At 42.7% G+C, this 144,179-nt stretch overlaps 1 protein-coding gene across 2 annotated transcripts; it reads left to right on the forward strand.

Moving 5' to 3' along the window:
• Positions 1–68,564: 68,564 nt before the first annotated feature.
• KDR (kinase insert domain receptor) lies at positions 68,565–110,731 on the forward strand. Of its 2 annotated transcripts, none has more exons than XM_037897765.2 (30): positions 68,565–68,831; positions 72,075–72,165; positions 72,802–72,998; positions 75,055–75,179; positions 75,501–75,669; positions 77,346–77,485; positions 78,327–78,498; positions 80,386–80,497; positions 80,593–80,756; positions 82,011–82,167; positions 83,785–83,908; positions 84,410–84,518; positions 86,305–86,649; positions 87,570–87,716; positions 88,159–88,290; positions 91,004–91,110; positions 91,506–91,641; positions 92,033–92,137; positions 93,569–93,682; positions 95,233–95,321; positions 99,950–100,106; positions 101,063–101,163; positions 102,676–102,798; positions 102,935–103,046; positions 103,284–103,383; positions 103,485–103,590; positions 105,598–105,749; positions 107,968–108,064; positions 108,171–108,259; positions 109,188–110,731. In XM_037897765.2, exons 1-30 carry the CDS (start codon positions 68,774–68,776, stop codon positions 109,405–109,407), a joined length of 4,050 nt encoding a protein of 1,349 aa, XP_037753693.1. In that variant the 5' UTR covers positions 68,565–68,773; the 3' UTR covers positions 109,408–110,731. The 2 variants fall into 2 exon arrangements, with proteins under 2 accessions (XP_037753693.1, XP_037753694.1); XM_037897766.2 differs by having other exon boundaries at positions 68,585–68,831; positions 101,066–101,163.
• Positions 110,732–144,179: the final 33,448 nt, after the last annotated feature.

The raw sequence follows: 144,179 nt of genomic DNA on the forward strand, positions 1-144,179 counted from the left end.
ATAAACATTAGTAGACACTGTTATTGATGTTTATTATTTTGTTAATAAACAATGCATCTATGTGATGCAACTATGGTATTAGAAAATAGGAATATTGATAGTTACAATTTATTATGGAGCATTTTGGTGTTTCCCACTTAACCAATGATTTCCCATTAACACACTGATGTTGACAGAAAAAGACCAAAGAAACCCTTGTGACTTTGCCAGAATGTCATAACAAAATAAAGGCTTAACCTGTTTCTGAAGGATTGACTTTCAAGCAGGAAACTGAGTTATTTTGGAAACAGCTAATGACACTGTTATTATTTCTCCTGAGTGATAAGGTTGATGGATATATACCACTTGTATTTAGCTTAATCCTTTCTCTCCCATGCTCTGGGTCCATCACTTACACTATAGCATTGATCAACCAATGTGATTTAATAGCCACTAAAAAATGAAAATATAAATAAACTTCCTCTTGCTCTTTCATTATCATATTTGACTTCATTGCAGGTGAACTATAAAACTCAAAGTCTCAATTTTTCTTTGACAATAGATAAATATGGGATTTTCAAAGGAGTGTAGGGGAGTTAGGTGCCCAACTCATTGAAATCCAATGGGAGTTGGGTACCTAAGTCTCTTAGGCACATTGGAAATCCTGGCCAAAGGAAATAAGTGAGATCTAATTCTGATCTTTCTTATGCAGCAGTATAATATCACATATCTAGCAGGACAAGATGGGTTTGTGTAAAAAGTTCAAGTGTTAAGAGTAAAATACAGAGACAAGAAAATATGAGAGAGACAGGCAACAGTAACTGTTACAGGTGTTCAAACTCAAATGTAATTTACATGGCTGCTCATATTGAAACTGAAGTTAGACCTACACCATAAATTATTACAGCAAGTACATTGTGCTCTGCAATGCATTAATTACCCAACTCTACAATAATTGTTGCTTGTCCTCCTTATATGGTTTTGAAAAAAATATATATTTTAACTGATGGTAAAAAGGTTCTAGTTAAAGAGAAGAAATGTGCAATAAAAACATGATTTTACTGTCTCCCAACACTTCTTGAAGGTCAAAAGGGCAGATAAACAACTTCCTGCAGCTGTGGCTACATCTGGCACACGACTGCTGCAGAAAGCATGCTTTGGAAAGATAAACATATCAGGTTGTATCTACTTGGTTTCCTACACTTTTGGATAAGGACTAGGGACTGAACTTGACCCTGTAGCTCCAGCAGTAATTAATATAAAAACTTTTTACACTAATTAATCAAAACTTGGCTGTGGTTGTGCATATTCAAAATCACCTGGCGCCAATGGTATATTCTCCTTGATGCTCTTGTATCTGGGCATGATTTCTTACTACTCCTCTGCACTCAACCTTCTGGTGATCTTCTCATTTTATGTGTATAGTTAGCATCAGCTTCAGTCTGTCTCTGTCAATTGAGATGTTTCAGGGGCTCCATACCCAGAAATCAGAAATGAGCTGTGAATCTGAACTTTATTCATCTAACAGCTAACTAGATACAGTAGCAGACTTAACTAGCCAACTCTCCCATCCAGTTCCTGGGCTCACAATGTATCAGTGGCCTTCAAATTACAGCAGCAGAGACTGAAAAATAGAATTCTCCTGTGGTGTATGAAGCAGCTGCTCTGTGAGGAGAGCTGAGCTGAACTTCCCCCTTGCTGTGTCAATAGAAGCTGTGGTGATTGTTTTGGAGGACAGTTTCAATTTGCATATCTTCAATATAGCACACTATGCTGGGGCTTTTTTATGAAATTCTCTCAGACAATTGTTTTCTTTTCTAACCATTATGATACTGTTGTCTCTCTTCACGCCAACTGATCCAGACTAAAAGGAAATGTAGTTCTATTTATATATTATAAAAGTATTTAAAATATGCCTATTCACAGTTCAAGACATATGCACAAACAAAATTCACTTCCATCGTTTTAGGCACACGTACAAACCAAATTCACTTCTACTACTTACCTCCCCCGCCTGCCCTCACCAGCCAAACCAGAGGACCCTGGGAAAGAAATGAACTTTGCAACATTTGCTGATGGTCAGTAAATTCTGGTTCCTGTGGAACACTGGGGTAGGTGGTCGGGGGGCATATTTCGGTCAAGAACTCTTCACTTAAATCCTCTGCCACCAGCACCATCCCATTTCAACCTGGAAATGATTAGCTCAAATGCCCCAGCTGATCTGTGCTGGTTTTATGTAGGGTGTGTGTCTGCACTGCAATCTGGAGGTGTGATTGCAGCACGTATAGGCATGCCCGAGCTAGCTCACTAAACAGAACTGTGAAACCCTCCTAAGAATGTACCCAGGGTCCTGGGTGGGCTTGTACTCAGGAAGCTATCCTGGGCCACCACCAATGCTGCTGCAGCTTCACTGCTCTTTTTAGTGAGCTAGCTCACAGATCCCCAGATCCCAAGGCCAGAAAGGACCGTGGTGATCATCTAGTCTGACCTCCTGTACAGAGCTTCCCTAAATTAATTCCTAGAGCTGATCTTATAGAAAAACATCCAATCGGGATTTAAAAATTGCCAGTGAGAAACCACCACGACCCTTGATACATTGTTCCAATGGTTGAATACCCTGACTGTTAAAAATGTATACCGTATTTCTAGTCTGAATTTGTCTAGTTTCAACTTCCAGCCGTTGGATTATGTTACACCTTTCTCTGCCAGACTGAAGTACCCATTAGCTCCGGTATGCCTACATGTGCTGCTCCTGATTGCAGTGTAGACAAGTATCTAAGCTAGCTAGGATTTATGAAAATGCTCAGTACTGGCCTTTACAAATCAAAATGGATAGCTAGAATTGCCCCTAAACACATAGGAAACCAGGCCTGATTCCAGAACCCAGTTGTAGCGTGCTTCTTATAGGAAGCACCAAGACCACGCAGTGGGAGCTGATGTTTCCAAATAGTCTTCAGTAGAGCAAAGTAGAACCTATTGCTGCAATTTAATGTGGAAGGGACAAAACCTGAAAAAATACGCATGATTTTCTTCCTGCCCGCAGGATCAATCCTGTCAGCTGCTCAGTGCTACCAGCTCTCTCTGAGTCAATGAGCCTGACTCCCCTGCCATTACAGCCAATGGCAAAACTGTGATTTGGGATAAAGCCCAGATACTCAAGTTTCTTTTGATGTACCAATGAGAGGAAACTGCTTGGCATACAGGAAATTCATGAACATTAGAAAGGGAAAATAAAAGCTTTATCCTCTCCCCAAATATGTTAAATTAACTAAAATGCTGAATTTTTTATAGCTGGGACTCCCTGCAGTCATGATGGCTTGTACAGGTCTCTTACACCAACCCTCTGAACATGGGTGGCACATGAACCACTGGCTGGGGGAGGCTAGCCCCCAGACCTGCCCCTTCCACTGGAGGCCCCACCCCCCGAAGCCCAGATCCCCCCCACAGCTGCCAGCCCCTTCCCCAGGCTAGTGCCCCGGAGCTCACCTGGAGGACGGGCTGCATGACCCCAGTCTCCCCAGTCCTGGAGCGCCAGGAGGGCGCGTGGTGCAGCCTCAGCCCCAGAGCACCAGGCTGGCAGGCAGCCCAGACCGAGCCTCTCCAGTTCTGGAGCGCCAGGAGGGCGGGCGGTGTGGCCCCCGCCTGAGCTGCGGCCACTACACAGGGGGAGCCGCAGAGAGGGTCTGGTGGTGGAGCGTGGGTGGGGCCATGGCTGGCTGTTTGGGGAGGCACAGCCTTCCCCAGCCTATACTACCTGCCGTCTATGTTTCTGAAGTTTTGGTTCATGCTAGAACCCTAAGCATCAGCCCAATTCAAACCCCTAAGACATAAGCTTTAGATTTTCAACAGTTTTTCTTTCTGCTAATTCCTTTTCTTTACCGACTGCCCACCAGAGTCCAAAGTGAGCCAGATATTTTGAACACATAGCTGTTAGGAAATGGTTTCCCACCAATACAAATGAACTGAAACCATTCTACATAATGTCATCCAAACAGGCTTCCTTTTCTTTCTCTCTGAAGGCTTGATCCTGCCAGTGGCTCATGGGGTAGTGTTACCATGTGGATGGGATCAGCAGGTGCTGCACACAATATGGCAACTCTGCAGATGCAGATCCCCAGGTGAGCCCAGTGCACATGGCTCTGTAGTGAAGCGATGACTCACCGGTGCGGTGCCTCCTGCTGGTCGTCTTGGGAATTAGCTCTTCAGCATACAGAGCACCTCCTGCTGGCCAGTGGCTTGCCTGCCTCAGGCCACGTGTCCCTCCCGGACCCCAGTGCCCTTTGCCCAGGGGTTCTGCCCACTGCAGTACCCCCTCGCTCTGGGTCTCTCCTCCTAGGGGAACCCACAACCCTCTAAACCCACATTGCCTCAGTGGTTACTCCAGTCATCATCTAGCCCCTGTTCACTGGGGCAGACTGCAGTCTGTAAACCACTCATCATTGGCAAGGGGTTAGGACCTGCTGCCTTTGCCTATTCCCAGGCTGTATCTCTGCAGTCTCAATACCTCTGTAGGCCTTCACCAAGGCCTGCAGCCTGGGGGTTTACCAGGCTGGAGCTCCCTAGCTCCTCTTGCCCTTTTCCCCAGCTCTGGTCTGGTCTGGTCTGGTCTGGTCTGGTCTGGTCTGGTCTGGTCTGGTCCCTTACTCCCAGGCAGCTAGCCCTTCTCTCTCCAGGGTAGGAGAGAGACACTTGTAGCTCCTGGCCCTCAGCCCTCTTATAGGGCCAGCTGTGGCCTGATTGGGACGTGGCCCCAGCTGTGGCTGCTTCCCCCAATCCGCCTAGCTTTTCCCAGCCGCAGCCCTCTCCAGGGCTGCTTTGTACCCCTGCCTACTGGAGTGGGGCAGCCTCCCCACTACAGGCTGCCATATAGCAGAGGCAGTCTGCCCGCACCCAACTCCTCAGGAATGTGCAGAGGGCAGAAGAGACGTGGTGATGGGTGATGATGGGTGTAGTCAGGACCTGGTGCCACATCTCCTGTGAACATGCTGTCTAGAAGGCAGTGGTGTTGCCTGGAAGATGCTCTCCCCACCCTCCAAATTCTCCTACACCTACTGACTCCAAGTGCACGGGCCATCTGGACAGACAGGGACCAGGCAAAGAACTACAGGGACCCAGGAGCACCCTTGCCCTGGACACAGGCAGCCCTGCTGGAGAATGGGGGTACCTGAAGGCTGCTCAGCCCATGATGGCCCCACCTCAGTCAGCTGGAGAGGTGAGCCCAGACAGAATCCCCCTTCTTGTGCTGTTGTGGAGCTGAGCCATGTGCTCATCTGTGGTGTGTGCACCTCCTCTCAACAGGGCCTGTCCCCTGCCACATGGGTGGGTTTTTGCATCATACACCACTTTGCAGAGTGCTCAGTGCATTGCTGTAGGTTTCTGTGTGCTCAGAGGCGGCTGAGATCCATACATCAGCAGGATCAAGCCCTAATGGCTGATCCAACTCCCATTGAAGTTAATGGAAAAAAGCCTCATTGCCTTCTATGGGGTCAGATTGGAACCTTATTTCACATTACTCTCTGTTTATCCACACTTAGATATACATGGACAGTAGCAGCATAGGTTTTTGCACAATATTTATGTTAAAGAAATGCCCTGAGTCTCCAGCCAGGATCTGGACCTTGTTATGCTGGGTGTTGTACAAATACATGCTCCCTGAATCTTAAGAGTTTACAGTGTAAATCCAAGCTCCTGGAATTGGATTTTTGCAGGTGGACACTTACACCAGTGTGAAGTTCACCCACCTGGAGCTAGTTACAGGATTGGGGTCTAAGATAAAAAGCGGATATAGGAGGTGTGGAAAGGCAGAGGGGATGCAATAAAATATATAAAGTATTCTCTCTTACACACACGTGCGTGTGCGCATGTGTGTGTATCTGCTTACTCAATATTATTGGGCCAGATTCTTTGCATCGGTCTTTGCGACTTTTTAGGTGACGAATCTGAGGACCTGTCACAGATTGAGGTGTCATTAGAGGAGGTTTTTGGAACAAATTGATAAACAGTAATAAATTGATAAACAGTAATAAGTCAACAGGACCAGATGGTATTCACCCAAGAGTTCTGAAGGAACTCTAATATGAAATTGCAGAACTACTAACTGTGGTATGTAACCTATCATTTAAATCAACTTCTGTACCAAATGATTGGAGGATTGCTAATGTGACACCAATTTTTAAAGAGGACTCCAGAGGTGATCCTGGCAATTACAGGCCAGTAAGTCTGACTTCAGTTCCAGGCAAACTGATGGAAACTATAGTAAAGAACAAAATCGCCAGACACATAGATAAACATAATTTGTTGGGGAAGAGTCAGCATGGATTTTGTAAAGGGAAATCATGCCTCACCAATCTACTAGAATTCTTTGAGGTGGGTCAACAAGCACGTAGACAAGGGGGATCCGGTGGTTATAGTGTACTTACATTTTCAGAAAGCCTTTGACAAGGTCCCTCACCAAAGGCTCTTAAGCAAAGTAAGCTTGCTGTCATGGCATAAGAGGAAAGGTCCTCTCATGGATTGGTAAATGGTTAAAAGATAGGAAACAAAGGATAGGAATAAATGGTCAGCTTTCAGAATGGAGAACGGTAAATAGTGGTGTCCTCCAGGGGTCTGTACTGGGACCAGTCCTATTCAACATATTCATAAATGATCTGGGAAAAGGGGTAAACAGTCAGGTGGCACAATTTGCAGATGATACAAAACTACTCTAGATAGTTAAGTCTCAAGGAGACTATGAAGAGCTACAAAAGGATCTCACAAAACTGGGTGACTGGGCAACAAAATAGCAGATGAAGTTCAGTGTTGATAAAGGCAAAGTAATGCACATTGGAAAACATAATCCCAACTGTACATATAAGATGATGGGGTCTAAATTAGCTGTTACCACTCAAGAAAGAGATCTTGGAGTCATTGTGGATAGTTCTCTGAAAACATCCATTCAATGTGCAGCGGCAGTCAAAAAAGCAAACAGACTGTTGGGAATCGTTAAGAAAGGGGTAGATAATAAGACAGAAAATATCATATTGCCTCTATATAAATCCATGGTATGTCCACATCTTGAATACTATGTGCAGATGTGGTTGCCCCATCTCAAAAAAGATATCTTGGAATTGGAAAAGGTTCAGAAAAGGGCAATAAAAATGATTAGGGGTATGGAACAGCTTCCATATGAGCAGTGATTAATAAGACTGGGATTTTTCAGTTTGGGAAAGAGATGACTGATGGGGGATATGATAGAGGTCTATAATATCATGACTGGTGTGGAGAAAATAAATAAGGAAGTGTTATTTACTCCTTCTCATAACACAAGAACTAGGGGTCACCAAATGAAATTAAAAGGCAGCAGGTTTAAAACGAACAAAAGGAAGTATTTTTTCATACAATGCACAGTCAACCAGTGGCACTCCTTGCCAGAGGATGTTGTGAAGGCCAAGACTATAACAGTGTTAAAAAAAGAACTAGATAAGTTCATGGAGGATAGGTCGATCAATGGCTATTAGCCAGATGGGCAGGGAGGGTGTCCATTGCCTCTGTTCGCCAGAGTCTGGGAATGGGTAACAGGGGATGGATCACTTGATGATTACCTGTTCTGTTCATTCCCTCTGGAGCACCTGACATTGACCACTGTCAGAAGACAGGATACTGGGCGAGATGGACCTTTGGTCTGACCGTTCTTGTGTTCTTATCCTCAGTTGGTATAAATAAGTGTAGCTCCATTGACTTCAGTTGACTACAGCAGCTGAGGATCTGACCAATATTATTGTTACCAACAGACAACTTGTCAGCTATCCCTGTCTGTTCCTCAATGTGGCCCTCACTATGGATTCCACTATGAGTTCCACTGATATGAATGGTACTGAAGAATCTGGCCCTGTATAACCAAAACTCTGATCTACCTTATTGGCCCAGGGAAGTGAGGTCTTAACATTCCACTCAATGGCATTTTGCTGTTTAGAGATTTGTCTATTTGGGTGCAATATGATAACTTTTGACTGCTACATCCAATCAATTCCAAAATTTCAGGAACTATTCTAGGAATCAATACTAGAAAACTAGAAAAACTAATAAAGGGAAATGGCATGGAGGACTCATTGGTCCCTGGCATCTGGTAGGAGAGCCAGCAGCTTCTACCAGGTTTGTAATTGTCTGTAGATCAAAGAACCTTGATGGCAGCCATTAACACCTTCCAGTATAAAAATGTCCAACCTACCAATATAGTTGAACATGTTGACACACTGAATGACTTACTTTGTAGTCAGAAAGAAAATAAATAAGAATGGTAGAGAGGAAGGTGGGAATTGATGAGAAAGGAAGGACCCTGGTATGGAGGGGTGGAGGAATGAAGGGCACACAGAGCCCCTGGCATGTGCGGGGAGAATGGGAGACAATGATGTATGGGCTTCAGGGAGACCCAGAAACAGAGGGTGATGAGAGGGTGGCAAACAAGAAACTTGTTGAGTGGACTAGAGGAATATAAGGAGCCCCTGGTGTATGCAATGAGCTCAGACTACAGAAGCAACCAAGTTGCGACCCTCTAGTGACTAGTCTTTTATGGCTCCAGTTACCACAGTGTCTTAATGTCTCACAGTCTTTAATGTATTTAGCTTCACAACACCCCTCAGAGGTAGGGAAGTACTATTACCCCATGTTACAGATGGGGACTGTGGCACAGAGCGGCTGTGTCCAAGGTCACACAAGAGACAGAACTGGGCCCTGAACCCTGGGTCCCCCAGCTAGTACCCTAACCACTACACAACCCTTCCTTTCTATGCACTAGGAATTGTAAATTTGGACCACATTTCGCAGAGACCACTGAACAGCTCTGGGATTATGACCACCGTTAGTCACTACCAATCAGGGTCAGCTTTAAACCAGGGTTGAAAGGCTCAGCAGACAGGGCCGGCTCCAGCTTTTTTGCAGCCCCAAGCAGCGAAGGGAAAAAAAACCTAAACCAAGCCTGGTTGAGCTGCCACCGAAGAGGAAGAGAGGGACTGCAGGGTCTGCTGCCGAATTGCTGCCGAAGACCCAGACGTGCTGCCCTGATGACGGATGGAGTGCCGCCCCCTTCTATTGGCCACCACAGGCTCCTGCTTCCTTCTCTGGTGCCTGGAACCGGCCCTGTCAGCAGAGCATGACCAATCTTTGCCTTGACTTAATAAAGCTTCTTTAATATTTTGGGGTGGAAATTTCAAAGCTGCCTACAGGGTCTGGATGCCCAGTTCCTATTAAAATGAATGGGAATTGGGTGTCCATATCCCCAGTGTGGCTTGGAAAATCTCAGCCCCAGGACTTGGTAGGACTGTATCCTAAGGACCAGATAGATAGAGAGATGTATGACAGAAGCTAGCATAGGAAGGTATACATTCATACCTCTCTGCACCAGCCTGGTCCTCTGAGCCACAGGAGGGATTGATTCTGGAGGAGAACAGGCTGCATTGCTGCTGCCATCCTCCCTCAGGCTTTTCCACCCTGGGGAGGCAGGTTTCGGTTGCAGGAGGCCCATTGATGGCACCCACATTCCCCTTGCTCACACACTTTTTGGGACAGTGCTGGCTCTAAAGAGCCCCCAGGCAAAGGGGAGGTTGTGCTGCTTTCTGCCATTGTTGCATAGATGACTTTATGCTTGTAGGGTTCTGAACCTGGGCTTATACTAGCTGAAGCCCACATAGCTTTGGGCTGAATTTACCCCTCTATATGTGTTTTAGATTTTCAAGCTAAACTCTGGAGAAGCAAAAACTGAAAGCATCTGCTAACTTTCCAAAATGATTCACCCCCCAGTTTTGCTGCAGGTCAGATTAGATCAGCACTTTTTCACATCTCAGTTGTAATAACAGCTAACAGCTCAAACACATCAGCAATACCTGTAGCAGCTGGTCATTTGATGTTGCTTATTTCCCTCCTACTTCCTGGCTGATGGACACTGGAAGCCATACAGAGAATAACGTTTACATTGCGGTGTTTCTACCAAACTGCTGACTAAACACTTTGCAAGATCACAGAAAGTTCCATATCTTCTGATTAGCATTTAGAGAACCTAGACAACTGGGAGGGAACCACAGGAGACCAGGAGGCTGCCATCCACAAGGGTTAGGAGAGGAAAGAGTCAATCAGTGGCTGATAAGCCTTAGCAATGATAAATCACAAACATGACTCCCGGCTTAGGAATTCACAGCACAATCTGTCATTAAATCCCCCTGCTCTTATATCTGATTAGCTTTTGCCTTTTTAAATGATCAGTTGAGGCATCAGTAAGAAAGCAGGAACTACTGTGCAGTGCATGGCAATTGTAACAGTAAGTAGTGCATAGAAATATACATGCAGAACTGGTTGCTAGTAGATCACAGCTGGAGGAACTGCAACTTTGGAAAGGTTTTGGTTCAGGACTGTTAAGCCTTGTCAGTTAGAAAGAGGGAGATTTTAAAACGTAAGCTTTCCAAGTTCCCATTGAAGCATATTGCAAAATCCTTCATCACAGCATGGAGATACTTTAAATAAACTGCCTTAAAATCAAGAGGGAGCATCTCTCCAATTGGGTAAGTGCAGTTTGGGCCAGGGACTTGTCCTAACCTCTATAAAAATGTAACATGTGTGGCTGCCAAGTGTATTTATAAATTCTGCCCTATAGATCTCTGAGGAAGGTGAAAAAAGGATAAGGGCCAATGGATAATCTCCTACTGTAGTAACACAGGAGAACTTGTGTTCCAGAAACAGGATTTGCAATTTCTGTTAGTGTACTGGTGTGTTATATTTACTTGAATAAAACTAAGTACTAAGCAATTAGAAATGACTGAATTTTTAGGGACCAGTATAGGACTGTGCTTATTAAGGGTCTCATTTTGGCACCTTTATTCATGTTAATTAGTATCTTACCCTCCATATTGCAAAGTAAGGTACTAATCAGTGTGAGTGAGGAGGCCCTAATGGAGTGTTTTCCCTGCTTATTGTACCCTAATCTGTATCTACATTCCATCTGTTATTGCTTTGGACATACTATCCCTCATGTGCAATCCAGTAAACTTTACGGTGTAAGCATGGCCTAGACCTTAACACTGGAGGACCCCAATTTGCTAATGGCTAGATTGGGAGCCCCTTAGTCACACTGGTGACCAGTCACTCACACGAGAAGGCCTATTGTCATAAGTAACTGGTCACCAGTGTGACTAAGGGGCTCCCTCTTACGGCCCCAAAACACTACTTACTGTTCCTTCTGAATAACCGCTCCTGAAAAATTCATGGAAAGTTTTTAAAACTCATTGTAGGAGCATATAGTGTCTGGAAAGTGCATAGAGAGATGCCTTGCTGTTGAGTAAATTTTGAATACTAGATGGCACATCGTTAGATGAAATAACACAATGCCATTTATTTTTCTTAGCTTCTTCAGCCCGACATTATCACAGAATGCTTCACAGCTGGTTACATTTTATAGTCAAGGGATGACAGACAATGGTCAATAGTTTCATGAGCCAAAGCATCCAGTGATATAGGATGTAGTAAGAAACATCTTCATCCAAAAATATTAATGAATGTTTCAAGCATCTGATCATGAAAACCCTATAAATGAAAGATGAGCTACAACATTAGGGCCTGATCCTGTTCTCATTGAAGTAAATAGGAGCTGGACTGAGCCTTGGTTTATTAATATGCACAATAAAGATATAAAACAACATGCAATGAAATAAGAACCCAGTCTGATCACACGCAGGGCTCAGTCCTGCAAGTCAGCGAGAGCTGAAGGTATTAAGCCTATAAGAAGCACAAGCAAGTCTTATTACACAGGATCCCGATATATGATATATTTCCATACTTGGAGAGTCATACCATTTTGTGTTAAATCCCCCAAACTGTACTTTAATGAGTCTTCTGAGCATTATTTTTTACTGGACACTTGTATAATATTATTCTAATTGCATTATCATTCTATCTGGTGATTACCTATTGTATGGTAAGTCTTCAAAAAATGAGAAATTGCTTTGTAAATATACTTCTGTCCTTGATTTTAAAAAATGGCTTTTTCTATGAAGTCATCTAAAGGCCAGCATTAGTGTCGATGTGAGCATTTGGCATGAAGGTGACGCCAAAAGTAGGAAGCCATTTATCTGGCTTCCTTACTGTGGGGAGCAAAAATTGACAAGACAATGCTATCTGCAGAGCTCATGACACTGGGTCAAATCTCCCATTATTTATGTAATTAGTTCCACTGATCTCAATAGTTCTAAGATTTATTACATACTGAAAACTAAATTCTTCCCTGATTTGCACTGTGCAGTCCTATTCATAGTGTAAATGAGTGCAGAATTTGGTCCCAAACATTTAAATTAACCTATCCACACATAATGGAAAAATGTGTGTTCTGCAAAAGAGAATCTTCTGAAACACTGACAACAAGTGGCATGTCACAGAGAATTTTCTTTAGATGTGTAACAAAGAAAGAGAACCTCACCTCCCAAACATAATCCTGCAGTGTAAAATGGGATTTATATTTATTTATTTTGACAGTTAATTCCTCTTGCTTATATCTACATATTAGTTCATAGGGATTTAGCTCTTTGTAACTTGGTACATGATTTGTCTAGTACCTCCCAAACACTCTGATACTAGGAAACTAATTTTAAGAAGGTTTGTTGTTTCCACTTTTTTATGATGTTGAAGAGAGAAAAGAAGGAAGAGATGCCCCCAGACCCCTTTGGTAAACAGAATGCCCCAGCGGATCCTCAAGGCATCACTAGAATCTGCAATGAGGGACTAAGAACTGTTGTGTACAGTGTCTTCCAGCTGAATGCCTATTTTAGCAGACTGAGACTCAGTGAGGTCTGTTCTTCATTAAGTTTAGTAAGACTTATTCATGACATATCCAGAGGGGACCACACCATGTTGGATCTAAATTTTAAAAAAGAAAAAAAGTCTGCATGGTAACTAAGCGTGCTAGCCTGGGGCTTGGATGCTTAGGTTTGATTTTGTAAAATCATTCTTTGTAGAGAAATAGATAATGTTATTTGTTTCCTGACCCCACACTCCAATACCATTTCTGTTTTAATAAAGAAGTTGTGTAGAAAGCTCTACAGTGGCTTTACTTGTTTTTCTTGAAGAATTGATATGATTAATTAAGGAAAAATGTATCCACAGGCATGACATTTCGAAAGTATAATTTATGTTGTTTTTATTATGCGGTATTATACTTTGGAAAAAAAATCTATTGTTTTGTGTTATCGTGAATTTCAATAGGACTTCCCTAAAGAAAGGTACAGTTGGCTCAATAAAAGGCTTCTCCTTTAAAACATTGCCATAGACATAGTTGTAGATGAGATAAGATGGAGTTAAGAGGAAACAATAAAATGTGTCAAAAATGTACTGAAATGATTGTGCTGAGTTAATATTATTTTTTCATTTCCTTTCTCTTCTCCTGTATTGTCATACCAAGACCAGCCTTCATATTTTGGCCAGCCTGAGGGAGTTGCTTCAAAGCTCAGTAGGGTTTTTCTTTCTTCCATCTATTATACCCACATAAACCTGTCAGCAATGACAAGCATTTGGTACAATGGAGTAATTCATCTTAATTGTATGGCATTTTGGGGACCAGATATAGGTACAATGCAAGGGAAAGGTTCAGACTGAAAGGGAGTGCTCCTCATTTCAGTAATCAGTGTTGAGTGTGAAATATATTCTTACCCCTTTTGGCCCAAGTGGTTAGCCAATATTTGGGATCTTGCAGGTTGTTTCCAATAGGAGGAGAAAACTGATGATGAAGTTGGGTATTTCTTTGCTACAATCCTGTTTATTTACAAAGAATGTACACAGTGCTGTTTCCAGGCATGCAGGAGGAATTGAACAGCAGGAAACAGTTTCTTTTAGCAAAGTTCCAATCTTTTTTTCAGACAGCACTCTGCCCAAAAGCTCTCTCACATAGCTTTTTCTCAGGGTCATATTACAAGCTTTTCTTTGTTGCCTTCTCTGTCTTAGTCTCACGCAGACACGCATATAGGCCTCTCAAACAATATTCAACCTCCTACATTTGCATCCAGTCCCCAGTCAAACCACTCAATCGGCATGGCCCAGTTCCTACTCTAGCTTTGCATGTGGCCTGTGTTTTAGGTCGTTGCTCCTACTGTTTCAGCTAGCTAGTCCATAAAGGAGCTTAGTTGCTTCTTACATTTAACCTGAATGAAAGGCAGTTATTACACCAGCAGCTTCAATGAGGTATTACACAGCCCTCCAGCGTAACAATATGATAGAAAGTGCCTGCTATAGTTAAGACAACAAAAGAGTTTATATTCTAACCTCTTATTTTTATATACTCATAACTTCCTCAAACATTCACCTTTTGGGCTGAAATTTTCCATGCTTGGTCTCTGCTCAAAGGAGAATTTCTCTTCCTCCCCTACTTTTCTCTCCCCCCACCCAAAAAAAAGTTTAAGCTCAAATACAAGTGGTAATAAGTGCAGTATAAATGAGAACACAACGCATACGCTTTGGATTTCTACAGGGCAAGAAGCATTCCAGGCCTCCCTGTTGTACTTGAACCTACACCTTTTCAAGTTAGAGCAATGAAGCTTTAATCACTATCGTACCATTCGAGAGCTTGGCAGCTGCGACACCATCCAAGATTGCTTGGCCAGAGCCATCCTGCCACCCGTGGGGAAGATGGCCATAAACTCCGCCATCCCTGGAACTGACAGCCAACTGCGACCAGTCATTGTCAGCACCAACAAGGACCAGAAGAAGATCATCATGGTGGACGTCACAGAGCCGTTCAAGAACAGGACCCCGGCCTTCCATGATGCCCGAGCTTGAAAGGTAGAGAAATATGCCCCTCTGGTTGAAACCTTGAGAGCTAAGGGTTACAGGTCCAGACACACGCACTGATCGTCGGAGCCTTGGGTGCATGGGACCCCAGTAACGAGTGAGTGCTGAGAGAATGCTGAATTGGTCAATGCTACGCTCGGCTGATGCAGCAACTCATGGTGTTGGATGCCATGAGGTGATCAAGGGACATCTACACAGAACACATCACTGGACATCAGCAAGACTAGGAGGGATGAGCTGATGAGAAGCGCAGTCAGGAAAGTAACACATACTTTCCTCATGGATTAACATTTTCTAAATGGACAACCTACCTCATTCTCAATTACTGAGGGACAATCTCCACTCATTGCCGAACAGACTGCATATGCGCCATCTCCTCGCAGTTCCTACATATGACTGGACTGCACATATACCATCTCTACAGGGCTGGGCACTGGAGCGAAGAGTAGGAAGCCTGTTGCTCCTGTGCTCTCAGTGACCCCCTCCTGGCACCCAAGCAGCGTGGAGGAGGAAGTCCCCTGATGTGAATGCAGAGGGGACAACAGGGAGCCAACTGAGTGGGGCGAGGTATGGGAGAAAATTTGAAAAAGAAACCTGCTAGAACTAGGACTACAAAAAGGGGAAGAGAGAGGAGCTGTGACTAGAGGTTGTGGGAAGGATTACTGGGACTGGGAGATAAGACTGCGGCAAGGGAAGCTGTGATTGGTTGGGCAAGGAGACTGGGACTGTTAGGCAGGGGTGGGAGGGATGGCTGAGATTGGGTGAGGAAGCAGACTGGGACTGGAAGCTGGCGGGGAGGGGAGGAAGTCTGGGGCTAGTTGGAAAAGGAGGCTTGCAGCCTTAATACTGTTCTTTTAAAATAGCTTTTTGTGTAAATAGCATCACAGGGACATAGTAGGGTTAACTGAGCCGTTAGTGACAGCGCTGAGCAAGATATGTTGCGTAAGTTGTACCACACAGGAGAAGCCTCCAGAGGCATTTTGATGTGGACACGCCAGCAAATTGAGGACAGACAAATGCCTGGAATTAAGCAGCAGGCTGAAACTTTTATTAAACTTTAACACAAGGGAGGGATGCTATCCGCCCATCAGCCATACTCTCCTATACCAGGCATTTAATTCATTCCAGTGTGGGGGTTACAGGGCTCCTTACCAGTGTTCCCAGGGCTGGTTGGGGGTAACTCCTGGGAGCTGGAATGCTGGCCAATCAGCATCCCTCTCTCCCAGCTGGCCAATGGGTGCCAGAGACTCCCAGGGCAAGAGCTACACCTTGGTGAATTGTCTCCCTTCCATGCCCCTGGGACTGGCCCCCCTTTGACTGCCGGCGCCATCAATTTCCCCCACCCGTTGATGCGAGTGGATGGCGTATGTCTCATGGCACAATTCCTTTCCCACTTCCCCGTTGCTTTAGAGACTGTACCCATTTGGGGCTGTCTTTTGGTTCTGTGTTAGTACAGTGCTGAGCACAGCAGGGTCCTGGTCCATGAGTGGAGCTCCCAGGTGCTACAGCAATATAAATAACAGATAATAAATTATGACACTGTCCCCAAGCCAACTCAACTGTTCTGGCTCAGGTAGCGTGCGCCAAGCATGCCCCTTCCCAGCTCAGACAAATCCTCTGCACCGGTGATGCAGGGAGGGAGATGCTGAAGCTGAGTATGCCAACCCCATGCCGATTGGGAACTCCCCTACTCTAGGAGGTAGTGTTTCTGATCCGATGGCAATTTGCAGGTAGTTTTGGAGCCATTTGCACCATCTGAACAGTATGCCTGGACCAGAACAGGGCAAGCTTTGCCCCAAAGTATTGATTGTGGCATTTTGGCCTTTAGGAAGTTGGCACGACTCAGGCTAAAGAGAATGGACTGCACTCCTCAGTACTAACTCCAGGGCCATCTCTTGACTCTGCCACCTCCGCTTTCCCCTGGACTCCATTCTGGGCTGGAAGAGGAGGAGCACATTAGAGTTAACACCAACTTCAGCTGTATCAACTCTGGTGCAGCACCCCTCAGGGGAGAAATGCTTCATGAAACATACCTATGCCCCTCATTCCACTGCTGCCCCATCTCCATCCCCATACATGGGCCTCAACCTCTACAGAAGGTTTACTTTGGTGTTTTGGGGAAGGAAAAGGGAACTGATGCAAAGAGATTTACTATTTTTTTATCTGATCACAGTTAGACCAGCTCATCACAAGATCAGGTTGCAGGGAGAGGAGAATTTCTCACCTTGCTGTGCTATGGCAAGAATATGAATATTCCCTCTCCAGGGTGTGCCCTTTTCTATGTAGAGCACACCTGCCCTCTCTGAAGGTTCATATTCCCAGAACTGAACTCAGATTTACTTTTTCAGATCTAGTCCCACTGCTCTCATATTAGGCTCCAGTTGCTTCTTTTGTTTTTTTGGTCCTGCAAAAAAGAAACTAGAAAAAGTGTAAATAGGAAGGTCAGAGGTCATTGGAAGAAACAGCTTTTTAAAGAGCCTGTTTTTCTTTCAGAACGTGCACTTTTGACTTGATCTCTAAAAGTTTAATTTCACTCGCTGGCCCATGAAGTAGCTTTGATTTCAGGGTCAAAGGGGGCTTCCCTTGGATGTGGCTGTCAGAACAAGCCAAAGTACTGTCTGCAGCAGCAATTTTTTAAAAAGTTAAAAACAGTATCAAAGATACAAAATGTACTAGGCCTAATGGGAGGGAGAAACCTGGAGTCCAGCCAGAATCCAGGCTGAAGTGTAATGACAGGCAAGTATTTAAGAGTAAGTAGAAAAAACAGGACGGGAAACAAATTCACTTTCATTGGAAGAATTGTAGGATTTCACCTGTAATACTATCTTTTCCCCTGTGTTTGTGTAACTAATACACTCCATATGAGCAAGCAACCTAAGAGATCCCAAAAAAACACCCTAAAAGAAAGGTAAGTTTTTTTTTCTGTTAAGTACACAACTTTAATGCTAATTGATTCCACCTTAGAAGACCGGAAGGATTTAATCAAGCATGGTTTCATCAGCACATTTCCAAATCATACTGTGTAGAACCACAAAAGCCAGAGAGGTATTTTTAGCTTTGGATCTTACAGCCTTAACTTGTCATCAGTTTGATAACTGTAGACATCAAATCACAGGCCACTTCTGACACCTGAGCTGGGCTTAATTGTTTCTCAGATTACGGCTGTAATATATCATTCCACATCCCTCACCTAGAGGCACACAGCCTTTCCCACAGTCTTAACACACAATTTATGTAAGTCAGGGTAGCTCTATTGAAGTCAATGGAGCTCTGCCGATCCACACAAGCTGAAGATCAGGCCGTGTGTTTCAAAGGCACATTCCACTGTAGCATTCCATGAGAACATTTTTATATGCTTCAATGCTAGAAAGTACTCTTAAAAGTATTAAATGGTGACAGCTTGAATGATGAGTCTGTCACAGGAGTGACAGAAGCAAAGTATTTTCTCTTTTACATACAAAACAGCTTACTAAAGGCTCTTCCACAAAGTCTGGGAACCCCATCACTAATGCGATTGCTCTCTATACGTGGGCCAAGAGGTTGTGGGGATGATAATGTTTAGAGACGATGGAAAAATAGAAAACAATCTCTGAAATTTCACAGATTTTTTTTTCTAAACGTCAAATTGTTCAAGTTTTAACAATGATACAGAGCTGGGAACTTTCCTGCCTCAAGAGGGTGACGTGAGGATGAATTAGGATATGTTCATATGGTATTTTGAACAATGATGTCTTGATATCTGAATATAAAGACGAAGTAGAGTGAAATCTGATTTAGGAACCAAGGGATTGTCAGAATTCAGTGGCTTCCTTGAGGTGACCTTCTATTAGCGGGGGATCAGAATTGTGTTCAGTATTTTCAGGGATACTCTCTAGGTTGGAGTTTTTAAGAAAGGAGGTGGCTTAAAAAATGATGGTCTTATAGGCAGGACTAATTGTATTGTTCATTATTAGATACATTATTTATCAAGAGTTAGTGTTTGCAGCTAAAGCTTGAGAATCTGCAGATCCCAAAAGGGCCTGTTCAGCGGCTAACAGAGCTGCAAAACAAATGGTTTGCTTTAGTTTCCAGTCATTTTTGGCAATAAAGGGACAATCAGTATAACAGGAAATGCAGGATCTGGTCCTGCTCTTATTGAGCCAAAGGCAAACTGGGGCTTCGTGAAAAAGGCCTCTGATCCCATTGTAAGCAACTGCTTCCCTTTTGTTAACATCTTCGACTCAGGATTTCTTCCCACAGTGTGTATGTATGTGCATTGCAGTCATAGACCAATATTCATTTTCCTGTTTAAAATGCAAGTAAAATTTATGAACATACTAACTGAATAACTGCTAGCACTGTTACCTCTGCCAGAAGCCTGTCCTTTGGTAACTTTACTTGAACCATTCCATGAGTAACATTTATCAGTTCTATATCTGGGGCCAAATTCTCTCCTACTCACAGGTGGCATGTGAACCACTCATTCGGGGAAACTAGTCCCTGCCCCTTTTGCCCAAGGCCCTGCCCCTCCCTCAACCCTTACGCTGGAGCCTTGAGCCCCGCACTGCAGCGGGCCCACCAGCTGGCCCACCCTAGCCTCAGCCCCTGCCCCAGCCCACTTCAGGGAAGAGGAGCAGACTGGGCTGGGGCCACGGGGCAAGAGCGGGAAGCAGGAAGGGGCCTCGTAGTGGAGTGTGGGTGGGGCCACACCTGGCTGTTTTGGGAGACTCAGCCTCCCCTTGCCTGCGATACTCCCCCACCCATTCTCCTAGTACAACTTTTTTGTGTTCAGTGGTAGCCTGACCTCAGGATGGCATAAAGGCCTACTTCATCCTTGTCCTTTTGCACCCACCTGTTACATGCCTTTCCTGCAATCCACTGGTAGTTTACATGACCTTACATTAGTCATATTGTGTGATTGTGTGTGTATGTATGTATACACACACACATGCTGGCATTGAGCATGAGTCAGGTTATGAGTTTATAAAAATTGCACTTGACAATGCTCTTCCTTTAAGTGTCAGTTTCCGGATCCTCTCATACTCAAGCTAACAGTTAATCTACTTGTTTTTTGGTGCCCAGAGCAAATTTATCTCTGCTGTGCAAAATCCAGTCAACTTTCTCCCATTAGAGCTATTATTAATGGCAACGTGCTGTTCAAGATGGACAGGGAGAGGGATTCTATTATTTGTTTGTACAGTGCCTAGTTGCAGTAATTCTAAGGCAGAATGTCTCTCTTTTCCATCCCATAACAAATACCTAGCTGCTCCCCACTGTATGAACACATCATGCTCCAGTATTTTTGTAATTTCATATTTTGTCTGAATTCAAATATACTGTTATATACCAAGTTGCAAGTGCAAAACATGCACCTGTGCATTTTGGATAACTGCATGCAGCTTTCAGAGTAACAGCCGTGTTAGTCTGTATTCGCAAAAAGAAAAGGAGTACTTGTGGCACCTTAGAGACTAACCCCTTTGCAAACAGTTTATGCAATTATCAGCATGGCTCATGCAGTTGTGTGTTTTGTGCATACAACTTAGGCACATATTTTTGAAAACTTAGTCCCTGGACAGGAGACCAAAAATGACACAAAAGGGAGCTGTGCTGTTAATCCATCAGAAAGACCACGTGGGTCGTCTGGGAGCAAAACTTTTGAGTTAATACTGCTGTCTAATGTAACATTGTCCATCTTAACACAGCATATATGTTTAAGGCAGTCTGTTGTATTTTCAAGGAAGTAGTGAGCAACTCTTGAACCCATGCAGAAGGATCTTCATTCAGACACATTTCTACAAACCAACGGCCAGATCCTGGGCCTTGTGAAGATGGCTATACACTACTCCTGTGGTGCAAAGTAGCCTTAAAGTTGGTGTAACCAACCAGCTGGAGATTTCCTCTACCTAGATTAATCCTCAAGTGGCATAGGGCTGGTATAGCTGCTTCCAACCACCCTGGCCTGGTCCCTGGCATAATGGGCATGACTGAGGAGACACTCTGTACCTCAAAACAGCACCCTGGAACCCCCATATTCACATACGTCATATAATTATGATATATTTCATACAAAGCATGCCAGGTAAGATGTCATATGAAAGATCATGATTTGCTGAAACCCATTGTTTTGTCAAATTATGTATATTGTTAGCGTGTATGAAGTCATGAAATTTTGCTGTATGGTTGTTACTGAAATATGTTGTAAGTCTGAGAGTCTCTAATGCTAGTTCTCCAGTGACAATGACAAATGAGGTGACCCACATCCAGGTGGGCATTGAATGTTCATCACCAGTCATTGACCAGCATGGGAATAGTAAACAAGGGATTTACAATGACAATTGCGCAAGCACCACACAATGGGGACTGCTCAACTCTATGACTCAGTTGCACAAGACCACACCGGGGCATTGCTCAACCCTGTGACTCAGCAAGGCCCACCAGGCTTGCCTGGACTAGTGTCTTTCAGGCACATGGACTAAGAAGATAAAATAGGGGACAGTGGCATCATGCTTTTTGCCTTTCTCCTCCCCCACCTATGGTGGAAGCAACAAGAATGCTGGAAAGACAAAGATGTCAACTAAGGAGACTGGTCCCAGGCTTGAGAGAGAAGCCTGCGTATTAAGAACTGAAATATCCAGTGGGGTGAGAAAACTGCTTGATCTAAATTCTGCCTAGTGTAATAAGGTTTAAGATTTAGGCTGTGAGCTTAACTTTTATTTTCTTTGGTAACTATCTCTGACCTTTTATGCCCCTCACTTATAATCACTTAAGCTTTCTTTAGTTAATAAATCTGTTTTATGTTTTACCCAAAACAGTGTGTTTGGTTGAAGTGCTTGGGAAATCTCAGCTCAGGTTACAAAAGCTTGTGTATGTCCTGTACAGATTGAGGGAGAGGTGGACTAGGGTAATAAACGTATACTGGTCAGGCTTCTGACCAGGGCAAGACGGTATAGTTCTGGGGGTACAAGGCTGAGGGGCTGGGGGGAATTGGCTGGTGCCTTTCTCTGTGTGATTCATGAGGGCCTCAGGTAGCATTCATGCAATCTAGCTGGGAGTGGGGCTCCATGTGCTGTTGTGCTGAGTGATAACAGTGCCTGGAGGGGTTTGCTGCTTGCCACTAGCAAAGCATTGTGAGAGACAGCCCAGGCTGGAGAGTTAAGGAGGCCCAGCTATATCCCAGTTCCAGGTTGCACCCCGGGGATTCCATCACAACCACATCTGGCTGATCATTGGCTGATATAATGGCCCTTTAGGAAATGTGTCTCTCTGGTTGCTCCAACTTGTGTCTTGGGACTAGATTAGCACCTGTGGATCACAGTGACATAAAGGGGATTTACAACCAACTTTGTGCCATATGCCCCAAACTGGGCCAGGCTCCAAGTGGTTGATCTGAATAATTTAACCTTCTGTATCCATGACAGCATGCCACTGCTGAAAAATGCTTATTAATGCCTTCTAGCATGATATTAGGAATATGGAAAACACACTGTATCCTTTACAGACATGGATAATGAGCCATCTCAAACCAAACACGGACATGGTGCATATTATACAACTTTTGCACCTCTGTAATTTTCCAGTTTCTCTAAGGATAAGACAATACCTTCCTTCTGACTTTGGAATGATTTTCAAGGGGGATACACTTTTTTTACTTGTCTTGTATATGACTGACACCCAAGGGATGTTGAAATGCACTTAGTTGCACACAAAAGGAAAACTTTCTAAATATAGAATCCTCTGTAGTTAAGCTCTTCCTGGCCGGGCTTAAAAATAATCTTAAAAAAAGACTCTATATAAGTTCCCATTGTCAGACCCAAGCATGCACAAAATCAGTTTACACAAAATGCAAAAGATATGAAATCCTGGGGCTGGGGGCTCAGGGATTTCTCTCCAGAAAATGTTTGCTGTTTTTAATTTGAATTGAATATAGTGGATAGATAAATGGATTTTATTAAAATGGCAGTGCTGTGGAGTAAAAGATTCTCAAATATTATGTTGCTAGACATCAATATGAGAACCTGGATAGATGGGTAGAAATGATTTGTGTAGAGATATGTTTGTAGAAGATTATAATTTAGAGACACTCCCTCATAAGGGACAGTGTTATGAACACAGGGATTTGGGGATGTCCTGTGGAGATGGGGGTTGGGAATACCACATGGTTGGGTGCAGCAACTCAGCAAAGATGCTCTCCAGTTTGTTTTTATTAAAGTTTCATTCCTTTCTCATTCACTGGTTTGTTATTTAATGAACCCCAAGATCCTTACATGGTGTCAGAAATGCTGAATGAGAAGGAAACTGTAGTCATTTTGAAGTTAACGCCTGTATTTGCAACTGAAAGTGGAGACAGAATAATGTAATGGCCCTTTGGGAAATGTGAGCACCAGGCATGGGTAGCGGGTATTATAGGCTGTGGGAGGCTGAGCCTCCCCAAACAGCCAGGTGTGGCCCCGCCTACACTCCAGCCCCTGTTCCCTTTCTGTTTCCCACTGTGCAGGAAGCTCTTCCCCTGTGCTATGGCCCCAGCTGGGGCTGTGCTGCCCACCCTCCCAGCACTCTGGGGCTGGGGCCATGCTTCTCGGCCTCCTGGCGCTCTGGGGCTGAGGAGGCTGGGGCTGTGCTGGCCTGCCTTCTGGGGCTGGAGAGGCTGGGGCTGCGCTACCCGCTCTCCTGGCGCTCCAGGGCTGTGGGGACTGGGGCCACATTACCCGGCTTCCTGGTGCAACGGGGCTGGAGAGGGACTAGGGGCGCTCTGGGATGGAGGCCAGTAGCTGCAATGGGGGTGTGCTGGGCTCTGGCAGGGGGCGTGGAAGGGGCGGGGCCTTGGGTGGAAGGGGCGAAGATGGGGGGCTAGCCTCCCTGAGCCAGCGGTTCACCTGCCACCCATGGCACCAGGTACAGGGGCTTTTGCATGTATCTGGGGAGCACAATAGTAGCTTGACAAGCTTAAGAAGAGAAAAAAGCCAGAAATGGATGTGTTGCAACCTCCATCCAGTCTGCAATTGTCAGGCAATGTTGCAGAGAACTGGAAAAAATTCAGACAGAAATTTGAATTGTATTTAGCAGCCATAGGGGCAGAAGAGAAAAATGATAAAGTGAAATCATCAATCCTTTTGCATGTTGTTGGGGAGGAAGCATTGGATATTTATAAAATCTTTCAAGTTTGAAGTAGGTGAAAGCATGAAGTTAAGTAAAATACTGACTAAATTTGAGGAACACTGCATGCCAAAAAGGAATGAAACCTTTGAGAGACATACGTATTTTACAGGCATGCAAAAATCTGATGACATCATAGAGCAATATATCACAGAATTAAGGAAACTCAGTAAAACCTGTGACTTTGATGAGCTGACAGAATCTCTGGTCAGAGATAGAATCATTTGTGGCATTAAAGACAATGTGTTAAGAGAGAGACTGCTCCATGAAGGAGACTTAACGTTAGAAAAAGCTTTCCAAATATTCAGGATAGCAGAAACTGTGATGGCAGAAGCCAAAGAGCTGAACTCACCAAAAGGGGTTATACATGTACTGAGTACAAAAGAATATATTCAGAATAGATCAAATCAAAGAGTTGAACCACTCACTATGAAAACCACCGCTAGAGGGAAGACAGATGGTCATGTGGAAGGTGTGGATCACAGCATGGCCCCAAATAATGTGTTGTCTTTGGGAAACACTGTCATAAATTTGGGGAAAATAATCATTTTGCAGAATACTGCAGGTCCCAAATGCAGAAAAGTCAAGTGCATCCAGTTCCACAAAGGCCTTATGAGAAGGTTGGCACTGACTTATTTACCCGGCAATCAAACGATTATTTAATAATCACAGATTATTATTCTCTGTATCTAGAAATTTACACACTGCACATACTAATAGTAAGTCAGTGATAACCGGCACAAAGGGAATCTTCTCCAGACATGGAATTCCAGGTGAAATCTTTAACGATAATTGGCCACAATTTTCCACTGCAGATTTTAGGCAATTTGCCATAGATTGAGGGGTAATTTGGATGTGATGTTTTGTGACGAAAATTCCCAATCAAATGGACTTGTGGAAAGGTCTTTATGGACAGTAAAAACCCTTATGAAAAAGACTTCTGACAGTGAAGGTGATTTGTATAAAGCATTGCTGGTTTACCGAAGTACACCCCTGAACAATGGCTTTTCTCCAACGTGGCTGTTAATGGGAAGAAAGATCAGATCTAATTTACCAGTACTGATAACCTACTGAAAGCTCATAACAATGAAACCATGTGGAAGACAAAAGAAAATAAGAAGCAGAAGCAGAAATATTATTTTGACAAAAGGGTCCGTGATCTCCCGTCTCTGAACCCTGGGGATACTATGTGCCTGAGGAATCACACCTCTAATACGTGGGGGCCAAAGAACAGCTGCATCCAAGATGTTCTGTAGTCCAGACAGACCAGGGGGACACATTTTGATGTAATTGAAGGGTTCTATGAGTAATCCCAGAAAGTTCGAACACATTGACAATAGATGTGAACTCTGGCATTTTCCATCTGACTGCTCCTTTATCATCAACGCACACAGGAGAAACTGTCAAGGAACAAGAGAACAACTCAGACTCCAATGAAAGGCTGATATGAGAAGATCAGAGTGGGAGATTAAACATCCTGAAAGACTCAGAGAGATTTGCTAACCTGCCTGGAGAAGGGGTATTTGAGGAAAGTGAATGGTAAAGACTCACTCAAGAGTGATGTACAGGTAATCTCTCCTCTCTAGGTAGTTGACACACTGGGTTTATAGAAATGTACTACATGGTTGACAGGTTTCAGAGTAGCAGCCATGTTAGTCTGTATTCGCAAAAAGAAAAGGAGTACTTGTGGCACCTTAGAGACTAACAAATTTATTTGAGCATAAGCTTCCGATGAAGTGAGCTGTAGCTCACGAAAGCTTATGCTCAAATAAATTTGTTAGGCTCTAAGGTGCCACAAATACTCCTTTTCTTTTTACATGGGTTGAGAATTTAATGCATGTGTTATTAGATACTTGTTAGCTGTTTATATATATATATACATATATATATATATACGTATATAAGAGTTAATTTGTTTTTCTTTAAGAGGGAAGATGTAGAGATATGTTTGTAGAAGATTATAATTTAGAGGTGCTCCATCATAAGGGATAGAATTATGAACATAGGGCCTTGGAAGTGGGGGTTGGGAACACCACATTGTTGGGTGCAGCAGTTCACCAGAGATGCTCTCCAGTTTGTTTTATTAAAGTTTTATTCCTTTCTCATTCACTGGTTTGTTATTTAACGAACCCCAAAATCGTTACAATTTGTTTCTCAAAATAGGTTTGTCACCAATTTAAAATTTGATAGGTTCACCTTGGCACACACATTTTCCATTATAGATTAAAGAGCTGGAAAATGCCTTGTAGAACATGTAGAAAACACTTTATTCTACATGAAGCACTGATATTCCAGGAATCAGCTGACGAAGAACAACAATAAAGCCAGAGAACAGGTCTCAGAGTGTCTGAGATTCCCTGCAAAAAGTACAAAATAAAATGAGGCAGTCCACTGAAAAATTTGGTAGAAGTAGTGATTTTTGAACTCTTTTATTCTTTTTGTATCAATTCGTTTTTCATCAAGCCATCATGAAAAAGACAAGTAGTGCTCAAAGTGTATATTCTATATTTTGGTTTTTGCTATTCCAGTGAGATTTTGACCAAATAAATGTGTCAAGCTCCTGTTAAAACTGAATTCCTTAATTATCAGGGGGTAGCCGTGTTAGTCTGTATCCACAAAAACAACAAGGAGTCCGGTGGCACCTTAACCCAAGGTTTTTTACCCACGAAAGCTTATGCCCAAATAAATCTGTTAGTCTTTAAGGTGCCACCGGACTCCTTGTTGTTTTTGTGAATTCCTTAATGCAACCTTAACTATGCTGGAGCTATCATTGCAGCATAATACTCCAGAGAATACTGTATGCTACCATATCATAATAGCCTGCCACTTAGTGGCCACACAAAGGATAGTATTTTAGAGCAGTACTACATACAGTAAGTCACTGTCTAGCTAATGTAATCTCTTCATATAATAAATTACTCCCATGAGAACAATTTCATGAAGACTTTATTCAACGAAATACGGTTTGTATAATATAGAATTCAGTTACCTAGGCTTCTAGCACAGTAGTTTTCAACCTGTGGTCTGTGAATCCCTGGGGGTCCGCAGACTATGTCTAAGAATTCCAACGGAAATTTGCACCTCCATTTAACATTTTTTAGGGGTCCCCAAATGTAAAAAGGCTGAAAACCACTCATCTAGCACAGTTGTATTTTCTCCAAGTGAGAAAGTTTATAATATATTTCTAAAAACCAGCCCATATTTGATGAGAAACATTTTTGTATGGAAGAAAGCTTTTAATCTTATTGGGAAACCAAAGTTGCTTTATAAAAAGAGTTTCCAGTAGCAAGCTCATTTCTTGTTGAGTGATGCTGCTTCTCTAGGGAGACTTGAGCTTTGGAGCTATCTGTTTGTTGAAGGTAGGACCCATCTGGAACCAGCCTACTTCCTTCTTGCTTTAATATAGAAAAACCTATAATCCTGATTGGTAAAATAATGTAAATAAGGTTTGTACAGGTAGTGTACCTTCCTTCCCAGTGGAAAGGGTTCCAATTTGTGAATGCATAAGTGCAGAGCTTGTGTTCAGGGGCTGCAAAGCCAATGCCATTGGGCCATCCCTGATTTGATTGAACTAGAGACAAAATTGAATCAGCTTTCATTGTAAATTTCTAACCCGTTTCCTTTTGAGGGTACCCTTGAAAATGTAAACCAATATAAACCATGGACATTTACTTAATATTCTTTGATAAACCTTCCCAGCAGCATGGGAGCACTTTCATGGTCAGGATCATAGAGGAGATCACCAGTTGCAGCCTCACTGAGACCAAAACCAGGGTTTGAGACCAGGTTGACTCCTAAATCAGACAGCTAGAGTATTAAATTAGTCCACTGCTTCCACCTAGCCCTGGATTTATACAACCCTTTTTTTTCATTGAGACTGAAAATTCTTTAACTAAAGCTCTCAGTAAAAGTAAAACAGGCTTCACAGCATCACAGTAATCTATAGTGGTTTTCTCCTACTTCTGTCACTCTCTCTGCTATGCATATTGCCCGAGCTGCTGGCACCCACAAAGCCAGTTAAAGTGAATGGAAGGTGGAATTGCTCAGCACCTTTGAAAATCAGCACCTATATCTATATATAAAGCCAGGGTCTGTGTGATACAGTAAAAGCTATAAATGTTAATGCTGGAGTTTAAAGCCTGTCCTTGAATCTATTTTTCCCTTTAATGTTTGGCTCCTGATGGTGGTTTACTGCAGGAAGTTATAGACTAATCAGACTGTAAAACTCTGGCCTCGGGGAGACGGTGATTCCAGCCGCAGACTGTAGCAGATAATAGACTGTGCCTCACTTGACAGAAAGATAAAAGAATGCATTTTGTTCCTCATTATTTAACTGATTTTGAGAGGTGTTTTTTTTTCTTTTTGCTGGTTAAGTTACATAAACGGTGTGAAGTGTCATGACAAGAGTGGAAAACTGTCAATGCAGGCCTATAATTAGAAAATTTCCACATGGAACAAAAGGGGTGTCTTTCTACCACTTCCTGACCCACTCAACCGTAGATCAGAAGACCAAGAAAGGTACAGATAAAACACCCAGGAAATGAAACATGCTTTATACTGTTAATTCTGCCTGCCTTATTTCTAACACTGGCTTGGGATTGACCTGTGCAGCACTTCCCATTGTAAATGCCATTACGTCGTCTGTAAATAGAAAAGGAGTACTTGTGGCACCTTAGAGACTAACCCATTTATTTGAGCATAAGCTTTCGTGAGCTACAGCTCACTTCATCGGATCCGATGAAGTGAGCTGTAGCTCACGAAAGCTTATGCTCAAATAAATGGGTTAGTCTCTAAGGTGCCACAAGTACTCCTTTTCTTTTTGCGAATACAGACTAACACGGCTGTTACTCTGAAACCTGTAAATAGAAAGTGTCACAACAGGACCTGCTATAGTCTTTTCATAACTAAGCAGTTTGACTCTCTGGGCCAGATTTCCTTCTCAGCTAGTGTGAATGAGGGTAACTCTGTTGACATTAGCAGAGTTATGATAGTAGTAAGAGAAGAATCAGGCCCTCTGACTTCTATTTAAAGAAAAGAATAACTACAGATTTACTGTAGTGGGATGAATTGATAACTTCTACTCCACAGCCCAGACCCTTCGCTGGTGTAAATTGCCTTAGCTCCATTGGCTTCAATTTATTTTGCTCAGGATCTGGCCCATAACTCTTATTTTAAAATATAGTTTTTCTCTCTATACCACTTACCTTTCCTCTCTCACACATTGTTATTCTCCATATGACTGAATGCTTTAATGTAGTTGTTAAAAATAGTTCAGATTCTCATCTCATCTACATTGGTCACAGCTCTGTTGTTGTCCCTGTCAGTGACGCTACAGTCTGTGTAGACAAGCTGATGAATTGCATCACGTTTTTACACCAATATGATGTCTTATGTTAGCTAACTCTATAAAGCATTTAGGAACCAGTTTTCTGACAGACACATGTAAGAACGAACAAGCATGTACTTCTGTGCGCTGAAAGGAGTTGAAGATGGGGCTGTAAATGTACAGTAAACGTCCCATCAAGCTGGAAACCTGTTTTTCTTTTCTTTCTGAAGATGATCTAGATTTAATCTAAAGAATGGTGGGCCCAGATTCATAACAATAAAACCTGTACCGTATGAGATATTAACTATGTTAATTGAATTTATCTACTAAACTATTTGCTTGCTGGGATAACCTCATTACAGGTTCACCTTGTATTTCTTCCAGGGTCATAATGTCTTAGTCCAGCCTGTGTTATTACAACACAAACATAGAACGTGCAATCTAAAATAGCACCCAGCAGCCACATTTTTCACACAGTGTTTGAAGATAAAGTATTAAAAAGTTTATTAAAACCGGACTATGTGGTGTATGTTTTGATGAAAAAGTGGCTTATTCCAGCTGTTTGAAAGGACACAGGAACAACTGGACAGGAAGTGAAGAATACTATATCCAGCTAAAATGGCAGGGGGAGTTCTAGGCAGTAGGAAAATATTTATTTGCATTGGAATTTGACCATGTTGCTGAGGTTAACACCCTTATTCTTGCGCAAAGTGGCATGCATTCTTTAATGACAAGTGGTCAGGACCTTGGTCTTAGGGCTCGCATACAAAATAAGTGGGAGGGTGTGGGTGTGGGTGTTTACAAAACTTTCATAAACATGAATGTTAAGATCATGCATCAAGGGCTTGATCTTGTAAGATGCTAAGAACTCTCGCCCAGATCCCTCAAAATACATATAAGCATGTGCTTAATTTTAAGCACACAAGAAGTCTCCTTGAAGTCAATGGTGTGCGAAAGTAAATTGCTGACTTAAGGGCTGGTGTGCTCGGTACTTTGAGTGATCAAGCCCCAGGCAGCCAACAGCAACATCTGCACATCTAGAGAAAGCTATTAGCAACGAGTTCTTATAAACAACTGGCCACTTTACAATATGATCTATTCCTTTTTGCTCTGGCCTGCATGAATTGCTCTCTGTAATTTGATACACACCACTCTTTAATGTGAACATGGTTTGCCAAAAAAGTGAACAGCTTTCAGTGATCTGTTGAGCTGGTCCTAGAAATGTACAATATTAAAAAGAAGACGCTCCAGATTCAAACTGTTTATAATGAAGATAATATCTATAAGAGTCTGCACACTACACCACCCACTTTTTTCCAAAATCCCCCGTTATCTAAATGGAGGTCATGCCCCGTAATGAGCAGCATTTACATGCAAAACTCTTATTGTTATCTGAACCCACATTTAACTGAATAAATTCCATATCTCCCATCTCAGTCAGATAAACAAGGTTTCTGTATACACAGGACATAACAGACAGGGCAACACCCAACAAAACATGTTACTCTGCCCTAAAACTGGAGGGGAGCAAACTAGCCAATATTTACAATTCTTTCAATTGTAGGGGAGGCAGGAATGTTGGTGTCCTATCCTTCTTTGAAGAATTGTGCCATCTACCTTCTCAGGCAGGGGAGACCCAGCCCTAATGGATCCACCCTGACATAGCTACATCTCTGTGGTATGTGCATTGTTTCCCCCATGAATAGCTGGATGACTGAAAGGTATTTTTATGAAGAGTTGCTGTTTAGGCCTGGGAGGGAGTCTTTATTTGTTTTCATTGAAGTTTTACCTGGCTTTCTCTCCCTCCTGTCTAAACCTGTGTGTCTCCACAATTTTTTGAACACCAGACTCACAGCCTTCCATCCATCCATTCTCTCTCTCTCTCTCTCGTTTATATTGAGAAGATACACTGTGTTTCCCTTCCCATCCCCACTTATAGTATAAGAAAGCATTTCAAACAGGTACTATGTGGCCGATGGACAATGATTGGTGACTGTGTTCTCTGGGTCCAAAGTTACTTTGATCCAGGAAAATGTTCTAGTTATTAGCTTGACCTCTGGCCAAATATGGCTCTTTTCTGTGAAGCTGTGAGATGAATATTGTTGGATAAATGCAAAAATTCCATTATATAATACAACATATATATTGTTCTCTCCCTCCACACCCTGATTGGTAAGACAGATAGTTGGAAGAATAATGATAGTTTTTCTGGCAAAATGTATTGGAATCCTTCGTAAATATGTAGGGTTAAATACCAGCCACAGAAAGGTTTGTTTTGAGAAGGTTACAAGTTCAAAAGTTGAATAAATCCATCCTGACTGAAGTTACAAGATTCATAATTTAATGAATCGAGCCCAATCACTTTCTTCACAAATGTTTTCTTTAAATGGACAACAACTAGAAATTCAGGAACTACTGTAAGTGACTAGGAAGCACAGGAACAATAGCCCTTTCCTGCAAGTGTCGGTAAAGGGAATGACTAAACATTCAAACACCCAATAGTTAGAGAGCAAGTGAAGTTAAACTACAAGTGGCATGAAATGAAGGTAAGTAAGACAGTCACATTATATATTTTTATTACTTTGTACTTTCATATTTCATAAAGGCAAAACCCAATCCAGCTGTACTCCAAGCAATGCTGAGTAACTATGGGGATGGAGTGTGGACTGGGTGTGGTGATAAAGTCTATCTCCTAAACTAGGGTCTACTGCACAGCCACTTCACAGCTATATTTCAGCTTAAAGCCTGGAATAGCACTCACAGCCCTTCTGCGTGAGCTGGTGGGGCCACTGGATCATGTTAATACAGATGCCATGGCCTGCCTTGGCCCACTCCCAATGGTACCTTCCACACCAGCCTACAACGGACTGGCAAAGAGACGCTTTCCATAGTGTACAGGAAGTACACAGGCACTTCCATCCCATCATTCCACTTGCATTCCTCCTCAGAGGCTTATGTGGTGTGAAGGGCCTTGTGCTGGCTCCCTGAACTACAGGTGAAGTTAGCTCTGAATGCAGAAGCATCACTAGCATTCCCTCAGTTACAATAAATGAGAGTAAGCTTTCGTGAGCCACAGCTCACTTCATCGGAGGTGCCACAAGTATTCCTTTTCTTTTGCATATACAGACTAACACGGCTGCTACTCTGAAACCTGGAATAAATGAGAGATTCCAATGGGGCATGTCTGGAGAATATCAACTTGTTAAGTGACTAATTAGCCTATACCAAACCTTGAAGGTTTCTTTCTCAGCAGGCGGGAACAGATATGGACTGTTGCCATTGGGTGAATGCAGCACCATTCTGTCTCTTCGCAGAAAAGAAAAACTCAAGGACCTGAGAGCATTTTGTATTGTGGAAAAAGGTCTCAGCAATAAAAACAAATCAGGAGCTCAGTGTTTTGGTACAGGTGGTATTTTTCAAAAACGACATGATATGAGTTTGGGGAAACCCATGCTTACAAGTTGTTGTTTTCGTTTTAAATAGAACATTTCCCAGGCCAGTGAGGCTAATTTAATAATTTAATTTAATTAAGTGAATTTAGTTTAAGTCACATGAGTACCAAATACGTGCTATTTCAGGGGCACAAAAGTTGCAGTATTCTACATACGAAGATTCAAGTCTCTGTGGTTGTGGGATTTGTTCTGTGAATATTTAATCAGTTCAGGTCTCTTCTCTTTACTGTCTCTCTTCTCACTTCTCTCACTCCTTGACAGTATTGAAAAAAATTCAGCGTTCTTTTTCTGGGCCCAGTGTTACTTAAAACCAGAGCAGAATGAATAATTTATAACAAGGGATTTTTAAAAAAATGAATTTGGCTTTTTATTCTGTCTATAAATTGTTGGCTCACAGATCCTGATTTTTAGAAAAAATATTATGCTAATGATTTCTGCAAATAATTCTTTGTCTGAAGGTGATTTTCAAGTAGTTTGTTGTATTTAATATTAGAGATTGGACCTATAGACATATGAAATGTTTCTGTTCCCTGGCTGGATCAATGTAACTCTTAGAATCCTGGGTCTTCTGTGAATTCTTGTGTTTATAAAATCAGCATTCACTTTCTGCAATTATTCCTCCATACGGGGCTTGATCCAGCAATGTGATTAACATTCTGATTCTGATGCAAAAAAGCACTTGAGACATCCTGTGTTCTTTTCCAGCCACACATTTCTATGATTCTATGTACTTAACTGTAAGAACATAAGTAATAGTCCTATTGAAGTCAGTCCAAAGGTAATTTGAGTTAATGTAGAACAATTCAGTAAAATCACTTGAGCAGTTTTCGAGTAATATGATCATGAAAAAATAAGTGTGTCCCTTTTTTGTCCTTGAATAATGTCTAAATGGGTTCATTTTTTAAACTTGACAGTTGCCATAGATCAAACTCTCAAAGAGGGCAAATAGAAAGTAGCTTTATGTTTATAGAAAGTAGCTTCACAAATGTTGGCATTTTAAGTGACTGAAAATGACATCCTGGCCATACAGTGTTAACATTTTTTCTTACTGTCTTGAATGTACATTAATGGCAAAATTCTATTCTCTGAGGGAGAACTCAGTACTTCTGAGGAATTTGCTGTGTTAAAATAAGTGGGAATTCCCCCCCCCCCCCCCCCCCCCCCCCGCTTACCTCCTCCCCACTGACTATCTGAATAGGGGAACAGCAGCAGCAAGCCTATCAAAGGACAATAGTCATTAGACTGTGAAACTACATAGGAAGTATCTGCAAATGGTTTGACAAGTATTTTAACTAAGGGCTAAGGCCTGACCACTAATTGGGGTGGAGCATATGGTCTTCTCAACTGTTCTGTTTTTAAAGTCTGAAAAACCAATAAAGATAAAAATACAAAATCTCCTCTCAGATACTGTACTGCAGTATTCACCATGCATGTAGAGTGAGCAGAACATCAGAGTCAAGCGCTCCTTACCCATTTCTTTTAGTTAGCATTCCACCCCTATGGGGTGGGCTGATTCTGTCCTCTGGTTACATTGATTTTACACCTAATTTACAATGATGTATGTGAGATCAGAATCCATCCTCAAGTCTCCACTCAGTCACTCCCCATTGCTAATGCAGCATCTGCTTATAATAGGTTTATAAACTAAACAAACATTATGAAAATATCCAAGCCATTAAAGCAAAAAAGACCATTTTAATGATTGTCTCCAATCTGAAGCTCTGCCTGCCCTCCAAATTCTCTACAATAATCATTTCCACCTTCTTCTGTTTTCCAGCCAACATTGCCCTTGTCCCTCATGGTTTCACAGTCTTTTTTCCTGCATTGTTTGCCTGGTAACTAGAACTTGACTGTAAGCTTCTTGAATTGGAACAGAACCTTGCCTCCGTTTGTCTGCAAAATATGCCCTTCCCCTTCCCTTGGCATGTAAATAATAGTGCTTCTACTCCTGATCCCAGTGAAATTAGTGGCAAAACTCCAGTTGTTTTCATTTGGACGAGGATTTGGCTCAATAAGAGCTGATGTGGATCTGAGAGTAAAATTTGCTCCGAGTATGGATCTTCATGTGTTCCAATACAGCTCCTCGTGCTGCAGCCCCATACATGGCCTGGTTGTGACAGTTCAGCATGTATTTAGAATTTAAACCAGTGGGGTGAGGGGAATGAAGGAGAACAATCCTGATGTCTCCAGGATCCTCCCAGCTTGCTCCCTCCCTCTTGCTGCTGTTGCTCCATTGCCTCACACCCTCCCTCAGTTTCATAGCAGATCTAGGGTGGCCAGATGTCCCTATTTTATAGGGACAGTCCCAATATTTGGGGCATTTTCTTATATAGGCGCCTATTACCCCTCAACCCCTATCCCGATTTTTCACACTTGCTGTCTGGTCACCCTAAGCAGATCTCATCCTACCATCCTTCTGCCTTGCTTGCACCATCAGTAGATGTGATATATCTTGATTTTAGTAAGGTTTTTGACACAGTCCCTCATGACATTCCCATAATCAAACTAGATGAAATTATGGTAGGTGAGTGAATAACTGGTTGAAAAACCACACTCAAAGAGTAGTTATCAATGGTTCACTGTCAGATTGGGAGGACATATCTAGTGGGGTCCCACAGAGGTCTATCCTGGGTCCAGTGCTATTCAACATTTTCATTAATGACTTGGATAATAGAGTGGAGAGTGTGCTTATAAAATATGCAGATAACACCACACGGGATGGGCTTGCTATCACTTTGGAGGATAGGATTAGAATTCAAAATGAGCTTGACAAACTGGAGAATTGGTCTGAATTCAACAAGATGAAATTCAGTAAAGACAAGTGCAAAACACTTCACCTGGGACTTAAAAATCAAATGCACAAATTCAAAATGGGGAATAACTAGCTAGGCAGTAGTACTGCTGAAAAGGATCTGTGGGTTATAGAGGATCACAAATTGAACACGAATCAACAATGTGATACAGTTGCAAAAAAGGCTAATATAATTCTGTGGTGTTTTTACAGTAGTGTCAGATGTAAGACACGGGAGGTAATTGTTGCACACTACTTGTCACTGGTGAGTCCTCAGCTGGAGTACTGTGTCCAGTTTTGGGTATCTTTTAAGAAAGATGTGGACAAACTGAGAGAGTCCAGAGGAGAGCAACAAAAATAATAAAAGCGTGAGAAAACCAGACCTATGAGGAAAGGTTAAAAAAAACTGAGCATGTTGACTTTTGAGAAAAGAAGACTGAGGGGGACCTGATAACAGTCTTCAAATATGTTCAGGGCTATTATAAAGAGGACCGCAATCAGTTGTTCTCCATGTCCACTGGAGGTAGGACAAGAAGTAATGGGCTTAATCTGCAGCAAGGAAGATTTAGGTTAGATATTAGGAAAAACTTTCTAATTATGTGGGTAAAGTTCTGGAACAGGTTACCAAGGGAGGTTGTGGGATCCCCATCATTGGAGATTTTTAAGTACAGGATGGACCAACATCTGTCAAGGATGGTCTAGGTTTACTTGGTCCCTCCTCAGCACATGGGTCTGGACCAGATGACCTCTCGAGATCCCTTCCAGCCCTACAGTTCCATGACTATCATCTGCTCCAGGGTAGGAGGAGTGGTATTTCAAGGGGCTGTGGTGGACCAGGCTCAGCAGCCTCTTGAAGATGTGCTGTCCATGGAGCCAGTGGCTAAAGAAAACTGAAAGAGGAGGCGGAAGAATGGGGGGCACCATTGCTACCCCAAATGAGGGGGACCTGCAGTGTTCCTCAGCTTTCCTTACTTTAACCCTGGCCTGGAGTTGAGCAGGCAATGATAGAAGGGAGAAGAGAAGCTCCTCCATCACCAACACCCCCCACCCCATCAGTCAAGCCCCCGCCACAGTAGAACCATCCCCCTCACTTCATCAGCCAGTGTCTACTCCACCAGCAACATCCCTTCCACTTCAAAAGCCAGTCCCCCAACCTCCCCACATCCCATGATTTCTTGCCATGTGCAAAACCCAACCTGTGGAACAATTTTGTGGTTGTTATTTTGGGTTGCAGCCAAAAAAGGTTGAGAACTTTGAGAACTTAGATGCAACAAACAAACAACCACAATCCACAAAAATAAATCATGCAAAAGTTTTAAAATATAAGCAGCAAATATTTTAAAATCCTGCAATAACACAGTGGAGACACACAGCCTCTATTTATTATAAACATCTTCAAAGTGCTGCTCCAACAGCGTTTTCTTCCCTTAATACAGCATCATACCACAGAGGAGCTATTTTTTCACAGGAAATCAAATGCAACCTTATTCACCTGCATTTGGAAACGAAAATGGTGAAAGCATAAAATTGTTCTAAAGGGGGCTGTGGTTTTCTGTTAGGGACCATAATATAATGAATAGAACCTAAGTTTCAGGGTGCTTAAAGGTTATCAAAGTTCAAATGCCTAATATTTCTAGAACTCATTTACGGACTTTGCATCTAGTTTTCTGAAATGAACAAACCATACATAGGATGAAAAGGGAAGAAGGAGGATCCTGGGAACTACAGGCCAGTCAGCCTCACCTCAGTCCCTGGAAAAATCATGGAGCAGGTCCTCAAAGAATCAATCCTGAAGCACTTACATGAGAGGAAAGTGATCAGGAACAGTCAGCATGGATTCACCAAGGGAAGGTCATGCCTGACTAATCTAATCGCCTTTTATGATGAGATTACTGGTTCTGTGGATGAAGGGAAAGCAGTGGATGTATTGTTTCTTGACTTTAGCAAAGCTTTTGACACGGTCTCCCACAGTATTCTTGTCAGCAAGTTAAGGAAGTATGGGCTGGATGAATGCACTATAAGGTGGGTAGAAAGCTGGCTAGATTGTCGGGCTCCACGGGTAGTGATCAATGGCTCCATGTCTAGTTGGCAGCCGGTGTCAAGTGGAGTGCCCCAGGGGTCGGTCCTGGGGCCGGTTTTGTTCAATATCTTCATAAATGATCTGGAGGATGGTGTGGATTGCACTCTCAGCAAATTTGCGGATGATACTAAACTGGGAGGAGTGGTAGATACGCTGGAGGGGAGGGATAGGGTACAGAAGGACCTAGACAAATTGGAGGATTGGGCCAAAAGAAATCTGATGAGGTTCAATAAGGATAAGTGCAGGGTCCTGCACTTAGGATGGAAGAATCCAATGCACCGCTACAGACTAGGGACCGAATGGCTAGGCAGCAGTTCTGCGGAAAAGGACCTAGGGGTGACAGTGGACGAGAAGCTGGATATGAGTCAGCAGTGTGCCCTTGTTGCCAAGAAGGCCAATGGCATTTTGGGATGTATAAGTAGGGGCATAGCGAGCAGATCGAGGGACGTGATCGTTCCCCTCTATTCGACACTGGTGAGGCCTCATCTGGAGTACTGTGTCCAGTTTTGGGCCCCACACTACAGGAAGGATGTGGATAAATTGGAGAGAGTCCAGCGAAGGGCAACAAAAATGATTAGGGGTCTAGAGCACATGACTTATGAGGAGAGGCTGAGGGAGCTGGGATTGTTTAGTCTGCAGAAGAGAAGAATGAGGGGGGATTTGATAGCTGCTTTCAACTACCTGAAAGGGGGTTCCAAAGAGGATGGCTCTAGACTGTTCTCAATGGTAGCAGATGACAGAACGAGGAGTAATGGTCTCAAGTTGCAATGGGGGAGGTTTAGATTGGATATTAGGAAAAACTTTTTCACTAAGAGGGTGGTGAAACACTGGAATGCGTTACCTAGGGAGGTGGTAGAATCTCCTTCCTTAGAGGTTTTTAAGGTCAGGCTTGACAAAGCCCTGGCTGAGATGATTTAACTGGGACTTGGTCCTGCTTCGAGCAGGGGGTTGGACTAGATGACCTTCTGGGGTCCCTTCCAACCCTGATATTCTATGATTCTATGATTCTATGATTCAGAAATGCCTCTTGGTTTACAGAACACTTCTCTGAGCTTCCATATACCTATGCCAAAGGAGTGTTGTCTAGTGGTTAAAACAGGGAACAGAGACTAACCCCTGAGTTCTGGTGCCAGCACTTCAAATGACCTGATGTGAGAGTAAATCATATGGTCAACTCCTCTGTGACTCATTTTATCCACCTGTACTTTTACTGTTTCTATTGTGGTATAATCAGCTATAATAATACATTCCTGCACCACCTCCTGGGGTGTTATGAAGCATTGCTAATTGATGTCTGTGAAGTGCTGTGAGATCAATAAAAGGCACTATAACTTAATAATTGCTAAATATTTTATTATAACTCTGCCACCTGATCACTGTGCTATTCCAATTCTGTCTAGAAATCTCTCCCTTCCTCACTGAGGGCCAGATCCTCAGCTGATAGATATCAGTGTTGCTTCATTGACTTTGCAGGAGCTACACTGATTTACACTAGCTCATGACTGCACCACAGTCACTTCTCTTTCAATATCATCTTTAAAGCCTCCTTTTTCTATATGTTATAATTCTCTCTGGAAGGCATTTTGTGATGTGTATATAACATGCTGTTAAATAATACATTTTATTACATTGAATCTGCTTCGAGACAGTGATTTTATTTGATTTCTCAGGTATATGCTCAGAAATGTGTGTATCCATTTATTATAGCAAATAAAATAAATTGGTTGGGATTTTGAAGCTGTCACAATCAACACACACTTCATATTTGTGATTTGTTTTATCAGACAATCTCTTAATGCATTTACCTTCCCAGAATGAGCACGCCTCCTGGATCAGGCCTTGCAGGGAAGATAGGGGCTGCTCTGCCTTTCTTCCCCCAATTGTGGATTGTGCTGGAGCTTAAGCAGGAGAAAGGTGTCCTGGAACCTAGAAGGGGACAGCAGGGCCTATGCCCAGAGAATGAAACTTATGTACCTAGGGAACTTTTACTGCAAACATTTAGGCACTGAGTGAGTTTAGGTGTCTACAGGGATAGGCAGCAGCCAAGTGGGGGTTTTGCGAATCACAGTGCCACCTGAAACTAGGACTTAAGTGTCTAAGTACCTTTGTGGATCTGAACCTTATTGCCAGCCTAGGTGCTCCTATACCATCTTCCCTCCCTATTGCTGACATAGGGAGCATGCTCAGAGCAAAGGGGTGTGGCCAATGGTTTCCTACATCCCACTGATCCCCAGTTGTCATTGGCAACAGGTGTGATTAGAACAGCCTGTTACAATGGGGTATTGAGACACAGCCTGCCCAGGATTGGGGGACTGTATGGAGGAGGATCACATCACCTTCACAAAGCCCAACCTGATCTAAGCTGAGTGCTCTTTAGCTGGAGCAAAGGATCTGGCCCATGGACTTTCATCTAGGTATACCTCAGCCTGCGGAGATGGACAAGGTGACCGCTCAAGGTTCCTTCCCACCCTACGCTTCTATGATTCTATTATCTCTGGATTGCAGGTTTGAATCTAGCCCTTGTTGGGAGTGTCTGAAAATTGTTGCTGTCTGATGGCTCTTTGGTGATCTCATTCCAGTTCTGAGAGTTCCACAAAACCCACCATTACCACCACTGACAGTAACCGATACCTTATTGGCATATTCAGGCTCAGGACTGCATTGACACTGAAACAAAATTTCTTCTCGTGCCTAAAGGTGGTCCCTCCAAGCCAGAATTGAAGATGCTGGTGGTGCAGTATGGGAAAGCCTGCCCTGCTGTTGCCTTTTTACCTTTTCTGTGAATAATCAGAGGGCTTCAGACTTCAAGGCTGTCAGTCATCACCTTCAACAAACACCAGCTTCACTAATAAATATATACAAGTAATACAGCCCTTGAGCTCCAATCACCCCCGAGCAGCCTGCAAGTTGGCTATGCCCATCTGAGAAATAAGTCCTCACAGCTGCTTTTATGTCACCTTCTGGCTGGATAATTTGTCAAAACTTCATTTCCTGGGGAGTAATGGACTGACTGAGCAGAGTCCATCGTGCTATGTTCTGCTGTTGCTACTGAAGTGGGTGGGGGGAGAGCTTGAACAGAAGAGTTGGGTCTCAAAGAAGCAGTAATATAAAGACAGGACTGTTCATAGTTTCTCAACAGTAATTTTATCTTATCTGTGCACGTTGCTCCTTCCAAATAAAGAATGGTCTTTCCATTATTATAAGCATCTGGAGATGTGGGAAAGTATTCCCCAAGGTAAAAAGCAATGATAGAACTAATGCAAAGTGCTGGGGAGGGATATATGAAGGTCAGAGCTACATTAATCGCTACTTAATAGATATTCCCGCTTTAAGTGCAGAGCTCAACTTCCCACAAAATGATACCAGAGACTAGTCAAATCAATTCAGTTCAGTTCAAAGAGACTTTATATTGGCATGACAAGTGACAAAAGTGTTGCTAAAGTCACAACTTCTTGGTCACACTAGGCTTGATCCTGCCAAGTGCTAGGTGTTCTGGCCCTGATCCTTCAAAGCAGTTGGGCATATATTCAGCTCTAACCATGTGCACAATACCACCCTGGATGGAAATCAGTGAGGCTCCACACATGCTTGAGATTAAGCATATGTTTAAGTGCTTTGCAGGATCAAGGCCAGAGTGCTCAGCACCTTGCAAGATCAAGCATAAAGAGGCTATTGGGTCCTGATCCTCAATGGTATTTAGGTTCCTAACTCCCATTGATTTCAAACCAATGGAAGTTTGGCACCTAAATACCTTTGAGGATTGGGGCCTTGATGATTAGTTCTTCACTGGAGCACAGCACGGATACAGACCATGCATCACAATAAAAACTACAGTTACTATGAAAACCTTATTCCCTAATTTTGAGGGTAAATTGGTTATTGGTTACACATGAAAATCAAAGGTATTTGACAGTGGACACTTCTGGATCTGCTCCGCCCCACATAATTGCACGGAGGTAGCTAATTTTTATTGTGTATATTTAGCGCTCTTGTGTGGTTGAAGTGCTCATATATATATGCCTGCTATTTTCACCAACGTGCCTGTGTAGCTTGTATTTAATCCGAACTCACTGTTCAGATGACTGTGGTCAAAGTGCACCACACAGCACAGGATAACAGCCTTAAAATCAGCCCTGCAGCTGTGGTGTTTCTTTGAAAAAGGTCTCAGTCAGCTCTTATAAAGTTGCTGATGTCACCTCATTTTTCATCTCACAGGACAGGAGACCCATGTAGTTTCTTTCCTATACTGCTCTTGCTTTGCCTGGATAGCTTCCCAATTGTCTATTAAAAATGGTATGGTTTGAATAGCATCTGATATCACCCCTTAAGTCCTAAATTTATCAGAATTCCTGATTGGGAGAAAGGACTAGGTGTTCACAATTAAATTAAAATCTGACAGATGTTCCTTGAGCTTGATAACAGGGAAGACAAACAATTTTTTAAAAGCCACTTAAATTTATTTTGAAATTCAAAAGGAAAAAAATGTCTAAAGTTAATATTGGTGAAAGCTTCTGGCTAGACAGTCCTGGAGACAGACTTTATCCACCAAAATGGTCCACATGGGTAGGAACAATACAACTCAGTCCTTGGTAACTGCTAAATCTGATGAGACAGCTGTTAATTAGTGCCAGTTTTGGTGGTGGTCTTTGCACCGTGGACATTTGTTCACCATGTGTTGAACTGAGATCACCAGACTCATTTCACATAGGCAACAACCTCAGAGACCAGATGCCACTGGACCTGAACCCAAGCTCGTTACAGTTAATGAAAACACTCCCATTGACTTCAATTGTTTTTCCATCAGGTCCATGATCCTCAGTATAATTAAATATGAAAGCGCCCTTCGTAAAAAAATTAAATGTGGTTGTAAACATATCAGACAAAATTTTCCAAGGGGCACTAACCTGACCTCAGTTTGGTCACAAACAAGTTTCATATGCAATCTTGTGTGCCCAGTATTCAGCACTTGTGTGTACAAATCATTTTATCAATACAAGTCAAACTCCAATCTTAAACCAGTGTAGCTCCATTGATTTCCATGGAGTTACACAGGCATAAAACTGGATAAAAAGCAGTAGTGAATCAGGCCTGTGAGTCTGAAAGCCTTGTCCCACAGCAAATAACTGTCACAGTCCACCAGCTACTGTGATAACTAAAGTATAGTTAGCTGTTAAAATACATAACATCTTGGAGGGGTTCTGTTCATTTTCCAGTGCAGAGAGTGTAGTGATCTTTGTTAAATGGCGGGAAGCTAACAGAGTAAGGGTGTGTTTACACAGGGAGGTTAATCAGAAGCTTTATGATGTGCATCAGTAACTTGCAGTACGCAACGCACATCAATGACATGCATGAGGAACACTTGTTTCATTTTCAGTTTGCACCGTGTGAACAAACACGCAGTGGTTTGCTATGAACTGAAGGCATAGCATTCTCGGGGACATCCCATGCGCCTCTGCTTCACTGCTGAGCAGTGTGCATCCTGGCATTGTTTTCGCTGTGAAATGTGATAAGCCAGATGGGTTCAATTTTTAAAACAATAATCCCCTGTTTCTGCTGTCTCTGCCCCTTACTTCCTTTCTGGGTGGGTTCACACCATTTTTGAATTGCTGTCTGCCAGCATGGACCCAACAATGCTCTGCTCCACTATGGTGACAAGCACAAACACGCAGCGGCTGCTAACGGCTATCTTACAGCATTCAAAGCTGGATGAACTCAGAATTGGACTTCTCCCGTTGTGCCACTGAGCAGATGATGTGGGAGGAGGAGAATATTGTGGGTCAGCAGCAGCAACTCCTCCAGCAGCAGGACACTCCCAACACGAGGAGGAGGAAGAACAGGTCAATGCTGAGCGATTGGAACCAGAGGACCTGTTTCTGAATCAAGACTGGGAAGGGCTACCTTTTCTGAGATCTGTGCAGAACTGACCCCAGAACCGCAGCGACAGCGTACCAACATGGGGTGCCCCATACCCATGGTAAAGTGGTCATCGTTGCCACCTGGAAGCTAGCCACCCCAGAATGTTATCAGTCTGTAGCCAACCAATTTGGTGTGGGGAGTTCAACTGTTGGGCCGTTCTTATGCAGGTCTGTTACTCCATTGACAAGGTGCTGTCTAACCTGGTCATAAAACTGGGTAATGCTCAGGAGATTATTGATGGCGTTGCATTCCTGAGGTTTCCAAACTATATGGGAACAATTTATGGAACCCATAAATTTTTTTTTTTTTGCAACAGTGCAAAAAAGACCCGAAATGCCACAGTAAGAACATTGCAAATAGAACAATGTTTTTTTCAGGGGGAGCCTTAAAGTTACAGGCATGTTTACGATTTCTCTCTGGCTCTTCTTGTCTACATGGGTTCTGGGGTGGAGTGCCCTGGCTCAAAATTGTCATGGGTGTTGCAGGGCTCAAAAGAGCTGGGCTCCTAGGTGTCAGTGTTCTCGGTGCCCAGAGGTTGGTTCTGAGAGGGGAATGGCTGCAGGAAGCACTGCTGCGAGGATACAGCAAGGAGGAATTGCTTCTGGTGCCAGTACCCAGTATTGTCCAGGGGCTGAAGGACATGGCTGAGTGTCAGATTACAGGACTGCTGGCCAAACAGGAACAAGTTTTGGAGGAGAGCGTTCTGGCTTAGGATAGCATCCATGAGTTGCCTCTGCATCTCCCTGTCTTTTTCTATGCCATCCTTGGCCTGAGCCATGCTGTCCCTGGCCACTGTGACACTTTCCTTGGCCATTGCCACAATCCTCTAGGACAACTGAATTTCTTTCTCCCTCTGGGTTCTCATGTGCAGCCTCCACCTCTCAGCCAGTTTGGTTTTCCTCTGGGACTCTGCCCTGAGTTCTCCAAACATCTCATCCTCGGTCTTCCTTTTTTGCCCCCTCAGGGTGGCTAGCCTCTCAGCAGTAGCAGAAGGCCTGTCCTTGATGGTCTGGCTGTGCGGGTGCTGTGGCAGTGGGAATATGGAAAAAAAAACCCAGTCACTCGTTATTCATATTCCAGACAGGCCACAATAGCGTTTTTTTCATATGTCTGTGTGACTTTACCTCCTCGAGACTCTTCCCGTTCTTTGGGGAATCTCAGAGATGGTAAGTGGCCTATGTGGGAGAAGGGCACTAGGTGCATTTTGGGATCTCTATCTGCTGTATGTGCTGTTTGAGGGAATGGGGGGGTTGGAATTATGTTCCTATTTTGTTTTTGCAGTTTTGTTTTTTCACTGGAGGTGCTTGTGCTTCTATGGTGTTGGAAGGGTTAAGGGGGGTTACATAGGGGCATCGGATAGCAATCCCTTCTGCATGTCCTTGCCCCATCCTGACTCTTGATGATGTCACACTGAGACAGATGACTAGGAGGTGGAGAATGGTCTTATTGAAAAAGGCAAGAGCAGACCAGTGAGATATGCTGTGAAGTTTTTCACAGAAGGGCTGCAGGAGTGGAAGGCGTTTGCAAGCTATACCGGGGGATGGGGGATGGGCATGCAGCATTTTTTTCATAAAATGTGTGAAACCAAATGAAGCAACTTCCCAGTCTTAAGTTGTGCTGTATCTCCCCTGCAGACATGGAGAAAGTGAAGAGAAAAATACATAGGATCTTGCAATTATTCTTGAATACAATGCATGTTGCAAGGCATTTGTACCTCAGCAGAGAACAGTATTGTTTGTGCCTTTACCAGGCATGCAATGTCAATTTATACCTCATGTAAACTAATGCTAATCAAACTTCTTTTCCTGTAACCACTGTCTCAATAAACTGTTGAATTTTTCATGAATAAATGCTTTCGTTATTTGAATCTGCTGCAGGAGTGGAAGGGGTAGAGACTGTGTCTGGCATTTTGAGAAGGCAAAAAAATGGAGTGGGGAAGATTTGCCAGTCAGGAAAGGGAAAAGGAGGGGAAAGGGAAAAGGAAAATAGGCAGATGGGAAAATGCCCTCTATGCCGTAGTCCATTAAGTGACCAATAGTCATGCCTTTAGCATGTTGCAGAGTCCAATTGCAGGGCAGAGCAGCCACCATTTTGGAAACATGTACCAGGGGGCCAAATGGGCAGTGTGGGCCGACAGAGGGAGGGAGGCAGGGGCTAGATACTTGGAAGGACTCCTGGCTCATATTTACCCATAATGGCTGCGGCCATGAAGCACCCCTGAATCGAAGCCAGAACCAGGGTATAGTACAGTAGTAATAAATCACAAACCGTAAGGATAGGTACTTTACATCCCAAAGTTCCCTCCAGGAAATCTGCCTCTTAGGTCCCAGGCTGGGTTTCTGGCTGAGAATCAGACTTCGCTGATTAAGGACAGGAATTGGAGTTCATTGCAGCTGGGCAGGACTAGGGCTGGCTTTCCAGCTGGTGTCGTCAGGGTCCCAATTCCCCAAAAGATCCTGGCTGTCAGGGGACAGCTTCTCTCCAGCATCCTCCTGCTTATCTTCCAGTGGGTTTTGCTGGTCATTATTGGTGTGGGGGAGAGTATGGGTAGCAGGCACCATCTGGTGTCTAGGACAGAGTGCACTACAATTATGTAGAACTGTGTCCAGTTCATCAAAAAATGGACAGATCGGATGTCCCCTGCTGAATTGTCTCTTTTTGTCCCTCATTTCAATGTACTTTCCTCTGAGCTGCTTGCTCTTTATCCACCTCTAGGTCATAGTCCCTTTTCGACATTTGCTTTGCACTGTCCAGAAAGAGCTCTCATTTCAATGGCTGGCCGATGCTTCTCCCGAAATGGCGATGAGACCCAGGGTCTCAGCACAGCTCCAAGAGGTGTGCAAGACATGTTATGGGGTTTTGGAGTGCCATGAGATTGTATTGCAAGAATGCTGATACACTGGGATCCAGGCCCAAATGGGCAAAATCTGGCTCCACACCAGCTTTTAAAGTGGGGAAGGGTTGTCCTAGGAATGTGACACTGGAGCAGGGAGGGCACAGAAGTGAATGGATAGGTCAGTAACGGTTGATCTGCAAAGCACTGTGGGATAGCCATTGGAAGCATGCAAAAAGTGGTGCTCAGAAATTGAATCCACATGGACAATAGACCTAACTAATTCAATCTGAAGCACACCTAGTCCACTTTGCAAGAGGATTCCAGAGTTTGCAATAAACATGGAGGTAGTGCACAGTAATGAACTGTATCATACATATGTAAGCATTTTCAAACTGGATAAACTCAATTTGATTCAGTTTAAAACCCTTGTGTAGATGAGCTTCAAGTTTCTGGATGGACAGCACAATCCTCTCTATTCAGTTTGTCCTTTCTGGACCAATATATAGAGTGTTTTGCCCTTGCTAAGAATGACTGATGTTTTAAGCAATGATTGGATGGATTTGACCTGGTATTAGTACTGTGTAGTGCAGTGGAAGGAGGAGCTTCTTATCCACTCCTATGTGTGGAGATGGTTCTCCCCTATGATCTAGAAAAGAGTTATGAAAATAATTCCATAAGAGGAAGATGGGTTAATTGTTGAAGGAAAAAATAACAACAAATACAGACAATAACTTAGTTTGTTAGATGCTGGGCTAATGTTTATAGCCCAGCACCTACCAAACTAAGTTATTTCCTACCCTTTTGTGTTCTTTATCACAAATCTCCAGTGAAATGATTGTTGATGGAGTTAACAATATAATAAATATATAGAATTATAATTAAATATTAAAGTATAATAGAATTACATAACTAAAATGAAGTCAGAATGATTCACAACAAAGCTACCACATCTCTATTATTTTAACTCTGCACATTACTTTTAAAACCAAGACCTTAGGCCTCTGGAGGGTGGGGTGGGGTGGGGAGGAGATTTCCCTGAGGTAAAAGTCTGTGAAGCAACTTGTGCTAAGAAAGCAATTATATGTTTATACAGAATTGAAGAATAGATGTATTTTGTTTTACAGCAATTCATCTTCTTTAGAGCCCAATTGATTACTTGTGCCCTATATCAACAAAGAGAGCTTGACGATTGTATTTGCCGTAGACTAGGGGCCCAATCCTGCAAGGTGCTGAGCACTCCGGCCCCACGCCAGCAAAGCATTTTATTTCAAGCACATACACACTCCCAAAGCACATGCTTCAGGGCTTTGCTAAATTAGAGTTTGCTAGAATGCTCAGCACCTTGCGGAATTGAGTCCTAAGAAAATACCATGGACCTTTGCTAACAGCCATTGAACTCCATGGCAAAATTGCCATTGGCTTCAACAGTAGCAAGATGAGGCCACAAATATCAGTAGTTGGTAGGTGACATTTAACAGATATACTGTGGACATGTACAGTCTGTGAAGAATCGAATAGGTTGCTCGTCTTATGTACTTTACCTATCTGGTTCTGCAATAAAGCTGTGACACATTTTCACTTATTTTGTACATTAATAATTAACTGCCAGCTGGCCAATGGTGACAGGGAAAAATGGATTGAAAATAAAAAACATAAGAACCTTGCTCCTACAGATGCTTCTTACTTCATGTAGCACTTTCGTAGCTTCAAAAAATTTACCACAGGTTTTTGTTTGTTTTCTATCTGGCTTGTTTAATCTTTAATCTTGGAAGCCAAGTCTGCTCTTGTTGAGCAAAATGTAGGTGGATAATGGGGAATGTTTATAATGCATTTCAATGAGGTTGGGGTGCAAAGCAGACTCTTAGGAGATATGATAATATGGGTGGTTAAATGGATCTTCTGGTGCAAAGTAATCATTTTGTTTCCTGATATTTTACATCCTCATCATCTTAATCTTTCTTCCTCTCAGCACCTTTGTCAACCTCTGCTGAAATTCACATTCAATCCCATTGAATTATCTTCTGATTTTTAAGAAGCGTTCAGGAAACAAAGTAAAACAGAAATATCTCCAGATAAGCAGAAGGATGTAAGAACCCTTTGTTATGAGATTCCTCTTATGTGTGAAATATTTATTAGGCCTTGGCTGTTCACTATTTGAAGGGATATCTGAACTTGTGGGTCTAAGGAGCAATCAGAAGGGGAGAAAAGAGAATGTTTACAGTTAAAATGGTGCTTAATCTCCAGGAGTGACAGGAAAAGATTAAGTAAGCTGCAGATAAACCATCTTATCATGAAAAAGTATACATGCTGAATGCAATGTAAAATAAATATACAGCTGTCCTTTATGCATCAAAGTCTGTTGATATGTTGTCTAGTGACAGCACAGTGTTCAGATGTATGGCTGTGGTGTATCCTACAAGCTAGAGGATAATTTAAACTGTGGCTGAATTGCTGAGTTTGGTCTAAGGTTCTTGGCCATTGACTCAGCCATAAATCTTTGGGTTGTTTTGGACTTGAAGCTTTCCTTTGTTAAAAGTTCCATACACCAGAAGTGCAAGATATGAAGTATGTTGTATGACAAGACATCTGAAATATGGAATTGCCGTTTGGAATGTCACCCAGAGACTTATGCGTGAGTTGGTTATTCTGTTGGAAGGCACGTTAGTTGCTTGATAAGGTGTCCTGGTACTATATAGTATTACTAATCTATCTTATGTTGGTTTTATTGCTAATTGAAATGAGTGGACCATGGTTGGTTGAGGAATACAGTAAGGCCTCGATCATGGAACACTCTCTGATACAAGTCGTTCCAATGCTGATTACTATGAGCTGTAAATTTCAGCTCATAGTAATAGTGAGAATATTGGATTCCCTCCATTTGCACAAAAAGAAGAGAATGAAATAAAGCAATCAAAAAGAAATCTCCACTTGCTGCCAACTGTGGCTTTACTGAGGGAAATTGTGCTCAGATGGGTTGTGCAAGGTAAATAAACTGTCTTCACAGTAAGAAATCCTCATTAAGGGTGCAGTCCAGCTCCCATTGATTTCAATGGAAGTTTAGCCATTGACCTAATGGGAGCTGAATCAGGCCCTAACTCTTGATCATGACACTAGTCACCAGTTGAATCATTTGAAAAACAAAGCCACTTTTGACATATTTAGAGATCATTAGTTTTCATTGGCATATGGCACATGAGAGGAGTTCAGTAGGAAAAAATATTTTGATGTGAACCCTGATGTATAAGAATTTTGTCAGAAAGATGATGGCACAAGAGATTTCTTTCTAACTAAAAGAAAAGGAGTACTTGTGGCACCTTAGAGACTGACAAATTTATTTGAGCATAAGCTTTCATGAGCTACAGCTCACTTCATCGGATGCATAATAATTTCTAACTAAATTATTCAGCAGCTGATTTAACTGCTTAACTAATTGTTTTGTTAAATGCCTACCATATTATGTTCTCCCACATAAAAGAACCTTATTGCACTCCTAAAGAACAGACTGCTAATAAATCTAAACTGACTAGGTATTTCCGAACTTCAGAAAAGTAAAGTTTTTGCAAGGCCATTTCTGCAGGCCTGCCATTGAGATTAAAACTCTTCCATGATATTCTGTCTCGGACCTAGAGGGTGCATTTTCAAACTACTGTGTGACTGTCATTAAAGTCGAAAGGAGTAAGTTGACTAAAACCCAGGTTAAGACTGTGTCAAAAGATTATCTCCTAAATACCAAATAGGATTTTTTTGTGTCAGAAACTCACTTGACTTTATCAGTCAGGGGTTGGTGGAGCGTATATATTTGCATATGGAGGGAGCATACTTGTATTTTCATTTATGATGGCAGAAAGTTTCCCCCACTATAAATAGCCATTGCTGCTGCATGAAGGAGAAAACTAGCTTAAAGTGGCATATTAAAAATACCCTGCTCCATCACAGCTGATAAAAATGACTGCTTCAGGTGGATCCTTGATCAAGGCTATCATTACCAACAAAATCTAACCTGTTCAAACTCTGGTTTGAAGATACTGGGTCACTCAGTTATATCATTGTAAACCTGGAGTAACTCCACTGCAGAAAATAGAGTTATTATATATTTATGCTGCTGTAACCAAGATTGGAATCTAGCCATCGACCTTAAAACCTCAGCTGTTTACTCCTGATCCCTCTCTTTATAAACACAATGGACTCATGCCTGCCACACACACACTTTCTGACAGCTATAAGTTAATGCTCCCCTTCACATAGGCTTTTATTTGAAGATTTATCTGTTGCCAAGTAAAGATTGAGAGTATTTTTACTAATCCGAGGTTAATGGCAGCCTCAGTATGGACTATGAACACAGCAGCCAGTAGTCCATGATGTTGTTGAAGAGATATTTGATACGTCTTTATTAATGTCTGTGATCCAAAGTCATCATTGACATCAATGAAATGACACCAGGGATAAATCTGAATTTAGTCTGCAACTGAAAAAAAAACCATCTCACTTTATTGATGGGTCTTTTGGTATTGGCAGGGAGCATGGACAACAAAGATTATACATAGGGCTTGATTCTTCTCTGAGTTACACCAATGTAAATCAGTCAGGGAAGGCAATGCAGAGTCTCCTGATTTACATCAGTGTAGTGGAGAGTAGTATCAGGCTCACAGAGTAATTCTTCCAAAACTGTTGCAATTCTTCACAGGGGTGAACTGGATTTTTAGTAAGTTGTGATTTGTGATGGGTAAATCTCAAAAGGGTTGGCAGTTCTGAAGCGTATCTGAACATATTAAAGACTCCTTAGTCGTGGAAACTTCTCCCAGGACTGGACTCTCTCAAGAGTGTTTCTGTGCTTTCTGCTCTGAACAAGGGTTGAAATAAGGTGTAGAGAGCTTTCATTATGTAGGCCTAACAGTTCTAGTCCTACTTATTTCCTGTGACAGCAGAAATCCAATAGGAATCTGTGGGAATAGGGCTTGAGTAAAGATTGCAGTATCAAGTCAGAAATTTCCAGTTCTGGTCTTGCCCAAAAGTAAGAGTCATAGTAAGTACAGAAATATGGAATTATTTTTTTAAAATGATCAACTTTTTTGATCTTAACAAACATTTGGATTCATGTTTAGGTTTGATGTTTATTATATACAAATCAGTTTGTCCATGGCTAGTCATAACCATGCAAATCTGTACTCCAATTTGTACTATGCTGAGAAAGAGAGGTTGGGTCTGTTGGTTTGATCACAGGGCTGGGATCCTACAACTCCTAGATTCTAATCCTAGGTTTGACAATGAACCCCTCATTTAAACATTCTGGGCTCAATTGGTCTTGAAGTCAGACCCCATGTGCTGGGGACACTGAGGAAGTGTACCACCTCATTGGGACATCCTGCAGATTATGTGCTTCAGAAAACACAGTGACTCTCAGACTTCTGGGGTGTCTATGCTGTCATCTGAGCGAATACTCCCTAATTTACACAGCTCCATTATCTATCTGTCAGCGGAGTGGCGTGAACAGGGAATATCCTCTGAAAAGCAGTAGCAGTCCCCATGTAAATTACAAAGGGTCAGAATAATTAGCTAACAAACTGTAGTAGGATACAGTACTAAACCAAGTCTGGTTTTGGACATAATTTTAGGCCATACAGACAATGCGTACGGGAACCAAGTCCAAGTAGGTGAGAGGTGTGCGTGTGATAGAGTCAGTTCTGCCAAATAGGAAAACCCTCAGGTAACAGACATCCACGCACATGAGAGATCAGGAAATTCTGCACTTGTAGTTTAGATAACAGAATAGCAGCCACCAACTGAGATTGGGCTGTAGATGAGGGAAAAGGTGATCGTGAGCTCTAAGGAGATTTGAGGGACAAACTTTTCTTTGATATAGAAATCCTCAGTACTTTGGGACAAATGTTTTCTCCTCTTAGCTCTGTGCTTATTTCAGGCTGATTTGTTTCTCCACCTGGTTATAGAAACCAACAGCTTGACAGAAATTCTTGAAAGCTTTGCATGTATGTGATGTTCCCCTGGTGTTATTTGGACCGGTGATCTGCTAGATCACTCCAATCCTCTATTCTGGGAGCCAGCCTTACCCTGCTCTGCTGTGAGAACCCCCACTCCTGGGCTGTTCACCTACAGCCTCTGGCATGTAAGCAGCTCCCAGCTACGTGAGTGAGCACTTTTGGCCAGCTGCTGCTTGGATTGTGCAACTGAATGACACTAGCTAATATCTCCCGTCCCAGACACAACCCTAGGAATCTCCATCTTGCAGTGTCCATTTATGCCCGCTGGACGCTGCAAGCTTATATGAGTTCATCAATTTAACAAAGAAATTGGTATGTACCAGGCTTGTTATCCCACGGGGAGTCTCTGTCATGCTTCAAATCAAGCACACTGCTTCAGGTAGAATAAACAAAAATTTATTAACTACAAAAGATATATTTTAAGAGATTATAAGTTGAAGCACAACAAGTTGGATTTGGTCAAATGAAATAAAAGCAAAACACATTCTAAGCTGATCTTAACACTTTCAGTGCCCTTACAAACTTAGATGCTTCTCACCACAGGCTGGCTGGTTGTCCTTCAGCCAGGCTCTCCCCTTTGATCAGTGCTTCAGTCGCTTGGTGGTGATGTCTGTACATGGAGGTGAGAGAGAGAGAGAAAGAGCATGGCAAACATCTGTCCCTTTTATCATGTTCTTTCTTCCCTCTTGGCTTTGGCTCCCCCCCTTCAGAGTCAGGTGAGCATTACCTCATCATAGTCCCAAACTGACCAAAGGAAGGGGGTCTAGAGTCCAACAGATTCTTTGTTGCTGCCTAGGCCAGTGTCCCTTGTTCCTGTGAGGCTGGGCTGGGTTTGCTCCCATACATGCCCTGATGAGGTGTGAACTCCCCTCTGTCCCTGGAGAGTTTTGCCTCAGCTTGTTTTAAGCTATGAGGGCACATTTTCAGCCTCATAACTATATACATGAAATTACAACCTATAACATTGCTATAATAACAACACTCAGTGCATCATGAGCCTTCTGAAGACACCCAACATGACAAACCTTGCATTGGATACCACACAATCATATTATAAGGATGAACATGAGAGTGCAGGATGTTCCCCTGAGATACAGAGTGTCACAATACAAACACACATTCGTGTTTGAATTGCTAGGCAGTTTCATCAAACCCAGTCCAAACACAGTGAGAAAGGCAGACAAAGGCTGAGGTCTGCCAGCTGTCAGTCCCTAAAAAAGTAAGAGAACCATGGTGGAGCTATCATCTTTGACCACAGTTACCACCATCCTCCTCAGCTGCAGCTGCTCTCTTCTGTTCTACCGGCATAACCAGAGTGTCTTAAAGAAGCAACACAACTCATCTGCAGTGTTGCCTACTCTCATGATTTTTTCAGGAGTCTCATGATAATTATTGTTTTCCTTAAAGCCCAGCTCCTGGAATAAAGTGGATATGAGATGACTGCAGCCTTCATTCTTAAAGAAAAAGTAAGTTTATAGCCCTTGTGGCTGTAGAGAAAGCTTCAAAATGTGATCCCCAGGCTCAAAGAACAGAAGGCAAATAAAAAGAACACCAAATGTATTATTTTTAAATAATCACATGATTTTAAGGCCAATCTCATGGTTTTTGATGAGCCTGACTCATGATTTTTGAACATTTGGGGTTGGTAATACTGCATCTGCCCAGAAGCAGGAAATCTGTCTATAGCCAACAGATCAGGCTGGGAATGCAGAGGTAAAGAAAAACCAAAGTTTGCTCTGCTATCTTTTTTTCCCCCTCAATGAAAACACACTAAAACGTTAATATTAATACCCCCAAAACTTGTAAATAGCCAGGGAGGAGTTCACAACACCACTAGTGTGTAAGTAGTTCCAGTCGCAATCAGTGGGTCTACATATGTGTGTAAGGGCCTTAGGGTTGGACTCCATATCAGTAAACAGCAATGGATGAGCCAGTTAATCCAAAAGCTTCCTTTTTGTGTCTGTAAATGAAAATAAACAGTTGTGCAAACTAGAGCTGATCTCCTTCCCAGAAGCCTGAAGACAGGTGTGTTGTCCATTGTTAGGGTAGGTATCTTGCTGCCCACACAGTATACACAGAGGGCACCAGCACCGATCCCTGTATCCTACATAGCAATATCTCCCTTAGAAGCACTGCGGCAGGAAATGAAATGAAAAACTGGAAATGCTAGTCGGAGAGCAGTGCTCAGACATTATTCCATAAGTACTATGATCATTACATAGCATTGTGCTAAGCTGCTATTTCTAGCTTTCCCACTAGACATTGGTAGGTAGATTTTGCTTTTCAAGTAGCTTATTTCTAGTTATAACTATATTTAAAAAGAACAGTGAGTTGGATAATGTAATGTAAGGTGTTTTAGACATGACAGTTCCGTTACTTCCACTGCTAGAAAAAAGGGGGAAGCACAACAATAATCTGGTTTTGTTCTTACATTACAAAGATGGTACAACATCACACATGCCCTTGCCATGTAACTGTCATACAGGATAGTTTAATGAAAATAATGAATTCTGGACATATGGAAGGTACAGGATGTCATTGTGTTAACAGATCTGGTGTGCAGGTGGCAACCCTCCCAGCAGAAGAGCCAAGGGTCAGGAAACATGTGGAGTTAAAGGGGCGGAAGAGAAAGTAGTGAGCCCAGACTCACTTTTCCTGATGACATGCAGAGCCAAGGGGAAGGCTAGAGGCTACAGAAAGTGACTTTCACTGACTGCATCCTCAGAGAGTGGTAAACCTCCCAGACTTATCTATATATTCCAAAGAAAGAATGTGGTGTTCATCTGGCTGTCTGGGGCTGGTTCAAGGAATCTGTGCTCAAACAGGTCCAAAATGGATTAAGGAAAGGAAACGGAATGCAAAGCCTTTTCATCAACATACTTGCTTTTAATCAGTAGTTGTCAGCTGCCAGTTAGAAACCCTAGACCTATATTTGCTCACTTGTTTCCTTTTATAATTGTATGTTATCATTGAATATCAGTAGGCATTTTATCCCCAAACATATTTTGACATCCATGCTTTGAGTTGCTTGAAATATTTTTGCACCTCTTCAGTCAAAATATTTTCACAGATTTGCCTGAAAAAAAATCTTATTAGCGCTTTAGAAAAGATGACGAGCAGGCAACAAAGCTGCGTATAAAACAAAGAGTAGCAATAATACAGAAGTAAGGCAAAAAGACAGAAAGAAAAGACACACGGTATTATCATATATACAGTGGGGGCATAACAATGGTTATAGTCACCTTTTGTAAAAAAGAGAATGTAGGCCATAGTGATACGATGGGGGACTCTGTCCTGGGAAGCAGTGACCCTGAAAAAGATCTGGAGATCGTGGTGAATAATCAGCTGAACATTAACTCCCAGGGCAGTGCTTTGGCCAAAAGAGCTAATGCAATCCTTGGATGCATAAACAAGGGAACCTTGAGTAAGAGTAGAGAGGTTATTTTACCTTTGTATTTGACATTGGTGTGACCACTGCTGGAATACTGTGTCCAGTTCTGGTGTCTACAATTATAGAAGGATATTTATAAGTTGGAGAGGGTTCAGAGAAGACCCACAAGAGTGAATAAAGGATTAGAAAACATGCCTTGTAATGACAGACTCAAAGATCTCAATCTAGTTAGTTTAACAAAGAGAAGGTTAAGGGGTGACTTGATTACAGTCTATAAGTACCAATATTTAATAATGGGCTCTTCAATCTAGCAGGGAAAGGTATAACATGATCCAATGTCTGGAAGTTGAAGCTAGACAAATTCAGACTGAAAATAAGGCATTTTTAACGGTGAGAGTAATTAACCATTGAAATTTACCAAGGGTCATAGTGAATTTTCCATCATTGACAATTTTTAAATCAAGATCCGATGTTTTTCTAAAATATATTCTCTAGGAATTATTTTGGGGGAGTTCTATGGCCTGTTTTATAAAGGAGTTCAGACTAGATGATCGCAATGGTCCTTTCTGGCCTTGGAATCTATGAATCTATGAAGAGAGCAATTCTTACTTCCTAAGTGAAGTCCATCCACCCATCCGTCCATTTGTCTGTCCTTCTATTCGTTGTTTGTAGAATGCCAGTCACCATAGTATCTAGGCTCTGAATGAGCAGATATTATGAATCCTAGAACTGGAGCACAGAATATTACTTTTTTAAACCATACTTTTTGCAGCTATATTTTCTGGATAAAAAATAAGTTGTGGTCATCAACAGACTTAATACTTAGTAAGTGCAGTGTCTTGTTACTACGCTTTGACTCCTCTCCCCTCAAAATCAGTCTTCCTGCAATACAGTATGGCTTGTTGGCAGGTACAATGACCATGAACTCAGTGTCTTCTTTCCTTGAATGGTTCACGTGTCTTTTTGGCACATAAGAGTCAACAGATTTCAAAGTGGAAGGAGGCCTGTGATGCCAGTGCCTCAGTGCTGGCATAATACTTTCTGCAGTAAAGATGCAAACTTTCGGTTTATGCAGAATATCCAGTGAAAGCTTTTCGTCTATTATTCTGGGAACAAATGGAGGAAATCAGAAAGGATGGCAAACCTGGAGGGTGTACAGCACACATTCCATTTACTCCGTTTGGTGATCAGAGAGAGTGTTGAAGTGTATAAGAATCCTACAATTTGAAAGCAAGATGCTTCTTCACACATCTTGGCTTCCATTGTTTACTTTTATGTGGCTATGGCTGTGGGAGGGTTTCTTTCCTACCCATTTACGCCCACTTGTTTGGTGTTCCCATCCACTTTTGTACCTATGTAGTTTACACACTACATGTTTCCATATTCAGTATTGGTCTTCCCTTCAGATATGGATATGAAATCATTATTTCACCGGTTTCCCGCCCCCCCCCCCCCAAGCTACTTTGCAAATGTGAACTGAAAATAGCATCACTGAAGCACAATTATTGCAGAAAAACAGCACCCCAATGGTTAATCTGGCAATACCCGATCAGGTAGCCTCCTGGATATCAGTTTTCCCAGTCTGTTGGATTTTGCTCCAAGAATGCCCTGGGGACTTCAGAGTCTGGAAAATTTGAAATACATGATAGAATTGAAAGGTGGCAGCAGGTGCATTCCTAGGCTGCTCCCTAAGATATACAGTAGATTTCCAGGAAACCCTTTGGCCCTCTCTCCTGTGACTGGGGAGTTGCTTCCTTGGCCTGCTGGGTTCCTAGTCGGTCTCTGCTGACTCTGGGTAGGAAGGAGTGTCCATTCTTCTGATGGGCCCTTTCCAGCCCAACAGGGAGGGCTCATCTTGTCTAGCCTCCCACTGAGATCATGGGCAGACTGGTGCATTTCTTGCAAACACTACACCAGGCTACTGTGAAGTGGACACTTTTTGACATGTGTATCTGTAATATCAATAGCATAGCTAATAGTGGGCACGTTTCTCAGGAGTTTTGATGTGGTACAAGAAATATTCCTGTGCCTCCAAAAAGTATGCATTTGTGTGTGTGTGTGTGTATGTGAGTGTGTGTGTAGAGGGTGGGGAGAGAAGAAGGAATGGTATTTTAAAAAACTATTTTAACACAATGTTAAGATTGCATAGTTATCATTTTGGAGGACCCTAGGATTCCAGTGAAGACTGTTAGCTCTTCAAATATACAGATTATCCAATTTCTCAGTGATCTGCATGTGTATCCTGAAAGCAGGATCAAGCCACTAGTAAATATACCATCCCCTCCAATCCTCCCTCCCCTTTTTTTTTACAGAGTTTCTAGTCAAAAGATTATCACTGGTGTTCCAAATAGAATGGCTTTATGTTATACAGGAGATCAGACTGATCTAATGGGCCCTTCTGGTCTTAAAAATCTACGAATCTATGACTCTCATGTATTGCTTGCTCTTAGACCTACGTCCCTCTCCAATAAACAAAGTGGAACATATTTTTAACCTTTGAGTGGCCTCACAAGCTACACAAACCCAGTGGGGAATTCAGTAACTGTACTGTCACTTCCTTTCCTGCTGAATCTGCAACCCTGGCAGCACCACTATCTTGTGTCAGTTACTGAGTGTCCAGAGGAGATAATTCAACTCTGGCAATAGCAGGAAGCAGTGAAAGGGTAATATGTTATTAGCAATGATGTTCCTGCTTGGCTATGGGATGGAGAATGGTCACATGTGAAAAAAAGGTGGTCATAAATAGATTGACTAATTGATTTACAAAAGAAAAAATGTGTAGAAAACTCAGTATTTCTTTCTAGTTAGGCTTCTGATTGCAAGAGCTCAGTGAGTCCACTTTAATGGACTGAAAAATGACTCCACACACCACAGTAAATCAAGGACTGTCTCTTCAATCTGATAAACTAATTAGATAATCCATCCTTCCTGAAATCCAGCTCTGTTTTTTTCCAAACCTCATCCATTTACCATTCCGAATGGGGTTTGAACAGAAGCAGAACCTGTCTCTAGTGGGACAATTCTTTCTTTAGGAAGAAAAAGTGGTCACCACCTGGTTAAGTGGGGGGTGAAGGAAGAGGAAAGAAATTAACAGGCAAATAAGCCATTATTTAAGATAAACTTGTACATTTAGTAAGAAAAAGGCTTCTTGTTTTTCAGTAAAGGATATCATTAGCCAGCAGCAGTTGACTTCTTGCTCGGCAGATCAATAGCCATAAATCATGCATTTAGGGAATTTTTAACTCCTTGAAATGTATTGCTTCTCAGTGGATTTGAGGTTTGTAAGTTAAAAGAGGTCCATCATACTTACAGTGTTAGCAGTGTAAATGGATTTTGAGTACACTACACTTGTAAGCAAGCCTTCAGCTCCCAACCAAGATACATACATTTGCAATAACTGCCAAAGATCATGCAAATCTCAGATTGGACTATTCAGTCACATGAGACATTGCAAACCATCTACATCATAGGCTGCAACTCCCACCGTCTCTTGCAGATGAAAGGATGTCAACAATATTCACCATTGGGATGACCTGTGTCAGGGTTCCCTCCTCACTCTGAACTCTAGGGTACAGATGTGGGGACTCACACGAAAGACCCCCTAAGCTTATTTCTACCAGCTTAGGTTCAAAACTTCCCAAAAGCACAAATCCTTCCTTGTCCTTGGAACGGTATCGCTGCCACCACCAAGTGAGTTAGACAAAGATTTAGGAAAAGCACCACTTGGAGTTCCTGTTTCCCCAAAATATCCCCCCAAGCCCCCTTTCCTGGGGAGTCTTGAGAGTAAACAAGGTGAGCACAGACCAGACCCTTGGGTTTTTAGGACACTAAAAACCCCAATCAGATTCTTAAAAAACAGAACTTTTATTATAAAGAAAAAAAGTAAAAGAAACACCTCTGTAAAATCAGGATGGAAGATAATTTTACAGGGTAATAAGATTTAAAACACAGAGGATTCCCCTCTAGGCAAAACTTTAAAGTTACAAAAAAAAAAAAAAAAACCAGGAATGAACCTTCCTCTTAGCATAGGGAAAATTCACAAGCTAAAACAAAAGATACTCATTTTCTTGGTATTACTTACTATTTCTGTAATTTTAGATGTATCATTCAGTAGGAGCTGGATTACTTGCTTGGTCTCTCTCTTTGTCTCTGGAGAGAACACCAAAAGCACAAACAAAAACCTCCCCCGCCCCCGATATTTGAAAGTATCTTCTTTCCCCATTGGTCCTTCTGGTCAGGTGCCAACTATGGAACTGATTAACCCTTTACAGATAAAGGAGGGATTTTATGCTACCCTTAGCTGTATGTTTATGACAACCTGTGACATTCAGTCAGATCTAGTCTAGTATCCAAGAAAATTCAAGAGGTTTCAGTCTTTAAAATAACGATTGGTATTTCTGGACCTTAAAGTTCCCCAACTTCTTCTTGCTCTACACATTTTAGGGTCATGTCATATAAGCCTGGTGGTTCAGAAAGACTGGACAGGAGTTCTGTCAAGATCTCCTAGCACCACTGATTACTTGGCTGTAGAAATCATTGTAAAGGAAATTGTTTGAACATTTCCCAAAGAGTTATGTAAATAGAATATTTTCCCCTACTGGCAAAGGTTGACTGAAAAGAATACAAGTGCTACTCACAGCCAATCAGCAGGCTGAGATACTTGCTGACAGAATAGAGTTGTGTTGTTTGCAAATGACATTTTATATCATTTTGAAGTGTAGTACTAACAGGGCGCTTAACACATTTCAAGTCTCTGGAAGCCGTAGGCCTATGGGATGTAGGCAGTCACATGGCACCCTACTATGCTAGGGGCACCATGCATATGTATAGGACTCAGCAGCCACAGTGCTACCCCAGATTCCTCATCCACCTTGCTGTTTGACTCCAGTTCCAGTGAGCCACAACAGAGACAGTTGCATCCGGTGAAGTGAGCTGTAGCTCACGAAAGCTTATGCTCAAATAAATTTGTTAGTCTCTAAGGTGCCACAAGTCCTCCTTTTCTTTTTGCGGATACAGACTAACAGGGCTGCTCCTCTGAAACAGAGACTGAATTACCTAATTGCCTTCCCTGTGCTTAGTGCCCTGAAAGTTGTGCTTCAGCTCCACCTCCTGACTTCCCGTTCCAAACAGGAAGGAGATGACCGGAGGTCACAGCCTCATGAAGTAGTACTAGATAAACAAGTGAGGGCTTTTTGTTGTTGTTTTTTTTGCCACAGCCTGAAAGGGATTGCAGACACATACTGCAGGATGAGCGAAGGGCGTGTTGCTGTTAAAACTGCAGGGTGGAGGGGGGAAGAATGGGACAGGAGCAACAGTCCCAGGAGGGAAGGACACTGGATGGAGCCCTGCATGCGTTGCTTGGCATAGGGCTTTGAAAAACCGAAGCCTAAATGTACTACCAAGACTCACAGCCTCTAGGCAAGTGTTTAGGACATGAAGGGAATGGGCTTAACAGCTCAAGACCAGAAGCCAAACTTTTCAAACTTGGGTGCCTAAAGTTAGAAGTGCCTAAATCCATACTTGGCAACTAAATGAAATTGGCCGAGGCGTTGAGCATTCACACATCCCAGTCAAGTCAATGGGAAGTTTTGATGCTCAGCACCTCTGAAAATCAGACCAGTTTTACTTAGGTAAAATGTGCGTGCCTAACCTTTGGCACCACAATTTGAAAAGGGGTGGCCTAGGCCCAGATCCTCAAAATCTGGGCTTTAGGTGTCTAAATACCACTGAGGATCTGGGCCCTAGTGCTTAGCCATACTTGTGTTCATGCACAGTCTGGTTTGTGCTACAGTGCTTTAGCCTTACATTCCCTGCTGAGCAAGGTGCTGAGCAAGGTGCTGCTGGATTGAAGTGGCCCATTGGGAAGATATACACAGAGGCCATTTATAAAGCTCCTGGGTTAAAGCAGCAAAGGCTACGAACCTCAGCGCCAGCCCATATCTCCCCCAGGATGTTGTTTGGAATAATTAAGGAAACAAAAGGCTGCCTGTCTGCCCTGCTGCTGCTGGTTGTCCTGGCCAGGCTCCTAAAGCCAGGGTCCTGGCTGCCTGGGAGGTGCTGATGGCAGCTCTGGGGAGAGGAGTCGTGACTGAGTCAGAGGGGAGAGGGAAGGGGGAGAGACTGGGAGCTGACAGCCTCTTGCCCGATCCCTTTCCAAGAGGCTTTGCTGTTTCTTTGTGTCTTGTATTTAATGAGATTTTGGCCACCAAAGTAGCAGATGTATAAACAAAAGCGTGTTGGCCCCCTGTTTAGCTAAGGGGAGACATTCAGCCCCCCTCCCCTTTATACAGATCTTGTACACTGATTAATTTCAGAAAACAGGATTTTCCTAGTTCAGAGGCTGAGGGAGCGAGAAGTAGTTTTATTAGATAAACTACTGCAGGGAAACAAGATGATTCTCCCGGGAATAAAAACAAAACAGAGATGATTTGTTGGGGGTCTCCAGTGCTTCCCATCAAGGTGTGGACAATGAGTTTAAAGCTCAGATCTCATCTGTGCCACTCTCTAAAGAGCCTTCTAGCTCCTCTGCTCAGGGGAAACTGAATCAGGAATCAGGCAATCTGCGTCTATAGGATCCCTCAGTTATGAGCTCTCACATGAAGGGCCAGATCCTCTGCTGTGGCCAAGATCCGTTCAGTGTAGCAGTGGGGAGGGCACTCAGGGAGCCAGTTATAGCCCCGGATTCTCTGGCAGTTTTGCCTGAGACAAAGCCATGGCAGGCTGCTCTGGTCCATGCTAAGAATTGAGTCCCCGAGGGACTGTCCACCAGTTGAGCACAGTTGGGGATGCAGGGAGAGGGCTTTAGGAGTTATCTATGCTGGCTCTATGATTGCTAGGACTCTTCTCATGTTGAAATAATATTCTCCAACTGGGGGAAATCCCACTCCCTTTGCATCACTTGAGTGGCTTCATTAGGAGTTAGAGCAATATGCACAGTATAATTTTATGCAAGTAAATCCAAAATGTGTCCTGGCCATATAAACCAAATCTATGCAAATTTAGATTTGGGATTTTATTCTGCATGTTGTTTTAATTTCATTTTAACTCCCCCCTCCCCTCTCTTCCCCATATGTCAGGCTGCTGTCAAATCTCAGTTCTTCTTTACAACATCTTTAAAATTATTCTTTTCCTCTCCATTCTTCCTGCTAAGACCATATCCAGGCCTTCATCATCCTTGGCCATGACTACTGCAACTTCCTCCTCACTTCTCATAAGAATGGCCATACTGGGTCAGACCAAAGGCCCATCTAGCCTAGTGTCCTGTCTTCTGACAGTGGCCGGTGCCAGATGCTTCAGAGGGAATGAACAGGGCAATTTATTCAGTGATCCATCCCCTGTGATCCAGTCCCAGCTTCTGTCAGTCAGAGGTTTAGGGACACCCAGAGCACGGGGTTGTGTCCCTGACCATGTTGGGTAATAGCCATTGAGGGACCTATCCTCCATGAACATATCTAATTCTTTTTTGAACCCCGTTATACTTTTGGCATTCACAACATCCCCTGGCAACAAGTTTCACAGGTTGACTGTGCGCTGTGTGAAGAAGTATTTCCTTATGTTTGTTTTAAACTTACTGCCTATTAATTTCATTAAGTAACCCCCTAGTTCTTGTGTTATATGAAGGGATAAATAATACTTCCTTAATTTGTTCCCTTCCAGGACATCTGAAAAGCTGTGGCAAAAGTCACCTTCCTTTCCTGATATTCAGCCCACATCACTACCCTGCTTGGATCCCTTCACTGTCTTCTACATTCTTATCATTGGCTTATTGTTATTATTTGCTTCTGGTGATGGCCACCGTGTGCTAGACACTGTACAAACATAAAGGAAGGCACAGCTGCTGCCCTCACTACAAAGATTTTACAATCCAAAAAGAGAGCCAGACAGACAAAGGCTAAGGGAAAGTGGCACGACACACAAGCAAAGTGCCCAAGGTGATGATTGGCCTTGTCTTGTGTTGCTTGGCTTTTTTTGTTTCACAAACATGTACTCTGTCTCCAATTGCCTATCAACCTTGTCCGGCAAGAAGGAGCCTGTGAGAAGGTGAGAAGGAACCATATGCAGAACCATGTGTGGAACAGGCTGTGACTGCCAGACATTACAGGTCTATGTGGGACTTGTGGGGGAGCAGCAGTGGCTGGGCAGGGAGTCAGTGCAGAGGGGCCCAATGAGAGACACTAGCTGAATCTGGCCTGGAAACCCACAAAATCCTATGTGCTTTGAATAGAAATTGGACTGGAGAGAGCACCCCAGGGGCTAGGTCTGAAGAGCCCTGACTCTTGACTGGACTGCCTCCAGGGTCCAAACACTTAACATTATTGCTTACTTAGAATTGTAACTTTTTAAGCCTAGACTTGTACCTAGGATATTTGCAAGCTTTCCGTTTCCTTCCAGCCCAAGTAAAATACCCTTTCCATTAGCTGTGTGTCTGAGTGGTTTTGGGGACCCACGAGGGCTAGTGCATACAAAGCCTTGCTGCTGAGACCCCTACAGTGCTTGCCTCCGAGCCCTGGTACATCTGGCATGCTACTGGCACTCTAGAGATTTGGTGTATTCGGGCAAAAGCAGCAGCAATAATTTAACAGTGATAGCCCACCAAGTAAAGACATGCTAAACTAAAGAAAAAGTGTAAAATAAGAAAAGCTAGCTAGCAGGAAATATTTGAAACAGCAAAATTGATACAATCTGCTCTGTGTGAAAAAATTACATGTCTCCCATTATTTTGAGTTGTCACCACACATACACTCATAAGAACACAAGAACAGCCATATTGGGTCAGATCAAAGGTCCACCTAGTCCAGTATCCTGTCTTCCAACAGTGATCAATGCCAGGTGCTTCAGAAGGAATGAACAGAACAGATAATCATCAAGTGATCCATCCCCTGTCGTCCACTCTCAGCTCCTGGCAAACAGAAGCTAGGGTCACTTCAGAGCATGAATTTATATCCCTGCTCATCCTGGCTAATAGCCATCGAGGGACCTATTTTCTGTGAACTTATCTAGCTCTTTTTTGAACCCTGTTATAGTCTTGACCTTCACAACATCCTCTGGCAAAGAGTTCCACAGGTTGTCTGTGCATTGTGTGAAAAAATACTTCCTTTTGTTTGTTTTAAATCTTCTGCCTATTAATTTCATTTCATGACCCCTAGTTCTTGTGTTATGAGGAGTAAATAACACTTATTTACTATCTCCACACCCATCATGATTTTATAGACCTCGATCATATCCCCCCTTAGTCGTCTCTTTTCCAAACTGAAAAGTCTCAGTCTTATTAATCTCTCCTCATACAGAAGCTGTTCCATACCCCTAATAATTTTTGTTGCCCTTTCCTGTACCTTTTCACCAAACCAATGACTGGTTTCAGAGTAACAGCTGTGTTAGTCTGTATTCGCAAAAAGAAAAGGAGTACTTGTGGCACCTTAGAGACTAACCAATTTATTTGAGCATAAGCTTTGGTGAGCTACAGCTCACTTCATCGGATGCATATATTTGAGCATAAGCTTTATGCATCCGATGAAGTGAGCTGTAGCTCACGAAAGCTTATGCTCAAATAAATTGGTTAGTCTCTAAGGTGCCACAAGTACTCCTTTTCTTGAAACCGATGACTGTGGTCCATTGAGTAAAAAACAATACAAGAAAAATGACAGCCTCACTAAGGGCTCAATCCTGCAAACATTTATGCACATAAATAGCCCTATCGAATGAAATTACCCACGTGAGTAAAGTTACTCATCTACATAAGTATTTGCACAATTGGAGCCTTGTATTCTAAACTCCATAGTAGGGAGTTTTTCTTATTTACCTTTTAGTGCTATGAACATCCCTGGAGCACTGTAGCAATAATAATAAACAATATGATGATTTGTCAGTTCCTATTGAATAATTCTGTTTAACAAGGTTATATTAACATCAGTGATTGTTGCTTAGTTGCCTGAGTAAGGACTGTAGGATTGGGCCTCTGGTAAATACATTTGTGGTAGACCCGAGGCTAGATTCCTCTAGCCTTTTACCTTGAGAAACCAAAAGCCAAACCATTACTCACAGTGAGATGTCAATGGGACTATTTAAGGAGTAAGATACTACTCCATGTAAGGATGGCAGGATCTGGCCCATGGTCTAGAGCAACTTTTTGAGTCTCCTCCTGGTCCCCATTTGTGCACTTTACAAAAGCAACACATAATCTGCGGTCTTTGCTTAAGAGATGCCAATACTGAAATAATAGGGCAGAGTTGAGATGCTTGGGCATGGCAGCGTAGGGCAGCTTACAAGAATGCTTTCTCAGACACACTTAGGCCGAAACAGTGGTATTTGGTCCCCACCATTCTCAGGCACCAAAATCACTCAAAAACCAACCAACCAAACAAACCTAAACCCACAACCTTGACATAATACCAATATTATGGTTCAAAAGTCATATTCTGCATGGACTGACAGTCACAAACAATTATAACTGCACATCATCTCATTAAATTAAATAATTCAGTGTAGTGGTATTTTTTGTACAAACAATATTTTAGGAAGCTTGTTCTAATGTATTTGCATGCATATAGGAGCAGTAAAGTGAGTTACAAGTGATTACAATAAAATACAATAATTGGATCTTGTAATATTTTCTTGTTAGTGATTCTCATTTTCTCCCTTTATTTTGATTTGCTTTGTTAACTGGCTAAGCTGTTTTTAGGACAAATGCTTTTTATGGGTTATCATCTCCAATCAGAATCTAAGCCAATCTTATTTTAGATGTCACTTCAGTAACAGAAACAAGAAAGAAAATGCAACATTTACTTACAGCATTGGTTAGTTCTAATTAAAATTAATTTTCACTTTCAGAATCGTCATTTGGATGAAGCTCAGTTAGCAATGTGCCATGGCTGATCTATTTACAATTTCCTTGAGAACTTAAATGGAATTGAAAGCTCATGAGACATGTGCTCTTAAGTCACTTAAGCATTTAAGCATCACCACTGTATCATTGGTCTATTATTTATGCAGAAAATATTATTTCGGATAAATATGAACTGCTGCACGTGACTTGTGTCAGAATTCAAATATTTAAAGGCTAGACTGCACCTGAAGGGACAGCCCTGAGCAAGGGGTGGTATGTGAGTTGCAGCATCCTAGCGGTAGACATGGGAGTCATTGTGCTTTTAGAGACAACTCTGAGGCACGATTTTTTGCTTCCCTTTGCTCCAGGGAGAGATTGGTAGGAATTGTCACTGATCTGTAGCAAATTATGTCCCCCCCTCCTTATGTGGGTTCAGCTGTGCAGCTCAGAAGAAGACATGGCTGTTCCCTTCCCCATCCATCTTCTCTGACTAAGGATGTGCCTTTTTACTCCTTTATGCCTGGCCTCAATGTCCATGTCTTAGCCCAGGTAGGAGTTAAGGGTTGGGTGGTTTTTTTACTCCTCCTTTGTCTTCTGTGTAGGTGTGTAGTACAAGTCACAATCTAGCCCAAAGTCACCACAGCTGAGTCTTCATTAGACAGATATCTATGGTTCCCTCGAGGTATTTATTCATCACTAATATGTAAATATACATCTCATTTGACAACCAACCACAGCAGTGGCCCGATATTTAGCAGTCACACCCAGAGCTCTCAGTCACTTTTGGAAATGCCTCTAACCCCACCTATGGGATAATGAAGATGTCTTTAAAAAGGCTGCAGATTTCCTGGCCTAACATAATAAAGTGCTGTCAGGAGAATAACAACAGTCCATTTTGTTTGAGTGTTGCTCACTTCACTCTTTTTGATTCATATGTTTCTTCTTTTACTTGTAATGTGTTTCATTGGACCTGTGTGCAGAAATCAATATAGAAATTTAGGTGCTCTCACTCTGTCTTTCAGTGAGCTGCAGGGGAACAATCTCAATGGAAATTGTATTGATCTCCAAATACAGTAAAACAGCTAGAATTGCGCAGCGCTCAAAGTAAAATTAGTGGCTCATTCACTAATTCATTTGCTCTGAGTATTACATGCAGATTTTTTGGTAAATAGACTAATGCAAAAGGTATATGGCTAAAAATTTTTCATGAACATGCATTTGTTTCCCCAAAAGAGGACCTTTCATAAAAGAATTGCCAACACTTACTATATTTAACGGAAGTGTATCAATAATCTCTAAAAAATGCTTTTGCTAACACTCCCATTTTATATTTTATTTATGCAGAAAAACATATTTTGACAGCTTGGAGATGCTTTTCATCACCTGAATATCACTATATCCATAGTCAAGAGTGGACCAAAACCTCCAAGGCTTATTAAAGACAACCATCCCATTCCTGTCAATGGTATGGCTGTCTGAGTAAAAAGAACTTGATTTGGTCAATATTGAGAATGGGAAATAGTTTCATCTGGCTGGAAATATCACAGTCCTGGTACAGTTAATTAAAACATCAGGGATGTACTAGACTCACCAAGGAAATACTGAAATTATACCAGATCCAAGAACATATATACTGCCATATACAGTCAGTAGTGAAATAGCCGGACACCTGAACCATAAGAATACACATACATCTAACTATACATATATTGGGGCCACCCGCTAAATGTGCTGGATCTCCTTTGTGAAGTTTTTGATTTAAAGAGTCTGCAGGATCAGCCAAGTGCTTTAAGAGGCCAGTGCATCATTCCCAGTTTGAAGGCAGAGGAGGTGAGACTGGGAGGTGAGGTCACCCATATAAAAGGCCATCTGAGTGTTACAAGCGGGGAGAGAAGGGCAGGACTGGGGTGCTGCCTTGGGCTTGTCACAAGCGGAAAGGACTGCATGGGACTGAGCGGACACGTGGGCCACAGGTCCCCTGCGGAGGCGGAGCCGGGGAACGGGAGGGGTGGCACCGCAGGAGTGTGACTCCTCCCCCGGCACAAAGTAGAGGCGCTGCGGGCGGGCGGCTGCGATGCTTGGCAAAGCCGCCAGGTCGCACGGAGCGCTCGTTCCCGCACCCAGGGCGCAGCAGAGGCTCGTCCCAGCCGCAGCCCCGCCTGCGGGGCCAGGATTACCGCCCGCCCGCCGCTTGGCGGAGAAGGCAGCAGCCGGAGCCCGTGTGCGGGCGTGGGGACCCCCCCTCCCGGAGCTGCGATGGAGCGCAGGGTGGTGCTGGCGCTGCTGCTGTGGCTGGGGACCCGGCCGGCTCCAGGTAAGGGGCGCTGGGCTGCAGCAGCCGGGGCGCACGGGGAGCTCCCGTGGCGGCTCGGGGCACCTTCCCCTGGGGCCAGTGGAGCGCAGATGCTGGGACACGAGCAGCCGCGCCTGGAACTACCTGAGCCCCGGGGCAGCTGCTCTGATGGGGGCAGGGCGAGGGCCATCCCCGGAGCCCCCCGGGATGCGATGGGAGGTTTGTCCCTGCCCCCAAAGCGAGCAGGCTGGGACGAGCCATACTCCTTACTGTCCGGACATAGGGGCAGGGGCAGGGGAGAATAAACCCACGGCGAAATCCTGCCCCTATTGAAGTCAATGGGAGTTTTGCCCTTGACTTCAGTAAGGCAAAGATTTCTCCGTGTGTCCATGGACTGTGTTTGCCGGTGACCTGGGGACGATCCTCAGCTGGGGTGAATTGTGATAGGCAAGTCAAGGAAGCTATCACCATTTACAGCTCCAGGTGAGGATCTGCCCCAGAGCTATTTTTGTTGTTAAAGGTGTTAGCCTTGGCCATGCCCTCCTCCTTCCCCTGAGGTCTCCAGAGGAAGGCTGTTCCTTATCACAGTTCAGGTGCTGCAAAGGCCAGGACATCCTGACTGGTCCCTCCTCGCACGAGAGAGTAGGCAGGTGCACAGGCTGTTGCTTTACAAGGAGAGTTTGGAGAGACCACGGAGTCTGATTAGCATGTCCCGCTTGGGAGCCATAATATGACCCCTGAATCTTTTCTAGAAGATACACGAAGGGAGGGACAGTTCTGCCAAACTTTCCCATGCCCAAAGCAAATCTTAATGAAAGGAAAGAAACAAGAGAGGAAAAAAGGAGTTTCCTTCTATCTGCAGAGAGTTAACAATAATCTGTGCAAGACACAATGCAACCTACCCCTGCCTCTACAGCCTCAACAAGACTAACTCCAGTGGCTGGAAACATCACCTGTTCACTGTACCACTGGATGGGGAACAAGTGATACTAAATCCTTTAAATTCAGCATGATACGTTAGTGCTATTCTCTGTCCTGTTAGTGGAGGTTACAGAAACTGAGAATAAGCCAAGTAAAAACAATCATACTGAGGTTAATATATTAGCAGAAATTGCATCTTAAATATATAGGGATGACTTTAATAGTTATTATAATAATGCCTATGTTTGGAGCAAAAATAAATATTTTGACTATTATAGTATGGATATGAATTTCATATCAGACACTTGGACGTTTAGACAATAAATAATGCTATTTTATTGATCCTAGTGTTTGTACATCATGGGTTTTTAAAATGCATTCATAAGTTATCAATGCATTTTCTTTTGGAATAGCCTCCTTAGAGATATGCATAAGAGCAATTGTATTCAATAGCATAATGTTACACATTGAAGAAAATAATCTAGCCAGAGGTTGGTCACAGTTTGATTGAGGCTGAACATTCTTGACTAAATGGAACTTATCTTTAGCTTAGTTTTTAGGTCTAACTAAGAAACACTTAATGAGGAAAAAAATCTCAATTGTAGTGCAGAGCATATTCTGCTCTTATTTAATTGTACCCAAGTCTCGTTGAAGGCACTGGGAGCTATAGGCATGCAGATGGGAGCAGGATTTGGTCCAGGGATAATTTAATTCTGTTTACTTGATAGTTAGATTAGATAAATCATGATTTGCAATGCCTATGATAGAGAGTAAGCTGCATAGTAGACGTTGATTTGATTTTCCGTCCTAATTCAAGTTTTTACATTAGTGATGGCTTTCTAGAGTAAAGTGCAACAGAAATCAATTATCGGAAACCTACTGTCAATAAAGAATCTCCCTAGGAAGGGTTTGATAAAAATATAATGAAATCCTGACAAAATACTGAAGCCCCTAGCTCTAGGGTGACTTTACTGTCATTGATAACAGCTCTATTACCATTCATCTGAGCTGTCTCTCAATATAATTCACTTGGGTCCTTCCCATACCTGGCGTCATGCTGCTTTATAATCATGGACTTGAATGGTATCAGAAGCGTTGAAATGAGGAAAGAAGGGTGCAGAAGAAATTCCTGTTTGTAATGAAGAAATAATTCTTGCATTTTAAAACATGTTCCTCTTGTTAGATGTGCCTGTCTGTATAGAAACATTTGTTTTATTTTAGCACTGAGAGATTGCACTATTCATAGCTGTTGTGATGGCTGGCAAACGTAAAGGGGCCTAATTCTTTACTGCATTACACTTATGTAACTTCACTAAAGATATTGCACTTACACTGGCATAAAACTGGTGTAACACAATGGAGAATCAGACTCAGTATCACATCCTCAGACTTTACAACTACTGTGTTAGCTACGTTTAGTTATGAAGACTAGTCAGTTTCTTCCAGGCAGTTAAAAGATTAATGAGATGTGTCCTGGTATGCTCGTACCATCGCTGTTCATTTTCTTGTGTAAGTTCACTCACTGACTCCTTGTACATACGTATTTGCATCAGTTCTTCTGTTGTACAAGTGCTCCGCGTTGTCTGGCCACGGTAATGTTTCAGAACTTACTCAGATCTCTGTACTCATCCTTTACTGACGCAGAACTCCCAAAGGGAGTGAGTATAGTAATAAATGCCGAAAACATCTCTGTGTTCTTTGAAAGATTGCGCAGACTGCCTTACTGGACAGTTACGTCAGAACAAATATTGGAAACGATCTTGCAAGCTTTAACTGACATGAGTATTCTCACTGAATGCAACGGAACCAATCACACAAGTAAGGTTTGATAGGAACAGGTTTTCTTAGGGTTTCAGGCAACGAAGGAACCACATTAGAAAATATGATAAAGGAAAATAAGATTGGGTCAGATGACCTTGAGTTTATGATGCACTATGCAAAATAACTCTTAGCAGAATTCGTTAATCAGCAGCCTTGGCAAATTTATTATTCAATTTATTATAAGACCTTTCCCAAGGGAGTGAGATCATCAGATGAAGGTTCACTTTATTTCAATGTCCCATATCCTCTTGTTAGACCTTGAAGTTGGTAGTGCAAAACAACAGGAACTCCACCCGAGCTTTATGAATTGCAGAACTATTCTGCTAGCTCATGACCATCTGCCCATTCTTCCTGTTATGACAGAGCTCTTGAACTTCTGGGATGTGTGGAAAGCAGTAGAACAGTTTAAACATGAAGCAAATAGGTCAACTTAAAAGATGCTATATATACATTTAGACAGTGCTTTTCTGATTGAATCTGATATGTTTTTGGCACATTAATTTATTGATTTTATTTTTGCAGGCTTGTTTATTTCTCTGGATCAACCAAGTCTTAGCATCCAAAAAGATATCCTAACAATAACTGCAAATGATACTCTAAATATTACTTGCAGGTAAGGGCAACTTTGGCCTGCATTATGACGATGACAATGATTTATTAGTTTAATTTTGATATAGAGGTGGACCCTTCCTTCTACTTCCTCTTTTCTTGTCCCCCTATCCCCTTCTCCACTGCAGGCCTTGGGCTGAGTATTAGAGGGTTACATCATGAGGAGATTAAAGAACAAAACAAAAGCTATTGGCTAATCAGGGGATGTTCTCAAGAGTCTAGTGTGTCAAGTGTGTTAAGTTAGCCCCTGGGTAGGCCTAGCCACTCCCCTCTTTGGAAAAGATGGGGTGCAAGCAGCAGGGATTGGGGAGAGTACTCTGGAACACAGTGGAGTTTGCTGGGGCAAAGCAGAGCCCTTGTCACCTCGATTGCCCCCTTTTTGGAGTCTTTGTGTGGCTTAGATTCATCACCTCTTAATACTCAAATGAAGAAACTTTCTCATAGCCGTGCGGAATTGAGCATCTCACACTCATTTATCGGATTTCGCATGTTTCTTAATGTTAAATAATTAAGTTTGTCTAATAGCTATTTGTCCTGAAGTTAAAATGGACCATTTGAGAACGAGTAGGACTGAGTTTTCCTGACATGGCGATAGCAAGCCCCATTTGCTCTAATATCTCTCTCTCCTTTGTTTTGCTAGTGGTCAAAGAGCATTGGAGTGGCTGTTGCCTAACAATCAGAGCAGTTCTGAGAAACATGTTGCAGTGACGGACTGCAGGGACGGCCCCTATTGTAAGATGCTCACTCTTACAAAAGTAATAGGGAATGACACTGGGGACTACAAGTGCTTTTACAGAGACACCCAGGCAACTACAAGCATTTATGTCTATGTTCAAGGTAGGTGGTTACAAGATTCATATGCGATTCCTACCTATCAATAAGATTAAAAAGAAACAATGGTATAACAGGCATTTCAAAAAGCTTTGTTCTGAAGTAATGTTCATTGGATTGCCCACAGAAAAACCTATTTGACAAAGCATAAGCCTCAAGATCAACAGTTGTAAGCTGGAGACTGTCAGCTTAAGAAGAAAGCAGTTACCAGTCCACTTTTCACCAAGGTTTTAAGGAAAACAAGAAGCTAAATATACATCCATTCTATAGGTGCTAGATCCTGCAGTCTCTCCTTTCATTGAACTCCAACTGAAGTTTATGGCCATTCCATGTTAGTAAATAACTGCGGAAATTGTCCCTTAAAGTACTGATAAGTGGTTAAAGTAGATTGAAACGAGAGGGAACTTTCCTCTCATCATAACAGTCAAGGAAGTGGGGGAGATCAGACTTCTTTCATGAGACTTCTAGCATTTCCCATTTGATCAAGCTACAAATTTTACATAGCATAATGGCATCTCATGGTTTTTCAATCCTTCCATTTCCAGCCAAAATGTGGAAACACAATGTGTGTGCAAAAATATATACAAAAAGCCAGCTAAACGTATTTGACTCTCAAAAAACGTATTTGACTCTTTTGGTTTTGAAGGTGCAGCTCCGTTTGTACTTTATGTTATCCTTATTAGTTCTATGCAGGTCATATCACACAAATACATTTGCCTACACCATATAAATTTGTGTGGGTGGAGCAGTAAACAGAACAATGCAGCAGCAGAAACTTAGCATATATTTTAGCTGTGATGGTAGGAACATTTTTTGAAAGTAAACTATGAGACCTTTGATCACAGCTTTTCTTCTCAGTGGCAGCTTTTGGAGATATTTTTCAGGTACAGTACAGATGATCACCTTAAGTTGTAAGTGAGGCATTTGCACCACATAAAAGATTACTTCATGCTGAGCTTGGCCTCCTGTCTTTTAGCTTCCAAAGGTTTACGTGCCTGCAGCACTTCCTCCTGTCTTGCTGCCCAGGCTGGCTTTACAATTAAAATTGGGACCAATTTCCTGATATTGGAATTCTTGGCCTTGTGAAATTGACATTCTGTATGCAAATTTTTGTGTGGAATTACTACATGTCAATATGCTAGTTACCATAAATAGAAAAGTCCCTGTTCCCATAATTAATAAAATCTATATGTGCAGCAATTAGGCTAATTTACTTCCCCAGATCCTAGCCCACACATCAGTACTGGGATCTGATCTGTTTGCATGGAGAACTACTGTAGACTTCAGTAGGAGTTTCACACATGGGAGAATTACAGGGTATTTTTACATAGCACTCACATTTGTATTATCTAACAGGACAATGTTCAGATCAAGTCTGAAATTTGGTCTACCTTACAGCTGTTGAACTCTGATGGGGAAATCCAGATAGACTTCAAGAACTAAGTTTTCAGAACTCATGCTTTGAGTTGCACCCATTTAGATAGCTGCACACACAGAACGGCATTAGACTAAGCCCCTGACTATTTTCACTGTTGATTATCTGGCATCAATTATCTGTGCACGCTTGCATGCACAGGTTTGTTACTGCAATTTATGGTCAGATTTTTGAAAAGTTGGTTGTTAATATATAGTTTTGTTTATAAAGCCACTTATTTATTGTTGAGAATTTTAAAAAGAATAGCTATTATTTTAGGGGTTATGAAGCACTTAGCTACTTATAACTAATATTGGGATCCATTCCTATAGTCCTTACGCAGGCATAAGTCACCTTGACTTAAATTGGAGTTTTGACTGAGTAAAGATGTCAGGGTCAGGCTCCCAGAATGGTGTTGACACCATTAATGTGTATTTGGGCATGATGGTACTGTAAAAAGAGGAGGAGTTAAACTTAATAGTGATGTCAATTTCATCTCCATTCACAAACAAGAAAAGTACAAATGTTTGCCAACTAGAAAAGGACACCATCGATAGGAAAGGAAAGAAAAATAAGAGAGGAAAAATAGCATGTTGTGTCCTTTCAAACAAAGAGATTATAACAAATGCAAATCAAATATTCTTTTAGATTATAGATCTCCATTTGTGACTTCAGTTAGTGACCAACTTGATGTTATATACATTACTGGGAACAAAACAGTGGTGATTCCATGTCTCGGATCCATATCAAATCTCAATGTATCACTTTATGCGGTAAGAAAAAAGCCAAATATTTCATTTCTTATCTCTAGAATTAGCGAAATGTCAATTTACATAAATACAGTGGATTAAAATAGATATCTTAAAAAGAGCATCTTATCTTTGGAAATTACGAAACTTACAAACAGAATGGGAACGCTACAATTATACTAACAAATTATACTTCTTGTGTAAAGATCGGTTGACTGCAGTGAGAATGTGGCCTGAGTCAGGATGCCAAGTCTGGATCCATAATGTTGTAGTAAATATTAGACTTACAATATGAATTTGTTTAGTTTTGGAATTTTACTGAATGTTTTATTGATCTTTTAACAGAGGTATCCAGAAAAGTTATTTGTTCCTGATGGTAAATCAATCTCATGGGATAATAAAAAAGGCTTCACTATTCCCAGTAACCTGATCAGCTATGCAGGCATGGTCTTCTGCGAAGCTAAAATAGATGATGAAAGTTACCAGTCTGTGATGTACATAGTTGTGGTTGTAGGTAAGCCAAAGATTACTCTCCATGGTCATTGTTTTAGGCAGTGCTATTTTGCTTAGTGCAACATATTGAGCAATTACATTTGATTGGACTGTAGATCAGGAATACTGAAAATGCAATTAACACAAAATGCGTGTTTTAATATGTATTGCTTTGAAAAAAAACACCACCTGAATTTAAAGGGAAAATGTTATTGTGTTCTGTTTTGGGTAGATCACCAGCATCTGTGGGGAAGGAGGGATAGTCCAGTGGTATGAGCATTGGCCTGCTAAACCCAAAGTTGTGTGTTCACTCCTTGAGGGGGCCATTTAGGGATCTGGGGCAAAAATTGGGGATTGGTCCTGCTTTAAGCAGGGGGTTGGACTAGGTGACCTCCTGAGGTCCCTTCCAACCCTGATATTCTATGTGCTTGGGATTTTATCTGCTCTGCCTTGATGCTACTTTTTTCAGCCATGCAGGGTTTTATTTTTCCTAAACTCCCTCTCTTTTGTAATGAATGTCAGCATACAGTGAAGGACCTTGAAAACAGGCACCCCAAAGTATCATTAGCAGCTCAGGGAAGAAGAGAGGGTTCCAGCTTGCTGTGAGGAGAAACAGGGGACCACGTCACACTAGATATGCAAAACCTAGCCTGCCCCCAAGAAATTCTTGTTTCCCTGCACGCTAATGCCCTGGGCCTACCTGGGATGAATACAGCTCTGACACATTGAAGTTACCTGCTCCTCCAAGGGCAACATGAGGACTCCTCGTAGGCCCCCACCCATGCTGAGACTGCAATGACCTCCTCTTGGACTGTTGAGCACACTCCTACCTCCAGGGTTGAAAGAGGCCAATCCCACACCTCATTGTGACACTGTGGCCTTGGCGAGGTAGGATCAGCACATTCTCATCTAGACTCAGAGATTCCCAAAGAGAGGAAGAGGAAAAATAGGGATAACTCACCACCCCATCTCACCACCCCAGCAGTTTCCCCACAATTCATCATCCTCTGCCTGGTTTTGAGTCATTTGGGATTTTTGGATATGTTTTGCCATGTTTTACATTTTTTATTACAGGCTTTATGCCTTGGACAGTTTTGCTAATGTCAAATTGTTGGTGGTAAAGTTCCAAGCACATCACCAGACGCCCACTTTTGGTCTATCATAATATTTGGGGAGTGGGGTTTGTTTCCATGCTGTTGTGAATTTTGTGGTTCACCATTGAGATTCTCCTCTGTGTGCTCTCTAACATTGTAAGGGACCAAGAAACCCTTTCATAAGAGTTGAGGATGCTTAGCAGGTCCCAGGATCTGGTCCAACATCTCTCTCTGAGTCCATCTTAGAAGTATTGATGTCTCACCCTGTCAGCTTCTTTTATCTTACTGTGTCTGACCATAAGGAAGCTTCTGGCAAATGGCCTCACAGTAGCCCGCTCACTCTGCATGTGCTAAAATCTGAAAGTAGACTGTACGTGCTCTAGACCCATTGTGTGTCAGTACAACTTTTGGACATCCTCACCCTCTTCATCTCCACTTTTTGAATTTGGGTGTATGCCCATCTCCCCAGTGCACTTAAGCTTCTGGGATTTCTGCTGTGTGGGTGTAACTCCTAAGGGAGAGAGTAAATGCCATTGGGAAAGCGGCACCCTTACGTCACTCCACAGAATGTTTTTTCAAACTCTGTTCCTTTTGCTTCTTCCAGGATACAGAATTTATGACTTAACTATGAACCCTCATCACCAAATAGAGCTGGCAGCAGGGGAGAAACTAGTTCTAAACTGTACTGTGAGGACGGAGCCAAATGTTGGAATTGATTTCAAATGGGACTACCCTTCTGTTAAGGTAAAACAATCATTTCCTAATACCGTGCCCTAGAGCCCTGAAAGAAGCAACCTCTTGCTAGAAACACAAAAGGATGCGCCTGTGTTTTAGCTTCCAGGGTTATTTTAGCTTCCAAAGACACAATAAAAGTTTGGGTTAACCACTTACTCGCTCCTCTGTAAATATTAACAAACCAGCTGATGATATATGCTCTGGTGGGTGGCACCGAGTGGCACAGCTGCAGCCTGCCAGCCCCAGAGCTGCAGCTGCTTCGGAGGCTGGGGGGAGAGCAGCGTGGCCAGAAGCGGGGAGACTCTGGCCCCGCCTCTTCCCGTCTGGCTCTGCTGGCTGTGCTGCCTCTCCTTGCCCCCTCTGTTGGGGGGAGGGGAGGGGCTGTGTCCCACCTCTCCCCCTCTCTATACCCGTTCATAAGCCGACCCCCTTCTCTGGTGCTTCCCTTTTTTACTAAAAAAATTCAGCTTATGAACGAGTATATATGGTATATAGCATGGATTACAGTTCTGGGGGGCCCTGGGCCAGAGCAAGTAGGGGACCCTCCCCACCCCTTCCACCTGCACCCCAACCCTCACTGCTCCTGCTAGGGAGCAGGGTTGGGGCGCAGGGGCTTGCCCTGCTCTGCCTGGGGAGTGGGATTGAGCTGTGGGGGCTTCTCCCACTCCCCAGAAGGCGTGCCAGGCAGAGCGGGTTGGGGTATAGGGGTGTCCATTTTTCCGGGGCCCCCCAGTTGGCCAGGGCCCTTGGGCATGGACCCCACTGGCCCAGTGACTAATCCGCCACTGGTGTGGAGGGTCGGGGGAAGAGCTGGAATGAACTGCTTCTCAGAGCTTTTACTCTGTTACAGGGAAAACGTGCTACAGTCAGAGACTTAAAAACATCATCAGGGAATGAGCCGAAGAAGTTCGTAAGCACTCTTACCATAGACCATGTGTCCTTAAATGATAGAGGCCGATACAACTGCACAGCATTCAGTGGCCTAATGACTAAGAAAAACAGCACGTATGTCATTGTCCATGGTATGGAATTCTCTGATTTAATTCTGGATATTTACAGGCGGGGATTGTTGGGATGGAAAATGCATCAGTTGAAAGCAATTAGCTGCACAGTATGTCAATCAAAATGTTTGCCATATAAACACTCTGCTCTGAACTGTCAGCCCCAGTGTTTCCATTGCTTCTAGTTGTTTTCAGTAGCATTGTTATAGCTCAAAGTTTTTCTGTTTTCATGTTAAAGGGTTTTCTCTTAGGACCGGATATGTGAGTATCACTGAAAGCTGTTACGTAGTCTAGAAAAAACTCAGGGAGAGACTAAATAGAGGGACCGCCAGCCATTCTATGTGGTACTGTAATGCTGAAACTGTATATTTCAGGTCAGATTCTGCCACTCTTCCTCATACTGAATAGCACCTGACTCCACAGGTAGTTCCACTGAGTCCATTGTGGCTACCTGCAGAGAAAGGTGTTACTTGCATGAGTAAGGGTGACAGAATCCAGCCCTGGGCTTTTTGCATTCCGAAAATTGGATTCAGCTTTACTTTTGGTCATAAGGAAATGACTCAGAGGAAATGACTCTGGCCAAATCCTATCCTTCCTCAGTCCTCAATCAGGCAAAACTCCATTGACTGCAAAAAGCTGAGTTTGTGGAATGAGTGAGAAAGAACTGCAGGATTTGGTCCAATATTAACTCATGCAGCAGCACTGCTGGTTATGGATGTACTGTATGTCTTACACTGGAGCAGTAAGGCTGACTTGAAGTTGTGATTAAGTCTGATTCTCACCTTCAGCATTTTGATTTTTTCAATTCAAACTGACCGTAGTCCATTCTTCTGCCAGGACAAGAAACAGCCCCCCCTTCTCTATCACAGCTGCATCAGATATTAAACAGATTCTTTCTTTGATCTTAGCCAAAAGGCCAATCATGCTATTGGGCTGATTACAGTTTTGCTTTCTGTGGTTGCAGAAAAGTAGTGTAAATCCTTTCAGAGTTGTGGGATTTTTTGGGTTGCAGATAGCTAGCTTCAATCTCTGCCCCATTATGTAACTGTATCATGTGCCGTTTTGAATACTGTTGTGTGCTGAAATGGAAAAATTGAGCCCTTTTTGTCTGATTGTGTAAGTGGAAATGTTGGAGAGGTTTAAATGCGATATTGTGTTACCCAACACATACATTACAGGGCTTAGTTTGCATTGCTTGTTTTGTTCCACGACAACAGCGGCTAGGGAGGGCAGAGCATTGGGACTGAGAGTTGCTGTGTGGGTCTGAGAGCAGACTCTTGCCTCTATTGCTGTCAAGAGTCCCCTGGTAGCTGAATTATTCCACTTTTCTGTGCAAAGGGTGAAGGAGAAGGCATGGCCTAGGGAGAGGGGCTGCATACCCCTGTGTGGCACACAGGCAGGTTGGGGCTGGAGGATCCACTGCTATGTACATTGTCCTGTCCTGCCCTTCCCACACAGGAGTGCTCCATTGCTTCACTGCCTCAGAACCCCTCTGAAGCCTTGGGAGGATTCCCTCCTCCCCTTTGCCCTGAAGGATCTCCCTAGTGCTCAACCCCAGTAGTTATGCTGGGCCCTGGGCGGAGGATTTACCTCATGGATTGTAATACTGCAAGAGCCTGTGCTGGTACATGTTTCAGAGTAGCAGCCGTGTTAGTCTGTATTCGCAATTTATTTGAGCATAAGCTTTCGTGAGCTACAGCTCACTTCATCGGATGCAAATAAATTGGTTAGTCTCTAAGGTGCCACAAGTACTCCTTTTCTTTTTGTTGGTACATGGACCACTTTGTCATTTACATCTGCTGTCTTTCATCTCCAATTAAACACTAAACCAAATGGGAGACAATTTACATTTCTGGCAATATGGAAAGGAAATGTGTTGTTTCATGCCCATCAATTAATTTCTTGCAGAAAAACCTTTTATCCTTTTGGACAGAATGGGGTCTGTGGTGGAGACAAGGGTAGGAGACCAAGTCAAAATCCCTGTGAGATTTACAGGCTATCCTCCACCAGAAGCAAAATGGTAAGAGTCAGAATATGATGCCTTTAAAACAGATTGTGGCATTATATGTCAAGCTGACTCGCTAACGTATTCAAGTTACCATGTATTTTCTTTAGGTATAAAAATGGAAAAGCCATCAGCACAAATCATACCATTAAACTTGGTTACACATTAACAATTACTGAGGCAAGTGAAAAGGATGCTGGGAATTATACCATTGTACTTACAAACCCCATTAACAAGGAGCAACAGAGATACACATTTGACCTGGTTGTGAATGGTAAGTGAGGTATAAACAGTGCCTTTTCCTTTTTTGGTGTATATGTGTGTGTATAGAGTACTAACCCTTCCTGAACTAAAATTCCCTGACAGAAAGAGCTGGTAGGCGTCCTGTCTCTTAGAGCCCTATGCTTCCCTTGATCTGTGTACTATCCAGATTTAAATTGGCAAAAAAATACTAAGGAGGTGATACAAAACCACCAAGTCAGGGGCATGCAGAAAAGAAGTTCCACCTCAAACCTTGCCCAGACGTTGCTTCAACGGGATAGGGATAGCTCAGTGGTTTGAGCATTGGCCTGCTAAACCCAGGGTTGTGAGCTCAATCCTTGAGGTGGCCATTTAGGGATCTGGGGCAAAAATTGGGGATTGGTCCTACTTTGAGCAGGGGGTTGGACTAGGTGACCTCCTGAGGTGCCTTCCAACCCTGATATTCTATGATTCACTGAGTCTGGCTCCTCGTGCTGTATTTTACAATTCAGGAGGTTTCAGGTTTTCCTTGTTGTTGGATAAAAGGATTTTTGTTTTTTATTTTCTGTGTATTCTTTCTTTGCCTCTGTGTCTTGCTCTTTTCCTGTCCTCTGTGCTCTCTCCTGCTGCTTTTGTATCATGAGTCTTCCCCGTCATCCTCATCTGCCTCGCCCATCCTTCCTGCTACTCTCAGCTCTGTTCTGGCCTCCCCTTCCTCCCCCCGCCACCATTCCCCTCTCCCCGGCACCCCTCCTCCACACTACTCCGCAGGAAACATACTTGTCTAGATGCTTCCAAAATAGTAGGTCTTCAAAAGAGCAGCTCTGCTAAGTACAGTGGGGTTGAGATGGGGGCACAGTGGGAAATGGAGGCCAGACACCTAATGCTGGAAGTAATATAAATTTCTTGGCTGGGGTGGTGATGGAAGGGAAGGGCTGTCTGAAGGGTAATTTGTAAGGGGTAGCTGTAAGTAAGCGACGGAAGGATTGCTTAACATTCGGCTTGTATTGAAGCTACTCTGGTGCACTTCTTCCTTGATTCTTTTGCTCCCTGCTGAGGTCAGTGGGAGTTGTGGGCCCTCAGCACCGTGCGGGAGGCTCTCAGAATCACACAGGCTCAGACCCTGGAAGGCATATGGGAGTCATGGTGAGAGAGAAGCCCCTGTGAAAGAGACTTTGTACATTTCAGAACAAACTGTGTTCTTGTTAACAAGAGACAATGGCACAAGGCAAAGAATGTCGCTCCTTTATCATGGTCTGTGCATGTAACGTGCAGGTTTTTCCTACAGTTCCACCTCAGATTGGGGAGAATGCTTTGTTGGCTCCTATTGATTCCTACAAGTATGCGACTACTCAAGTCCTAACCTGCACAGTCTATGCCATTCCGGCCCCAGTCAATATCCAGTGGTACTGGCAGTTAGAGGAACAGTGTACTTTCCGCCCTAAGTAAGTAAAACATGATTTGCCAGTTAATCTCCACTTCATTTCTGTAACTATTCACAGATTTTTTTAAAGTGGTGTAGGCTCTTTCCAAAAAATAAAAATGCACGAAATCAAATGCTAAGCAGCCAACCCGTTGGGTAGCACTTTGATAGTGCAAAAGGGTTATAAATCCAATTTAACTTGGAGATTCCTCAATGTAACGGGACTCCCTGGGTGGTGTCGAGTCAGGTTAGTGGCTTTATATCACCCCTCTTGCAGCCCTGCATAGATGGTGTGATCAAGGGAAAGGAAGAATGGCTGGAGCCATTTCAGTGCTTTGATTATCTCCCCTGCTCCCGCTGCATTGAAACAGCCCCTTTGGGCCATTGGCAGTTGGACATGGGTTAGAGCAGCTCTAAAGCTGCTCTAACTTCTGCTCTAACATCTCTGGGATTGGCGAGCCACAGATGTGTTGTAAAGCCACCTTTCCTTGCACTGATGCAGCTCAGCCAGACTGGCGAATGAGTGGCATTTTTTACCCTGATTTTTGGGAGGTGTAAATGACTGAATGAGGTGTCAGGCACTTGAGAACCACACTCAGTAACTGTTGTTGCTGGACAGTGTTTGCAGACAAAATTTCCATTTTGCTTCCATTTAAGTCAAGCTTCTACTTATTACAGCAAATAGGCCCAAACTGCCCTCAGGTTCTCAAAAATAGTCAAAATGAGCTAGATGTAGAGACTGCCAGACTTGGGGTCTGGTGGGTTGTTGCACGGAGTGAATTCTACAGGCCAGGGCTACCCACTGGTGAAACTCTACCACTGTTGTTTCCTTTGTTTGATGCTTTTTTGGCTGGCATCTTGCCTCCTTGCTGGATTCCAAACAAGTCTGTGGGCCCCATCAGTCAAACCTTGTTGGGCAGCAGCAAGTACAAAAACACAATACAACACACAGGAAATTTGCTGCTTACCCGACTTGCAGTTCTTTGTGTTTTTTCTTACACCAATCAGCTGCTGAATACGATGCTGCTTGTTATCTGTGTAAAAGCGTATCTCAAAGGAACTACACTGATTGATGGTAGCCAATGATAGAGAGAGCTCCTGACCAAGATACATGCAGCTTCCCTTATCTGGGCTGAGCACAAGGCCAGACTTCCTTTAAAAAAAAAAAAAAAAAAGCATTCTGCTTTCCTGTTGTTTATAAAATGACTTCCACTAGCTTCTTTTGGTGCCTGGTCACTTCCTACACAAGGGCCACTGTCCTAAAGAAATTCTTTTAAGGAGTCCAGTGATTTCTATGTCTCTCTGTCTTCTTTTGAATGAAATTAACTTGAATTGTCAATTTATGACTGGAGGTTTGTTCCCAAAATAGCTGCTTCCCTCCACATATCCTGATTGGGCTGACCTACGCAGATTAATTAGGCTATTTACCTCTAGGCCTGGGAATTCCTATTTTTATGGAGGACAAAGGTCTTGGAAGGCTGTAGAGTACAATTACATAGAAAAGTTTTCAGGAACATTCCCCAGTTTTATAAGATGGCCATTGTTCCATCTCTGATATTTTTTCTAAACTGAACAAAAATGGTCTCTTGAAGGTCGATATTTTCCTTACCTAAAATGTATCTCTCTGTCTATCTCTCAGTCAAGTTGGTTTGGGAATCAATCCTTATGCATGTAAGAAATGGAAAGACATCACAGACAGAAAGGGCGGAAATCGGATTGAAAGAATTAAAAATCAGTTTGTTGCTATTGCTGGGAAAATGAAGGTGAGCTAATGTTCGTTTGTCTTAGTTAGCCAGCTTTTGAGAGTTCTGTTCAGCATTTCATGTATTTGTGAACTTTATATCAACTGTGTTTAACTGTAACAGAGAAAGGCCTGGAGATTAAGCAGCAGAAAAATCTGGGAACATATTGCTAATTTTAGTATAACACAGTTTAAAAATACATATATAGAAATCTACATATAGATGGTTGTTAAAAGGAGGGAGGGGAAAAAATTGTTCTCCTTAACCTCTGAGGATAGGACAAAAAGCAATGAGCTTCAATTGCAGCAAGGGAGGTTTAGGTTGGACATTAGGAAAAACTTTAATATCACATAAACCTCCTGTATGACCTGGGTACCAGAAACACCATTGATTTGTATTGTGAAGGAATGTACAGTTGTGTGGATAGCTACATGGCAATGCACCCAGCTCTTTTATGGTTTGACTCATTTAAACCCTTTGGCACTAATGTGGTATGAAATTGCTTGGTTTGTTCTCTTGTAGACCGTAAGCACCCTTGTGATTCAAGCAGCAAATGTGTCATCTTTATACAGATGTGTGGCTACTAACAAAGCTGGAGTGGGTGAGAGGGTTATCTCCTTTCATGTTACCAGTAAGTATAGCTTGTTGATTGCATTGCTGCGTTAAATTAGTCTCATTCCCTCTGCTTCAGTGGTGATACCAACTTCAACACATCATTTGTCTGATTCAAACCCCTCATGATGACCCATCTCTGTTGTGATGCCTACGAAATATGGTCCTTACTCAGCATTGAAACAAATATCTAACTTTAAGCATGACAAGGTGGGTGAGGTAATATCTTTTATTGGCTCAACTTCTGTTGGTAAGAGAGGCAAGCTTTCGAGTTTACACAGAGCTCAAAAGCATGTCTCTTTCACCAACAGAAGTTGATCCAATAAAATATATTACCTCACCGAACTCATCTCTCTAATATCCTGGGACCAACACGGCTACAACAACACTGCAAATAACTGTAAGTATGTGAGCAGTTCCATTAAAGTCAATGGAGTTACAGTAGCATGAAACTGGTATAAAGTGAGATCCAAATCAGGATCTTTGATTGCAATGTTGGTTAGGCATTTACAGCTATAAAGACCTATAAACAAGAGAAAAATTAAATAGTGTTATGAAATGAACAGAATCCATACAGTCAGTTGCACACATACAAAATGGGAAATGACTGCCTAGGAAGGAGTGCTGCGGAAAGGGATCTGGGGGTCATAGTGGATCACAAGCTAAATATGAGTCAACAGTGTAACACTGTTGCAAAAAAAGCGAACATCATTCTGGGATGTATTAGCAGGAGTATTGTAAGCAAGATACGAGAAGTAATTCTTCCTCTCTACTCCACGCTGATTAGGCCTCAACTGGAGTACTGTGTCCAATTCTAGGTATCACATTTCAGGAAAGATGTGGTCAAATTGGAGAAAGTCCAGAAAAGAGAAACAAAAATGATTAAAGGTCTAGAAAACATGACTTATGAGGGAAGATTGAAAAAATTGGGTTTGTGTAGTCTGGTAAAGAGACGACTGAGAGGGGACATGATAACAGTTTTCAAGTACATAAAAGGTTGTTACAAGGAGGAGGGAGAAAAATTGTTCTTCTTAACCCCTGAGGATAGGACAAGAAGCAACGGGCTTAAATTGCAGCAAGGGAGGTTTAGGTTGGACATTAGGAAAAACTTCCTAACTGTCAGAATGGTTAAGCACTGGAGTAAGTTGCCTAGGGAGGTTGTGGAATCTCCATCATTGGGGATTTTTAAGAGCAGGTTGGACAAACACCTGTCAGGGATGGTCTAGATAATACTTAGTCCTGCCTTGAGTGCAGGGGACTGGACTAGATGACCTCTCAAGGTCCCTTTCAGTTCTATGATTCTATAAAAACTAAGATCAACATTTTCAAAATTGGGTGACTTCCATGAGAGCATCTAGCTTCTCAGGACCTTGGAAAATCAGACGACATGTTTATGTGCCTAAATATGGATTTAGGAACCTAGCTTTAGGCATTCATTTTTGAAAATCTTGGTCTAAATGATATTTTTAATCCAGTCACAAAAATTGACAGTTAATGCTGAGGATAGTGCAAGGTTGCATAGGATAATTCTATTAATTACATAGACCTTCCTTGGACTTTGCTTGTGTGTGATTTTTGTTTGTTTGTTTGTTAACGTGAATGATGGCCCTGATTCTCTAGTGCCTTGTGAAGTCATTTATGCCTGGGCAAAGTGAGTGTAAAACAAGGTGCAAAGAACTGGAGAGTCAAGCCCAATAAGTCTGTGAATTCAGATTTTCAAAATGGCTTGTTCTAATCAATATAAAGGGAAAGAACTTTATTAATATAACAAATGCATTATTTAATGGGCTTTTTTTAATTTGCAGGGGGTCTTGAAATTAACCTTCAACCTAGAAACCAACCAACCGAAAAGGATAACATGTCCTTGCAGTGCACTGCGGACAAATTCACCTTTGAAAACCTGACCTGGTATAAACTGAGTCCTCGCACCTCGCCAAGGCCCCTTGGGGGGTTGCCAATGCCTGTGTGCAAGAACCCAGATGACCTTTTGAAGCTGAATGCCACAGTTTCTAATAGCAATGGTGAAAATGTTACCTTAGAGCTCATCCTCCGTAACATTTCTCTTCGAGATCGAGGGGATTACGTTTGCATAGCCCAGGACAAAAAGACTAAAACGCAACACTGTCTTGTCAAGCACCTCACTGTTCAAGGTATGAACCCACTTCCATGTACCAAAGTAGATGGTTATATGCACAGGCTGTGTATAGCCAGAAACAAGGATACTGCAGTTGCAGAAATCCTCAAGCGCTGTAGGACCTAGCGCGTTACCAATTTAAAGGTGTGCTCACTTGTAGAAGGGATTTAAGCAGTTGCTAATAATGAGACTGCCTTTAACGTGAGTCAAGTCCAGGCAGAAGGTACCTGCTGTGCTGATGAACTCTCCAGGCACACTTAGTATTCCGTTTTTACGGAACAGCAATGGAAGGGTGGAAAAGCAGGGACCTGTGCTGTGCAAGCAAATGAAGTCTCTTTACTGATGCGCGCAAACAGTGGCACAAATTGATAACTGTGTGGGTTTGCCTTGCAAAACACCGACATCTATGATCTGTTTATACTTGTGACTTAAGGTGTGACTGAACCTTTGGGTTTGCAACTGTGGTCATGCTTTAAAATTGTTATAAAAGCGGGGCGGCATTTCAGCAAAAACAATGCCGGTGGCTGGCTTTGGATGTATAGAGGTCTTGCAGTCCTGGCTTGGCAACTTAGGCCCTGATACAGGAAAGTACTTAAACACATGCTTATGGGCAGTCCTGAGTACAGATGCTTTCCTGAATCTGAGCTGCAAGCACCATCGATATCACCCTTCTTGTAGTGGGGTTGGAGATGAAGACCAGACTCATGTAAAAGACAAAGGACTTCTCCTTATAATGTTTTCTTAGTTATTGTCCTTGTCTTGTGTATCAGGGAAGATTAAATACGATCTCTCCACGAACACCATGATTGGTGCCACTGCAGTAAGGCCATGGGACTACATTAGTGACTCAAACTTGTAAAGTAGCAGCGAGTGCTAAGGCATCACAAAAATGATTGTACTTGGAAACTCTCAATAACTTTATTTTCATGCAAACAGAGCCCGTGGCCCCCACATTGGTAGAGAGCCTGGAGAATCAAACAGCAAACCTTGGTGAAACCATAGAAGTATCATGCCCAGCAAATGGAATTCCTCCTCCACACATCACATGGTTTAAAAGCAATGAAACCCTTGTTGAAGACTCAGGTGAGGAACTGCTCCTTCAGTATGACTTATTTCACCTGTCGTGTGTTTTACACAGGACTCCCCATTGATTTTAATGCAGGGTTCAAGTGAGGAGTGGGGGCAGAATGTGGCCCTGTTTATTTTATACACTGTGTGAGGGTTTCAGAGTAGCAGCCATGTCAGTCTGTATTCGCAAAAAGAAAAGGAGGACTTGTAGCACCTTAGAGACTAACAAATTTATTTGAGCATAAGCTTTCGTGAGCTACAGCATCTGATGAAGTGAGCTGTAGCTCACGAAAGCTTATGCTCAAATAAATTTGTTAGTCTCTAAGGTGCCACAAGTCCTCCTTTTCTTTGTGTGAGGGTTGTGTATGCAAAAAAAAAAAAAATTGCAACTACTGAATTCTTAACAACAGCCAAAGCCAACGCAAATAGCAGTATTAAGAAAAAATCCTTTTTTCAGGTATTGTTTTGAAAGATGGGAACAAAACTCTAACCATACGCAGGGTAAGGAAAGAAGATGGAGGTCTCTACACCTGCCTTGCCTGCAATGTCCTCGGATGCAAAAAAGCTGTAACTTTCTTTGCAGTAGAAGGTCAGTACAGATTTGCTTCTCTTATTTATTTGTGCTTGAAATGATAACTGCTAAAAAGGAAGCCTATGCATCATGTCTTGGTCACAGTTTTGAAAACCTACTAGCAGTGCCTTTGCTGAAAGTTTCCTTATGCCAAAGTGGATCAGATTTATTTATTGATAAGGCTCCTAATCAAGCTTGAAGTGGGTGAGGGCACACCACGCTGGCAACCCAGTTATTTTGGTTTTTGAGGCAGATATCTTGGTCTCCAGAATCACAGCTTTCATTATGAAATCACAGCTGGCCATTATGGTGGCAGAAAAAAACCTGAAAACATAGAGTGAGTGCAAATCAATACAATAATACCTGCATCTGAGTCTGCAGAGAGCCTGGCACAGCTCAGTGGGTATTAATGAGGATACTTAACAATGCTGATAACAATGTTCAACAATCACTGCTGTCAAGGCATCTAAGAAAGGGGAGGAAAGGAGGAAGGATCACGCACAATCTCCAATGAATGGTGTCCCATTTTGGTGGCATGAGTGGATGGCACTTGCTGGTACCCTCTCACATCCCCTCCCCCATGGGTGACCAGATGTCCCGATTTTATAGGGACAGTCCTGATATTTGGCGCTTTTTCTTATATAGGTGCCATATATTACTCCCATCCCCCATCCCGATTTTTCACGCTTACTATCTGGTCACCCTACCTCCCCCTACCTATCCTGTGGAGATAAAAGGCCAGAAGGAAAGAGAATAGCTTTGAGGGCCTCCAAGCCTCACCAATGGGATTTCAATGTATAGAGTTCAGAGGGCATCCAAGTTTCACATCCATCCAGCATTCACTACTCTGATGGTGGGTATGTTGTGGCCAGGCAGCTTCCTCCCTGACTCTAGTGGTTGCTGCTCCTCCCTCTACCAGAGGTTGTCTGCAGACTCATTGTAGCGGTTACACTTGGGTCATGTTTTCAAACTCATCTATGCAACCATTAGGGCTGAAAACACCCATGAGGCAAGTATGTGGAGGGAGCTTGGGAGAGAACCACTGTTTCTCTCCTCCCTAGTCTAGAACCCTGGTTCATAATCTTTGGCTCAGCAAAGCCCTTAAGCATGTGCTTACCTTTAGGCATTTACATAAGTTGCAATGAAGTCAACGGGACATAACCATATGCTTAAAGTTACGTACATGTTTACATGCTTTGCCAAATAGGTATGGACTAAAATGTGCTTAAAACGTAAGCATGCATGTGAGTTCTTTGCTGAATCAGGGCCTAACTGTTGGGCTTAGTGCCTAGATTGAAGCTACTTCTCATGGTAAGCACTACACTCTGGCAGTTAGTGTTTGTTCCATTACCATCAGGCCAAATCTGACTACATGGTGTGAAAATTAAACCCTAACAAGTGGTCAAACTATTTTGCGACAAAACCAAACTGCTCTTTGCCTTCCACCAACAGTAATGACGCTGCCAATTAAAAGCATTGATCAGGAGCTCCTTGCTTTCGTTATTAGTATGTTACCTTTATATGTTTATGAAAATAGTCACTAAATACTTCAGGAATCTGTGTCTCATAAATCAGGGCGATCAGCCACTCTGTTATCCTGAGCTAGTGAAAGTTATCGCCTGTTGTTTTTGAGTTCTCATTAGGTTATGGAGTTGATCTGTTGGGCAACATATTTTTGTTGGGTGCAAATTATCTGTAAATAACCCTAATGTAAATACTTGCTCTCAGCTGGTCCAATAAATGTGATTGTTCAGGATATGATCAGGCAAGTCTGTGAAAACTGGAAACACATTTATGACATTGTTTCATGAAAGTCATGATGCAGCTCATCATGGGCCATATAATGGAAAAACCCCAGTGTGCTATTGTGTGGGAGAACCTATATGATGCAAGGGCTGAAATGTACAGGAACACACTTTGAGAAATGGGGGTGGGACAGAAAGTAATTCCTCTGATGCTTGTGATCAAATGTTCAAGTGGTACCATGCTTAAACCTGGAATAAGGATTCTGATTCATGGATATATTGTCTCAGGATCACAAGAATGGCAAACAGTCCATATTTTCATATCCCAGTTTAAGAAGTTAAAGAAATGATAGAGATGTTGTTTCATAATACAGAGGATCATTCTTGCAACATCTTATTTCCTACATAGCATAATCACTTTTTTCTGTGCATGAGAAAAACTTATTCATTTTTGGGTGCTCAACATTCATCTAGATTTTGTGTTTTCAAAAATAGCAATTTCCTTTAAAATCTAAGATTTCACCTTTTATTTCTTAATTGCTAAGGGCCAAACGCTTCCCTCGATTATGCACATTCAGCCTCACCAAAACAAGGCTGTCTTCAACCATGCAAGGGTGTAACTAAGGGCAAAATTTGGCCATAAGAGTCTGACTAATCCTTGCTGCCATTTCATTGTGCACTAATTTGTAGGAATCAGAAAGCTTATGAGAAAACAATGCATCAAATCCTGTGCTGACCTATCTCATGCAAAATTCCATTCCTCATTGTCTTGAGTGGGGTTTCACAATGTGTAATTCAGTGTGGAACTTGGCCCAATATTCCAACCTATAAGAAACAAGCGTTGCCTTAGTTGGCTTGCTACATGTGGAATTTTTAAAATGAACCTTTGGAACAAGGAACTCTATGCAGTCCTTTAACTGATGACCTAAACCAATAAGCTTTCAGCTATCACTGCTTTCAGCTATCGTTCATTTGTTTCTCCCCAGGCGCCGAAGAGAAAATGAACCTGGAGCTCATTATCCTGGTTGGGACTGCAGTGATTGCCATGTTCTTCTGGTTGCTTCTTGTAATCATTCTCCGGACCGTTAAACGGGTAACGAAACCATTCTTTTACTGTCCCACCAGCATTGGTCTTGCATGACAAATGAAAACTGACTACGGCTCTTTTGTGTTGTTCCTTTCCATTGTTCTTAAACCAACAGGCGCATTATTTCTCTCAGTACCATAACATTCCTGCCTGGAATTGAGGGCGCAGAAATTTGGTTTTAATTGACCAGGCATTCGGAGGAAAAAATGCTTGAACTGCTTTTGATTATTAAAAGTGCAAGGATCTGTGTTCATATTCATAATGATGTAGTTGGAGGAAACTACGGACTTGCATTTCTGTGAAATTTTAAAACCCAGAGGAGGGAGAAGTTAGTACATGTGACTGCCTCATTCCAGCCAGCACGTACCATTTTTGTGACTAGAACTGATATTGTTTTCCAGGCCAGTGGAGGGGAACTAAAGACTGGCTACTTGTCTATCATCATGGATCCTGATGAAGTCCCTATGGATGAGCAGTGTGAACGTCTCCCCTATGATGCCAGCAAGTGGGAGTTTCCCAGAGACAGGCTAAAGCTAGGTGTGCTTTCACTATTTTGGATGGGGGCTGAGGAAAGAATACACTGCACAGGGAGCCTGTGGAGGAATTCTGGCTGGCACACACAGAATTGCCCCTGGAACTACATCACACTCGGATAGGATGCAGTGGGTGTTCCCTTTGTGATGGCTCAGTCCTTTGGGCCAGTGCAGGAGATGGCTGGACCATGGCTTCTCCTAACCGCATCCTGAAGGAAAAGCTAGCTTGGTCTAGTTATTGTGTTTCCTGACCCCACTTTCGCACCTACATAGGCGCAGCCCACCGTGTGCCAAACCATCATTTCCAACATGGGGGTTGATTTGGTTAATGATTGGCCTAGCTTTTGTCCACTGCTTTGACAATAAGTCTAAATCTGTTCATCTTCTCATACCAGGTAAACCCCTTGGGCGTGGAGCATTTGGCCAAGTCATAGAAGCAGATGCATTTGGAATTGACAAAACTGCTACCTGCAAAACTGTTGCAGTAAAAATGCTGAAAGGTAAAAATGAAGATTAAAAGCCTCCTAAAAAGACATAATGTATTTGTATTGCCAGTCTTGTATCCAGAAGCCAACAAAGCATGTTGAACTATCAGAATTTCTGTACCAATGTCCTAGAAGGGTTTAGTTAACAATTGCTGTGAGAATAATGTAACTTATGTCTAACTGTAAGGAGGTTGCTCGTTAGAGCTTCTTTACTATCACTTTATAGATCTACTCAGGTGCAGAAGTTAAATTTGCTCCTACAAGTAATCCTACACAAGTGTGATTTCTGCAGTGTTTACCTCCATACTGTACCTACAGTGTGAGCTTTCTTTCAAACCCTAAACAATGACTTAGCTGTTATCTGGGGCGGAGAAACTATTCAGCTAGCTTACTCCTTGGCTGATTTTAAAGAGCTCTTTAATATTATTGTCAGTGATGTGGCTGTTTTGACATTAAATACAAAGCTGAGCTCCCAGAATCATTCCTCCTTCCCAGGACTCTGGAACCCAGAGAAGCCATTCCAGGTTTCACACTGAGACCAGTGAATAATGGGAGAGGACTTTGGGAGTTTTGTCAGTGCTGCGTGAGTAGTCACACAATACAGGCACTGCAAATAAAGCTAATTGTTTATGTGCCATGCTGTCAAGTCTCCTGGTATAAGGACATAGCATTAATGAGATGGGTCCCCCAGCAAATTAAGAGAAGACCCCACCCACCTACATAAGTTCCTGGCGTTCACCAAATCTGCCGAATGCTGCTCTGTGCCCCTCCCACTAATATATTGGCTGCTGCTGCCTCCTCTGCATGTTCAAAATGCTAGCAAATCATCCAGTGGCTGTTCTCATTGATTGGGTGAGAGGCTGTGCAGCCCCCTACCCTGCCCCGCCTCCTCCCTTTCACGGGCCAACCTAGTGCCACAGGACAAGTGGTAGTCCCTGGCACTCAGACACCAATGGTAATGGTTATACCTCTGGTAACTGAAAACTCAACAGACTCTGCTTAAAATGTTGCATAGAGCAAAGAAGATTCCATGCAGTAATACACTGATTGTCTCTCCAGTCTGACATTTTACCTTTTAGGGTGACCAGATGTCCCGATTTTTTAGGGACAGTCCCGATTTTTGGGTCTTTTCCTTATATAGGCTCCTATTACCCTGCACCCTCATCCCGATTTTTCACACTTGTTGTCTGGTCACCCTATTACCTTTTGGCACCATTTGGGAACTGTTCCAAAATAAAGCAAAACCAACCTGTAACTCTACAGCTCACCAGGGCCAGAGCATAGTTAGGAGGAATGTATGTTTTGACCCTCACATGAGAACCATAGCCTAGGTTAACCTACAGGAACATTTACTCAATATGCCAAAATACTAATGGATGTGGCTAGCAAAGGGAAAACCCTTTATTTCTGTTATGCTGATCAGTTATATAATTTTTATCCTTACAGAGGGTGCTACGCACAGTGAACACCGAGCACTTATGTCAGAGCTCAAAATCCTCATTCATATTGGTCATCATCTAAATGTTGTCAATTTACTTGGTGCCTGCACAAAACCAGGAGGTGAGTGACCGATTGAGAGTCCTTATTGCTCTCTGGGTATAGGATGTCTTTTCAGTGGTTAGAGGCACTACCACAAATTCAGTAAGACCATTTCTGATTAGTGGAGAATTGAGTTTCATCATTAGCAAGACCCTGATTTTCCATTATAGTTATTCCAGAGCTGTTCATTATAAGAGTCAGCATGATCCAGTGGTTAGATTAGGGAATGGAAAGGCTGGAGTTCAATCTGTCAGCTCTGTCATTGATGTGCTGTGTCACCTTGGGGAAGTCACTTTACCTTTTGTACCTCAGTTCAGCTCCCCCATCTGTAAAATGGGGTAATAATGCTTGCATATCGTTAGCAAAGCCTTTTCGATCCTTGGATAAAAGGCATGCTACGTGCAGATACAATATTATTTTTCTTTATGGTGTGGACCATTCATATTCCTCACACGGAAAACTCAAATGCTATGTAGTTGTCCAAAGGAGGAGTAAACATAGTTTATAATTAGAGATAGGCCAGAAACAGAATTCTGAAAGCAAACACATTTGTGGGTTTGGGATCAGAATCTAGATCCAAAAATGCCACAGGTAGCCCCTATGTCTCTATTGGGCTAAAGCAAAACCACAAATTATACCACTCTTCTCAGCTCTGGGATAAAAGGTGATTATGAGTCTGGATCCTAATTTGGATGGTTAAATCTATTTTACTTACAGTTGTAACAGTTTTGGTGTAACAAGGCCAGCATCGTTCACTAGTTTGGAAGATATTTAGAACAAGTAACTTTGTAATAACTTGCCAAAGAAGCTGACTCAGTCGTAATTTTAATATTAATACAGTTAGGCTAAGAATTTCCTTCACGCAGTTCCATAACTATAGTACATTACTGGGAAGAAGAAGAATCCCATAAATCTTTCTAAAGGTAGACATAGGGGCCAATTATTACTTGTAGATGCCAAAATAAGAAGCCTATATTCAATAGTTGGATTTTAGATCAGCATTTCCAAATGTCAAATGTCCAAGTAACCCAATTTGAGCATCGGCGTACAACATTTGGGCAGCTCATTAGGGTACCTGTGTTTGCAAATTGGGCTTTAAGGACCAAATGTTTTAAAACATGGAGACTCAGCTCCATGCACAAAGATGCATGAACAGTTATGTGTACATGAAAGTAGTTTACTGCAATTGGGTGGTTAATTGCATGACTGTGCATGCAAATATCAGTGTATATGGATATTTGCATGCACAGTGAGCCAATTTGCATGTGTTGTCATAGCTGCTTGCACGTGTAAATATAAGCACACAATTCATACACATTTTCACATGCAAAATGAGGCCTCTGCTTTTTGAAAAATTTGGCGTGAAATGTTATTTCCCCCATCCCACATGTTAATCAGAAAAAGTGTCACTTTCCTTCTTTGAACAGAGTTTTGCTGTCTATATTGTGGATATTCTCTTTAAAATTATTTGGAAAGATGGTGGAATGATTTTTAGAAGAATACATATTTTTAGCTGGGCTGAACTGGGAAATAAATAGCCTTTCTAATTAATTGGTTTATGTTTTATGCAGGCCCACTTATGGTGATTGTGGAATACTGCAAGTTTGGAAACTTGTCAACTTACTTAAGGAGCAAGAGAAGTGAATTTGTGCCATACAAGGTACAGTCTGCTGTCATCGTCAAAATTAAAAATAGAGGCTAAGGAGTGATGAAACTTTATTTTTAAAACTCTATTTATATTCTAAGTGGAAAGCTTGAGGATTATTGGGGATGTATCTTTGTATTAATATTAATTATGATAATCTTTAGCATTTACCATAGAAATTCAATATAGAAAAGGCATTACAGGTCGTCTAGTCAATCCCCATGCCCATACAATATAGTTAGTTTCTTATTCTAAGCTTTAAATGTGCAAAGAGGAGGCATCTACCATTTTTCTTGGCAGACTATTCTACAGTCTGCTGTATCTGCCAGGGAATTTTTCCTGATTATCAGCCCAATTTTTTCCCTTAATTTCAGCTCATTACTCTTAGTCAAACTAGCTTGTACCACCTTAAATCACTTCACTCCCTGCTTGTGTTTATACCCTTCTGTAAACTGCTATCACGTCCCCCTTGTTCATTGTTTAGCCAGGCTATCCATATAGAGCGCTTTTAATCTTTCCTCGTAAATCAGTTTCTCCAGCCAATTTATCGTTTCATCTTCAAAGCTTTCTCCAAAGATCTAACTAATCCTCCCTGCGCCTTTTTGAGATCCCTGCTTTAAGGATGGGAAAATGGAGCAGAGAAATGAAGGCCAGTGTCTAAATCTGGACCCCTATGTCAGTGGCCTGATTTTTCAAAAGGAGTTGGTGGTGTTCATCACCTTTGAGAATCAGGACACTTCTGGGGTACATGAATATATATGGCTTTAGATTTTCCACATAGAACATTTTTGCCTAGGAGATTTACCCAGAGCCCCAGCGGGAGCCAGTGTTAAGGGGATTAGAAACTCTGGAGAGGTGCCCTGCAGTTTGCAGGTCATATGTCTTTCTTCCTGCATGAGAGCCTCCTTTAACTGTATCACTTTCCTGAGGGTTTTTTTCTTGTATCCTTGGGGGCAGGGAAAGGAGAGTTTTACTGTTGGTGAGTGCAATCTACTGCTCCCTCTCTTGGGAGTTAGCAGGGTAAAGGGGATCAACAGGAATCTGTTGTGTCTGGTTATAGAGCAGGGACAGAGGAGGATGAAGTAAGGGGATGGGTTTTAAGAGGGCGTTGAATGTCATAGATTCATAGATATTAAGGTCAGAAGGGACCCTTACGATCATCTAGTCTGACCTCCTGCACAACGCAGGCCACAGAATCTCACCCACCCACTCCTGCGAAAAACCTCTCACCTATGTCTGAGCTATTGAAGTCCTCAAATCGTCGTTTAAAGACTTCAAGAAGCAGAGAATCCTCCAGCAAGTGACCCATGCCCCATGCTACAGAAGAAGGTGAAAAACCTCCAGGGCCTCTTCCAATCTGCCCTGAGGAAAATTCCTTCCCGACCCCAAATATGGCGATCAGCTAAGCCCTGAACATATGGGCAAGATTCACCAGCCAGATACCCAGGAAAGAATTCTGTGTAGTAACTCAGATCCCACCCCATCTAACATCCCGTCACAGGCCATTGGGCCTATTTACCATGAATATTTAAAGATCAATTAATTGCCAAAATCATGTTATCCCATCATACCATCTCCTCCATAAACTTATTGAGTTTAATCTTGAAGACAGATAGATCTTTTGCCCCCACCGTTTCCCTTGGAAGGCTATTCCAAAACTTCACTCCTCTGATGGTTAGAAACCTTCGTCTAATTTCAAGTCTAAACTTCCCAATCACCAGTTTATATCCATTTGTTCTTGTGTCCACAATGGTACTGAGCTTAAATAATTCCTCTCCCTCTCCGGCATTTATTCATCTGATATATTTATAGAGAGCAATCATATCTCCCCTCAACCTTCTTTTGGTTAGGCTAAACAAGCCAAGCTCCTTGAGTCTCCTTTCATAAGACATATTTTCCATTCCTCGGATCATCCGAGTAGCCCTTCTCTGTACCTGTTCCAGTTTGAATTCATCCTTCTTAAACATGGGAGACCAGAACTGCACACAGTGTTCCAGGTGAGGTCTCACCAGTGCCTTGTATAACGGTACTAAAACCTCCTTATCTCTACTGGAAATACCTTGCCTGATGCATCCCGAGACTGCATTAGCTTTTTTCACGGCCATATCACATTGGCGGCTCATAGTCATCCTATTATCAACCAATACTCCAAGGTCCTTCTCCTCCTCCGTTACTTCTAATTGATGCATCCCCAGCTTATAACTAAAATTCTTACACTTCTCACTATTAAATTTCATCCTATTACTATTACTCCATTTTACAAGGTCATCCAAATCTTCCTGTATGATATCCCGGTCTCTCTCTAAATTTGCAATACCTCCCAGCTTTGTATCATCCGCAAACTTTATTAGCACACTCCCACTTCTTGTGCCGAGGTCAGTAATAAAAAGATGAAATAAGATTGGTCCCAAAACTGAGGATCCCTGAGGAACTCCACTAGTAACCTCCCTCCAGCCTGACAGTTCACCTTTCAGTATGACCCGCTGTAGTCTCCCTGTTAACCAATTCCTTATCCACCTTTCAATTTTCATATTGATCCCCATCTTTTCCAATTTAACTAATAATTCCCCATGTGGCACCGTATCAAACGCCTTACTGAAATCTAGGTAAATTAGATCCACTGCGTTTCCTTTGTCTAAAAAATCTGTTACTTTCTCAAAGAAGAAGATCAGGTTGGTTTGGCACGATCTACCTTTTGTAAAACCATGTTGTATTTTGTCCCATTTACCAATGACCTCAATGTCCTTAACTACTTTCTCCTTCAAAATTTTTTCCAAGACCTTGCATACTACAGATGTCAAACTAACAGGCCTGTAGTTACCCGGTTCACTTTTTTCCCCTTTCTTAAAAATAGGAACTATGTTAGCAATTCTCCAATCAAACGGTACAACCCCTGAGTTTACAGATTCATTAAAAATTCTTGCTAATGAGCTTGCAATTTCATGTGCCAATTCCTTTAATATTCTTGGATGAAGATTATCTGGGCCCCCTGCTTTAATCCCATTAAGCTGTTCGAGTTTCGCTTCTACCTCAGATATGGTAATATCTACCTCCATATCCTCATTCCCATTTGTCATGCTACCATTATCCCTAAGATCCTCTTTAGCCTTATTAAAGACTGAGGCAAAGTATTTGTTTAGGTATTGGGCCATGCCTAGATTATCCTTGACCTCCACTCCATCCTCAGTGTTTAGCGGTCCCACTTCTTCTTTCTTTGTTTTCTTCTTATTTATATGGTTATAGAACCTTTTACTATTGGTTTTAATTCCCTTTGCAAGGTCCAACTCTACTTGACTTTTAGTCTGTCTCACTTTATCCCTGCATGTTCTGACCTCAATAAAGTAGCTTTCCTTGCTGATCCCTCCCATCTTCCCCTTCCGTTATGCTTTCTGCTTTTTCTTAATCACCTCTCTGAGATGCTTGCTCATCCAGCTTGGTCTACAACTCCTGCCTATGAATTTTTTCCCCTTTCTTGGGATGCAGGCTTCCAATAGCTTCTGCAGCTTTGACTTCAAGTAATCCCAGGCCTCCTCTGCCTTTAGATCCATAAGTTCTTCAGTCCAATCCACTTCCCTAACTGATTTCCTTAATTTTTGAAAGTCAGCCCTTTTGAAATCAAAAACCCTAGTTGCAGATTTATTTTTGTTAATCCTTCCATTCAGTTTGAACTGAATTAGCTCATGATCACTTGAACCAAGATTGTCCCCTACAACCATTTCTTCTATGAGGTCCTCACTACTCACCAAAACCAAATCTAAAATGGCATCTCCTCTAGTCGGTTCAGCAACTACTTGATGAAGGAATCCATCAGCTATCGCATCTAGGAAAATCTGAGCCCTATTATTACTAGCACTCTTCCTCCAGTCTATATCTGGGCAGTTAGTCTCCCATGATCACGCAGTTTCCATTAGTATTTACTTAATTAAAAACATTAATGAGGGCTCTGTCCATATCCAAATGAGATCCCGGCGATCTATAGCACACCCCAAGCACTATCCCAGGGGAGGCTCTAGTAGTTTTCTTCCTCAATGTAATTTTTGCCCAGACGGACTCTGTCTTATCCATTCCATCACTTCTCATTTCTTTACGTTCTACCTCATCATTGATATACAATGCTACTCCAGATAAGCAATGGGGATTATGGGGATGGGAATCCGTGAGGATGGAAAGCAGTGTTGTTTGGCAAGAATATAGCAAAAGTGAAGCAGGAGAGACTGGATTTGTAGAGGCGGGAGTCTGCATGGGGTTAGGCCTATCTCCAGAGGCATTTGGTGGCATAAGAGCAGAAGCAGGTAAATGAGATGGGTGGGTTTGTGGGGGTGGGATGGACTTTGCAGTGGGAGAAGAAGCAAAGGAATGAATAGTGGCATGAGTGGAGGGATCCAGTAACAGAGTGAAGGGGAAGTCACCTGACAACATGCTAGTTCAGCAAGCGACAGAATGTAGTAGCACCTGCTTATAAGTGCTGCTGACTGACATATGAAGGTGGAGGGCTGCTGCACCCCCATGGAGGGGGCCACAAGCAGGTTAAGTGCCTCCTCCATGCCTTCTCTCCCCCTCTGATGCTCAGTGACTTCCCTGATTTATACACTGTGCAATATCACTTCTGCCTCGGAAACACTCTGATTATTTTTCCTTTCTAGACTAAAAATGCCAGATTTAGGCAGGGGAAAGAAAACTACGCTGGTGAAATCTCAGCGGACTTGAAGCGACGCTTAGATAGCATCACAAGCAGCCAGAGCTCGACGAGCTCGGGATTTGTGGAGGAGAGATCCCTCAGTGACGTAGAGGAAGAAGAAGGTAGGATTTGTGCTCACTTAGTTTTGGGCCATTTGTCATTGGTAGGGGCTGCCTTAGGGCTCAGCACTTTGATCAGGCTCTTCTGGAGGGAGGCCACAGTTCAACTATATGTAGACTTGGCAGAATTCAACTTTATTTGATGTATAATTTCAAGGAAATTAGGGTTTATTTTAAAAGTTTTTAAAAGTTTTGCACAGTCATGGGACATGACATTGCACAGACATTGAGATTCAAAAAGTTAAGCTGCATAAGCCTTAAAACACGAGTTGTCAAAACATACAAAGTAAATATCTTTAAATCAAACCCTAATAAATTCTCAGGTAGCATTTGCTTACTTTGCCTAGCTGTACATTTCTATTATCATTGATACAAATATGGTTTTGTTGGGTTTTGTGTGTATGGTAAAATCAGTGTTTACTGATCCTTCCAAGCCTAACTATACAGTAGCGGGATTGGAGTTATAATCAGATCATTCTATCCAGTATAGCAGTTCCTACTCAGCAAATATCCTAATGATGTCATGACTGAGCAAGGACTGGGCCATTAGCAGGTGTGGTTATGGACCTTACCGCTCCAGTTTGCTAGAGTGTGAGATTAAATGTCTCCCTCCTTCAAGTAACAATTTTTCTATGATCCACAAACCTTTGTACTTTCTTCCCTAATGGGGGCGGAATGAGAACTCCCTTCAGTTCCACTCTTAGCTCATCCACTGGGATTGCTGCAAGACTTTCCTTTCACTAGGTACTACATGAGCTGATTTTTGCAGCTCTCCCAGCTCTTGTAAACTCTGGAAACAAATAATCAAGCCTGAGATTTGAACATGGTTCTCTCGTACAGTAATGTAAAGTGCTGACTACTGGTTACGGGATTTGACAATGTATTTTAAATAAGAAACATCCGTAAGTGAAATCTGAAATAGAGAACATGTTTGATTGTTGTCATCTTGCTCCTTGCAGCAGCTTCTGAAGACCTTTGCAAGAACCCTCTGAGCATGGAGGACCTTATCTGTTATAGCTTCCAGGTGGCCAGGGGGATGGAGTTCTTGGCTTCACGCAAAGTAAGAATCTTTTCAGGGAAATGGCATTTTTCATATGGTTAACCATTGTAGAAAATGATGCTACAGGTTCATAGAAGGAAGCGATAGGTTTTTCATTGGACTGGCAACCATCCACAACATTTTCTGATTGCTCCAAAAAATGTCGGCGCCATTAATATGACAAAATGAAACAGCCCATATGAGGTGCTTTGATTGACATGAATGTTAGCAATTTGTATAAGGTTCATTGTTCTCTGATTCATAAAAGAATGATAAAGTGACTGGAGGGAATGACATCTGAGGAAAGATTAAAAGGAATGAGGGACCAATTCCTGATAAGAAGAGCCACGTTAGAATAAAAAGGCTTTGCTCTGAAGAAATTGCTCTGTAGGGCAATGGGAAGGATAGAAACCCCTGTTCATGACACTGCACAGAGACGTTGTAGACTAAGAGATGCATGTTTGTGGGCACTGTGAATCTCCCCTTGATGGATCTCCGCCTGACCTGCTAACACAAAAAAAACACCACATTTCCCCTGCATTTCAGCCCTGAGCAGATGCCCCATCAGGATTTGATCCTAACTTTGTATAACTGGGCCAAACAATAGCTAATCATTCGCAAATATTCTGAAGGCTGTAAACACCAAAAGGAAAGAGGAATTATTAATGATGGCACAGGGCATAAAAACAAGGAATACTAGGTAATATGCAAAAGGCAAAATTAGGCTGGATATATGACCAATGGTGGTATCTGTTAGAATGTAGAATAGTCTCCCATGGAAAGATTGGAGAGTCCCTTTGTTTTAGTCATTTAGAAGGGCATTTGTCAAGGCCTGAAAAATATATAAGAACAATCCTGCATGTGTAACCTACCGGTCAGGTAAGGTGTTTGTTATGTCCCCCTCTGTGCCTGATCTACAGAGCATGAGCTTTGGTTACAGACCCCAGCTCCAGAGCCTGTAGGTCAAGCTGTAGAGAGGCCTGTGAGTTTAACTATAGAAGTCCCTGGTGCATTGGCCATGATGGCGGCTATCATACCGGCAGAGATAGAGAGATGTACTTTTCCATCTTTAATTGTTTCCAGCAGAGAATAATCTCAACATTGGGCCTGTCATATGACATTTTTCACCATTTCAAGTATATTAAAAAGGGTGAAGTGTCATAGATGCGATGGGGAATGTGGATTTGAATATAACCAAAGTAAATCTGTGGTAATCAGATCCTAACCTGTTTTGCATCAGTTTCCTGGGATAATTAATTGGCTAACCTCAAGGGCCATGGCTGTTTATTGGTTAAACAGATGTGTGTTTGGACTTGGCTCAGAAAGACTTTTGTTTTCAGGTCAGTTACAATCATCAAAAAAGCCACTTAAAAATCAGTAACTCTGTTGACGTTGGGATTTATTTTACTTAATAGGATTTACAAAATATCTGGCCTCTGAGAGTGAGGTCAGCACAGATGTGAAATAGATCAACTCTCTGAGCAGAGAGTTCAACAACAGCCAACCTATAAACTTGTTTTCTTCCCTTTGCAGTGCATTCATAGGGACCTGGCTGCTCGTAATATCCTCTTATCACAGAATAACGTGGTCAAAATCTGTGATTTTGGCTTGGCACGAGACATCTACAAAGACCCAGATTATGTCAGGAAAGGAGATGTAAGTTTTGGAGAATAAATGTTGGAGACCTTTAATTTGAATTAACTATTCTATTTTAACACGTTGTTTTTGGAAACAGTGTTCTCTTTTTCCTGTCTCTTACTAAAGTTTAATTATTTTTTTACACTGCTTTCAGGCCAGATTACCCCTAAAATGGATGGCACCAGAAACCATTTTTGACAGAGTATATACCATTCAGAGTGACGTATGGTCCTTCGGCATTCTGCTATGGGAGATATTTTCATTAGGTAAGTCACTTTTATTTGCTACTGAACCTCTAACTTTAACGATAGAGCTGGTTGAAAAAACAGTGAAATTTTTTTTGAAAGTTTTGACTTTGCATGCAAATTGGGTAATTGCACATGCAAACATCTCTAATTGCCTGACTTGTTCATATAATAGCAGTTATTGCATGTACAAATCATTTGGTTGAAAATCAGGCCCAGAATTTTAAGTGTCTTCTTAAAAAAAGGTTATCATTTTAGGAGCTTCGCCATATCCTGGTGTAAAAATTGATGAGGAGTTTTGTAGAAGACTGAAAGAAGGAACAAGGATGAGAGCACCAGACTATACAACACCAGAAATGTAGGAACTTACAAATATGCTTTATGGTAATAGCAATCATCTGTGTAGGTAGAATATGCCCTCCTCATTGCCCTGATATTGTCGTGGTTTTATCCCACTAGATATCAGACGATGCTGGACTGCTGGCATGGAGAACCTAAGCAAAGACCTACTTTTTCTGAATTAGTGGAGCACCTGGGAAACTTACTGCAAGCCAATGTTCGTCAGGTATGTGAAATATAGATATTGTACCAATGCTACAATATTCTGCAGTGGTGCCTTGTTGGGCCATTGTTATACCACATCACCTTGGGGAGTTGAGGCAGATGGCTGAATAGGATGGCCCAGGTCTCAGAGATTTGTGATAATAACAAAACCTGGCCCATGTCTACCCCTCCCTCCCAGCAAGGCTTCCCACTGCCCCCTCAGATTGTCCATATGGATAGCTTTGGGGTTAGTCCAGGGAGCCAGCTGTATCCTGTACACCACTTCATTTGTCCCACTTCCCACTGACTGCTTGGTAACTACACAAATGCCAGTGGTAAGGCCATTACCCCAGAATTCAGGGCACCTGGGTTCAGTGTCCTCTTCTGCTACAGACTTCCTGTGGGACCCTAAGCAAGTCAGTTAGTTTCTCTGACTCAGTTCCCCATTTGTAAAATGGGGGTAGTAGCACTTCCCTACCACTCAGAGATGTTGGGAGGAGAAATATATTAAAGACTGTGAGGTGTTCAGATACTGTGATAATGGGACCATATAAGTAACTAATTGATCTTTAAATATTCATGGTAAATAGGCCCAATGCCCTGTGATGGGATGTTAGATGGGGTGGGATCTGAGTTACTACAGAGAATTCTTTCCTGGGTATCTGGCTGGTGAATCTTGCCCATATGCTCAGGGTTCAGCTGATCACCATATTTGCGGTCAGGAAGGAATTTTCCTCCAGGGCAGATTGGAAGAGGCCCTGGAGGTTTTTTGCCTTCCTCTGTAGCATGGGGCACGGGTCACTTGCTGGAGGATTCTCTGCACCTTGAAGTCTTTAAACCATGATTTGAGGACTTCAATAGCACAGATATAGGTGTGAGATTTTTCGCAGGCGTGGGTGGGTGAGATTCTGTGGCCTGCATTGTGCAGGAGGTCAGACTAGATGATCATAGTGGTCCCTTCTGACCTTAATATCTATGAGTCTATGAGGTCCAGGGTGGAATTTCTGGTCAAAATCAGAGAGAAAGAGGAACCACGACCACCCTTCCTCAATAACCAATGGCTCAGTGGTTTGGGCATGCACCTGGGAACCTAAGAGTTTTATTGGCTATTCTGGGCAGGTGCTATGAATCTATGAAACTAAAATAGATAAACAGACACTCATTTCTTTGGATTTCCTGCCACTTGCCTTGTGTGTGTGTGTATTTATATATTTATAAATTCAACTGAGAAATCACGAAAGAAAAGATCATTATAATCGTCTAGGCCAATTTATTTTAAAAGAATATAATCATTTGTAACTGCACATAATTGGTTTATCTTCTGTACTTTAATGAATTATACATTCCTTGTCAAAATAATTTGTCACCATACATCAATGAGGAGACTTCAGCAACTAGAAATTCAGCAACTAGAAATTATCTGTGACTATATTATTATCTGACGTGTACACTATCTATAAAATTCATTTTAAAAAATCCTCATTGTTACTTATATCATTTTAGACTATTTAACACTGAAATAGTTTTATCTTTTTGTTATCTCCGCTTATTGTTCACCTTTTGCATTTCACTCAGATTGGATAATTCTTATAGACTGGTCGGTTTCACTTTCCAGTTCTCATGCTCTAGAACAGTGGTTCTCAACCAGGGGTCCAAGGCCCCCTGAGGGACTGTGGGCAGGTTTCAGGGGCTCCGCCAAGCATGGCCAGCGTTAGACTCGCTAGGGCCCTGGGCAGAAAGCCAGATCACGATAAGAAGCTTACAGTTGTAACTGAAATAAAAAATTAAAAAGTAAACGTTTGATTGCTTACTCAGATATGTAAAACCATTAGAAGGTCTACATTTTGGTCTAAAACTCTTTGACAATGTCCCTTTAAGTTCAAACCTTTTGATGTATGCTCCAGCAAATATAATATACTGTTTATAGTCAAATAAAGCAGCCCACAATAGCTTTAACTTTTATTGTAAGAGTTCTTATTTACAATGCGTATATATATTTTACTCTGACTTTTTTCACTGTATTCTACAGGATGGTAAAGATTACATTGTCCTTCCTCTAATGGTATCATTGAACATGGATGAGGATTCTGGACTCTCTTTGCCAACCTCACCTGTTTCCTGTATGGCGGAAGAGGAAGTCTGCGATCCTAAATTCCATTATGACAACACAGCAGGAATTAGGTATTTTATATGGTGAACATCCCACTGTGGCCTCTAGGCAGTTGTGTTCAGGTTGGGGGAGGAAAAATGGAAGGAAGAGATTTCAGCTGCTGTGGTCCATATTTAACTCTGTTCATAGGGATAAGAATAAAGCCATAGAGTCTCTGTAGGAGGATCTGCAAAACACTAGTTTCTTAGCTTCTGAAACACCTGCATAACCTCCCTTTTCCCCTGCCACCCTTTAAAGAGTTCAGTCTCTCGTCCAAAAGTGCTGTGCTAGTATTGTTAGCTAGCCCTTAGAAAATGTCTAGTCATTCTTTTCTGGTCTGTTCATATTCTTGTAACACACCCTGGTGTGGTAAGGATGATAGACCTAGTGGTGGGTTCATTAACAAAAGCCTATCTTTACACAAGTCTCCTGATATTTCTACACAGAAAATGAGCACATTGTTGGTGGGTCATGAACTGATGGCTAATGGAAGTTTAGTTAAATGGCACTGTTACTGATTATACTTATTTATTATGTATTACTTGTGTTCTGGTATCACCTAGGGGCCCGAGTCACGGATCAGGGTTCTGTTGTGGTAGGCAATGTAAAAACATGTACCAAATAGATGTTCCCTGTTGCAGAGAGTGTGCAATCTTATCCAACAGTGTACAGTGAAGGCTTACTTAAGACCAAACTCCAGAACCCGCACCTAGCTTGTGCATATGGGCTTAAGGAAGGGCTTATCTATATAAGTTGTGGGGGAGGAAGGAATTTTCTCACCTAGGCGTATCTGTGGTTCCTACTGCAGCTTCAAGAGTTCAGGATGCCAGGGATGGTTGCCAGTGTCTTTCTGCTGCCTCAGAAGAAGCAGGGGTGACTTGGAGGGGTTTGTTGCAAGAGACAAGAGCAGAGATAGAATCCACTGAAGAATTTCATATAAGAACGAGAAAGTCCCTTCAGACCACTCTGCCCCAGTTTAATTATTGCAGGGGTACTGATCCTGCATCCATGAAAGTCAATGACAAAGCTTCCATTAACTTTGTTGGTGCAGAATCAAGCCCTATCCTCCTTTAGTATAGGGCTAGGGAAAATAATAGATAGGAACAGTGCACTTAGGGCTTCCGTTGAAATCAAGGTACTATAACTAAACACCTAAATACCATGTTTTAATAGTGTGATGGTCGATAATATTTACATTTAAAAGATGAAAACATTTGATATAATTGAAAGCATTGCTCTCGTTTTCCATTTGTAACACTTCCTATATGGCTTTCCCAACCCACTCTTCCTGTTATTCTGTAATGACTAAAAGGAAAAAAACCAACATTGGTAATATATGTTTTAAAGGGGCCTTCTGCATTTTTTTAGTCTGTTCTGATGAAACAGCAGTGGGAGTGCTGCCCTAAGAGGCGGAGAGCGGGGAATATGAAATGTGACTTTGAATAGATTTATTTTTATGTTCCTGGAGCTGGAAGCATTTTGCAGCCAACAAAGCAGACTAGGATCTCACTGTAGCATACTGAGATGCCTTTTGTCCCATTGACTCCCCCTCTTCCAGAAGTAAAGTTGGTGTGGTCCCTTCTTAGGTCAGAGCCAGTATTGCTGCAGCTCTTGTATTAGTTTTAGGTAGGCTAGCTTGGAAACAAGGTACATTTCATTACACTTATGTAGAGAGGGAACTCTGAGGTTGCTGCTGATTTGGGCATCTGTGTCCTCCGTGATAGGCCACTGCTGTTTTCTTTGTCACTGGGTTACTGAACTCCCTCCTGCTTGGCGTGCTTCTTTTGGAGAAGAGTCTTCAAGAAAGGGAGATGTTGAACACGTAGCCCCAACTCCCACATTTTAACAGGAGACAGTTTGCTCTGTCTGCTGTAGGTGACTCAGGTCCAGCTTGGAGTCTCAGAAGTACAGCCCAAAGAAAGAGACATACAATTGTGGTCCAAGCTTCTCTGTTCGTTAGACTTTTATGTGGAGTTTGCAGGAAATGAAACTTGCAGCATCACTCAGAAAAGGAGTTGGTTGTTTTTTAAAAGGTGTTCCTTAGGATTTGCTTGGGGATCAAGGTTTTAGCAGCCGCAGGTCAGAAACATGCCACTTTCTAGCCAGTTTCCCCTTTTCAGTTGAGGTTTGCATAATATGTTTTGACAAATGATTAACTTTGTTGTTGAAAGATAAAGGAGTCTGATATCATCTGTGTCATTTTCACCCAAAAGACGGCTCATGAAAACAAACCCATTCTTCTCTTTACAGTCCGTACCGACAAGGTAGTAAAAGAAAAAGCCGACCTGTGAGTGTGAAAACATTTGAAGATGTGCCCTTAGTACCTGCTGTAAAAGTTGTTCAAGATGTAAGTCTGTCTTTTGTTACATCCCTTCATATTCCTTGTGTTGCTTTTCCATTTTTGTGTGTGTTTCCATCTGATCAATTTCCGGCCTCTCTTTGGCTCTTTAAAGGACAATCAGACAGACAGTGGGATGGTTCTTGCATCTGAAGAGCTGAAGACACTGGAAGACAGAGCTCAGCAAGTGACAGTTCCCTTTAGGTAAGGGGCAGCCAGCAAATATGATGGAATAAGACTATCCAGTTTACAGAAGATGCTTAGGCTATGAGTTGTCTCAAAAGACAGACTCTTCTCTGAATGGCCTTCGTGTGCCATATAAAATATAGAAAATAAACCACTGCACGCCCGGTTGTCTGTGTCTTGTAACAAGTCCCAGGTCTCCTAGGACGTTGTAGCTGTCACTGTGCTGTACACCACAGCTATTCAGAACTTCAAGCAGCAGCACAGAGAGAAGGTGTGCTATTTTCTCCACCTTTACCCTACCAACTAGAGAATACTGGCCCAATGGCACACATTTGAGTGGTTCTGATTCTAGCCTGTTCATAACAGTATTGTGGGTTTCTCTATTTAAAAGCAGACCCATGATTTTCAAAGAGCTGGAAGGACATAAGGGGTAAATTTCAGCACATTGTACGGGATTTTAGTTCTCAGACTCAGCTAAAAGTCAGTGGGATTCACACAGCTAAAGCCTCACCTACTCCTGTGAAAACCCCTCTGAGGGTCTTATTTTTCTAGGACAACTTCATTCCAAGCAAAGGTTCACTGTAATTACAATTGCAACCTCACACTGCAATGCACGGACACATTTCCAAGCTTTCATTCCACTTCACTCTCAGAGGCCGCAGTTTATATCCCACAGTCAGCCTGTACTGCCATAAGAATGCTCCCTGTACAGGATGCATATTACGTGTCATAGAGGAGTGAAGGGGAAAACCATCTCTCCTATAATCCGGTGCAAGTTTGAAAAAGCTTTTATATCAGCGTACAAGCCACCCTTGCTAACAACAACTCTGCTCTGCTTCATGCTGGTTTTGGAGAAGAGCGGTTTGTACAAGTTGATGTGCCTAATGATGGCCTCCAAAGGAAACTCTCAGAAGTTATTTCAACGTTGTTTCTATTTCTCTTGCAGTGTGCTGGTGCCCAGTAAAAGTAACGAATCTGTGATGTCTGAAGCCTCAAACCAGACGAGTGGCTACCAGTCAGGATATCATTCTGATGACATGGACACCACAGTTTACTCTAGTGAAGAAACAGAACTATTGAGCACCAGAGAGGACACACCTCAAACCTGCTGCACACAGACACTTACCTACGACACTGGTGTTCCACTCAGCTCGCCTACTGTTTAGAACAAAACAAACAACAGGAAATCATATGGAACGTTCCTGTATTTCTTAGACTGGTTGTATTCACGGCTTATGCACAGGACACCCGCTTTCACAAGAAGGACACGAGTATCACGTAGCAAATTGCGCAGTGATGAGCCACAAGACGCTTCTTCAAGAGACATCAGTTGCTCATGATAAGTTGCTGTCACTGCCGTGAACATATGTATTTTGTTTCTCTGATTACAAAGTCGGGTTGTGGACTTTGAGACCTAAATGAAACACATGTTGACACTAAGTGTCTGTCCAGTGGTGTAAAGACTACAGGCATTGGTATAGCATTCAGCAGGGCGCTTTGTGCTTCCAGTTGTACGAAATAAAGCTCCAGCCATGCCTTTTGTTTCTCCTGGCGGCTGGGCTCCAGGAAGAAAATATCACTGTGTTGGTTTCTTGTTTCAGAATGATTTTTTGCTGAGACCCATACAAAAAAAAACCCAAAAACCTTCCGATTTAAGGTCTGTGTCTAATTGAAGGTTTCTGACTAAATATAGACTGAATTAAACAAAGACAAGGTTGATGGGTGCTCTCCTTGACGGAAAACACATTTGCCTTGGTAAGACCTGATGAGCTATATTTCTTTGGGTAAGAGTTTCCCAGTGAAGTCAGTGAATTTGGGCCTGATCCAACAACCGCCTAAAGTATATGCAAATAATTCTCATGGACTTTAATAGACAATGGATCAGGCCCTGGAACAAGTAGAAATGAAAGTAGAAGTTACCTAAGGCTCATAGCGATCTATAACTTATTTTTAAACTCTTTTTCCTCCCATAGAAGGCCAAATTCTGTGCTGGTACAAACTGACACAGCTCCAATGTACAGCAGTAGAGAATTTGCCCCATAAACTCTTGAGTATCAATTACTTATTACATGGCAGCTCAAACTTCTAGGAGTGGTGATTTTTCAATTTAATTAATTGTTGGACAGGCTTTTAACTGTGTTCTTGTAGCCCAGAGCTGTAACGATAACACTGTATATGTACAAGATTTTTAAAATGTACAGCTATTTCTACTGAGTTTCTTTATGTATTTTATTTTTTTTAAGGGTTTTTGTACTATAAAGTCAAATGCTGGGAACCACGAGTATAAGGCAAATATGGCACATATAATATTTATAGCCTGTTTATGTAGAAATAAATATAATATATTAAAATATAAATATATATTATATATATATATACTGAACATTGTACTATTCACATTTTGTATCAGTGTTTTGTAGCGTTACAAGGGTCACAACGTTTTTTATAATACCGGAAGTATCTCACTTTATTAAAAGGGATTGGAAAATATAAAAGACAAGGGGACTTTGAGTAGATCTCTTTTCTCCTCTTCTCCTCATGTTCTTATACTCTGCCCGTCACCACACTCGCTGAATGCTGTTAGTTCTACTACTGAAGAGCAAATCATGGGGAAACAAAAACAGGAAGCTTACTTGTGTTTTACTACAAGTAAACAAAATATACCTTTATCTATGTGTCCTACCATTTATATTGTGCACCACTATTGTGTATAAATGTTTGAGTGCATACTGCTGCTAGTAAAACATTGGCTATGCTAATAACTAGAAAAACAATAGCGTTCAATGGAATTGTCAGTGGAACAGAATATTAGCACCTACGGAGTCTTCTGAGAAAGTGTTTTCTTGCATTGGGAGGGGAAATAGAAGTCTAAGCAGACAAATTAATGTCCCATATAAATGCTGTTTGTAATAAACTGCATTTTCATGCAAGGCATTTTGCAGCTTGCCACATATTTCTCCCACAAATGGAGTACAGTAGCGTTCTCATATTTTCTTTTACCTGTGTGCTCACAAAATGGAAGAAGCAGGCACAGAGGAAGGACTGGGTGTGGAGGGGGGCTGTGCCCACTCAAACCAAAACAGAGCTTGTATGGTTGGTCTAATTTTACTCTAGCTTTGTGCTGGGGAGAGGATATGTTCTTTAATGTAGTCCACCTTCTCCCATGGTGTCATATTCCTGTTTTTTCCATGTTGCTTTCTACATCTAGAATGTTGTCCCCATTCTTGTGCACCAAGCATCTCCATGCTCTTCCTTCAAGTCCAGCCTCAGAATCTCTTTTTTTTTAACCTTCCTTTCCACTGCTGACCACCTCTTCTGTTCCATCTTCTGTTCCTGTCTTGCTCATTAGCAAGATTCAAAGAAGGATTGGACATTTATAGGGATATCAGGAATATCCAGAGTTTTAGTGGTTAATGCTGAAAAAAGTGTAGGGGATAGAAAGCCTCATGCTTCAGGTCTTAAGACAATCACTAATTAGTAGAGTTTAGGAGCAAATTATCCCACTTCTACCTACCGTGGGTTCTTATGCCCTCCTCCAAAGCATTTGGGGCTGGCCACTGCCAGATCCTGGAATTGATCTGGTCTGACCCACAATGGCAATTCCTATGTTCCATTTTAAATCTGTTTAAAAATATCAAACCATAGGAGTCCTTCACATAAAAGACTCATATTATTTGCTTTAACACTAGTCTCTCAGATCCATGCTCTTTCATCTGTTCTCTTCATGTTCTACCACTGCTTAATTTAAGACCCGATCCTGATACCTTTATGCACGCAGAGTAGAACCTTACACCACAAGAAGTCTTATTAAATTCAGTGGGACTGCTTGTGGTTTAAGGTATTATTCAGTCTGACTTAAGGCTATTGCAATCTGGACCTTAGATTGCAAACTCTTTGGGGCAGGGATCATCATCCTTTTAATCTCAGGAAAGCACCATACATATTTCTGGTGTTCTGTACATGTTTGTTAACAGTAACTACACCCGAGAGAATAATAGATAAATACAGTTGAAAATAAGCCCCCCTGAGAGCATGCCAATAGAGCCAAAGTGGTGTGTCACTTAAATCCTATGATGGCTTTCCTTTGAATTATATTGTACTATATATTTGTTATTTTTTATATAATGGAGGATTTCATTTTTATATAATGTAGCATTTCGTTTGGACTATGTTCCATGCCGTATTCTGACATAATGTATATCTATCAACACACAGAACATCACATTCCTGAATGACAATTTTTACACAGTCAAGTGAAGACAGCAAGTGTTGTGTTATATACACAGTCGTATAATATTGTATCTGACAGGTGCCTGGAATGTACGTTGCTGATGTGTGCATGGAGGAGTCCCTGCAGAAACAAGCCTCTTAATGCCCATGAGGAAATGAGGGTGTACCATCACTGCAGCACCCATCTCCTCCAGATTTAAAATGCTCCAGGCCGTGGGAGTTTTGAAATCTGGATCTAAATGTTGCAACCTGGGTCCATCCCCAGTTCTGGTCTAATATATGTGAACCACAGTGGTGTGTCAGTGGTACTCTTCCAGCATCTGAGGTGCACATGTAACAAATAGAGCATTAAATGTATCAGAACCCTTTAAAAATGGCAACTTAAATATTTTGGCTAACGACTTTTGACCAGTAATGACACAGCTCCTTGCCAGCCAATCAGATTGTTCCATGGGTCCAAGCCTTTTTATGAATGACTAAGAAACACAGGAATGAGCCCCCACCTGCTTTAGGACAGGAAATCAGCCTCTTTATTTATTTTTACATATATTCAGTTTCAGGAACAAGAAAAGCTGCTATAAATGTATTCACATATTTGGCACTTAGTTCCATAATTCTTTTCTGCTGCCATAGCAATTACATCCTTAAAGACACCTGGGCTTTTTATTATATTCTGAATGCAGCATACTTGGCTAGACACAGTCAGGTCACATCTGCCTTGGCAGATGTTTTACATTCTAAAATACATGTTTTTAAGAGACTTGCATCTCAAACAGCCCTGGCAAAGCTATGATACCTCAGAGACACAACCCCTCCCTTTGCCCATCTGCCCCCAAAGGAGACATGGGATGGAGCCTCAAAATTGAATCTGCATCCAGATCCCTGAAGTTCAGGAGCGTTTCCATTATGGAGTTTTGTTCAGCCCCATTGTAAATACAGGGCCAGTTGCAAGGTTTGGGCTTTGAATGCTCCCAGAAGTCAAGAATGTTCAAACACAGGGTCTGGGTCCAGCTCTAGTCAAAAGATTTCTAATTTTTGGGGACATCTCTATGAAACACAGTCCATGCATAAGATTGCCTATGAACTTTTCCTCCCTCAAAAGCAACGGCACTTCATGCAGTGATGGGCAGCTCAGTTGGATAACCAAGGCTGACACCTGTATCATGCGCTCCGCTCCATTCTTCTGAAGTGTACAGCACCACGTTGAGGCCTACAGGGCTTGGATTTAGCTAATACTATATAGTCATTTATTTCTTTGTCCACCACTCTCCCCCGCCAAAAAAGGCAAGAAGCTGTACTGCAAGTGATAGTTTTTCCCTGGGTGCTGCTGCTCCAGTGGGAGGCTATCGTCAGGGGCTTAAATCCATCTCCATCCTGCTGTAAGACCAGTCTAACCATGGGCAAAACTTCGCTGCTTCATTTCTCAGAATTAATTCATGCATTTGTCAGAATGCTTTATAATGGCTAAACCAGGAATACAGCAGGATAAGCACATTCTCAGTTTTCTTTCTAGGCTCCCAAACAGCCACACCCACACGTGATCTGTCACACTACAGTGACCTAGCTGTCACCTAAGCAGCTGCACATATGGCACAAAGAAAAGCCCGTGCAAAAATGCTCTGTTCCTGAGAAAAATCCAGGCAGCTGAGGAATGGCCATGCTACCTGAAAGCAAGGGCCATGCCCACCACCACAGGGCTGGAGATGGAAAGGGCAGGCATGGCCTGTTGTCTCCTTAGTTTGGGCTTACATCCCAATGGCTTTGTGCAGTACACGTCCATGCTGTCAGACTTCCCACAATTCCTCTTGTCTGAGTGCAACTGTACGCTACCACATGCAAGTCTCTCGACTGGTCTGCCTCCCATCCTTCAAAAACATAACATTTCCACGGCATTTGGGCCCTTCTTTGGGTGCATGGGGTTGAGTTTTGTCCCTGGAGGTATCATCCTACAGTACTTACTCAGACAAAAGCTCCCAGTGGTGTAAAAGCTCCAGTGGGGGCTTTGGCTGAGCAAAACCAGCAAACGTAGGCCCAAAAGCTTTGGCATTCAGATGGATTAAGCTGTGGAAGTCTCCCTATGGAGGTGGCAGAACTCCATCACTTGGGTCATTTAAAACGAGTAGGGAGAAAGCATTAGAAATGTACTCTTGGGACAATCCTGCAATGGCAGGGGGATGGATTGGCAAACCTAACAGGTCATTTCCAGGTCTTAGTTAAGTGGTTCTATGTATAGTGTGTTCAGAAAGTGTGGATAACCTGAAGAGAAGAAGATGGACTTTGGCATTTTCCTATGACTGAAACCCAAACCATGATTCATTTGAGGTTCACCCATCACTAATATAAAGGATGACTACATGCACTGTATTACATCACAGTATTGTGTATAGCAATAACAGAGAAAAAAAAGTTAACAATTTTGAAACTATTTGACAAATTTATTAGGTATAAAAGCTAGATTATAAAGACCTTTTCTTTGGATTTCAGACCTGGGTTTAAATTCTGCTTGGCTGAATGATGTGTTGTAAGTCACAAGCTATGTTCTCAACTCCTGCCCTCCTGACATTTCAACCTAATTAAATCCTAGAAGGCTTCCCTGGGGTCATCTGGAAACATAGCAGGAGTTCTTAACATATGGTGCTGATAAGCATCACAACATCTGAGATAAGGAGCTGTTTAATGGAATCTTAGGAAGCTTGGGTTTTGTTACTATAAAACTACAATGTAAACCATAATCCCTACATAGATGTAATTAGCTGTTAAACATATCAGATTCATGACGAGAGGTGTTCTGGTAGCCCATAAATTATTTACTCACTGCCTCTGGTGGGTTAAAATGTGAAGTATCTCAGACTTGCATCTTGTTAGGATGACATATTATGATGAATGATGAGGTTTGCTTTGGTAGCAGTTTTACTAAGCTTGAAAAATCAAACATATGTACCTGCCACTCTGTCTAAAATGAACAGAAGCTCTGGTGTCATAACAGTGATCACAGAAAAGTGCTAGGCAATAGTGTCCTGCTCTCAGGATCGCCAATGAACCACTGATGATTTCTTTTGATGATATAGTGCTTCTGAATTGTGTTTCATTGGCTGAATATATGCCACTCCATCCTGCGGAGGAATGACGTTGGGATGGAATGGAATTAGTGCTTTCTAGCTTCCTTGTGTAATTTTCAATTAAGAACTGGTGAATTAAGCTACCTAATAAACTCAGTGGGTAAAACCCTGGTTTTATTGAGGTCAATGGCAAAACTCTCATAGATTTCACTAGGGCCAGGAAGCCACCCAAAGCTTCCAATTTACATCTAGGTTCTCAAATACATATTATCACAATCTTCACAAGCCAAATTCACCCTGGGTGAAACAACTCAAAATCTGAGTTTTGAACAATTTGATATGAACTTCAAAAGTCAGTCAGTTGCACCAGAAAATTTACCATATTTCAAGAATGAAAAATCTTTTCAAAATTGAAACTCAAATTTTCACGTTTTTGATGCAAAAATAACCATATTGTCAATTTTCTTTTTAAAATGAAACATAAGCAGCAGGGACACACCCAAAGCAAAATGATGAAAGTTTTCTTGAGACATTTCATAGGCAAGTTTTCAACAATTTTACTTAGCTCTACCCATCTTAAATGCACTAATTTCTATATTAAGTCAGTCATGCCTCTTGACATACTTCTGAGAAATAATCTTATCTATGAAGATAGTTGACAGACTGTTAAACCATAGTGAAATGCATTGGCTGTTACTCTGAAACCTGTTTTATTCTTGCTTCACTGCCCTTAGTAATAGTTTGGTATACATTTCATTTCTTTGTTAGATACAACCTAGCATTTTTGGGGAGTTTAGGTCTTCAGTTCTTAGTCATGCGAAATTTGTACTGAAGTCAATGGGAGTTTTGCATATGGTGGATGGCAGGATAAAGTCCTTGTTGCATTTTGTTAGTGCCAGAACAGTTGTTTTACAGAGTGTATTCCTGTCATGCCTTTGAATAGGTTTGATATGACAGAAGCCAGACAACAAAAAAATACGAGAGCGTTAAACAAAGGTTATACGGCTGTTACCGTTCTGCACCAGGAGATTGTCTGAAGCCACCATTCCACAGTCGCTATCCAGCACTACCCTCTGTGATGCAGTTTTTTGGCATTACCAAAGGCTGAAGCTGGGGTCTGTATGGGCCACAAAGAGTCCAGGTCAAACCTGTGCCTGCCTGAAGATGTTCTTTTTTTGTCTTCCAGTCTAATCAAGTGTCTATTAAAAATATGACTAATTAAAAAAAATACCTAAAGTTGCTGGAACCATGTGCACTTGGCAATAGTATATGCTTCAGGTTGGCACTAATGTTTCTGACTGGCCGGCAGATTTTGCTGTTGATTGACACAAGGCTTACCTTACTCCTCCCCTTAGCGTTAAGAGCCTGCTCCAAAGTCCACTGAAGTTGATGGAAAAGTACCCACTTCTGGATGACTTCAATGGGGGTTGAGGCTCAGTCAGCACTTCCATTTGGCCACCATGCTAGGATGTATTTGAGCCCTCAGGGCTTGATTGTGTTTCCATTCATGTCAGTGCCAAAACTCCCATTGACTTTGTGGGAGCAGGACTATGCCATTGGTTGAGTAGGTAAAATAACCCACTAGCCAGATATACCCACAAAGTTTGCAAAGACTTGTCAGTGTTAGTGTGGCCTTTGTACTGACTCGCTGGTTTCACCTCAGCACTGATGCTTCTGGTCGAGGAAATATTTCCAGGCTTGAGCTGAGGTTGCCCCCTGTGTGTTCATAACAGCCCTGTTTCCTGACAGTTTGAGGTGGCTCCTGCCTGGCTGCATGGTGGGATAAGATGCGAAACTACATTGCTGGAATACAGCACAAACAGCAGCACCATTTACTAGGGCAGACCAGCGGAACTGAGTGAAAACATAGCCTATCTTATCAGTTACTTAGTGAGCTAAGGCTCAGGGGTATAACAAAATCTATTTAAACTCTGGGTATTACTTATGAACACAGCCCTCAGGAGATAACTTGACAATAGGAACTTTTTGGGTGCACTTATGTGTCGTTTTCAATTACAATCACAAAGACATCTTTATATTTTCTGATAAAAGTCTTAAACTGGCAACAACTAGTTAGCATTACAGTTTAGCTAAGTACTAAAGCAGCAGGGAGTGTGTAGATAAAGCAGTACAATTATAAACATACAGATTGGTAATGTTATAAAAACAATTGGTCTAGACATTTCAAACCATGTTATCATACTAATACTGCTATTCGTTTAAGAGGCTAATTCAGTTTTATTATCAATTTGCACCTCAGTATAATTATATTAGAGAAATTTCCATGATGACTATACATTTTGCTGTTATGTGAGGCCAGTTTAAAAGTCGATTTATCCAGAACTGTTCATCATGAAATGGCGACATCATTCAAACCCCTCAGATTTTGAGAGGGATTGTAAAATCTGGCCCTAACATTGCATCCCAATTTCACCATGATAATTTGATGTATATGATATGATAGGTTGCAGAATAATGTGATGAATTGCATTCATTTTGCACATTTACCCATATCTGTTGTGCTAGGCCTTGTACAGACATAGGCTAAGATAGTCTGTTTTGTCTATTAGATGGCAGGCTCTTCAGGACTAAGGATAGGGGATTGGGGTAGAGAAGGACTAGAACATACAAGGAGAATGAACAATGCGAAGCTCTGCAAATGTTATCTCAGTTTCACCATTTTTTGTTGTTTCCGGTTTCTGCGTTAAACTTTTTGTTTCGAGGGAGTGGGATTGTTCTGGGAGAGGATTAGCTAAACATACAGACAAAAGGAGGGAGTGGGGACGCAGAAGGGAGGGAGAATAAGAGGAGCAAGCAGGACACATAGAAAGATTGAAGAGCCTGGGAGGTGCGTGGAGGGAAGAGGAAATTGAAGCAAACAGCCTATCGGTAAAAGGTAAAGAAAATACAGAGGGACCATAGTAAAGCATCATTGGGCAATAATAGTAATAGTTATTGTAGGATATTATAGCACTTCTATGTATACAGTATCTCCCTTCAAAGCCAGTATAGTTGGACTCATGCGGCTAATACAGCCTGGCTTTACAGGCAGAGGCACATAAGAAATAGTATCAATACACGTTTTTGAAACCCTCTCTTAAAACATTTCTGAGGCCTGGTCTACACTGCAGAGTTAGGTCCACGTAAGGCAGTTTACGCTGACCTAATAAGGTCAGCATCTACACTACAAGGCCCCTCCCATTGATGTAACTCACCTGCTACATCAACTTTATAACTCAACCTCAGCGAGAGGCATAGCGCTTAGGTTGATGTAATTAGGTCGATAGAGTGGCAGTGTAAACACTGTGTTGCTTATTTTGCCTCATGGGAGGCAGGTATAATAAGCCAGGGGAGGCTCTGCCTCCCCTGGTGCTTGTTGCTGCCTCTGGATACCTGGTTGCAGGTTTCGGGGGAAGTTTTTCCTTTATTATATCACATGCAGGTTCCGGGGCCTCTGAGGAGCTGGTATGTGCTATTCAGCTTCCTGAGCTCACCAGTAATCTCCCTGGACTCCAGCAAGATTACTGATGAACCCAGGAAGCTGAGTAACACATACTGCCTCCTCAGCCACCCCGGAACCAGCATGGGGTATAGCAAAAGCTCAGGTTCTTCTTCTGAAAGAAATATTGTCATACTGCGGCTTTTCCCAGGTGGCTTGGGGGCTGGGGAGGGGAGGCATGGCTGTGGCTGGCTTGGGGATCTTCTGGACAGGTGGGGGGCCTCAGGGCTTTCGCTAGCCTGGGGCTCCTCCGGCTGAGGTGGGGGGCACTTGTTGCTCTGGCCGGGGAGGGACCGGGGGCTCGGGGCTCTGGCCCAGGTGGAAGGGACAGAGCTGGGGGCTAGTCTCCCCGAAGTCACCCGCCACCCATGTGTTGATCTAAGTGCCCTCCAAGAGGTCTCCCACAATGTCCACCATTACCGCTCTGGTCACCATTTTGAACTCCACTGCCCTGTAGCCAGGTACACAGGTATGCGCCCCTTCCCTCGTAAAGCCCCGGGAAGTTTTGAACATGCTCTTCTTGTTTACTGCCCAGCTGACCATGTCCGCTCCATGCAGCAATCACACTCCTGCCCGGAGTACATGGAAGGTGGTGGATCTCCCAGGTCTGTGGGGAGAGGAGGCTGTGCTTTCACAGCTCTGCTCCAGCTGCAGGAACTTTGGCATCTATGGCCAAATCGCTCGGGGCATGGAGAGAAGGGCTACAATAGGGACATGCAGCACTGTTGTGTAAAAATCAAAGAGCTGCAGCAGGCATACCAGAAGGCAAGAGAGGCAAATAGTCACTCTGGTGTGGAGCTGCAGACATGCCACTTCTACAAGGAGAGGGCTGGGGTCAGGGTGGTGGTGTATGGGTAGGGGGCTGGCAGAGGGAGCAGTAAGGGTGGGGTCACGGTGTTTACGCTGAAGGAAAAGAGGGCATGGTTTTAGAATGATAGAATACTAGGGCTGGAAGAGACCTCAGGAGGTCATCTAGTCCAACCCCCTGCTCAAAACAGGACCAACACTAACTAAATCTTCCCAGCCAGGGCTTTGTCAAGCCGGGCCTTAAAAACCTCTAAGGATGGAGATTCCACCACCTTCCTAGGTAACCCATTCCAGTGCTTCACCACCCTCCTAGTGAAATAGTTTTTCCTAATATCCAACCTAGACCTACCCCACTGCGATTTGAGACCATTGCTTCTTGTTCTGTCATTTATCACCACTGAGAACAGCCGAGCTCCATCCTCCTTGGAACCCCCCTTCAGGTAATTGAAGGTTGCTATCAAATCCCGCTCACTCTTCTCTTCTGCAGACTAAATAACCCCAGTTCCCTCAGCCTTGCCTTGTAAGTCATGTGCCCCAGACCCCTAATCATTTTTGTTGTCCTCCAATGGACTCTCTCCAATTTGTCCACATCCCTTCTGTAGTGGGGGGCCCAAAACTGGACGCAATACTCCAGGTGTGGCCTCCCCAGTGCCAAATAGAGGGAAATAATCACTTCCCTTGATCTTCTGGCAATGCTCCTACCAATACAGCCCAATATGCCATTGGCCTTCTTGGCAACAAGGGCACACTGCTGACTCAGATTCAACTTCTCGTCCACTGTAACCCCTAGGTCCTTTTCTGCAGAACTGCTGCTTAGCCAGTCAGTCCCCAGCCTGTAGCGGTGCATGGGATTCTTCCTTCCTAAATGCAGAACTCTGCACTTGTCCTTGTTGAACCTCATCAGATTTCTTTTGGCCCAATCCTCCAATTTGTCTAGGTCACTCTGGACCCTATCCCTACCCTGCAGCATGTCTACCTCTCCCCCCAGCTTAGTGTCATCTGCGAACTTGCTGAGGGTGCAATCTATCCCATCATCCAGATCATTAATAAAGATGTTGAACAAAACTGGCCCCAGGATGGTTTTAAGGAAGAATGAACAGAAAGATAATTAAAACTTTCTCTGGACCAGTAACCAGTAAAAACCAGAGGTGGAAGTAGGGCGGTACAGTCTGGTACGCCATACCAGTAAGTTATTTATAGCTGTACCGCCCCCAACCCTTCCACGCAGCTGCGTGCCCGCGTCTCCTATCTGGGGTCCATACAGCAGCCCCGCTGGAGGACAGGGCTGGGGGCAGGGCTGCCGCACCGGAGGAGCTGCTGGTGTGGGGCTGCTAGGTGGTCCCATGTTCTGCTCCTTTTGCCACTGTGGTTCCCAGGAGAGCCCTGTGGTTCAGTGATCTCCCAGGAACTGGAGCGGCGAAAGGAGCAGAACCCCACGCTGGCTGCTTCTTCAGTGCGGCTATACCGCCCCCAGCCTGTCCTCCAGCGGGGCTGCTGTACAGACCCCGGACATGAGACGCAGGCACGCAGCTGCATGGAAGGGCTGGGGGCGGGGCTGCGGGTGGCACAGCCGCACCAGAGGAGCTGCCGGATGGGGCTCGGTTGCCAGCATGTCTGAAAAAAGTATTCTCTGCTGTCAGAGGGAGCTGGTTTGAAGCTCTTCTGTTGGCAATTTCCAAAGCAGGTGTGACTGTGAACTGGCGATTGTTCCGGAGAGCAAGCCCTCCTCTTCTCTTGGCAGTCCACACTGCAGCTGTGCCGTGTCCACCCATTGGGAGCGCCCCACCCCCTTCCCCGCCGGGTAAAGTGGGATGGATCATAGGGAGAGGAGGGGGAGAGCACAGGGCCCCAGGCTGGGGGCAGGGTGGGGTTACGTGAGGGATCAAGTGAGGAGTCATGTGGGGAGGTCATGTGTCCCCCATACACCCTTTAGCTGGTGCAGCGTACTGGTAAGAAATGAATTCTACTTGCACCACTGGTAAAAACAGATACAACTGGCAGTCACTTTTTCATATTGAAGTAAAATGCATATAGGTAGGTAAACATAGGTGTAGAATAAAAATCTACTGAAGGGTGTAGAATAAAAATCTACTGAATTTTTAGATAAACTAAAAGAAAGATAAACTGAAATTATCTTTATTATTCGCCATCACATGGTGGCTGTTGCTAACATTCACAGACACTAGCAATAGGTGCATGTGGATTGTTAGAGTCGGGCACGCACAGCAGTCATTACAAGGTTCATAGCATCCTGCCAACAAACAATGCCAGGCTCAGCACACTACAGCAACACGCATTCCTGTGGCTCATTGTTAAAATGACTGGTTTCAGAGTAACAGCCGTGTTAGTCTGTATTCGCAAAAAGAAAAGGAGTACTTGTGGCACCTTAGAGACTAACCAATTTATTTGAGCATAAAGCATATAAGCTTATGCTCAGATAAATTGGTTAGTCTCTAAGGTGCCACAAGTACTCCTTTTCTTATTGTTAAAATGCTCCTTCCAGGCCTCCCTCAGCTGAACAGCTCCTGAAATGCTGCAGGCTCTGGAGCACTGAGTTTATAACAGCACAATACTGAAGACCAGTGCAGGATCCATGCTTTCTAGCCGAGATGGCTGACATGCAGGTTTACCAGGGCAGTTGAAAAGCTGCACAAAACATAATAGATGCCCATGGAATGATGGGATTGAGAAAACTGCGTCATGTGATGGTGAACTTGACCACATGAGCCATTGCAAACCCTTCCCAAAACACCCAGCTGCCAGTGGGATGGTGGGATAGCTACCCACAGTGCACTGCTCTCTGTGTCGACGCAAGAGCTGCTATTGTGGATGTGCTCCGCTGACACAAGGAGGATAGTGTGGACATGCAGCAGTGGTTTCATTACAGTGGTGGCTGTACATTGACATAACTTAAGTCAACTTAACGTTGTAGTGTAGACAAGTCCTAACCGTGTTGCTTTAACATATGTGGACCACAAGTAGTACATGGAATAAAGACTTGACTGGCACGTGTTTGGGATGACCTGAATAACTCACTCATGACTTTGCCACTGTACATGGCTTCTTCTCCTCTCCCGTGACTCCCTGTTAGAGTCTTTCCTCTATAGTGTTTTAGGGATAGGGCTAGAGAGTGAATCCAGATGGATAATAATGTTGCTTGAACCAGCATTAACTCTGTGACTACTACTGGCGGGGCAACTCAGCTGCAAGAGGACTCAAGCTATGGCAGCACAGTACATCTGTGCAGATAGATGTTGTGGACAGGACAGCTGCACAGAAGGAAGGCCGTCCATTGCCTTTTCCCGCATAAGCTTGGAAGCTGATTCTAGAAAGGCATTCCCCCTTTCCACTCTGCAACCCAGGGAAGGATTTTTTTGTAAACTCCAAGCTATACCTTGCAGAAAACCTCAAGAGTGGGGGGTTCTCTGCAGGAAGGGATATCAGGCTTGATTTATTCATTATACTGCATAGTGTTAAGGAAGAAAAATGGTGGGAGAAGTTGGCTAATTCTTCACACAAGCAAAACACTAAGTTAATTTTAACATTATTGTCTAAGCAAAGTAGTTCTTTACTAGCTGAGTCTCAGAGCGTATGTGAAGAATGATAAAAGCCTGGGGGATAGCATTTTAAAACCTGTGTTAAAAGTGGAAATAACTTTCACCTGAACTGCATCATGAAACTTAATAGTGAGATCTACTAAAATTGCTCCATTTTGGTAAAAGCTTTTTAGAGATCACTGTGCCTCATTCTGGAGAAGGTGCAGATAAAACACTATTATGCACTGATGTGAATAGTTCTTCAGCACCATAAATATACTGCATACAAGACAGTATTTGGACTGCTTGTACAATATTTCAGGTGCTTATTTGAGAGCCACCCAGGAGATCTGATAGGAGAATTTAGGCCTCGATTTTCAGTCTTTTGGCTGCAAATGAACAGCATTCCTAACATTTCAAGCGTACAGTAAGAACATCACCAGCTATACCATGCCTACGACAAGTGATACAAAGGAAATCTTCTACAGTATCAGGAACTGAGGTATTTCCTACACATTCTGAATAGACTGGAGAGTGCTATATATAGATATCCTGCAAATTTCTACTGTCTTGCCAAACAAGACAAGGAAACCTGTTTACTCTTTTTTTTTTCTTTTTCTTTTTTTTTTACTGAGAGAAAAATAAGAAAATTCCTTTAATGTAAAATGGTTAAAGTGAAAAAATAAACATGCATTTTTTCCATTTTCCATTCTGCATTTGTATTTGCAAACTGTTGACTTTAGTAAATACTAAATCAGGGGAAACCAGGCAGTGCCTACTCTGGGAAAACTTACTGATGCCACTAAGAATTTTACACTGGCATGGGCTTTATAAGGGACATTTTCCAAAGGCACAAAAGGGCTGGTCAGTGCCTAACACTCATTGAAAGGCAATGGGAGTTGAGTACCTAATTCACTTTTGTGCCTGTAACAATCTCCCGACCATATTGATATTTGAGAGATGCTCAGATATGATGGTCCTCGAAAAGCCCATATATAAATAAACAAGGAAGGCTAAAGGCTCAATCCTGTGAGTTGCAGAATGTCTTCTCTGCAAAATCTGTGCACCCTCAACTTCCATGCAAATCAGCCAGTCACTGAATCTGATCCCGAAGAAGGACTTGATGATTTGACACTCGTAGATAAAAACAGAATGTGGCTCAGTGACCTTAAGTGACAGCTATGCAAAATATGTTAACTTTAGTGAAGCTGCAAGAGCATAACTGGGCAGAATTTGACTCTATGATTTTATAATCCGTGTGCTGTGCACATTTGTGGTAGATTTCCACAGTGTTATATGGCAGCAGGTAGCCATTGTCTGATCTCTTGCATGTTTTTTTAATAGTGTTGAAGGAGCTGACCCGATCTCCTTATTAAATTTCACTCAGTGGAGGACAGTTCTTTGCTTTGATGTAGAGCACTATTTCTGGTCATTCTGCCTGACGGTACCATACTGGACCATACAGGACCCGATTCAGGAAGCTATCCACAAATATCAGTTCAGTAATAGCGGATATAGACCCCTGTCAGGAATGACATCCAGTCGATTTAAAAACTGTTTTCCCTGGGTGATGGGCAAATAACAAGTGGTTTGCAAGTTTTCCCAGGAAGCACACAAAACCTTGGATGCATACCGGAATTAACTGATCCTATTGGCTGCACAAATCTCGGCTAGAAATGAGGCAAAAACAATATCTCACGAGGTGTCTGGAACTTTCTGCTTCTGACCCTGGGCACAGCTTAAAGAATGTAGGCAATCAAAATGGAAAAATGATAGGAAGTGGGTTGTCTGAACAGTTTAAAACTTGTCGATAGTCACCTTGTCCTCCACTTCCTCCCTCTCCACCTTCAGTCTGTTTTGTCTACAGACTGTAGCCTAGACTGTAAGCTCATTAAGGCAGAGACTGTCTTTTAAATAAATGTTTTTATTATATGGTGCTTGGAACGATGGGGTCCCAATCCTGATGGCGCCCTTAGGTGTTATTGCAATACAAATAAATTGCTAATTATTATTGTTAGTGTTATTAAAACCATTTGTAAAATGCACTATATAAAGACTCCCCGGTAGCTCATTCGTTTCAAATATGTCTCAAAACCTGTGAGCTCATGTGATGAATGTGGGAATTTTTTGTAATCTTTCTATGAATGGTCTATGTGACTTTGTACTTATCCCCTTGACATCGTTATCGCATGGGGGGAAAGAATTTATTTTCTCCATGGGACCTGGGTGAGTAGGCTAGTTATTTGAGACGTATAGCTACTAGGATTGTCTGGTCTGGAAACCACACATTTGGCTGGAAGACCCTACAGAAACAATGGGAACCCCAGGGACCGAAAATTAGCACCCAGCTGAAGAGGCAGCTGAGCATGAGACCACAACATGGCTGTGTCTGGACAACAAGAGTCAGCATTAACAAAAGCAGGGTATACAGATATGGGGGTGTGGGAGCTCTCTGGGGACTGGGAGATAAAGAGGACAGAGAGAACAGAGATGGAGCTCAGAGAAGCAGGCCATGGCAAACTCCTGGCTTCCACCTAGCTTCTGCCTCTCTCATGCTAACCCAAGGACTTTCAGATTCTGTAGTCCAGGGGACTAATAAATAGTTACTTTGTTTTGGAAAAGGCTGTCTGGTGTTACTGAAGACACTTATTGGAAGCACTGCAGCCTGAAAGGGTAAAAAAACTCTCCTGCAGGAGTCTGGCATGGCTGGACTCACTACAAGGAGCGACGGACCAAGAAGGGGATTGTTGGTGCCCAAAGGCCCAGTTTTGGAGTCATGGAGGCCATGGGTCTGCCCCTGCAGAACCAGTGGGATCCTTGACGACCAGCACACTAACGGGGTGCTCCCAAGAGTCGAGTTAAAGGCCAGAGCATAGACTAGACCCCGTGAATCCATGACTGTTCCTAAATGGTTTCCCATTAAAAATGGCATGCCCTGCTGGCTGGAAAATTGTAATTTATTCAGTGAAGAATGGCAACATTTTCAAATTATATTTTCCCCATTTTTCAGTCAGCTCTAAGACAACTGGGCAACAATCCTCTATTGCCAACTGCAACCCAGAGCCTGAGGATAGTTCCTGCCTGCCTCCTGCTGATACTCAGCCACTCTCTATGTGGCAGTGGGCCATAGAAGCCACCTGTCCTGCATTCTGCAGCTCCGATCAGTGCTCACTGCTGCCGCAAGTATTATGTTTTCCATACATTTTAATTTTAGATGAAAGAAAATAATAATAAAAAGAACATATATAAAAATCTCCAGGAGAGAGAGACTGAGAGAAGGCGAAGTCCCTGCCCAAAGGAGATTTCAAATTTTCAGTGGAAGCAGGATAATTTTCTAGGGCAGTTGTCCCAAAACTGGGACATGCCCGCTATGAGGGCACAGTGGACCATTCAGGGGGGAATGGTGGGGCCCGGGCCAGCCCCAACAAGGGGTGGGGACGGAGTGCCACCCAGCACTGTTCCGCCCCCAACTGTGCTCCAGCCCTGCCCCCAGTTGGGGCCTCGACTCCTGGCTGAGCGCCCGGCCTCACCCCCCATATCAGCCACAGCTGTATCCTGGACCCAGCCTCACCCCCCGGCTGCAGCCCCACTCCTGTCCCCAGACCTGTCCCCAGTTGCGGCACTGGCCTCAGCCCCCTTACCACTCTCTGCACCGCCCCCAGGAGCCGCGTCCCCTGCTGGGGGCAGGGCTGGAGCACAGCTCTAAGGCTTAATCCAAAGCCCATTAAAGTCAGTGGAAAGGCTTCAATTAACTTCAAAAGGCTTTAGATCAGTTTGTTTAACTGATAGCTCATTGAAGCTGGACCCATGTCTATTATCTGTCTGGACAATGCTACTTATCCTTACTGTGCATCATCGTCATTAGCTTCATTAATAAAGATGTGTCGGTGGCCATATCTGCATATTGAATTGCAAGCTCATTGTGCTGTCTTCAAACAAACATCAGGCATACTTCTGAAAATGTAATGCAAGGCAACAAGGTGAAATAAGCTCAGACGAATGGAAAGCAGTCATGGGGATGCATGGGGCAGTAAAATAGTATTGTGCATAAAGCAAACAACATTTCAATACACAACTTGACAATTTCATACTTCTATATTTTATTATTTTCACTGTTGAATCTTATAACCAATGATAAGTTTTGTGTTTTCTGTTCAGCACATCAGATTTTTGCAACATCTACGAATGTTATCTCTGCAGAGAATAATGTCTTGTACTGGGTGAAATTCTGGCTCTATTTAAGTCAATGGGAGATTTCCTGTTGACTTAAATGGAGCCAGGATTTCATTCATTGCTTTGATTTCTCTGCAGGATCTCACAAACTCCACAGAAAAAAATCACCTTTCACTGGTCTCACAGTATTTGAAGCCCATGGGACATTCTCTGTGGAAAAAACAACAATGCAAATTAGACAATTACCCAGGCTTCTCTCTACACTCCTTATCCAACTAAAGGAAGCAACAAGCCATACAAGGAAGGTAAACTTGGAATCCAAAAGGAAAGGATTTCTGGTATTTATAAAAATAAGAGGTTCACACGGAAATTTAATTACAACACTGCTCCTCCCAAGTCTATTTCAGGATGCACAGCATCTTGTTGGCTTGCACATACAGGTTTGTTCCTGTTTAATTTTGAACTGTCTCTTGGTTTTATCACTCCTAATGTTGAAATCCTCACGTTGTCATTTAGTAGTACTCAATATTCATAGATAATAAACTTACAGAATCAAAGGGCCAAATCCTGAAAGTCCACTGAATTGAATGATCATTTTGCCTGGGCTTCATTCAGGCACCTTCCCTGTGGTATTGGCAGATATTTGAGTAGTTTTGTTTGCTAATCATTTTAGTTGCTCTTTTCTGAACCTTTTCTAATGCCAGTATATCTTTTTTGAGATGAGGGGACCACATCTGTACGCAGTATTCAAGATGTGGGCATACTGTGGATTTATATAAGGGCAATAAGATATTCTCCGTCTTATTCTCTATCCCCCTTTTAATAATTCCTAACACCCCGTTTGCTTTTTTGACTGCTGCTGCACACTGCATGGGCGTCTTCAAACAACTATCCACGATGACTCCAAGATCTTTCTCCCAATTAATTGTAGCTAAATTAGCCCCCATCATATTGTATGTATAGTTGGGTTATTTTTTCCAATGTGCATTACTTTACATTTATCCACATTAAAAGGCAAACAGATCAAAGCAGATTACCTAACAAATAAAACAAATATGCAATCTAAGCTTAATATACTAAAGAAATTGGATATGTGTAGCAAATTTGAACCCTAAATGTTGTTTTAGGCAGATTGCAGAGATTCTTGAAGGCAAGCTGCACTGCTTTCAACTTCAAACTCCAGTTATTCCTTTCACAGGCTAGACAACCATCTAGCCTGTGTTCAGCCCTTCTCCCCTAGTTCAGGCTATTTGTTTCTCAGGTGTTTCCAGCAGTCTTCTTTCTTGGGCGGAGAGTCAGTGAAGAATGAACCACGATGATGTCACTCACCTGCCTTAAGCATTTTTTGCATGTGGTGGGAACCCTTTGTCTCTCAGTTTGATTCCCATGCCCGGTCAGTGGAAAAACATTCGTATTATCATGGAATCCAATACAAGGTGACTTAGTCACATGTCCCTGTATGGTCACTGCAGCCATGACTCAAAGGCTGTTTGCAGAATCCTCTGGAAGGCTCCCCGGTGGGAGATTAGCATCTTCTAAAACCTATAGAGTTCTCCCTAATGGCCCTTCCCAGCTAGCCATCTAGACTGATTGCATTCTGCCTAGTGGGCATTCCCCAGGTGTAAACACTTTTGTAATAGATGCATAGACAATATTCCTAACATCAGATACCAAAATGATACCTGCATACAAGTAGGATAATCATATTGAGTAAATCGTAACCGTTCCAATGATATCCTATATGCCTTATCTTACACAAAATACATCATAATTATGCCATACTCTGTCATAATATTACTATAAAGAATATGGGGCATAATGCCAAGAGACATATAAACAGACTTTCACTGTGGCAACAAATGATTACATCCTTGATTCTAACAGCCACAAAAACAGAACTAAAGCAAAGAGCAATCTCATCATCCTGAATGTTTTGAATATTGGCCCCCTAGCTGATGCCTAATAATCAAAATTGTTCTCATGATTTTGCCCATTTTATCCTGAACAAGGTGGGAAGTAATATCACTTATACAACCTAGGCTGTTAGTAGTAGCATTGTTTTTTAGCTACTTCCTTGCACTAGCTACCACCTAAAGCTCTGAATGTCCTTGGACCTATTTATGTGAAACTCCATGTAGCATCCCAAACCCAATCATTAGAGCCAAGACCAACTAGCAAGTGATTGCTGTCAGAACCTAAATTTGGTCACTCCATTGATCTCAAACTGGTTTAAATCAACAGTAATTCCATCAGCGAGTTTGCAAGTCAGAGCTCCTGTTAGACTGGATGGCTCAGGTCACAGCCATGGACAAAAGTGCTTTTTTCCCCTATCTGCCTAGTAGAATGATTGCCATCATTTCTTTTGGATGCAACCTTGCTGCCATTTTTAAAGGCAAAACCTTGCTACCATTATATTAAAGGCACAATGGCAAACCATCCTGATGCAAAGGAAAGATAGGAAGAATAGTAAAAGGCTAATATGGTTCCAACAGCTGCTCTTTAATGACCTGAAAATCCAAAAGGAACCCTACAAAAGTGGAAGAATAGAACAAGCATGCAGAGAAAAAAATCAGAAAAACTGAGGCACAAAATGAGTTACACTTAGCAAGTGACTTAAAAGGCAGTAAGAAGAGATTCTTTAAATACTTTAGGAGCAAGAGAAAGATGCAGCAAAGTGTAGGTCCTCTACTTAGTGGGGAAGGAGAGCTAACGACTGATGACTTCAAGAAGGCTGAAGTGTTTAATGTCTGTTTTGCTTCTATCTTCACCAAAAAGCTTAATGGTGACCAGATACTCAATATAATTAATATTAACAACAAGGGGGAAGGACTATAAGCCAAAATAGGGAAACAACAGTTTAAAATATTTAAATAAGTTAGATGTATTAAGCTGGCAGGCCCTGATGAAATTCAGCCTAGTGTATCAGAACTGTTAGAATAATCTTTGAGAATTCCTGGAGGACAGGTGAGGTCCCAAAGGACGGGAGAAGGGCAAACATAGTATCTATCTTTAAGAAGAGGAACAAAGAGGACTCAAGGAATTTAAGACCAGTCATCCTAACTTAGATACCTGGGGAGACAATGGAACAAATTATTAAACAGTCTGTAAGCACCTGGAGGATATAGGGTTACAAGGAATAGCAAGCATGGATTTGTCGGGAACAAATCATGTCAGACCAACCTAACGCCTTGTTTGACAGGGTTACTTGGCTAGTGGGTAGGGGGAAGAAGTAGATGTGCTAGATCTTGATTTTAATAAGGGTGTTGACGCATGATATTCTCATGAGAAAACTAGGGAAATATGATGTAGATGAAATTATTATAAGGTGGATCTACAACTGGTTGAAAGACCTTCCTCAAACAGTAGTTCTCAGGGGTTTGCTGAGAGGGCATATCTAGTGGGGTCTCTGAGGGGTCAGTCCTGGACCTGGTGCTATTCAATATTTTCATTCACTTGGACAACAGAGTGGAGAGTAAGTTTATAAAATCTGTGGATGACACCAATCTCAGAGAGGTTGCAAGCACTTTGGAGGACAGGATTAGAATTCAAAATAACCTTGACAAGTTGGTGAATTGGTCTAAATTCAACAAGATGAAATTCATAAAGATAAGTGCAAAGAAGGAAAAATCAAATACACAACTACAAAATGGGGAATAATTGTCTAGGTGTAGTACTGCTGAAAAGGATCTGGGGATTATAGTGGATCACATATTGAATACTAGTCAACAATTTGATGCAGTTGAGAAAAAAGGCTAATATTATTCTGGGGTGTATTAACAGGAGTGTTGTGTGTAAGACACGGGAGGTAACTGTCCCATTCTATTTGGCACTGGTACTCAGCTGGAGTACTGTGTCTAATTCTGGGCACCACGCTTTAGGAAAGATGTAGACAAATTGGGGCTAGTCCAGAGGAGAGCAACAAGAATGATAAAAGGTTTAGAAAATCAGATCTATGAAGAAAGGTTAAAAACACTAGGCTTTTATAGTTTTAATAAAAGAAGACTAAGGGGAGACCTGATAACAGTCTTCAAATATGTTAAGGGCTATTATAAAGAGGACAGTCATCAATTGTCCTCCATGTTCACTGCACACAGGACAAGTGGTAATGGTCCTAATCTGTAGCAAGGGAGATTTAAGTTAGATATCAGGAAACCTTTCTAACTATACAGGTAGTTAACTTCCGGCACAGGCTTCCAATGGAATTGTGGAATCCCCATCACTGGAGGTTTTTGAGAACAGGCTGGACAAACACCTGTCAGGGATGGTTTAGGTTTACTTGGTCCTATGTCAGTACAGAGGGCTGGACTTGATGACTTCTCAAGGTCCTTTCTAGCCCTACATTTCTATGATTATCCATGTCTTTGTGACCTCGAGGTTAGACTGTAATGTGCTCTACATGGTTCTGCATCTTTAGACCTCTCAGAAACTGAAGCTAGTGCAGAATGCAGTAACCTGCCTACCGAGCAGACGATCACACCAGTGCTAAATGAACGGTAATGGCTGTCTTTCAGATTCTGGGTAGAGTTCAAGGCCACCGTTTTGACATTTAGGCCTGGTCTACACTTAGAACTTAGAGCAACCAAGCTGCTTACCCTAGGGCTATGAAAAAATTAATGCTCTGGGCACCATAGTTAGGTCAACTCAACTCCCAGTGTAGCTGCAGCTAGGTTGGTAGAAGAATTGTTCTGTCACCCTAGCTACTACTCTCAGAGAGGTGGATTAACTACATCAATGTAAAAAACCTTTCCTTTGATGAAGGAAGCGTCTACTCTACAATTCTACAGTGACACAAATGCAGCACTGTAGCTGTGCTGCTGTAGTGGCTGTAGTGTGGACATGGCCTTAAATTCCTAAACAGTTTGGGTCTAGGTTACCAGGTAGCTCACCTCTTTCCCTGTGCAATGCTCCCATCGTTACAATTAGTGTAGGCATTCCAGCTGTTTTGATTTAAATGTGTGGTAAATCAGGTAAATACATTTAGGGTGGTCATGAATATATGCAGGAGGGCAAATGAAAGTTTGGTGAGTCAGAGGGCAGGTTTGGCCATTATGTAGAGAATTTCCTAACTTTTTTGTACTTCAATTCTAATCCATAGCTTTTTGTTAAAGTATTTTTTATTATGGTTATATTTTGGGGGGCTTGTGGATTGATACAAATTGTTTATTAATTACCCCCAGCACATAGGTTATTCTTCATTGCACAAGTACCTATAAGACAGTTGCTAAACCAGGTCTCATGAAACTAGCCAGCCACTTTCCATTTCAGAATCCTTCTTAAGCCTGGTTAATATAAGCCCTTAGTTTTCCCCCACAAATTACTTTGAACTTTCTAAGCAGAGGTTAAACCTGCTTTTCAGGAACTATCTACATTATCTTACTGGTGTCATTCCAGCTCTAAGGACAAGCTCCATTCTAAGCAGGATTTTTCAGATTGCTAGTTACACCTGTTTATTATCTGAAATAAGAAAAGATGTATGAACCTCTTTGCAACAGCACTATGTTTATTTGCAAGGCTCAAGCTCTAGATCGTGAGATTCTCAAGAGACTAAATTTCAACTAGCTATCCTGATTCGTGGCCTCTGGGTGTTTGCTTTAAAAACAAAACTGTCACTGATGTCCCTAGAAAACAGAGATCTGTGCTTTAATTATGTTGTAGCAGTTACCTGATATGAGTGTGCATGTCAGTGTTAATTGAGGTCAGCTTCAGATGTGTTTTATTGGTTTCTGATTGCTACTATTACACCCATTATTACTACTGGTTACCTTTCTATAACCTCCTTCGGTCTAAGTCCATTAAGTGGGTTCCTTCCCATCATGGTAAACAGGGAGTGAGAGAGAGAGAAAAGAGGGGGCCTGCTCTTGCTCTCTCAACGGATGAATATAAACAAATGACAAGTATGTAAGGACAAAATTAGAAAGGCCAAGGCACAAAATGAGATCAAACTAGCTAGGGACATAAAGGGTAACAAGAAAACATGCTACAAATACATTAGAAGCAAGAGGAAGACCAAGGACAGCGTAGGGCCCTTAGTCAATGTGGGGAGAAAAAACCATAACTGAAAATGTGGAAATGGCAGAGGTGCTTAATGACTTCTTTGTTTCGATTTTCACCAAGAAGTTTGGTGGTGATTGGACGTCTAACATAGTGAAAGCCAGTGAAAATGAGGTAGAATCAGAGGCTAAACTAGGGAAAGAACAAGTTAGATGTCTTCAAGTCACCACGGCCTGATGAAATGCATCCTAGAATACTCAAGGAGATGACTGAGGAGATATCTGAGCCATTAGCGATTATCTTTGAAAAGTCATGGAAGACTAGAGAGATTCCAGAGGACTAGAAAAGGGAAAATATAGTGCCAATCTATAAAAAAGGGAAATAAGGACAATCTGGGGAATTACAGACCAGTCAGCTTAACTTCTGTACCCAGAAAGATAATGGAGCAAATAATTAAGAAATCAATTTGCAAACATCTAGAAGAAAATAAGGTGAAAAGTAACAGCCAGCAGGGATTTGTCAAGAACAAATTGTGTCAAACCAACCTGATAGCTTCCTTTGACAGGGTAACAAGCCTTGTGGATTGGGGGAAGCAGTAAATGAGGTATATCTTGACTTTAGTAAAGCTTTTGATACTGTCTTGCATGACCTTCTCATAAACAAACTAGGGAAATGCAACCTAGATGGAGCTACTATAAGGTGGGTGCAAAACTGGTTGGAAAACCATTCCAGGACAATAGTTATCAGTGGTTCACAATCATGCTGGAAGGGCATAATGAGTGGGGTCCCACAGGGATCAGTTCTGGGTCTGGTTCTGTTTAATATCTCCATCAATGATTTAGATAATGACATAGAGAGTATACTTATAAAGTTTGCAGATGATACCAAACTGGGAGGGATTGCAAGTGCTTTGGAGAATAGGATTATCATTCAAAATGATCTGGACAAACTGGAGAAATGGTCTGAATTAAATAGGATGAAATTCAATAAGGACAAATGCAAAGTACTCCACTAGAAAGGAACAATCAGTTGCACATATACAAAATGGCAAATGACTGCCTAGAAAGGAGCACTGTGGAAAGGGATCTGGGGGTCATAGTGGACCACAAGCTAAACAGTGTAATACTGTTGCAAAAAAAGTGAACATGCTTCTCGGATGTATTGGCAGGTGTGTTGTAAGCAAGACATGAGAAGTAATTCTTCCACTCTACTCCGGGCTGATTAAGCCTCAGCTGGAGTATTGTGTACAGTTCTGCGCACCACATTTCAGGAAAGAAGTGGACAAATTGGAGAAAGTCCAGAGAAGAGCAACAAAAATCATTAAAGGTCTAGAAAACATGACCTATGAGGGAAGATGGAAAAAATTGGGTTTGTTTAGTCTGGAAAAGAGACAACTGAGAGGGGACATGATAACAGTTTTCAAGTACATAAAAGGTTGTTACAAGGAGGAGGGAGAAAAATTGTTCTTCTTAACCTCTGAGGATAGGACAAGAAGCAATAGGCTTAAATTGCAGAAAGGTAAGTTTATGCTGGACATTAGGAAAAACTTCCTAACTGTCAGGGTGGTTAAGCACTGGAATAAGTTGCCTAGGGAGGTTGTGGAATCTCCATCATTGGAGATTTTTAAGAGCAGGTTAGACAAGCACCTGTCAGGGATGGTCTAGATAATACTTAGTCCTGCCTTGAGTGCAGGGGACTGGACTGGATGATCTCTCCAGGTCCCTTCCGGTCCTATTATTCTATGATGCTAACTCAATGGGAGTTTTTCCATTTAATCAGAGTAGGACCAGGTGGATAGTGCTCTAAAGAGGTATCATAGTGCTCATGTGGTAAAAAGGTCACACCAGAGCCAGTCTACATTCATGAGATGCATCTGAGTAATTTCTGAAGCTTAAGTTCCGTAGAGCTTTGATGGAGAGACATCACATAGAATCAAAGAATTTTACAGAGAGAATATCTAATAGGTCATCTAGTCCATCTCCATGCCAATGCACGATTGTTCCCTGTTGTACGTTAGCTAGTTTTTTGTCCAGGCTCATTTTAAATTATATATTGTCAACTCATTTGTTATGGGTGAGAGCTCCCTAATATACAGACAAACATAATACATTAGCAAGAGGGCGGGAGAGCACTGTGAAAAAAAAGAGAGGGAGGAAAAATAAGATGAAGACAGGTAGAATCTGAAAAGTGCCTGGAAGAAAAACGAGAGATAAAACGAGAATGTTTTTTTGGGAAAAATAAAGTATATATTTTTAAATCAGTAGCCATTGCACCACAAACAGGATGTGGTCTGCCCCACTGGAGGATAAAAGGGACAGAGCAGGGCCATCCTTAGGCATACACAACATACTAGAAAATTTGGGGCACCACCGTTGGGATAGCAAGCAGATAAGAGCATGGTGCGCTGTCTCCTTACCTTAGGGGTCGTAGAGCCAAATGTGCCAGCGCGGCACATTCTGAGGGAGGGTACTGCTGGGGTCTCTGGGAAGGGGCAGGGGAACTCACCTGTGTGACTCTCTCCCTGCTGCCGTGAGGTGAGGCGGGCTGGGCGTTGCCAGCTCCTCAGGGATAGAGTACCCTTCCTTTGCGTTCTTCTCCCCGTGCCCGCAAAGTGGAGCCCAGCCCCCATTGAACAATGCCAGCGGAGCGGCCGGCCCCCTGGCGAGGCTGGGTGGGGTGCAGGTACTCGGGCTGGCTGGCTGCTGATAGAGGCAGTGACTCACTTCCTCTCATCAGCCAACCTGAGCACCTCAACCCAATTGACCACATGGGGCTGGAATGTGCAGCTGACTGGGGAGCGCGTCTTGCCCGATGGCTGGCAGCAATCTGATCCGGGGGAGCCAGGAGGGGCAGGAGCTACCGCATGTCCCCAAGATACCGCACTTGGCACTTCACCATGGTGCCGGCGGCAGTGGTGTGACCTGCGGGTTTCAGTGCTGCTGTTGCCACTCTGCACCCCAAGAGGTGGATTTGGGAGTCCCACGGCTTTCCTACCTATCTACCTACTGCAGCTGTTGGATCAGCAGGCCGGAGGTGAGCCAAGCATGAAAGCAGTAAGTGTTGCCATTGATGAAGCTTTGAGCATGATGTTATTAGCAATAGAGCATTAAATTATTATCAGATCAGAGCTGTTCTTTTATTACAGATTAATTTCTCTTTACATTTTTTTTCAACCTTATGTTTTGCACAGGGTTCAAAATGGACCAGTTTTCCCTTTTTTGCCAGACATTTTAAATACCTTTATCAAAATCATGTTAGATTGTCATTTAACAGCTTTGTTTTCCAAAAATGTTTGCTAATAATCCCCAATCCAATTTCAATATTTTTTTTAAATAAAAACTTTAGCCAAAAATAGAAGATTAAGTTGTTGACAATTATTTGTGACAAGTTTGACTTTGGGAGAGGGAATGGGCCAGTTTTCATCAGAGACACAAAAAATGTTGACAAGCTTTCCTATAGCCCTGTTACTGCTAAATCGAGCCCTCCAACAACTTGTATGCTTATCTCCTTAGTAGTGTATAGAGTGATCATATGTCGTACTAAGATTCTCTTGCTTTCCAGTGAGTCAGTATAGTTTTTGCCAGCCCAGAGGTTGGGCAGCCAGTGTCTTAAGTTTTCACAATGTTTTGTCCAACCCTCATAAAGTAAATACATGGTTAACATGAGTTAAAAAGGCCAGGGACACTTTCTTGTGAAGAATCTGTGCAGCAGATCATGCTAGAGCTGTGACAATGTCAGTTTTTGATGGAGCTTTAGAGGCAGTGATTTAGCGTGTATTTCTGGCAGTGCCCAAAATGTGCTGCTAATGTCTTTCCAAACAAAGAGAAGGCACAATTTAAGGACTGGACAATTTTAAGGTCAGACGTATGAACAGGCAGAGCTTAGAGGTGTGGGTGCAACACAGAAATATCTCAAAGAATATTTTTTTCGGAATAAGCCCTCGTGATGGAAAAGAGCGGCTCTTCAAGCAGTCGTGCTGCTAGCATAGTTCTCTGATATCTAAAAGCTGTCTATTGAGAAGGAGTTTGGTCTGACTCTCCATCACCACATGTGGCAAGGTTTGTTTGCACCTGCCAAACTGGATAGAAAATGCTACCATATCAGAATATTATTTCACATCCACTTTGTCTAGTCATTTACACAAGTGCAAAGTTCAAGCCAGAGATGAATCAGGATCCTAAGCCTGAGGCAGTGCAAAGCAGCTGGAATGCTGCCCTAATGGGGATTCCAAGGATTCTTTTGACTTATTATTTATTCCTTTTATTATTAATTATTCTCTGTATTATAATAATACTTACTTTGTGCTTAATTTGTTTAAACTGGTTAGAATAAAGTGCATATGGCAAGTTTTCCCATACTGTAAGCTTACGTTTGTGTTGCTAAGAGCAAGTTGGGCATAGGGGAACCAGTTTAATAGTACTGCATAGGGCTCCATAAGTCCTAAGGATGGCCCTGGGACAGAGACACTGGTCTCACTGCATAGGTATCTGTTACTATATCCACATAAAGAAAAGGAGTACTTGTGGCACCTTAGAGACTAACCTTAGAGCTACAGCTCACTTCATCAGATGCTTAGGCTCAAATAAATTTGTTAGTCTCTAAGGTGCCACAAGTACTCCTTTTCTTTTTGCAAATACAGACTAACATGGCTGTTACTCTGAAACCTATATCCACATAGGAAGATCAACTTGGCAGGCAGAAATCTAGAAACGGAGACTACTTTTCAAAAGTGTGAAGTTTCACTATTCCTTCAGAGAGGCTTCTGTGGCAAACTCAATGGAGTCACAATCATGCTTCCTATCTTCTAACCACAATAATTTAACACACACTTAGTGTAAAATGTGGCACTCTACTTACCCACTGATTTAGGCCTGGTCTACACTACAGAGTTAGGTCAAAGGAAGCTGCCTTAAGTCGACCTGTTAATGTATGTGTCTACACTACTGGGTCCTTTACGCCGACCTAAGTCACCTCTAACGTCAACTTCTGTAATCCACCTCTGCGAGAGGCGTGGCACTTAATTCAATTTTCATTGGTCATCTGCGAGGTAGTGCAGACACAGCATTGTGTAATTCAACTTTATTGGCCTCCAGGTGGTGTCCCATAGTGCTCATCTGTTACCGCTCTGGAGATCATTCTCAACTCTGCTGCACTGTGGCCAGGTACACAGGAAACAGCCCCTCCCTTGCTAAAGCCCTGGAAATTTCTGATTTCCCATTTCCTGTTTGATCAGCATTGGCAGCATGCCAGCTTGAGCACAGCTGATCATGGAGACTACACGCCCCAAACGCAGTCCAGCCTGGTCTGCACTGAAGGTGGTGGATCTCATTGCTGTTTGGGGAGAAGAGTCTGTGCAGGCAAGCTCCAATCTAGCAGAAGAAACGCTGACATCTATGCAAAGATCGCTCGTGGAATGGGGGAGAAGGGCTACACGAGGGGGGCACAGCAGTGCTCTGTGAAAATAAAAGAACTTCCCTAAGCGTACCAGAAGGCAAGGGGGCACGAACAGTCATTCTGGTGCTGAACCCCACACATGCTGGTTCTACAATGAGCTGCATGCGATTCTCGGGAGTGACCCTACCAGCACCCCCACAAGCAATGTGGACAACTCACAGGTGTGTGAGTCTAGGGACAACAGGGAGGACGATATGGTGGATGAGGAAGAGGAGGAGAATGGGAGACAGGCGAGTGGTGGATCCATTCTTCCCGAGAGCCAGGAAATATTTTTAACCTTGGAGGCCCGTGGGTTGCAGGACATCATGGTGAGCGACCGTGATGCCGGGGAAGGCACCTCTGGTGAGTATACAATTACAGTGAAAGTCCAGTTAAACTTCAGTGGGCACACACATTCCATGGTATTGCATGTTTACTGTGAAGAAAAAGAGAGGTGCTGTGGTTCTCTGCTTACAAGAGGCCACTCCAGCTGCGCAGAAGGTGGCCCCTGGAAACGACTGTTTATGTGGACTGGGATAGCCTGGGAATCCTCCATGGATATCTCCAGGAAACTTTCATGGAGGTTTTTGCAATCCTTTGCAAAATGTTTCTGGGCAGCGCAGTCTTATTTCTTCCACCATGGTAGGACACTTTCCCATGAAACTCCTGAAAATTAATTCTGCGGGCATCATTGCAGTACAGAGCATAGCAGCATAAGGACCGTGTGTGATGTTCTGTACCTTGAGGGAACACCCTGCATCCCCACGTTCATCCTTATAATATGATTGTGTGGTATCCAATGCAAAGTTTGTCATGTTGGGTGTCTTCAAAAGGCTCATGATGCACTGAGCATTGTTGTTATAGTAATGTTATAGTAATGCTATAGGTTGTAATTTCATGTATATAGTTATGAGGCTGAAAATGTGTCCTCATGGCTTAAAACAAGCCCAGGCAAAACTCTCCAAGAACAGAGGGGCAGTTCACACCTCATCAAGGCATGTATGGGACAAACCCAGCCCAGCCTCACAAGAACAAAGGACACTGGCCTAGGCAGCAGCAAAGAATCTGTTGGACTCTAGAGTGAGTCACCCCCCTTCCTTTGGTCAGTTTGGGACTATGATGAGGTAATGCTCACCTGACTCTGAAGGGGGGGAGCCAAAGCCACGAGGGAAAAAAGAACTTGATAAAAGGGACAGATGTTTGCCATGCTCTTTCTCTCTCTCTCCCACCTCCATCTACAGACATCACCACCAAGCGACTGAAGCACTGATCAAAGGGGAGAGCCTGGCTGAAGGGCAACCAGCCAGCCTGCGGTGAGAAGCATCTAAGTTTGTAAGGGCACTGAAAGTGTTAAGATCAGCTTAGAATGCGTTTTGCTTTTATTTCATTTGACCAAATCCAACTTGTTGTGCTTCAACTTATAATCACTTAAAATCTGTACTGTGTAGTTAATAAATTTATTTGTTTATTCCACCTGAAGCAGTGTGTTTGGATTGAAGCATGTCAGAGACTCCCCTTGGGATAACAAACCTGGTACATATCAATTTCTTTGTTAAATTGATGAATTCATATAAGCTTGCAGCATCCAGCGGGCATAACTGGACACTGCAAGATGGTGGTTCCTAGGATTGTGTCTAGGACCAGAGGTATTGGCTAGTGTCATTTGGTTGCACAATCCAAGGAGCAGCTTACATGCCAGAGGCTATGCATGAACAGCTTAGGAGTGGGGAGTTTACCTAGGGAGGTGGTAGAATCTCCTTCCTTAGAGGTTTTTAAGGTCAGGCTTGACAAAGCCCTGGCTGGGATGATTTAACTGGGACTTGGTCCTGCTTTGAGCAGGGGGTTGGACTAGATGACCTTCTGGGGTCCCTTCCAACCCTGATATTCTATGATTCTATGATTCTATGGGGGTTCTCACAGCAGAGCAAGGTAAGGCTGGCTCCCAGAGTCAAGGATTGGAGTAAGCTAGCAGATCACTGGTCCAGATAACACCCGGGGAATGTCTATACCCAGACATTTGGAGCCTCTCCTTCTTTTCTGCCTCTGTTACCCTCAGGAGACGGATATCACATACGGTTCTCATTAAAAGTGCTCTTACAAGAAAAAAAAGGGCATGTAGACCAACCCCATCCCCCTACATTCCGGATTGCCAAACCTCAGGGCCACTAATGTGCCTTAACTGTGCTCGGCCTGGATCAGCAAGTAGTTTAAAGTAGCTGATAGGGGACTGGGGCCTCACATGAGAGATTCTGCAATTTGGGAGTGAAAACATTCCCCTCCCCACCACGTTTGCAAACAACTTCTTGTGGTGCTATGGGAAAGGGCCATTGTTCGACTAGCTACCTCTGCTCCCGACATGAGCCTGCCATAAATTTCATTAAAAGTGCAATCACCCATGACCCAGGGGGCCTATTCACCATGGCTGGAGCAGCAAAACAGCACAGTGAACAGTTACAGATTCTGATTATGTTATGGCTTGCACCTAGTGTAATAAGATTGTGGGGTTTTTTATGAAAATGGCCTTGCTATGGAAACATTTTATTCATGTACAATGGCTCCTTTATTTTTTCCCATGGCTGACAGCTGGAAATGTGTCCTTCAGTGTGTCATCAACACCTGAAAGCAGACTTTCAATTAGAAGGAGGAGAAAGAGAATGCTGGAGGACATGTTCACAGAGATAATAAACACCTCCAGGACAGCTGATACAGAGCTGAGAGCATGGAGAATTTCACTGTCAGAGAAGTTAGACATGGACATGGAGAGCAGGAAAGCTTCAAATGAGCACAAGTGTGTGGTGCACAATGGGATGCTTTGGATTATGAAGGACCAAGCAGACATGTTGAGGCATCTGGCTGAACTGCAGGAAGAGAAGCAGGAGGGTAGAGTCCCTCTGCAGACCCTGGTGGACAGCCAGCCAGCATCTCCTGGTGCATAATCACCCGCCCCAAAGTGTTCCATGAGGCATGGACAAAAAGTCCATTATCCCTTTCACTTAACTCAAGGGGAGGGTACAAGGAACAGAAAGCACCTATTCACAGACCTTTGATGGTCTGGAATGCGGTGTTATGTTACACAGCTGAAAATATTTCTCCCGTTCCAACTTTACAACCCCTTATCCCCAAGGTTACCTTTTTTTTTTCTGTTCTCCCTCTTTACTTATGCTTGTTAAATAAAGTAAATGGATTCGAGAAATAAATGTTCTTTATTGAGTAGAAGGAGTGGGCTTGGGCACGGGGTTGGCTTTACAGGGACAGCGATACAAGCCAGGTGAAGCTTTGGAAAAGCACAATGCAGACAAGCAGCTCACATTACTGTGACTCATTACTGAAATGGCTTTTAAAGCCTCGTGGATACGCAGCGTCCCTTGCTGTGCTCTTTTTATTGCCCGGGTGTCTGGCTGCTCAAAAATGGCTGCCATGCAATCTGTCTCAACTGCCCACCTCTGTGGAAAATTTCCCCCCTTTTTTTCCACAGATATTATGGAGCAGACAGAAGGCAGCTATAACCATGGGGATGTTCTCCTCACTAAGGTCAAACCTTGTTAGTAGACTTCTCCAGCACCCTTTCAAACGACCAAAGGCACATTCAACCACCATGCTGCACTTGCTGAGCCTATGGTTGAACGGTTCCTTACTGCTGTCCAGACGGCCAGTGTATGGCTTCATGAGCCATAGGAGCAAGGGGTAGTCTGGGTCCCCCAAGATAACTGTAGGCATCTCAGCATCGTCAATGTTCATTTTGTGGTATGGAAAGAAAGTCCTGGATTGCAACTTTTTGAACAGACCCAAGTTCCTAAAGATGCGCATGTCATGAACCTTTCCAGACTATCCTAAGTTGATGTCGGTGAAATGCCCCCTGTGATCCACCAGCACTTGCAACAGCATTGAAAAGTATTCCTTTCAATTTATGTACTCTTTGGCAAGGTGGTCTGATGCCAAGATGGGGAAATACATGCCATCTATGGCTCCACCACAATTAGGGAACCCCATTGTGGCAAAACCATCCACTATGTCCTGCACATTTCCCAGACTCTCTACCCTTCACAGCAGAAGTTGATTAATGGCCCTGCAAACTTGGAGCACAGCACCTCCCACGGTTGATTTACCTACTCCAAATTGATTCCCCACTGACTGGTAACTGCCTGGTGTTGCAAGCTTCCAAATAGCAATCGCCACTCACTTCTCCACTGTCAGAGCCGCTCTCATTTTTGTGTTGCTGAACTGCAGGGCAGGGGAAAGCTGTGCACAAAGTTCCTGGAAGGTGGCCTTCCGCATTCGAAAGTTCTGCAGCCACTATTCGTCATCCCATACCTGCAAAACAATGCAGTCCCAGCACTCAGTGCTTGTTTCACAGGATCAGAAACGGCACTTAACAGCGTGCAGCTGCTCGGTGACTGCCAGAAGCAACTATGAATTATTTTTTTCAATGGCTTGCAACAGGGTTGCTTGCAGGACATCACTATGTTCCACACGGCGGACCCTACTTCAGCTCTGGAAATACTGCAGGAGAAAGTGCGAGGTGTTTGAGATGCTCACAGCAAGAGTGCACAACTGAGCAGGCTCCATGCTTCTGGGGTTATGGTGTACATGTGGCGGTTTTAAGGTGCGAAAACCACTAGGTTGTTTGCTGTTGATATGAGGGAAGGAGCACAGTGCATCATGGGATGCCGACGCAATGTTCCCATTCTCCCCTGCGACAATGTTTTGGTCCCATAAGGCATTGCACAAACTTCCCAAAACACACAGGGGCAAGTTGCACTTTGGAATAGTTACCCACGATGCACTGCTTGATGCAGTGATACGGGCACTGCTAGTGAGGACGCACTCCATTGAGATAATGAGCATGGTGTGGCCATGCACAATTGACTTAATTAATTTGGAGGCTTGAGGTTGAATTAGATAAAGTGGACTTAATTTTGTAGTGTAGACAAGCCCTTAGAATACCTATAGAAAATCTGTGTGGAAAGGACTATGTGTTTCATAATCAGAAAGCGTATGATATATACACAATGTAACATGTGTGAACTGTAATTTATGCAATGGGAATCTTCCATATTTATTCATGTATGAGAGAAATCATACTGATTGACAAAAATGCCATATGTAAAATATATCCTACTTATATAACCCACGTATACATTACCTGTATTTTTGCTCTACATGGGACAATTGGTTACATTGCCCTCATACGCAGTCTGTTTCCAATTTCA

This window comes from Chelonia mydas, chromosome 4, assembly GCF_015237465.2.
Source record: "Chelonia mydas isolate rCheMyd1 chromosome 4, rCheMyd1.pri.v2, whole genome shotgun sequence".
Lineage (NCBI taxonomy): Eukaryota > Metazoa > Chordata > Testudines > Cheloniidae > Chelonia > Chelonia mydas.

Bases quoted from the DNA above. Each gene is read 5' to 3' on its own strand.
- KDR (XM_037897765.2), top strand. From the start codon at position 68,774: ATGGAGCGCAGGGTGGTGCTGGCGCTGCTGCTGTGGCTGGGGACCCGG. The intron at 75,180-75,500 runs GTAAGAAAAAAG...ATCTTTTAACAG, and splicing joins TCAATGTATCACTTTATGCG to AGGTATCCAGAAAAGTTATT. The intron at 77,486-78,326 runs GTAAAACAATCA...ACTCTGTTACAG, and splicing joins GGGACTACCCTTCTGTTAAG to GGAAAACGTGCTACAGTCAG.